The 138008-nt window shown below is 32.1% G+C and overlaps 2 protein-coding genes across 2 annotated transcripts; one reads left to right on the forward strand and one right to left on the reverse strand.

Annotated features, from left to right (window-relative positions):
• The first annotated feature begins 51100 nt into the window (after window positions 1–51100).
• LOC142317624 (uncharacterized) lies at window positions 51101–51754 on the forward strand. Its single transcript, XM_075354182.1, has one exon. It carries the CDS (start codon window positions 51101–51103, stop codon window positions 51752–51754), a length of 654 nt encoding a protein of 217 aa, XP_075210297.1.
• Window positions 51755–66956: 15202 nt separating this feature from the next.
• LOC142321852 (regucalcin-like) lies at window positions 66957–120227 on the reverse strand. Its single transcript, XM_075360312.1, has 7 exons — window positions 120069–120227; window positions 99161–99354; window positions 86636–86836; window positions 85060–85272; window positions 76018–76130; window positions 68600–68801; window positions 66957–67135 (listed from the first exon to the last, which is right to left on the reverse strand). The coding sequence occupies exons 1-7, from the start codon at window positions 120185–120187 to the stop codon at window positions 67044–67046; spliced, it is 1134 nt and encodes a 377-aa protein (XP_075216427.1). The 5' UTR covers window positions 120188–120227; the 3' UTR covers window positions 66957–67043.
• Between the last annotated feature and the right edge of the window lie 17781 nt (window positions 120228–138008).

Raw genomic sequence — 138008 nt, forward strand, 5'->3', positions numbered from 1 at the left:
GTTAACTTTTTTGTCTTCAAAACCCCATTTTTTCCACCCTCTGGCCCAGTGGTTGCTGATATCAAAAAGCTTTACTTACATAAGTTTTAGGCTCTTATTCAAAGAATAGTAGGAACTTAAACGAATTCGATATATTACTTAATAAGAATGTTACAGCGATATTTCGTTTTTTTCCGTAATAGCCCTCCCATTTCCAACCCTATGGTATGATCTTGTACCCATTAACAAACTCGACTGAGATTTTGGGTCGTTATATTTTATGTATCAATTTGACAGTGATTGGCACAAAATTATGGCAGTTATCGTGTCAACAAGAAAGTGAAATATATATATATATAAACCTTTGAGCTGACGTTTTTTTTGGGGTCTGGGGGATATGAAACGCGATTAGATGTCGAAATTTTCCAGAAGTCGAATCATGGTTCCCATTACAATAGGTAGCCTTCTTATGAAATCTACCTAATTAAAACTGTTATTGAAGATGAACAATTATATATATTGTTAGAATTGAGAAATAAATTCCATTTTAGCTAATACCCATAGTTATAACTTCAAACATCTAAGAATATGTGAATTATAAAATTATTAACCCCAAGAACTCCAGGAAGGAGTAAACGAATACAACCTTTACATGCAACCTGATATAACACACAAGTCAACAGTATAAATATATCATTTTTTTAAATTTATTTATTATTAGTAGAAAATTACATATACAATTTTATTCAACATATTTTTTCTTCACGCAGGTAGCAAAAGAAACCTTGAGCGGTACCCGCAAGTTCATATCATTATAATAGGATGATTAAAATTAAATAAATTAATAAATAATAAGAAAAATTCCACGCTGAGCATACTTTTGACTTTAAGACTGAAACAAAATAATTCCCTTTAGTTCTTCCTAAAAAGGAAAACGCATTTGAGAGCACATTAAACTTACTGAAATGGAAGTAAAATTTAGCTCCTACAAGTTATACCTACGCTTCGTTGTTAGTATGAATTTTTCTTCATTTAATTTTAAAGCTATGATTTAAAAACAAAAACCAAATTAAAAAAAATTACCCACAAGTTGCTAAACCGTTATTTGGAATCGACTTCCAAATATCGAAATTTAAAAAAAAATTATTAATTTACATTTTAATGGATGATTTAAAATCGATTTAATTTTTGCTCAGTTTATTTTTATGAAGTAATTATATATAGCGAGATATCATTATGTTATCAAAAAGTATTTAAAATCTAATAAACTGGAAAGTAATTTTAAAGTAAAGAAAAATAAATATTCCCCCCTTGTATTTGCTACGATCTCTTTACGTTCATACATCTTTTTCGTATTTTATCAGAATACATATTTTTATCAACACTCGGCCTCTGTGCTTCTTATGTATAGCTTACTTTCATACTTTTCGACCAAGATCTAATACATTTGGTCTAACAAAAAAAAAACGCCAGCGGTAACATCAACTGACAGTATAGTAAAAACATTACTACCAGTTATTGAAAATAGTAGTAAGAGTGACGGAATAAGTTATTAATAAAGTATGTTTTATTTATACTTTTTTTTTCGGTTCTTCGAAAACAGTCCTACAAAAATTTAACACATTACAATGATAAATAATAACAAGATATCATCATAAAAATGACTTTCAAACCATCTATGCAAGCCATATAAATTTTTCGTTTCAAAAACCTTCATTTATATTAATATAAGAATTCTTGCTATAAAATCGAAAGCCTCTTTTATAAGCCAGTTAATAAAATTTGAATCTGTAAAATTTTACTTGAATGTTATAAATTCATGAACTTGTATCCCATTAAGTATCTTGGAATGACAAAAAATAGTTTCTAGAATAACAAAAAATGTAATTAATCATATCATTTGTTGTATTAATTTTACGACAGTATAAATATTTTAGAAAACTTTTCATTTTCAGGTAGATAAAAAACATTTCTCCCGTTTTGTTATGTCGATGATTGGTTGAAATAGAGACAATTCTGAGAATGCATAATGCCCTTTTTTCTGTAATGAAAACTTAACATAGTTCTGTTCTTTTACAACAAATTATTTAAAAATATTGTATTGTTCTCTATTCAAATAAGATTAAAACTTTATCAGTACTCTGGAATCTCTTTTTATCGTAGTTCCTAAAACAGTTTTTTTTTTTTAATAATATAATCTATCTCAGATAAGATTTACCTTACTTATTTCTTGTTCTACGCAAATAATGAATAATTTATGATATAATAAAATAAAAATTCACAAAATAATAAAAGAAAAACATACTTTAAATTTCAAAATAAGTTAATTATCATTTGGATATATAGAGATACATCTCATGTGCGTCAGAAATTATGATACACGCATCTGATCGAAACGGATTGAAATCGATCAAAACTATAATATAATCGATTTTTTCCTGCTACCGAGGTTCAGCTTGAAGTGCTTCTTTAAGTAATCTTTGTCGATATGTTGATAAATGTGCTCTTAACCCTTGAACTGCTGGATGACTGGTAGGATATTTTTCTTCTTCAATTAAATACCTCAAAGCTTCTTCCATACAATCCATGTAGCCCGCAACTAATTCGGCCATTTCTGAAAAATAAATAAAAATAATTATAAACGTAATATAAAAATTGAATATACGAGTTCTAGAAATAAAGTAGACTAGTTTTTTTTTTTGGCAGCCAAAGTGGCAGTACTGTAAAGTTACTAGTAAACATATGGTTATATGAAAAGCTGATTTATATTAGGTATTAATATTTTTAGTACAGTGTTGCCGCGTGAGACGTAGTCAAACTTTTCGTGAAATGAGTTTTTGTTATGCGTTACAAAAATTAGTGATACGTTGTGCAATCAAGTTTTGTGTTAAACTCTATGAGAATGCCACTAACGCGTTTTTCAAAATTGAAAAGGGTATATGGAGATGATGGTCTGATATAAACTCAAGTTTTTAGGTCGTTTAAACTATTTTTAGAAGGCCGGGAATCAGTTGCGGACGATCCACCCTTCGGAAGACAGTTAACTTCAAAAAGTGACGAAAATTTTGAGCAAATCAGAGAAGGTACAACCGGCGATTAACTGTTAGAATGATTGCAGAACAATTGAATTTGAATCAATCCACAGTCTATTAAATTTTGACAAACGAATTTAACATGAAAAAGGTTTGTGCAAAATTGGTCCCAAAAAACCTCACTTTTTAACAGAAAAACAACAGGATGGAAGTGTGCCGCGAACTTCTAGGGCCAATTGAAACTGATCCTGATTTTCTAAAAAATGTTATTACTGGTGGATGAATTTTGAATATCTGAGTATGACCCAGAAACAAAGCGCCAGAGTAAAGAGTGGCATACTTCAAATTCACCACGTCCCAAAAAAGCAAAAATGAGGAAATCGAAAATCAAACCATAGCAATTTATTTCTTCGATAGTAATGGCACTGTCCATAAGAAGTTTTTGCCTACAGAGCAGACTGTAAATCAATATGTTTACCAAGAAATTCTTGAAAGACTGAGAAAAAGAGTAGCCCGCGTGAGACCAACCATCAAAGACAACTGAATACTGGATCAAGACAATGCATCTTGTCACAGTGCACTCTCAATTAATGAGTTTTTGGCACCGAAAAGCATTCCTGTATTTTCTCAACCACCTGAGTTGAGCCCCTGTCTTTTCCTGTTGCCGACTTTAAAAAAAAACATAGAACAATAGAAAACATTTAAAAAAACGTAACCGATCATCTGAAAGATATTCCGATTTTTGAGTTCCAACACTGCTATGAAGAGTGGAAAACCATTTGAAGCGTTGCATGGTTTCCCAAGGTAACTATTATGCAGTTCATGTATAATTGGATTGTAAATAAAAAGTTTTTCTGAACCAGTCTTATTACATTATTTACAGACCTATATATATAATATAATATATTTTCAACCAGTTTTCTAGCTACAGACGGGCCTGGGTATTTGTGTATAGGCAAATGTAATTTACTGTTCCGGCTTGCCAGGCCTGTTGTAGGTGCAATGTAAGTATAAATGTATCGGTAAACATGTAGTATGGAACAGACTCAGGTTGATCACTTCTGAGACGTGTGGTATATTGGAACCCAACCTCCAAATAACACCGGTATCCACAGTCTAGCATTCAAAAATGTAATATTGTTCAAAAATAAAAATAAGAGATTATTTGCTGTTGATAGAAAGCATCTTTCTATCACTCACTGAAAGTGTAAGTGCTTCTTTCAGATGGAACATTTAAAATAAGTTTACATATATATATATATATATATATATATATATATATATATATTTGTTGAAAACAAATATTCAGAACATCACTCGTATTTATGGGGAACAAATTTTTGCAACAAGAGTTGTAAACCTCTTGATATTCTTTTTAATGTAAATAGAGTGTTAACATTGTTCTCAAGAATTTAAAGGTTAAAGATATACTTTACATACGAATCCAGTTTTAAAATAATTTAAATGTAGAATATTTGATGAGTGCTGCAGCTTGGGTAAGTTCTTTAGCTACACCATTTGTTTTTTTGTTTTGTTTTCATTTCAACTTTCATTATTTTTTTGTATACTCGGACTTTAAAATACGTATGTATTAAACATTTTTTCTACCTCCTTCATATCATATTTCATTAAATACAACAATATTTGTAGTATAACAATGAATAAATTGAACTATGAAAAAATAACAATGGTTCACTTAGTCGTATTCATCAATGACATCAATGATCACACAAATAATGGTGATATTCTAAGATGAAATGGTTTCCGAGAGTCCAATATTTTTAAGTAGAGATCAAGTTGCGGTTAAATGTGTATGAATGACTTCATAAAATTTTGTATTTATTCTCCCTTCTGGATCGCTGGAGTTTTGTACTGAATAATATTAATAAAATTTACTTTGAAATTTTATGCATTTTACAGAAAATGACTGATCGTAGAATGAAAAAGTTGATCGTTCTAAGTTGATCGTAGAATGTTCAAAACATCGGTTGTGAACAAAATCTTACTGTTAGTCTAACATTTTAAAATTGGTCAAAATGTTAAATTAACCATTAACGACGTTAACGGACTATTTACAAACTAGTAATAATAACGTCGATCTCCGTGGCGGAGTGGTAGCATCTCAGGGTTTCACCCGATGATCCTGGATTCGAATCCCGGTCAGGCATGGCATTTTACATAGTTTAAAAATGTCTTTTCAAAGGAAAAAATGTCCCAAGCAGTCGATGCCTGTCATCTCAACAAGAAAAAAAAATTATTTAAAAACTGGTCGATCTGAACTTAAAAAATATTAAAATTTTTATTTTTAATATGGGATCTATTATCTTCCAGCTTTCTAATAAATATTGAAAACTGTTTGTATCCTGATAACATTTTATTTAGATAGAAATCGTTCTAAAATAAAAAAATGGAAAGTTTGAAGCAGTCCGAATTTCAAAAATCTAACATTAAATTTTCAAGTATATGTACAATGAGTTTTAATAAATAAATAATTTTAATATATATTCTAATGATATTTTTATAAGGAAAGGCAAAACGCTAAAACTTAATTTACATGAAATTCAACAAACATAAAAAATAACAATCCTCAATATTTCCTTACCTGCTCTTTCAATAATTTTATAAAACTTATCCATCTATTTTATCACAAAGTTATCTAACAAAATTTCTTAATTACAAGTTAAAGTTTCCTGAGAAATAAAAGTAAAATAAAGGCTACTTTTTATATATAAATCAATTTAAGAAAGATGTTATGTTTTTTTTTTTTAGTCAAGAGTACGTCAAAATATCGATAAACACAAAAATTAGGAAATGGATGTTATAGTTTTAACGATAGATAATTTTCTTCTCAGTTATAAACCAACACAGCCGGAAAATAAAAAAAAAGATAAATTATGGGACTATCTCTTAAATAATTTTCTACATAGAATGAATTTCAATAAATGATTTATGTTTGGACATGATTTTACTTTCATAGATAACTACACGATATTACTTTATATCTAAACTATATTTAAACTAAAACGCCTTTGGCTTTCAGAAGTTAACACAGAAACGCTTATTATTCAATCAGGTACTACAATATATGTATATATATATATGCACTGATTACGATGTATCATGATTTTGTGATTACGGTTTATTATGATTTGTTTAAGGCAACGGAGTAATAATTTACTTGTTCACTTTATGTAACATTTCTATTTAGAATAATATAATTCACACATTTGCAATTCAAACAATGGTAAATTTAAATAATTTATATTAAGATAAAATATTAAAATTTATTGCTGTTCTAAATAAAAATCGTTATAAAGATTTATACGAAAAAATTTAAAAAAAAGTAAAAGTAAAATAATCAGGTGTGCAATTTGATTACTATTATCAACACACATATATCAAAATTATAAAACTTTTAGAAAGAAAAAAGTGGAAATTGTTGCATAATTTTACACTTTTCCCAACCATATCAAAAAAATATTTTAAATTAAAAATTATTACAAAATTTGAAATTATTTTAATTTTATTTTTTTATTTGATTTTTTAATATTTTAATTTAAATTAAAAATTTTTAATTATTATTTTTAATTCTTCTGTACAAAAGAATTGAGAAGAGAGTGAAAGAAGTGTTAGGAGAACCAATTTGGTTTCAGGAAAAGTATAGGGACAAGGGAAGCAATTTTAGCGCTCAGATTTATAGTAGAAGGAAGAAGATTAAAGAAAAATCTTTCACATGTTTAGCATACGATAAGTCCATACGATCTTCTTACAATTTTACCAACATTTTGATCATTCCTTGCTGTAAGGGTTGGTCATATCAAAAATTTTTTCATGCAAAGGTTATGCTTAGAGCACTAAAAACCACTTTAAACCGATTCGATATTGTGCTTATTAAGGGTGATATGATTTTTTTGTCTTCAGAACCCAATTTCTTCCAATCCCCTGGAGTAATGATTGGTGATATCAAAAAACATTACGTAGATAAATTTTAAGCCCTCTTCCAAAGAATAGTAGGAACTTAAACGAATTCGATATTTTACTTAATAAGAAAGTAAAAGCGATATTTATTTTTAAAAAGCCCCCCTTTCCACCCCCATCGTCCGATTTTGCCCATTAACGAAATCAACCGAGATCTTGGGTCGTTATACTTTATGTATCAATTTGAAAGTGATTGGCGCAAAATTATGGCAGTTATCGTGTCCACAAGAAAGTGAAATATACATATTTAAACTTTTGAACTGACGGTGGTTTTGGGGTCTGGAGGATGTGAAACGCAAAAATATGTCGAAATTTTCCGGAAATCGAATCATGGTACCCATTACAATAGGTAACTTTCTCATGAAATCTACCTAAAAAAAATAGGATGTTCTTTTTGCCGTTCAGCATTGTATGAAGAAGACGGTTATGATCCAGTGAAACGTAATCACCGAAATTTCGGTGCAAGGGTTCTATAGCCACCTTTCTATTCCGAAATGTTTAATGATATTGTCGCTGTGCAGCTCGTGTTTGTTTCCATTGCAGAACCCATAAATAAAAAAAGATGAGTGTGTAATCTTCACTGAAGAATTTATAAGGTATTGTTAATTAACGACATACTTACATTACTCCATTCACTTATTTACACGTTTATTACTGTTCAAATACCACACAAAAATCTTAATTTTTGAAATCAGCTATTAGTATTGCCAACCTATGAAATAAATTATTTCAAACAAATTTAGGTAAAATTAATTTTTAATTAGCTTTAAAGTAATCTTTTTTCTCTCGTTTAACTTCCACACCACCGTTAGGTATTGCTTCAGATGATGAGATGACTGATTTGTAGCGTGTGTGAAAAATGCCATGTCTGACCGGGATTCGAACCCCGGACCTCCGGATAGAAGGCTGAGATGCTACCACTCACGCCACGGAGGCCGTCTTAAAGATTTCTAATATATTTATTAACGTGTATTTTTATTAACGTTGTATATTTTATTAACGTGTTGCTTGATTTTTTAATTTTTATTGTTTATTTTTCTAAAATATTTCATTCTTTAGTCTTATAATACTTAAAATTTCGTTTTGTTCAATAACTACCTATTTAAAATCTTCCAGATTTTAATGTTTTTTTTTTTGTTTTTTTTTTAATAAAACCTCGAAATTCTTACTTTCTATTTAGTCACTGTGGATTTTATTTATATCATTCTACTCAAAATAAAATTTAAAGCAGGCATTAAGTTTTATACTAAGTTTTATTAAATTAATACAGGTATTAAGTTTATCTAATATCTCGGTGTCAGGAAGAACAACAGAACAGCCACATCCATCGGCCCAGACAGACCCGTCTGTGTAGATGAGAGTGTACCCATTGTACATCTTGGCTATGTTGTTAAATTGGTCTCCAACAGACTGGAAACCTGTGTCCCGTTTACGTCTTCCAGATTGTAAGTATACGATTTCTGGATATGCCTGTTCTTCTGTGTTCTTTTGCGAGTTCTTTGCGATTTACTCCGACTTGAAAGTTATCGAAACCCGTAGTGGTGACAGCTTCCTAGTAATAACAGACTCTAGGTGTGTACTTGAGAGCTTGTGCTGCAATTGTTCTGAATCCATCGTCCAGATTATTCATGATATCCTTTCAAGGATAAATAAGACTGTGGTACTGGTATGGATCCCTGGCCACTGTGGCATCCTCAGGAACGAACGGGCCGATGATGCTGCCAAAAGAGCTGCAATAAATGGCATCCGAGTACAATCGACATGTGAGAGAGATTTCATGAGATAGATAGCGACTAAAAAAACGACTCTCTACAAGTTTTATTTAACACGTTTACCTTTTTTCATACTTTTATGTTTATTACTCATTTAACAGTTATTTTATGTAAAACATAAAACAGCGTGGCTTTCGACCCCAATCTTTTGTTTTTACCACAGATTTCTTGAATACTATTAAAAGTATAGTATTGCGACTTATTTTTGCAATTTCCCAGATCAGAATTCATATAAAACCACTAAATATACCCCTTAATTTGAGTCTTAATTATAACTTAATCTCAGTATGGATTAATTTTACCGAGGGTGCAGAAATCAGTGGAAAATCTTTCGACAGCCGACACTCACTAACGAAACGTTTCCAAATCTATTTTTATATGAATTTTCTTCTTTACTTTCCCCAGTGAAATATGACTTGAAAATTTGGTACATTTTTCGTGAATCATTCAAGATTACATACATATATATATAATGAAGTAATACACAGTTTGAAATAATAATATTTAAGTTATAATAAATATTTAACAAAATAGTCGATTAAGAATTTATCGATCTGTCTATCGAGTGTTATAACTTATTGGCACGTATAAATTAAAAGTTGTACCTGATAATTAGTCCATATTAATTCAATAGCAAATATTTTATGAATTTTATTATAGGTTATTACGAATTTAAGGTCATTACATTAATCTGTAACTGTGATTAATTGATTAGGAAGTATAAAGTAAAAAATTAAAACTGATTATACGTTTCAAAATTTACTTCTCTATTATTATTATTATTATTGTTATTAATCTTCAAATAAATGGAAAAAAATGAAAACCCACTTAAGTTAATGTATAACTCAACATTTCTTTCTTAAATGTCTTCTTGGAATCTTTGATGTTTGCCGTAGGCATAACGCAAATATTATATTATATTAAGGTTAACTGATCGTTCGAAGAAATCAACTTGGGGGGTATTTAAAGTTTAGATAAAAGTAGACTACAACCGAACTGTTAGAAAGATATGAGCTGTCTGTTCATCTTCGTTATTACATATATTTTTTCTAACTTGAATTTAGATGAGAAGTGGTAGGGGAAAGTAGAAGAAAGGGAATAACACTGTTCAATTTATCAATCATGTTTAAAATTGACTATGGTATAATGAACACAGTAAGAAAAAAAGGAGGGAGTAAAGGAGAAACGTGAAGTTGATAGTTGTTTCGTAACATAGATGGAGCCATTTCATTTGCTATACATAAATAGAGCGGAATGTTATGAATATGAATTAAGACTTAATAATTTGATTTTGTAAACCATCAAACTTTTTTGTGCGATCCAATTTGAATAACGATCTGACATTATGAAAATAAAAACGTTATGTACATTTTTATTATTACTATTATTTTTTTTTTTTTTTTACATTTAGTTATCTTCCTGGTTAATTTTAACAGAAACAGAGGAAAATAACTCCATTCATACAAAGAATAATTCTTACGGATTTTTTATTTGCTGAAGTTTTGGATTCAAAACTACTAAAACTAACTTTACAAATTTAAATTTAAGATTGAATTTATTTGGCTTTCAAAGCCAATTCAAGAACCGTTTAACTTGTAATCTTGTAATTAAAAATATAAATATTTTATCCTCGTCAGAATAGGTTGGTATGTCATTCAACAGATAAAAATAGAATTTCTCTAAAAATAGATATATAAAATAGATAAATAAAAATAGAATTTGGTAATTCTAACTGATATCACACAAGCGCTCCGAACATTGTTTGCAGCCCTAGATAAAGGAATGAAAAAGTATGGATTGAGCATATATATAAGAAAACGAAAGTAATAAAAAAAAACAATCAAGAGGATTTAGTGGTAATAACAAGTGAAAGAAGAGTAGAAAAATTAAAAAATTACAGATATTTGGATACGATGGTGTCAGAGGGCTGGAAGACTACAATGGAAATAAAAAGGAGGAAGTGACAAAGGAAGTCTTCATTCACAAGAGAGGATTATTACGTAACAGAAATCTGAACTTAAAGTTAAGGAAAACGTTATCCAAATGCTACGTGTAGAGTGTCCTGTTTTATAGGAGTGAAGAAAGGATGTTAAGTTAAGAGAGGGACTGGATCGAGACTTTTCAGATGTGATATGGATAATTAAAGTAAGGAATGAAGAAATATTAAAAAGGATTAAAGAAGAACATGCAGGAACTATGTGGGTTAGGACATGTAGTTAGTGAAATCTTGACTCCATTGGAAGGGTAAGTAGAAGGATAAAGGAAGCAAGGAAGAAAGAGATAAAGTTAGTAATTGAGGTGAAGACTGGATACTACAAAGAAATGAAAGAGAAGGTTTGGGACAGAAAAGGATGGACACAGCGGTAGCGTAACACCAGGCAGAACATGAAATGATAATATTTTTTATTATTACTTGGTATTTAATAAGAATATTACATGTTCTCTCCATTCATCTCTCTTTTATTATCCTAAGAAAAAACAAATAACTAAATAAAACGGTAGGAATATTTCTCCAATCTCTCACACTAAATTTCAGAATTATAAGTTGAACTGTTTCTGATATATAAGCCAAATAAAAGTACACACACACACACAATTTTTAAATGTTTTTAAGTTCAACAAACCTAAAAACAGAAAAAAACCAAGGGTGTGGGGAAATGAAAGCAATCTTTACCTACAATTACTCTTAAATAGCTAGAAAAGTATTAAAAAATAAATAAAAAGAAAAAATAGGAACATAAAAAGGTGGCAAGGATCTCAAAATCACGAATTCTAACTTCAGTACGATAAAAGTTAACATCTTTAAAAATCGGTGTGTTTGCTTGTTCACAGAAATATGCATAAATTTCAGTAACCAATGAGCCAATCTAAATTATTCTTTAAATTAGTCTTCCGCGCCTACCTGTGTGGTAGAAGAGCTGTGACCCCTGCTGTCCTTACTGTGGCGACCCGGATAACCCGGAACACGTGGTGTTCTGCTGCTCGCAGTGGGATGAATGCCACCTAGCTTGCTCGGCGATTACCGGACTGCTCAGCGTGGAGACCATCATCGCCACCATGTTGCGGAGCTCCAAGAATCGATGCCATCGTAGGATTCGTGACGAGGGTTCTTCAGAAGAAGGATAGTTTGGGGAGGGGGGGCTCGGGGATGAGGGCCAGCCATCTGCGGAGCTGCCGTTCGCTCATACAAGATTGCTTGCACGCAATCTTGCATGCACATCTCGCACATTGCGGAGCAATGTGCTTGCACGAGTGAACAGTAGCGATGAGTCACGAGGACCCTGGAACCCCCGAGCGAAAAAGAACGAGTCCCGGAGGGGATGCCCCACCTGGGGTGTTCCCTTTAGAGGCGTTGGCTTAAAGACCAAGTCCCGGCACCCGGAATGGGGACCCAGGGACGGCATAGCCGGGCCTGGTAGATTAGATCAACCTTGCTCAGGGAGACCTTCAATTTCAAAATCTGACGAAAACGTTGAGCGTGTTGGGGTTCTTGTGAAATCGGACCGTCGTTTAACAGTAAGGATGTTGAGTATACTTTCACCGTACATCAAATTTTGACAGACGATTTGGACATGCGAAAGGTTTGTGCAAAGTCAGTCCTGTAAAAACTCACAACGGAACAGAAGGACAATCGAAGAAATGTGTGTGTTGATTTTGACAACGACCAAGAATTCTTGAATCGTGTATCACAGGTGATGAATCCTGGACATTTGAGTACGATCCTGAAACAAAGCGGCAAAACGAAGAATGGCACACTCCGTCATCTCCTCGACCGAAAAAATGTCGAATGAGCAAATCAAAGATCAAAACCGTGCTGATTTGCTTTTTTGATGTTGAAAAATATTTTTTGTAATTGAAACATATCTCAAGACCCTTACGGATCACTTTTTTACAATTTTTTTCTAAATTGTCTCCACAGAGTAAAGAAGCCTCAAAATAAATAAAAAATGTTATTTGAAATTTGAACATTTTCACCGTTAAATCTTATTTTTTTAATAATTGTTATCAATTATTAAAAAATAATTGATAACAAGAAATAATTGATAAAAAGAAAAGCCTCACTGAAACGGGGGCTTCAAAATTTTGAAAAAATTCGGAAAAAGTTTTCGTTGCTTATATTTAAACGTTTATTGTAAAAATAAAAATAAGACTTACAATGATTAAATTGCAAAGTTTTTCCGATGAGCCGGTAAAGTATTTAACTTTTTAATATTTGTACAAAACTTTTTTCAGGTTTTAACGAGGAATTCCCTTTAGGGAATGAAAAAAAAACTTGATACTCAAAAGAACACGGATAATTCAGCTTTTTATTATATATATATATATATATGAGTTGACATTTGATTTTCCATGTGAGTGGTTATACTGCAATAACAGGATATTTTTTGCTTTTTTTTTAGGATTTATTCCTCGTAAATTCAAGGTTTGTGTGTGGGAAAATAATATTAAATATTTGTAGCGTATGAAAAAAGGCAAACCTAACCGGGATTTGAACTATCCTAAAAAAAAACAAAACGTTAAAATATGTTTATCTTGTTGGTAAGTTTTAAAATATAAGGTATGGAATATCAATTATAACAAGAAAAATGCTTTACTACTGTATCAAAGAAAGACAACTACTGAGAAAAGAAACAATAATTTTTTTTGAGGATTGTTTTATTAGCGTATAGAACCGGCTGCTTTTTTATGTAAGAGTGGTAGAAATAAAAAGAACATATTTTGAGTGACTGTTTTTTCTCATTGGTCGATTGAATCGAATGAAATCATTGTTATCTTTTTACTGATTCGACTTTCTTTACACGGTATTATCAAAGAACAGAAATTATATATTGTACAGACTGCATTCCGTTTAGATGTCCATGTTAGCTGGAAGAAAGAGATCATTATGGTTAGGTTGTTCATTGTTAACTTTATTTTTGTTAATTTTATTTATTTTTTATTTTTTCCTACTTAATTGCAGTGTGTTGAAATCGATTGTTTCTTCTTTTTCTTGTTATCAATCAATCGAAAGAAGATTGAATGCAAGAATTCTTTAAAAAAAACATTTCGGATAAAACAAGTATTCCTCTGATGTCACTTTTAGGACCAAAACAGGTGACTCGGGGTTATAATTTACTTAATTCGGCTGGTCGTCGATGGTAAGAACGTACGTGATTTTAATTATTTTTGTTTTTAATTTCAGGGAGTCAGGAAATATGGCTGTGTTTTCTTTATTCATTAAAAATTAATTAAAACCTGTCAACGTGTTTGCCAAAATTTCTCGTCTATAACAGAGTGTTTCTAAAATGGTGGGCTGCCTATACCTTTTCGGATTCTACTTGTAAAACTAAACAAAAAATATCCTTAGACAAAATGGCAATTTCTCCTTCGTTCTCCCCTGACCTCCGTTTTCTTATTTTATATAAAAATTTATATCTCAAGTTCGGATAGACGAATCACATTAATATTTGGTAAGTGGCTTTGTAATAAAATTTTATAATTAGCAAAAAATCAGGTCGTAAATACCTTTGAAAACTACAAAATGGCGGCCATGTTTATTTTCTATAGATTATATCTCCATAAATATAAGTTTTATTAAAATATATGTTATTTTGTAAAATATTAAGCCTTTTATTTTGAACAAAATAACGTTTATTTTTTAAAATCGGTTGACAAATAGTAGAGTTATAGAAGAAAAATGATGTTGTAATTTTGTGTCTTTTTTCATGTCCTCCACTTTACGTTCAATTCGATTACATATCGTTTTTATTTATTGTTAATTCTAGTGTAGTAAATTAGTTTCATATTAAGTAATAGGTTTCTCATAATAAAATTTAATATTACATAATAATAAAACGACTGATACATAATTTTTTCATCTTTGAATAATTTTTCACAGTGACTGTTACTGCTGATCAAGTTAACAATGTAAAAATGAAGCTTCTTTCAACATGAATGATGTTCAAAACTATCATAACCAGCGTATCTGGAGCGACGAGAATCCTCATAGTACCTTTCAAAGTAGCCATCAACAAAGATTTTCTCTGAACACATGGGCAAATATTTTTAAATACTATCTTTGGGATATCACATTCACATTCTACCAAATCATTTAAACGGAGAAAATTATCTTGTCCACTTGGCCAAAAATCTTTCAAATTTTTTTGAAGACCTACCTCTGCAATTACGAGGAAATACGTGATTTCACCACGATGGAGCTCCAGCACACTTCAGTCAGTTGGTATCAGATTTCCTGCATGAAACTTTCCATGAAAAATGGATAGGTCATGAGGACCAGTGCCCTGGCCTGCTCGATCACCTGACTTAAACCCTCTTAACTTCTACCTGTGGAGCCGTTTGAAACATATTGTTTATTCAACTTCAGTACTCAACATTGAGGATCTTCAATAAATATTCCAAAATGGATTTTAATAAATTAGGAATACTCCCAGAATTCTTAAACGGTTAAGACAATCTCTCAGAAAAAACTGGAGACTTGTGCAATTTCTAATGGTGGACACTTAGAACATCTCTTATAACTTTTAACAATTGTTAACTGTCTATTTTTAAATGTTCTAATGTTCTACAACGATTAACGTAAGATTATCACGTGTAGTTGTTTTATTGTTTTAATTATTAGGTCTATTACTGTGAGAAAATTATTACTTAATTTGATACTAATTCACACAATACTAAAATTTACAGTAATATTAATCGAATTGAACATAAATTGGAGGACATGAAAACAGACACAAAATTACAGCATCATTTTTCTTCCATAACTCGACTATTTGTCAACTGAGTTTAAAAAATAAATGTCATTTTGTTCAAAATAAAAGGCTTAATATTAGATAGAATTAAATTTTTTCTCTATTAAGTCCCTTGGTGAAGCTTTCTCCAAAACTCACCAACACGAGTTAGTAGTTTTTGGTTTAAAGGATGTCACCAGAAGCAACACGGAGATTGAAGGAAAATTTTGAGAATAGTAACTATCCATGGAGAGAAAATATAGATGTTAGGATTCACTAATGATATTATTCTTTTGGTAGAAACCAAAGCTGAATTATAAATAACTCTGAATGGTATCAACTTAATGCAAGGAGAAAAATTTAGTATGAAAACAAATAAAAATTAAACAATATGACAGTAAATAAAATAACAAGGAATTATATTTTAAGGTGCGTGAAGAGAACATGGGGACTTTCATTATTTATATTGTAATATTTCAAAGAATGGATGAAATAATGCAAATCGTCAAAAACAAGCGGTGCTTTCATCCAAAAAAGAAGTCCGATTAGTGTCAAACGTAGATCTATGAAATGAAAATTAAATTTCGGGTATGGAGTATAGAGCTTTATGATAATTAAATATGAAGAGCAGTAAAAGCAAAAAGAAAAGAATAGATGCCTTTAAAATGTAGTATAACCACTTTTAAAAACCACTAGTATCCAGTTTTATGAAAGATGTTTTTATGAATAAGGTGATTTTGCAATATCTCCAACTAACCAAATACACTGACGCTTATCAAAATACCAGACCAACTGAATGCTGGGTATCACTCAAATCTTTACTATGTTCACAACTACTGGCTGAAAATTAAACATCACTGCTGTAAAAGAAAGTAACTCTAATTAGTATCACTTGTACCTCAGATGCTTTACATGCGTCACAGGTAAAAGAAAGTCTATTTATGAAAAGGAACAAATTAATCCTGTGGAAAACATTGCATTATAAACAGTTTCCAATCACCAAGGGAATTTTGACAGTTCGCAATTTACATTATAAATAACAAAATTTATTAAAAGTTAGGTTTTTTAACAGAATTCATAGTAAAAAGAATTTTTAGAATAAGTATTCTTATTACTGGATTGTGAGGAAGTAGTAGTAGTAGAGTGAAACCGGTTAAAGGAGTTGATAATAAAATTAATGGAGAATGACACAGATGAATTTTTTTTTTTTTAATTGTATGTTAACGAAAATGTTAACGTATGTAATCAAGCAAGTAAAATTTTAAATTACCAAATTACAACGATTCGTTAAATTTATAACGTTAAACTAATTTAATCAAGAAGGTGCATTAGTTTGAAGTTAGTAATAATTAATAGAAAAATCATTTAGTTAATACATTCTTACTGAAGTAATTATCTAAAGAATATTTAAGTAAATTGTTCTTTGTCTACAATCAGTATACTACAAAATATTAATAAAGCAACTTATACATACTATTCTCTGCTTATTTTATAGAATAAGTTCTAAACAGGCCACCCCGGTAGAGTTCAACAAAAATCCTAATTCTCGATTTAAACATCTCTTTTAAGTCAGTACAGTGGAAGTCATTACAATACGTTTATTTCATTTGCGAATAAAAAACACTTGAAAATTGTTCAAAAATTTAAATAAAAAGATTATATTTTTCTTAACAAGATTACCAACGATAAGCAGCTCTACTACTTACTTAGCAGTTTTAAATTGCATTTTACTCTATACCTGTTTCTTAATCTCAACATGTGGTTTTATCTCTAGTTTTAAGTTATTTGTTTCTGTTAATTTCATTCTCCTTTACTTTTTTTACACACTTCCTTAACTTCCTTCTGGAACTAAATTTAAAAAACCTGGATGCCTTATTATATTGAAACTTTTTTTATCGAATACGATACGCTTTATTTTAAAGTGAAAATTATAAAAAATTATTTTTGTCTGACCTAAGATTTTCTCTATCTTAAGCCTCTTTAAAAATTTCTACTAGGAGGGCTGAGAATTGTAATGCCATTGGAAGTGTCACATGTTTGAAATACCTTTGTTATTTATGATGCATTTATAGAATGAGTATAATTTAAATATTTTGTAGTATTGGAATAATGTTGTTCTTACATGTATTTTTGTGTTTGTAATCTTCAAAATGAGTATTTAGTATCATTTTTATTTTATATGTACATTTACACATAAAAACAACATTTTACATTAACAAGCTATATTTAAATTAAATACTTTTTTTAAACATACCATAATCAAAAGAATCTTTTATAACTGGACACTAACACCAGACCTCACCGATGGTTTTCACACACAACATTTCTAGTCTCTAAAGAAGATTAAGGTAGAGCTAAAGCTTGTTCAAATACTCTTCATGTTTTTATAGATTTTTCATAAAATAAAATACACTGTTGTCAATTTTTTAAAACACGGTTCATTTTGGACGCAAAAATTAAAATTTCAATAAATGGCCCACGAATCTTGTTTCTCTTTTTACAAGATTCTGTCACAAACTTCTTTCATTTATAATTAGGGTTCTTTTCCGTTAATTCATTACCACCTAAAGATTTTACCACAATATATATTTATTCATATATATTGTATTTAAATTGCAAATTAACCAGGTTATGTATTTATATGAAGCATATTTATTTAAATTATACCTACCTAGACTAAACAAATGAATTCTAAACACTCCTAATACATTGATAAACACTTATTTCCCGTGGCGGCTCGCGTCTAAGCACTGTAAAACCCCTTTTTCCACTTGATATTAACGATAACATTTAATATAATGAGTCCTTTTATCTTTAATTGTTTCTTCATATTTGTATAATACATAATCCTTAAGCTTAGTATAATGTAGATCGGCAAAAACAAGCAGTGCTTTCATCCAAAAAAAGAAGTCCGATTAGTGTCAAACGTAGATCTAAGAAATAGAAATTAAATTTGGGGTGTGGAGTATAGAGCTTTACGATAATTAAATATGAAGAGCAGTAAAAGCAAAAAGAAAAGAATAGATGCCTTTAAAATGTAGTATAACCACTTATAAGAATCACTAGCATCCTTCCCCAGTTTTATGAAGGAATGTAAGGAATAAGGTGATTTCGCAATATTTCCTTCACCTAGCTAAATACACTGTCGCTTATCAAAATACTAGTAGCCATTCCCCAGTTTATGAAAAAGATACAAAAAACTTTGTATGGAACTGCGCGCTTCACAGTTCCAGCAGCGTGGTGTTTAGTTGTTGTGCGCATGTGCACATAGGAAACTGCACAAGAGGCTGTCAGGGAGAGAAATTACTGTCGCTTCCGCAGTGCTGATGGTTTTTTTTATTCCGAGTCTGTCTGGAACGTTCTTTGTTCGTTCCCTTTTCTACCTTAGTCGGTGGAAGGAATACGAAAGTAATTTAGTTGTTTTTTTCAGTAGTGATCAGAAGATGGCGGAAAGAAAAGGCTCTTTGATCGCCAAATCTGTCCAGAAACACGCTGGAAAGGCGAAAGAGAAGCTAATTAATAAAAACTAATTATTTATTTGTTCTGTGTAAATATAATCTTAAATTAAGCACCATTAAACTATAGTGTTTTTAAGCGGACATTTTATTAATTTATCTAATAATACTACAAAAATATTATCTACATTGACATTTTATTATTTATTCGGTTAAACCAATACGGGTTTTAAGCACAATGTGCTTAATACCATATTCTTGAATGTGATAAAATGTAGAATTAGATTATTATCCTGCTTCCAGCTATTCTATTTCATTCATTTTTTCGGTTATTTTATTTTACAGAAAACTTTATCATGGCTTTGAAAAGGCCCAGAAAAACGTTTTCTTGTACAGCACCCCCATTAATTTTTGCTACCAGCCGCCACTGCCTAATTCAAAACAAAGTTACTGAGGAGACATAAACTTAAAGATATGATGCAATATTAGTTCAAAAAGGTTTTCACTTCCATAACGTTTTCGACACATTTTTGTGTCGACACGTTTTGTACCCCATTGCTTTTTATTACGCAACTTGACTTGACACCAACTATTTTCAGTGGTATTATTGGTTAGCCCATGCCCAATTGCACGAACTAATATTTCAGGATCAACATAATTTATGGAATGATTCACCGTCATGTACTCATAATCTTCTAATTATGAGTACATGAACGCCATTCATCTGTTAAAATGGTTGTACCAGGAGCAACATTTTCCATAATTATAGATGTCTAAGTGTAAACTGTTCCGTCTGAAACAAGTACAAGGAAACGATGTTTAGTTTTCCTGCAAACTCCTCCTAAAACAAATTAATTAGGTACCAGTCGACCCCTATTATATTTCCTTTTAAGAAATAACTCTCATTGTTTTCAACTGTCATGTTTTCTCCACTTATGAAATTGTTATTCAAAATTGCGTACTGACATACTTTCCTCACGTACATGATCCAATCAAATGTCGTGTTGCAATTCAAACCTAATTCATGAAAAATTTATTTGACGTATAAGACCAACAGTAAATAAAAAAAATTATTATTTTATATTCCAGTGGAGAACTGAACAAGTATGTGTCGACTCGTAACGGTTTATATTCACAGAATTCCAGTTTAGTGCAGGATCAATCTTGTCTGTCTGTGAGTTTCAGAACCATTTCGTTCCATCACTACAAATTCGGAGATTATGCAGAATGCCTCTGTTTTGGAAAAATTTGACTCGCGCATCTTTCGAATGTAGTTCACTGGCTAAAGATAGCAAATTATTTATTTTTTATTTTTTTATTTGATTCATAGACAGAAATGAGGGAAGATTGTATAGTGATAAGACAACAATGGAAGACATTTCGGTGGAATCCAATTAACTGACCGCTTCGCGTCAAGCGATAAGATAACAATGCTGAGATTTCTGGTCAAGTCTAACAAGGAAAACTCTTCAAAAATACTACTACACTACGTCTGTTGTGAATAAACGGTTTTGAATAATTTTTTTTAAATATTAGGGAATTAATGGAAAGAACCCTAATTGGTGTTCAAACCTCTTTTCTGAACAGTATCAGTCAATTTAGATTTTAAAACTCTCCTGTAATACCATATCTCAGAAGCCTCTATTTATTGTTTTCTATGTTTCTCTATCGTTATGTTCTGCCTCCATTAAGTTCCTCACACTTTACAAATATTTTTAAGAATTTATATTAGCATAAAGTATCTCTTCCATGTGTAAGACAGCGTTTGATATTTTCCTCACTTCGTTTATATTTTATCTTTTTAATACCTAAATAACAAAATTTTCCGATTTCTGACATACAGGTATTAAGTACTCATATATATATATATATATATATATATATATACTAGCCGGCCCGTCTAGCCAGAACTTGGCTAGACAAGGCAGGTCGGCCCAGGCAAATCCCGGAACCAACTCAGGGGCTCCTCCGGGCCTACCCCAGGGCCGCAGAGCTCGCTTCGCTTGCCATCCCCGAGTTGCAGTAGGATGGAGCCTTGGACACTCGCAGAGCTCACTTCGGTCGCCATTTCCGTCTACTCAGAGGGCTTCCTCCCCTGGACCCCGCACACGATTCGTTATCTTCATGATTATGAAAGTAACACTGATAAATAACAATTAAAGTATTCAAGCTTTATAGAAACCTAAAAAAGAAACTAAATTACAAAAGATAGAATAGTAAATACGGTAACTAAAGTACACACACCTTTGACGAAAATAAATTCATAACTTATTCCTTTGCCATGGAGGCAGAAATATAATTATGAAGTAAAAGAATTAATCTTTTTTTTCTTAATGAATATCTTTAATTTACAATTTCTCCCTCCTTGGTGGATTAAGAAATAATTTTTAATATTTTAACCTTTTCCTGTATAATAATAAGGGAGTTGGGCCTCGGTCTATGGCTTAAAATATTTCGTGGTGTAATTAATACAAATATATCCTGAAATGAAAGTAATCGATCGGTTGGTTCCTTGAGATATTTTGGGATGAAATATATCTCAGTTATGCCAAGAAAATGGGGAAAAATTTGGTTGCGATTGATCAAGTAATTTTTTGTTTACCCCAAACAAATAAAAACCCTCTTCCTCTTTATATAATAGTACATAATACTACTACTACTTGTATTATATACAATAGTATATAATACAAGCTTCAAAGCTTGTGCATGAGAACATGAAATGTAAATTTGTAGCGTATGAAAAAGGCTATGCCTGACCGGAATTGAAACCCAAGACCTCTGGATGAAAGATCGAGATCGGCAATATTAATATTGGAATGGTTATTATCTTTCTGTTGGATTTCTTTTATTCTTGTTTTACTTTTTTTTTACTTTCAAGCTTAACTTTTCCCCTGGTATAAGTTCTTATTTTTTTAATCGACTTTTGTTATTATTCAACTATTTATTTATTTTTTTAAAGTATTATTAACGCAGGAACAGTTTTAATTTTTTTATCACAGTGGTAGGGGTATATTTTTCTAAGATAATTTTTTTGTTTTAAATAATCCAAAAAATTGTCATTTAAGAAGTTTTTATTATATTTTATGGAATCTTAAAATATATAATAAAAGGCAAGGCTGAATTTATGTTACTTTATATAAATATCTACTGGTATGAAAAATTAAATTTTTAACCTCTTTTTATTAAAACAATTAAACGTTTCGAACTACCGCAAATGCTAATTTTTCCTCAATATCATGATAGTATAAAAACATTGGTATCAAGTTAAAAATATACTTGTTAAAACGTCTTACCATAAAAATCCACTGGAAGAGCTTCTCCAGAAGTTTGTTGTACAGATGATAACTGAAACAGAAAAAAAAATTATAACATTTTATAAATATTTTGAAAGTATCATTAAAAAGGAAAAGAAAAAATGTTTTCATCGCTTAATTCTTCCTATACGTTTAGAAAGATTACTCCAAAATCTGAAGGATGAAAAATCCATTTATTGCTATTTAAAGCCCAAGCAGAACTAAAAAAGTGCACTAATTTTAATTTTTTTTCTCTAAGGTAACTTATGCTTTTTATTACCCTATTTTAAATACTTTTCCAGATTTATATTATTTATAAGTACTGATTTAATTTGTTGAAGATTAAGAATTGATCAATTCATTATTAATTTGAGGGATGAAAACGTTTTAAATTAAAAGGAGTTTTTCAAAAATTTTTTGAAAAATAAAAAATCTGATGTGGACACCACATGACTTCCTTGTACGCCTATTAAATATCATTTACACACTTTTTTTAAAAATGAAATGCACATAAAATTTTATTTAATTAATAACTTCTGATATTTTTTCATATTTTTTTTTTTATTATTGAATTATTATTTAACGTAAAAGTTTTTTTAAAAATCAGAGGTTAATAATTATTAATAAATTAATATATTTAAATTAAAAAAGAAAAGAAAGGTTAAAAAAAAGAAGATGAAGTCTGATTCGAACCGATATGCCTTCCCCTTGCAAGATCCAAATATTTCATTAATTAAAATTTTATTTGGCTATGACTTTGGGATCAATGAGAATAAGTACCACTAGATACATCGTTTGAAGCTCTCTATGACGGCTTATTACTGCAGTTATCAAAAAGTCCAAAATCCAAATTGTTTGAACTTTGGGCTTTTTTGGACACTTTTGGTCCAGTCGATTGCAATCAAGTTGATGTTACAACTGTCCTAAATCCAAAATTTCAACATCCTACAGCTAATCGTTTTTGAGTTTGCGAGATACATATATATATGTGTGTGTGTGTGTGTGTGTGTACGTACGTACAGAAGTCACGCCGAAACTAGTTAAAATGGATCACGGATGGTCAAAATGGATATTTCCATTGAAATCTGAAAACCGAAATTTTTCGCAATCATAATACTTTCTTTACTTCGTTCAAGGAAGTAGTAAAAGGAGAAAAAGGAAAAAACATTTTTGTACTGTTAAATAAAATACTGTAAAGAGTACTGTTTTTCATAAAAAATATTAGAATAATATCAAGCTGTAAGTTTTTACGTTATAATAAACAACTAAACGATGACGAGAAACCAGATTATCTTTTAAAATGTTTAAGAAGAAGACTTTCCCTGTAAAATAAAACAATAATCATCAATGTTGGAGTATCTAATCATAAGCAAATAGTTCAAAATACTATAAAAAAAATATCAAATTTTTTTTTTGTAACGAATCAATTTTCTTTCTAGTTTCAAGTATTCTGTGAAATATATTATGAACCTTAAACTACATCTACAATCGATAACCAAAACGTACTAATAACGTCAAACGTACTAATAACGATGTAACAACATCAAATGATACTTTTTTTTATCTTCTTAATTTTTATAAATTTATACATACAATAAAAACATTATGATAAATTTAAAGTTCTAAGAAAAACTCACAATAAAGAATTCTGGTCAAACAACATTCACAAAAAGCATGCCTTTGTTAACAGTTGAAAGAAAATAACAGAAATTCCAAAAGGATAATATAATAACAGTTATTATTAAAACAGTCTGATATAATTTAATCCGTAATAAGAGGTCAATTTGCGGAAAACATGCTCATTTTGCGCTTCATTAAGCAAACACTGACTATCGATGAAGTGTGAAAGCCCGTTATATTATGAAGTAACGGAAACGTCTTAATTAAATTACAGGCCTTTAATTTACAGCATTTTTGTGTTTTTTATTTTTATTTTAATTAATAAAAACGTGCTTCTACCAAAATAAGATTTGCTCAAATTTCTGGTTAATTAAATAAAACTTAAAATTTAATTCCTCACATTAATAAAACTACGGATTGACTGTAAATTAAATAAAATATTGATTGTTCTGAAAACCAGTTTCCATGTTGAGTCTATATTACGATTGTTTAAATTTCGCAACCTTAAAACTGTTAATTTTATTGTACGAGTTTAATAATTTTTGTTATATTAGTAAAATAAAACTTAATGAATGCAAAGAAATTTATTATAAAAGAATTTGAGTCTATCAGATTTAATATATTTTTAAATTAATTGTTTTTCCATAATGTTGAGTTTAGATATAGATTTCTTGATAACTTTTCTTAAAAAAGTTATTTTATCTTCAAATTCAAGCAATTGTATTTGGTATTCAAGCCCAAACTCTACCTTTTCGGTCGTAAAATTTTTTTAGTGATGTAATAATCATCATAAATTTTTTAAAACCTTCTAACATAATAAACATTTTAATAAGCTTCATAAATTGAACAAGATGCTTCTTTTCATTTTGGTGATTTATTTTATAAATTCAGGAAGAAAATTATTTTATTCAAAATTTATGACGTTTAATATTTAAAAGAAATTTTACGACCGAGTTACACTGGAGGTCCTCAAGACATCGAGAGAAATAAATTTCAGGAACGGGAATTTTTTTATCAATAAAATATATTTATTCTCTGTTAAATAGGCTTAATATAACAGCTGAGAAAGTAAAAAAGATTTGCAAACCACTTGTTCCTAAATTCCTAAATATTACTGATTTTCATCGGACGCCTTTGGGATAAGCAAATGAAATATAAAAATACCTTACATGGTATATAATTTGAAAATATCGAACTAGCAGTAAAACAAATGCATATATCTATTTCAAAAAATAACGAAATTATTTAATAATTTAACGCTGCCTCAACATATTTAATTATTGATTTAATCGAATATTTATACGAAATTAATAGTTTATTCGGAACTACTTCATCGGAACGAAACCGGTCGTGTATATGTATAAAAAATTCTATAATATTATAAAACCTTAAATACTACAGATGTAAATAGTTGTTTCCTCTAAGAATAATGATATTCACTATAAGGAGTTTCTGAGGTAAACAAAAAGAATAAAAGTTATCATTTATTACAGGATAGGCAACAAACTGCACTTCAGTAGAACCTGCAAGTTAATGCAACTATATAGGAATATTCTTCAATTTAATGAAGATGATAAGAGGAAACCACTTCAGTGCTAGGTTTCCCTAGTAAACCTGGTATCGCATGATTTTTTCGTTAGAGGTACAAGTTAGGTCTGCTAGTAAATGTTAGTGTATTATTTTAAATATGTATAATAAATTTAATGTATTTAATAATTGTATTTCATCCATTTTGTAATGTTAAGTGACTTGGTTGTATGTATACTGAATTGTGTTGGTAAATAAATCTTGCTACACATATAAGTGAGGTGCTATACCTCATCTCACTGAAGGGCAATGACATATATCTTCGACTGATGGAGTTAATGAAAGTATACTGTGTGGATGTTAAACTCCACTAATGTGAATTTAGAAAAAAATCGTGGGGAACTGGCGAAAAAGATTCTGTCGCCAGGTAATTGAATCGTGGACACGTGCAGGGCCAGGGAAGTAGCCTCTTTGCTGAGGGCGTTCGGGTCCAGCAAATGGCTGGATCAGGACGTTCTGATGACGCATTGAGGACCGTCGAGGTTTGTGAGGTGGGCGCGCGATTCAAGGGGGGCATGCTTGGGGTGCATATCCTGACCAAGACTAAGTGATAGGGAAGTGAAGGGTAGCCCTCTTGGGGAGAGTCACCATGGCAACCGGGAGGGATGTCGTGATGTCTTAATGAGGACCCCGTCGGGAGATCAGCTTCAAGACGTACTAAGGGGGGCTAGTCTTCAGCCACGTCACTTGGGACCGACCGAAGTAACGTCTTCTAGGCGGTTACCGGTTGCTCTCAAGTGGTAAAAAGAAAAAAAATCTGCTAGAAACGATCGGGGTGGTCAAGTGGTGAACGCGTCTTCCCAAATCACCTGATTTAGAAGTCGAGAGTTCCAGCGTTCAAATCCAGATAAAGACTTTTATACAGATTTGAATACTGGATCGTAGATACCGGTGTTCTTTGGTGGTTGGGTTTCAATTAACCACACATCTCAGGAATGGTCGAACTGAGACTGTACAAGACTACACTTCATTTACACTCAGGCATATCACCCTCATTCATACTCTAAAGTAATACCTGAACGGTAATTCCCGGAAGCTAAAACAGGAAAAGAAAAAAAAAGATATGTTAATAACCGTTACAGTTATGGTATCTACCAAAAAACTTTTTTTTAAGTATATTTAGTTATTTTCCAAGAAATAATAGGATTACGCTTTATTACAGCGTTACTTTATGATTAAAGAATACAAATATTATTAATTTTTTTTATATTTTTGCTTAAGTTTGACCTGAATCCTGTAGTATCAACCAACAGCTGTAATAACAGATTACTGGTAATGATATTACCTGACCAAAGAGTTACTCTCTCACCTTACCAATTTATCATTCCTTTTACTTTTCCGCCTAGCGCTATAGCAATAGAAGAGAAACTATGGTAATCAGTCCAACTTGGGGAAATGCGGTTTTCACCGGATCTTTAAATTTTGACACCTAACGAACCCAAAAAACGGATGGACATTTTTCGGATGTTCGTATGTACTTGTGTGTGTTCGTTGTTTTTTCGCATTTGAAATCGCGTTATATCTCCAGAACTACTTGACCGATTTTGACCAAATTTGGTTAGATTACTTCTATAAATTGAACATTGATTCCATCAAATTTTCAACTAACAACGTCAAGGAGATGAGGCTGTAGAGCAAGGTCACCCTCAGTATGTCAAAATTTTGCATAATTGAGGTCTTATTTTTCTTAGATCCATTTGTTAACAATTAAAAAAATAATATTTCTAAAAAAAACAATTTTTGTAAATCGCAAACCGACCCCAAAAATGCTCTAAATAAACTAGTGGCTAACTGGGTATAGTGTGTCATTAATACCCCCTCTCACCACTAGTAGCGCTAGTGTAGCACTGACATAAAGCTGCTGTAGTCGTCACTTTTTTCCCTTTTCTTTCTCTGTTTAGCTTCCGGAACCAACCTAAGGTATTTTTTCAGAGGATGATATGTATGAATGTAAATGAAGTGCAGTCTTGAACAGTCTCATGTCGACAATTCCTGAGATGTGTGGTTAATCTAAACCTAACCAGCAAAGAACACCGGTATCCATGATCTAGTATTCAAATCCGTATAAAATTAACCGCCTTTACTAAGATATGAAACCTTAGAACTCTCAACTTCGAAATCAACTGATTTGCGATGACGAGTTCACCACTAGACCAACCCGGTAAGTTGCTGTAGTCGTCTGTTTCTTTTTTTAACCACCGGAACGTTAGCTATTGCTTCAGAAGATGAGATGAAGGATTTGTAGCGTATGTAAAAATGCCATACCTGACTCAGGTTTGAATCCGGGACCTCCGGATGAAATGCCGAGACGCAAACACTCGCGCCACGGAGGCCGGATTCTGTAGTCGTTTGTTATGTTGTAACGTCACGAATGAGCGGTAGAATTAAATAAATGAATAATATTTACATAAAGTGTAAAACAGTATTTAAAGTAGCCGCTAGTACCGCCACATCCGCCCGAACGAAATACGGTATGCGCGCGCTTAAGTTAGAATCATCGATTTAATAAACAAAAAATTATATATTTAAATAAAATGATAAATATTTTTAATTAATTTGTGTGTGTGTGTGTGTGTCGTGCATCAGAAAAAAGCCGCGTAGCGGTTAAGTCTAACAACTGTGTTGTCAGTTTTTTCATTTAGGTGCCTTATCCTTAAAAAAAAAAAAAAAAAAAAAATAGGAGAATGTTACAGTTTACTTGTTAGAAAAGGGTTTAAAAATTTTTAATTTCGATGGTAAGATCTTGTAAAAATATTTGTTAGTTGTGAATTGTAACATGAAATATCTCTTTAAGAGTTTCAACACTAATTTTGATATGTAGTAAGGATTATGTGAAGGTATAATTAAGACGTATGTTTTTAACCTGTAAATGGTCAAAGAGTTCAGATTGCCATAGTTCAAACATGAAGTAATGAAGAAAAAGAAGAACCTAATAAAGAATAATATTAAGAGTTCAAACGATTTGTCGCTTCCATTTTAGGAATTTTCACGGTTATATTATACCTACCTTACTAAGTGTTTTAATTCATGCAATCTCTCTGGCTAATATATATATAAATAACTGGCGTACAAAATAAACTGGATATAATTAATTTTCTGTTTTCTATTTTCATACTACATGTTGGATAGGACCCTACGGAAAACTTCACTTATTTCTATCCTTCTATAAATCTTTCTAAAATACGTTTTACCTATGCTTCTTTCCTAATGTTTTTTTCTACCTTAGGTTGTAGTTTAGAAAAAAATTTAATCAACAAAACTCAAATATTTTCCTGAATAAAACGATTTTTCTCTCTTCATAGGCTCAGTCGTTAATGATATATTTTAAATCTATGTATTCATTGAAGCATAAATTTTGGTAAAATAATTTAGAAAATAAGAATTTAGATAAATAAAACTTGCTAAAAACTTTTAGAAGATATATTTAGTAAATTTTTGCAAGCTCAACTATGTTATTATATAATCAGTGCGAATGCACTTTAGCGAAATGTAACCGGGGAGAAAATTAAAGTAAACATTAATTAAATCAAATCTTGTAGAAATTTCTTTTATGGAGTTTTAATCAAAGATTCCCTTCTAAGTAATATAAAAGTGCTATTGTTGCTTAAGGTACAGCAGATAATTCAGTTATTTTAATTAATAGATTCAGAAATTATTTTCACTTAAAAGAAACAGTAAACTCACACTAGTTAAAACTGTAAATAAACAAATGAATAATCCAATCAAGGAGTTTTATGTTTTGTTGAAAATCGAGTAGATGTAGATTGCTTAAAGTGGGATTGTTTCATTTCTTCTAAAAATTAAGGTTATAATTTAATATAAATAGATTAATTTTGTGAAGTCAATAAAAATAATGATTACCAAGAGGACACTTTTAAATATTCACATGAATAAAAAATTAAACATAAACATCGTACCTATTACAACAATTTTTTCTTCTGAGAGTAAAGTAAAAATGTCGTCTATAGATAGACTAAACATGCGTAAAACAAGCAGTACAACAGGGAGCTATTGATTTCCAGCCGTATTATAGGTTATAAATAGCTAACATAAGGAAGGGGATATTGTATCTTTGAATACTCCTGACGTAAAAAATAAATTCAAACGGGAACAAAAATAGTTTCATATGCAATTGTAATTCTAACGTTTATATCATTATGTATATTACTATTAATTGTGTAAGGTATAAAAATTCAACTTTATTTTTTTGAAACAACAAAAATTTGAAATCGTAAGAGACTCAAAAATAAATATGTCACTTGTTTTTAATCCTTCCTACTCAAAAAAAAAACCGAAAGGAAAACATAGTGCATATGTATGGTTAACGTAGTAATTATTTCACAAACTTTCACGGCTGAATATCTAAAAATAAAAATATAGAATTTATATTGTTTTATACTAATTTAAATGGGAAAACAAGAAACCATTCAAAAACAGTTTACAAAAAAATTAACTTAAAATTTAAATCAGAATGCTCATTTCGACTGATAATAAATTATCGTCAACCGTAGGTACTGAAAAAAGTATACATAAAAAAACTTATTATTAAATAAATAAAAAAAGAAGTAAAATATCATCAGTCTACTAAAGAATAATCAACACTTAAGAAACACTGTAAAACGAGTATTTAAAACAGTATTTTTGGAATAAGAAAAAAATACAAAAACCTGTTGTTATATCCAATATCAACTGAAAACTCAACTCAAACTGTCCACCGCATCGTAATTTATGCCCCTTATATAAGTTGGATAAGATAAAAATTTATCAGAAGAAAGATAAGAACTCGTTTAAGAGCATGAATCTTAAACTAAGCAAAGAGACAGTCCCTCTTACGAACAAAATTTAACGGCGGGGATAATGCTCTTATGATAGAAAACTTTTACAAAATATTTTTAAAAAATTTTAATTCTTAAAAGCTGTTATAAAGGTCCTTTGAAGTTATATGGAGCACCTGAATCATTTTTGATTAAGTAAATTTTCCAGATATATAATACCTGTTTTAAAACTATAAGTTCTAATAAAAAAAAAATTGTGATTTTATTTAAGTTTCCAGGCAAAGTTAAGCTACAGAGTGTATTTTTATTTATTTTTTAATTTTATAAACACAAATTAAACCTTGTAACTGAATAGGAAAACAAATAAAAAATTAATTTTCTTGACCTCATTACCACAAAAAGCAAACAACAAAAACACATTTTCAAAATATGCAAAAAAATTAACGACGACGGTATGATCACACCTCAATCCAACCGACCTCACATAAAAATACTTTTAGAAGCATTATCGATAGGCTATTCAACACATCCTTATCACCTGAAAACTAAATTACATATTATATACAGACCGATATTGAAGCATACATCTACATAATATTTTTAAAAAAGACAAAACTTACATACATTATTTTAACTATTTAAACAAAGACTCATAGAGAAATACGAGTATATTCAGAAAAATAAACAAATCATTACAGTCGTAAAACTATCACCAAACAAATACATCATCTCTGAATATAAAATCTTTTTTTTTAAATCTCCGGGACCACCGTTAGGCATTGCGTCAGAGGATGAGATTAATGACAAGTAGCGTATGAAAATGCCATGCCTGACCGGGATTCGAACACGGGACCTCCGGATGAAAGGCCGATATGCCCGATAATCGCGCCACGGAGACCGGCAAGATATATAGGCTAAACGGTTTCGACTATACTGGAACGCAGATTCAAAGATACAATAACATAAAGCCCTTCGAGTAACATAGAGTCAATATTTGTAAAACATCTTTTTTCTTGTTTAGCCTCCGGAAATTACCGTCAAGTATTACTTCAGAGGATGATATGTACGAGTGTAAGTGAAGTGTAGTCTTGTACAGTCTCAGGTCGACCATTTCTGAGATGTGTGGTTAATTGAAACCCAACCACCAAAGAACACCGCAATCCACGATCTAGTATTCAAATGAAAAAATCATCTTTAGTATCCAAAACTGCCAAAAAATCTTTCAGTATCCAAAACTTTAGTATAAAAGTAACTGCCTTTACTAGGATTTGAACGTTGGAACTCTCGACTTCGACATCAGCTGATTTTCAAAAACGGGTTCACCACTAGACCAATCCGTCGGGTTAAGATATATAAACTAAACGGTTTTCAACTATACTGAGACGCAGTTTGAAAGACACAATAACATAAAGCCCTTCAGAGTAACATAGAGCCAACATTTGCTAACCATCTCTTAAATACAAATTACACATCTACCAACATTAAAAACAACCGTGACATGCCACACATATAAAAAAAGATCTCCATTTAACACACTGGAACGTTATTAATATATAACGACATAAGTGGATGTGTGCAGTTTAGGAAAATGGACAGAAAACATTCAAATCCAACACACATTTGACTACAGTCTAAATACTTAGAGGCTAGTTGAAAAATAATAAAATTCAAAGCAGTAGCATCAGTTGCCGTAGTGTAAAAACAGAAGATTTATTACTTATTGTAGATGGTCACCAAGACAACTGAAAACGTTCCGGAGTAAATGATTAAATGTTTTTTTCTTTTTGTAAAAATTTGTTTTAATCTCTCACTGCAAAAGTTTATATTTTTAATCTAATACTATTTCTGATCATTATGGACAAAAAGGTAGAATATATACACACACAAAACACTGAAACTTAGAAGAAAACCTTAAAAAAGATTGTAAATTTTTTCTTTTTTTTAATAACGTAATCAGCCCACCAAACTGGTCTAGCGGTTAACTCGACGCAAATCAGTTGTTAAACAGCTGATTTTATAAGTCGAAGTTTCTGAGGTTGAAATCCTAAAACAGATCAATTGCTTTTATACAGATTTGAGTACTAGACAGTAGATATAGATGTATTTTGATGGTTGAGATTAAATTAACCCACGTCTCAGGAATGGTCGGCTTGAGTATGAACTAGACAACATCTCATTTACATGTTACATATATCATTTTCATCTCATTGAGTCATGGGAGGGGGTTGCTTATTGTTCACTAGTTGAACATATTGTAATGTACACGTTAGGAAAAAATAAATTAAATGATTATTAAGAGTATCACAAATTTTGTGTACTGACATTATATTTACACAACATTCCTATATAACCAGCTAGCCAGATGATTAACTACTTAGAAAACTATTTTTTTAAATCAGATGGTTTCGGATTCGATTCCTGGAAGCGGTGTGGGTTTTCATCTATCATGTTATGCATATAATTTTTCTGATTATTAAGTGTAAAAACATATCTGTATTCCTAATAATAAAATAAGTATGCAGTTGAGAAGAACGTGAAGAATCATATGAATTTTTGAATTCATCATTTTTTGAGTAATGAACCCAAACAAGACAAGTTGTTTAGTGAATGTTCCGGAGCATTAAAAGACGATATGAGAAATACTTATATTAATCTCGTACAACCTAAACTCAAACTCTAACGACGAAAAAAATTGCACTATTATACATATAACGGCAACAATAATAAAATCAAGATATTACAAAATAATTTCTGTGGTAGGAGAATCCTGTCACCAGGATATAAATAATCGAAGTCGAGGGTTCTAAGGTTCAAATCCTAGTAAAGGCCAGAAATCCCATTTCATCTCAGAAATTTTCGATCTGAGACTGTACAAGAGTATACTTCATTTACATTCACACTCTCCCTTATCCTCTGAAGTAATACAGAGGAAATGCAGAAAAACAGAGGATATAAATAAATGTCACCTAAAATAAATCACTCATAAGACATAAAGAGATTTGGATTAATAAAATTAGAATTTGTATCCATGAAAATTCAATATTTTTTTAATTCAAATAATATTTAAAATTACTGATTTATTTAGTAGAGAAAGTGTCGTCTATCTTAGAAATAGTTATTCTTATGACAGTTAGCTACGTAAATCATTTTTGAGGTAAGTATTTAATGATCAGTTAGAAATAGTTTTTCTTAGAGTAATTATGCAGCTGTTTCTTTAAATGGACAGAAAGAAGGTGTCACTTGTAAGAGAAAATACCACCTGAATTTTAGTGGACTTGGCACGATGATAGCTAGAATATATTCATATCAGTGAAGAAGACAAAGGGAAACTACTTCGTTCCTCAGATTCCTTAGTAATTGTAGCATGGAATGTGTAGGTTCACTTGGGAATGGCTAGGTTATTTTTTGGTTAACCCACCGGGTTGGTCTAGTGGTTAACGCGTCTTCCCAAATCAGCTGATTTGGAAGTCGAGAGTTACAGCGTTCAAGTCCTAGGAAAGCCAGATATTTTTACATGGATTTGAATACTAGATCGTGGATACCGGTGTTCTTTGGTGGTTGGGTTTCAATTAACCACACATTTCAGAAATGGTCGAACTGAGAATGTACAAGACTACACTTCATTTACCCTCATACATATCATCCTCTGAAGAATTATCTAAACGGTAGTTACCGGAGGCTAAACAGGAAAAAGAAAAAAGGTTATTTTTGGGTTACTTTCTTTCGTGTCAAATTGCCAAAACCAGTACGATTATGATATCTAACCCAATCCATATTATAATGACCTTTTATTTTTTTCAAAAATAAATTTTTACGTATCAAAAGAATTATCAGTGATTAAATTAAATCTGATATAAATTATTCACTAATGATACGTTTATAAGATAAACATCAATTGTTTTTACGTTACGCTTCCTTTTCGTACACTTTGTAAGTTCTAATGTCTTAATTTCTCTCTAGACCTACTAACGCGAATTGGTTTATTTATTTTATATTGATTAGATTCCTTATTTTTTAGAACATTAAAATTCAACCCAGCATTAACAGAATACATTCTAAGAGAAATAACGAAACCAGTCAACTTGAAATTATACAATTTGCATAAGTAAGACGTGAACTTAAGCTTAAAACACATACGAGAGCATACTTATAAATATTTTTCATGTAAAATATTGTTACAAAATGAAAATCTTTATTACTAAATAACAAACTTTATTATTTAGTTTTTTCAAAATAAAATAACCTTAGAAAAATGTTTAAATAAAATAAAACATAAATTTATTCAATTTATTAATAAAATCGGAGAAATTAAAAAGAAACAGCTTGTTAATTTATTTAAAATATTTTAGTTGTGTTTTAATTTAAAATTAAAAAATTTAAAAACATGTCTATTTATTTAATTTAGAAGATAAATTTTCATAATTTTATTAACAATTTCCAAATTAGTCTTAATTATTATTTTAATGGTTTTGTGTAAACGCAAGGAAAAGATTTTTTAAAGTATATGTTTGGAGCTTAGCTTTATATGGAAAAGAAACTTCCATATTAACATCATTACTCATATTAGCATCATTACTCTTGGACGATCGGAGTAACTGAGAAGAAAAGATTAGAAGCTTTTGAAATGTGGTGCTACAGGAAAATGTTAAAAATCAAATGGGTGGATAAAGTGACAAATGAAGAGGTATCGCGGCAAATAGATGAAGAAAGAAAAATTTGGAAAAACATAGTTAAAAGAAGAGACAGACTTATAGGCCACATAATAAGGCATCCTGGAATAGTCGCTTTAATATTGGAGGGACAGGTAGAAGGAAAAAATTGTGCAGGCAGGCAACGTTTGGAGTATGTAAAACAAATTGTTAGGGATGTAGGATGTAGGGGATATACCGAAATGAAACGACTAGCACTAGATACAAACCAATTAAATGACTGAAGACAACAAAAATGGTTTTGTTACTTTTTCCCTGTGTGTCAATGTAAGATTTTATTATTTTTCTTTAAGTTTATTATTCTTAATCTTTTTTATTGTTACTATTCTTTCTTTAAAATCAACTTCATTTCTTCCACAATATGAATTTCTTCAACGTAAATTCCAGAAACAGCTTACAATAACTTGTTAATTTATTTAAAATATTTTAGTTGTACTTTTAATTTAAAATAAGCTATACTTACAAAAAATCCACCAAACAAAAATATATAATTAATATATCATCTATATTAATAACTAATACATACTTAATGAAATAATCATAAGTATAATAACTATCTGCATAATTTAACAATTTAAATAAAACACTTTAATGTATGTACATACATACATTAATGTATGTAAGTGTCCATAAGTATGTATGCTAAGTAACTTAGCTGCATAATTAACATCATTACTCTAAGAAAAATCATTTCTAACTGATCATTAAATACTTACGCCTACTTATTAATATAGATATAATATATTTTTTTAACTAAATTTCTTTCACATATCATTGAAAGATATCTTTTTAAGAAAAATTTACATTATTCAGTTGGACAATATAAATATTTTTTTTAATTTTCTAATAACCCAACGATCGTAACTGAGTAATAATCTTCTTTATTACTCAGTATTGTATTGTAGTATTGTTTTAGATGTTATATAGTCTTACGACATTCTAACTTTAAATATATTTTCACGCAAAACTTTTTAAAATAATCTTTAGATAAATATTCCCTCATTCTGAACAGTCGTAACATATTCAACTGTAAAATCGTTCTACTGTTCCCTTTGCTTACTTTTAGTTAGGTTTCTAGTACTTTTCGTTTCTTACAATCGGTTACTTTTTGTGATGGCAAAGTTTTATTACTGTCATACTCATATTTTAAATATAAAAAAAAGTAATGAAACTACAAAAGCTTAAACGTAGATTTTAAAAGTATTCGAATTTAAAGAAAAACTGAATAACATTATTTTACTTATTAAAGCATTAAATTTAAAAAAAAAATTATTTCAATGAATTTTTTTCTAAGACGTAGGGTATTTTGCAGTTTTATATATTTTTTCTATCTTTTCCTTTATCTTTTATCCCGTTATTTTAGTTACAGTAGTTTTTTGTTTTTGTTTTTTTTTATTATTTAAATTCGTAGTCACCGGCTTTGACAGAGGAAAATGATATTTTATTTACATTCTAATATTTACATGATGTATAAATATATATATTTATTTTATGTCCATTTTTTACTTCATTGTACGAAGTACAAGGAAGTATTGTAATTGCGAAAAATTTCGGTTTTCAGATTTCAATGAAAATATACATTTTGATCATCCCTGAATCCATTTTGACTAGTTCCGGCGTGCGCTTTGTACGAACGTATGATGTATCTCGCATAACTGAAAAACGATTAGCCGTAGAATGTTTAAAATTTGGATTTAGGACTGTGGTAACATCTAGTTGTGCACCTTCCCTTTGGACTGCAATCGATTGAACCAAAAATGTCCAAAAAACAAAAAAAAAAAAATTTAGACTTTATCTTAACTGCAGTAATAAGCCCTCATTGAGAGCTTTTCAACGATGCATCATAAGTGGTACTTATTTTCATTGGTTCCAGAATTATAGCCAAATAAAATTTTAATTAATGAAATATTTGAATCTTACAAGGGGAAGTAACATCAGTTCGAATCCGACTTCATTTCCTTTCCTTTTTTTAAATTTAAATATATTGATTTATTAATAATTATTAACCTCTGATTGTAAAAAGAATTTACAATAAATAATAATAAAAAAGAAATATGAAAAAAATCAGAAGTTATTAATGAAATAAAATTTTATGTTCTTTTAAAAGAGTGTATATGTAATTTAATAGACGTGTGAATTCATGTGGTGTCCACATCAGATTTTGTACCAATGACAATGATATGACACTAAATATCTATACTTTGCATATTGATATTAAATAAAAGTAAGTAAAGGACTCAATGAAACTATTTTACTACTAAATGTAAGTTAGGGCTGTTTGGAAAAAATGGAAGATTTACTTACAAATTTTTTTAAATCAGTTTTTTTAAAGTTTTGCGTGAAAATATTTTTAAAGTCAGAATTGCTTAAGACTACTAAAATGATGTTACAGTATTACAATACTGATTAATAATGAAGGTAATTATTCAATTACGATCATTAGATTATTTGATTCACTACGGTCATTTGTTATTAGAAAATTGAAAAGAAAACAGTTCGATATTAAATCGAACTGTTAAAGTAGCCTATGAATAAAAATGAATTACGCATTAAATACCAAATACGTCCCAAATTGATTTGAACTAATAATGGTGAATTCGTTTGGCCATTTAAACAAGATTGGACACGAATGTTTAAAATTACTTTTAGTATTCCCTGGAAGCTTTTAATCTTATCGAGATAAAAAAAAGTAATAAATCGCTTCCTAGATTAACTCTATTTATTTTAATTTTTTTTTTTTATTTATTTATTTATTTATATAGTAAGTGGAAGTAGCAATAAAAATAAAGATTTTTTTTTACATCTTCCACTAAATATTTTTTTTAAAACTGTTTGAAGAGATCTCATTAAAAAAAAAATTGTAATTATTTTTAATTTATTATGACAAGTACAGATTTTATTACATATTAAAATACTTAATTGTAACTGAATATCAGCAAGGATGAAATTTAAAATAATAATTATAAACCACATCCTTTACTTGTTAGGAGATAAATAGATTTTTAATCGTTAGGTACCAACTAAAATAATATGATTTAGGCAATAATTGTCCCCTACAGTACATCCCAAAATCCTAAAACGTATTATTTTTTTTTCTAAATTATTAATTCCTACCAAAATATTTTTATTCCAGATTAGAGGAAATTATTTTCCGTATTTTTAACTCTGATTATGTAGAATAATAGTTTATTTTTAACAAGATAAAACTGACTTAAAAAACCTATTAAAAACCGTAATTTTGTGCATTTTTTTTTATTCAGAGAAAAATAGAAATAAATAGTTGTCTCACTTTTTAGGGCAGTTTTATTTCAAATCAGCTTTAATTTTTTTTTTTTTTTTTTAATTCTGTATATTTAGGTTTATTTTACTTCAAATAAGATAAGCTTAAAAAAATGCTTCCCCTATGAAAACAAGAGATCGTAAGAAAAAGAATGCGCGAAAAAGAAGAGCGACTTGATAAAAATAAATAAAAATTCAAAGAAACCACGTAAGGACCTACAATATAGAAACTTGATCACTACACAATACATTCTCATTTAATCATTAATGAGAAAATATTTTTCCACTAAAATAATTTGATATCAGAATGATTGAAGGTTTCATTACACTATAACAATCCAGTATTTTTTTCTTTTTTTTTTAACCTTCGAGACCACCGTTATTACTTCAGAGGATAAGATGAATGATAATTTTTGTAGCGTGTGAAAATGCCATGCTTGACAGAGATTTGAACCCGGGACCTCCGGATAAAAGGCCGAGAACAACAATCCAGTACTAAGCAAAGATTACAACAAAAAAAATTGTTAAACTATCCTCCTAGAAAATGTAATTTTTGTTTATTTATCTACCAATTTAAGTTAAATTTATAAACTTACAACCACCAGATAACCATAATAAATTACCTATACAGAATAAAATCCATTATTTATATCGTATTGTCCACAGTAAACTTTAGAAAAACATTTAAAAAATACATAACAGACATAAAAAGTTTTTTTTTTTTAACAAAAAAAGGAAAAGCTTATTAGTTTTATTATATTTACTAGAAAACTTAATATGGAGTATGATGTGGACTTATTCTTAACACACAGATTTCTTATATCAGATCTTAAATTTAACACCTCACTTAATATTAAAGAGCAACAAAAAACATTAAAAATGTTCTTTAAACAATTTTAAAAAACAATAAATATGCAGTTTTGCTAAAATAAAATAGAAAAGTATTTTTCTGAAATGAATATTAAATAGTCACACATCTTTATGTCAAATTATTATCAATAGTACATAATTACTTCAAAAAACCTAATGATTTGATTACAGGTAATTTTTTTTTATTAAAAAAAATGTATAAAAATATTAAACGAAAACTGTTTAACCAAATTACGAAGATTTATTTTATTAATTATATAAACGTAGATAAAATTCCATAATTAAAAAAGAAGGAAAAAATGTAAATCATAAGATTACTTACTTCAACGGACATATTATGAGGTTCGTCGACTAGACACTGAGTATTTCTATCCTGCATTATTTAAATTTTATTGTAAGAAAATTTTTTTTTAATATATATATTACTGTTCACTCATCTATAACACATCAGTAGTATATCACGTAAACAACGAATCGTTTAGCAAAAAAGTGACGGCTAGTAGCCGTCAGAATATAACACCGTATTGCAGGAGCCTAACCGGCTGAATGGAGCTGGGGATCAGAGCATCACCTTGTTTGTTTGCACCTGACGTTACCACCCCCACCTTTAACATCAACATCACGTGCTACTATCTACCGTCATTTACTTTAACTATTTTATAGCGTCTAATTCATTATCACAAATCCTTATTATACGATTCCTTTAGTAAATTAATATAAAAAGACTATAAAATGCAATGTTATTACTATTCATTCAAGAAAAACCAGGTACTTTTTTAATTTCACATATAGCTTAATAGATTTTATCACATAATTTATTAAAAATGATTTACATAAAACCTCTACATTAATTTCAATATTACAAATTCTTTAAATTATTTGTTTTACATGAGAATAATGTGTACAAAAAAGAATCATCATAAATAACTGTATATTTAAAAGTGGAATGGCGTGATAATCTAATATTTGTTGCAAATTATTAAATTACATTGTTTTATCTATAAACAATCGGCAGGTGTTTTACCCACGTTATTCTAAAGAGAAAAAACTTATTGCAATACGTAAATCTGTACGTAAATCAAGATAGCTTGATATCATGATTACATGATAGTAAATCTGTATGAAAGCTTGTGTGTATATATATATATATATATGTATATTTTAAATTGAATGAAGAAGTCAAAAATGTTGAAGATTTAAGAGGATAGACTACTCGTATATAGATAAGATAGGATAGAAGTTTTATCTAAGAGGATATGGCCCAATGAAAATTCGTTTGTTTTTTGTTTATTTTTTTCAAAAAAATATAAAAACTGTTATGTTTTTTTAAACAGTTTATTGCCTCTATTTACTTTCAAATTAGATTTATTTCCTAACGATGTATTTGTTCATTTCTAACTCCTACTAAATAAAGTATCTTCTAACTTTTTACAAAATATCATCAGCGAAACATTTATATTTTCCCATGTGGACTCTTATTTAGTTTTCAATTTTTCTTTTATTACTTTTTCCATATTCAAATTAAAATGTAATGGTATTAGACTACATATTTGACCATTCACTTCTGCAAAGTTTTTGTGGAAGTTTTGTGAAAAACAGAAAAATTAGGCAATTTTTTAATACTTTTCATCATTTTCTTTTTTTTTAAATTAAAACTTTTAATATTACTCTTTTTCTGGTATTTTTTAAATATAAAAATTGCCTGAAAACTATAAATAACTAATTCTTCTTCCTGTAAACATAAATATTTAATGTAAATTCTTAATCATTATGGGCTTCTATTTTTTAATTAATAAGTATGTGTTGCACGAAGCTCCACTGAACAAGGTTTTATACTGACTTCCCTCCCACCAGCTATCCTGAGAAATGTCGGAGTAGTTCCTTATTTATCTATGAAGGTGCATACAATTCCATTTCTGACATGATCTCTAAATAATATGCAATCATCGTCAGAATAAAATTGTTATTTATTTAAATCGTTATTATTGGACATTTATGCATTCAATAATGTATTGATTGATTGTGTACGCTGCAATAATTTGCCACTAATAACTCAATCTAGTTAATTTTAAAATAGCAAAAAATATAACATTTCAGAAAAAAATAATAAGAGGTTTCTCTGAAAAAATAATCACAATAATGAAAGAAATATTCACATTATGAAAAAAAAAAACATTTTAATATATTGCATCCTACCATATGGAACGTAATTATTTTGTTAAAATTAATTTCAATCTTTTTTCCTTTTTTTAAACTACCCGATTAAGTATTTTTGCAGAGATTTCTGCTTCTTCAGGATAAATATTTTTAATGAAAACGTATTTTAAAACATAGTTACAATTTTATAGATTTTTAAACTTATAACGATACATGGCTGCCGACCCACTACAAGGGAACCCAAGATTGCACCCAAGAAACGCTGTTAAATGCATTTCGTATTTCTACCTTAATTATCAGCGGAATACAGTGTCGCAATTCGGCCGCTGCTGCATTTACCTGTTCCATAACCCTTGTTATCGCGTCTAACGTAGATCACTAATTTCTGAATCCACATTGTTTTCCGGATAAGCCTCCGCTTCTGTCAATTACCGTCTCTAGACCCCGCGCCAAAAATGCCTCAAACAATTTTTCCAGAACATTAATGAGCGCAATTGGCCTAAACTGCTTACCCTCTTTTTTAATAAGCACCAGACATGACAGTTTCTAATTTTTTGGAAACATTTCTTTAAAATTTGCTTTATGAAAAACATCAATTATCATCAAGGGAGAAGCCTATACCAGTACTTTTAATATTTTCACGTCTATGCCGTCAGGACCGGGCCCCTTCCGTGGTTTTAGTCTATCCAGTGCAAAACATAATTCTTCCACCGTGAATCGCGGAATATCCCTGGCCACAATTTCTCTCCTCCTCTATTTATGATCCTTGGGAAAGAGTTCTTCCACAACCTCTCTCAATTGGGCGGCAGACAGCCTCGGCACTGATTTTCCAAACCTTCCCATCACCACTTTGTATGCATTTCTGATGCATTTTCTAATTCGTCACGTATTTCCTTCCATTTGGAATTTTTCGACCTAAGGATCACCTTTTCAGTTCGTTAAGAGCGTGTCTTAACTTTGTTTTATAATCTCATTACCTGATGTTCCTGCCCCTTCCTCCCTCTTGTGAGCCGTCGCCTAAGTTGGATACAATTCCACCGTGAGATTTCCACTTCCGGGCACCACCAGTACATATGTTTACAGCTCTCTCTAACACTTCTCTCACCAAGAGTTTCCTCTCGTCCATGTCTTCTTGACAAATTAGAGGTCAAGCGTAAAACCTCTGTCACCTCTACGGTATGTGTGAACTCCGAAGTCGTTCATACACAGTGTCAAGGGTGGCCATAGCCTCCCTGGCTATTCAGCCAGGATTCTCCCTTTCCGGTTGGTTTCTTCACAAGCCAGCTCATGGGACTTCGCGTTAAAGTCCTTCCCCACCAGCACCAGTCCTCTTCGTTTCCAAATATTTGCTGCGAGTTCATCCATTCTCCTTATGAATTCTGTTAATGGCATGTTGGGCGAGGCGTAACAACTATTGATCATCCCGCCAGCAACCTCAACCCAAGTGAACCCTGTTCCACCGCCGCTATCGCTAACAGTGTCATATCTCGGGACCGAGAGACAATGACACACGAGCAATTCTCATCCACGTACCATCCCCCGGCCTTTACCACGCTCAGATTCGGCTCTGAAACCAACAACGGATCCGCTTTATAATTCCTGGCCAAGGCCCATAGCAAGACATCCGATCGCCTTGACCGGTTGGCGTTCAACTGCAATATATTTATTGCGCTCTGCATAATTAACTGCCATGTTTGTGGCCCACCGCACCACATTTTCTGCGTATTGCTGGCTCCCGACAACCGGCCTTGAAATGGCCCTCCTTTTTGCAATTGTACCAACTCCGGGGTCTATCGGTACCCTGGCATTTCAAAACCTTGTGACCAAGGTCCCAACTTCTAAACCATCGTCCTGTTCTGCGTCTGGAGTCACTCGACATGAAACCATCCCGACCCGTAGGCACCCCCTTCAAAATCTTCTCTACCTCATCGCCATTCATCAACAGGGAAGCCACCTGCGTGCCTGAATGAACCTATCTTAAATTGATAGCAAGTTCCTGATCTTCCTCTAATCTGGCCATGTTCTTGACCGTACTAATTACCTCCTCCCTAGTGGTAAATGCATCGATGTCTCGTTTGTTTATTCTTCTGGATCTCACGTTTCTCTTGTAAGCGACTCGAACGAACTCTTTAAATACCCTCTTGGGGTTTTTCATCAAGCTTTTGGGCCCTTCTGCTTCGTCCCTTACTCTGATCAGGAGGTCCTCCCCCAGTCCTTTACGGACGAAGAGGATCTCAGGTTTCCTCCTGAACCCTTTACCTCCCTGAGGAGGTCCACAAACGATTTTTTTCTTTTGTCTCTCAACTGCTTTCACGTCTAATGTTTTGGCCTTATCTGCCGGTGTCCTACTTACTGATCTATTCCTCTTTTGTTTGTTCTTCTCAGTTCTCCCTATAGATATTCCAGTCGAACGGTCAGCCCGGCAGCCCGCGTACTGTAGAAATTTCTTGCCACGCGAGTCGCATCGGCCTCTTCCACACCAAACACAATATCTTGTTTTGCCTTCAAAAACACCTCCGCAACACCCTTCCTCAGGTAGGGATATTAGCTTCTCGCATTTTAGAGTCAATGATTATGGTGAATACAGTATGATCAAAATCCACCATATCTTCACCACATAAAACAGTTGCTATTTCTGCACCTGGGATCAGCTGTCCTACCCTGAGCAAGTCCCTTATCCTCGGGGTCACCCGATATATCGCTTCCGAAAACCTATCTTTAGGTTTGGCCAGGGCAAATACTACAACTATACCCCTTTCTTTTTCGTCAAATACCAGGTCCACCAATTCTATCGTCCACTGGAACCATTCTCTTTCCCATTTGCCGCTAGCAATACATCTAAGTTTTCGTTCTTAACTCCCTCTTCCATTTGCTTAAGAAGTTCGTTATTATCAGCCGTTGACCTTGTTTGGCACGCCACTTCAACTCCTTCCGCCTTCTTCACGAACGGGTAAGATTCTACGAACGTTCTTAAGGCGGTAACCACCCACTCCATGTCGCCCGCGAGCTTCTTGTGGGTCGCGGACCGTGTGGCTCTTATCAGCGTGCTTGGACAAAGTTGCGCTCACGTTTATGAATTCTCGCATGTATTTCATGAGCTCCTCCTGCGGGGTGCCGACTGTCTTCCCAGTTGCACTCTTCTAAGCCTCAGTCAAGGTCGCTTACTAGATCGGCTTCTTTACCTGCGATCTTTTTTCTTGTCACCAGCCACCACGCCCTTTTTGGAGTCACTGGTTGTGAATTGCCTCGAGCTGAAAGCGTTTTGCAACGCCTATTTTGCTGACTCCTTCTTTTGACCACGGTTAGAAGCAGGAGCACTTACAACTACTACTGACGAAGAAAGCCCACCCCCCACCCAATACTTTCGCAAAAGCAGAAAGTACAGGAATTATTGGACCTTCTATACTTCTAATTAAATTAAAATTTAACCGCGAAACATACACAATGGAATATTAATACAATAATATTAAATATCGACTAATATAAACAAAGGTATCCCTACTATTGCTATCAAGCAATGACAAAGCCACCAGCTTATCTCTACCATCCTAGCTATTCTTCAGATAAGATTACAATAGACAACTCGCTGGAAAACCGTCGATAACAATAAAATAATATGCACTACACACAGTAACAACCTCACTAAAACACAGTTGTTTACTACAAAATGTTAAGACATGCAATTTTAATCCTTATTGCCTTCTGGCAAATAAGTTTAAAATGATAAAAAGTACCTCAAAAACTTGTAAGTCAGCTACCCAAATCACACAATAGTGAACACTTCCAAGAAATATTCCACAAAACTTTGTCCACATCCACACCAAAATTCAATAATAAACCACAAAGAAACAGCAGTATGCCAAACACATCCGCTCGCTATAAACTCCAACTCAACACTCGCGATAACACTAACAATACATGTTTGCGATCAAAATCATTGAAATAAGATCCTTATCATATCTTTAATTAACTTTTCATTTTAAAAAATTTGTTCTGAAGAAGCAAAAATCTGTCTGAAAGATTCAATCCAAGAATATACAAAAAAAAAACTATAATTAATGTCAACATATTAATATAAAATATACGTGTAGGACTATATACATTATACATTAAAACATACATACATATATTACATGTAATATATTATACACACACACACATTATATTCATAATAGAAATACATTTATTAAAAATTACCATCAGATTTCTTCGGATTAACGATCAAAATTTAATATGAGAATTTGAAAAGAAGTACAAAAAACACTATTCTCAAATTTTAGATTTCACCTTTAAGAAGGATGCGTCAATTTTTTTTTTTTTTTTTTGAAGGCGAAAAACCCCTTCGTGTTCTCATTGGCCGGAACAAACGTATTTTAATAAAAATTTAAGCTAGATTAAAACTAAAATACTAACAAATAAACTAACACTTTAAAACTAAAAACTATATTTAGTGAAATATCACCAAAAACTTACAATTAATATTTTAACTAATATCACTGTCGGATTCCTAAAAATAAGATAAATTTTAATTAAAAAGAAAAGAAAACATAAAAAATATAAAATTTAACGAAGTCCGAAAGTTCGAATAACAGAAACGTTGAAGAAAAAATCATGAAAACTAGTAAAAAAAATATTAAATTTTCTCTAATAAACTAATCTGTCAGAGACATAATAACACCCTGCCTAAAAGTTGTTTATCATTGCCCAGGATTCAACGAATATTTCCGGACAATTTAAATTTACTATGTAAGGCCGCATAACATACGCAATCCACAAGAATGTGGGGTACAGTTAAGCGGCAGTCGCATAGTAAGCATAGTGGTGCGTTTTCTCCTGATATCAGGTACCCGTGGGTAGCTCTGATATGTCCTGTCCGCAATCGGCAGAGGACCACATCCTCTGGACGAATTTTTCTACATGCGACTCATGGCAAGTTTCAAATTAAAAACAACCAAAAACTTACTAACTCTTGTTGTTGACTTAAACTGCCGAAATTTAAATAACAATTAAAACGATTTATTTTTTGGTTTCTAGTGCATCTTTTAAAGTTAGTTTAATTTTATTATTTTTTAAGTTTCTTTTGGTACAATATATAAAAAAAATCTGATGTAGACATCACATGACTTCCTTGTACGCTTATTAAATTAAATGTAAATTTTTTTAAATGAAAAGTACGTAAAATTTTATTTCATTAATAACTTCTGATATTTTTTCATATTTTTTTTATATTTTTTTATTTTTTATTAAATTATTATTTATCATACAAATTTTTTACAATCAGAGGTTAATAATTATTAATAAATCAATATATTTAAATTAAAAAAAAGAATTAAAAAAAAGGAGATGAAGATGATTCGAACCTATGTGCCTTCCCTTTGTAAGATCCAAATATTTCGTTAATTAAAATTTTATTTGGCTATAACTCTGGAACGAATTAAAATAAGTACCACTTATGATATATCGTTTAAAAGCTCTCAATGAGAGCTTACTACTGAAGTTAAGAAAAAGTCCAAAATCCAAAATTTTTGGATTTTGAGCTTTTTTGGATACTTTTGCTCCAGCCGATTGCAATCAAAAGAGGAGATGCACAACTAGATCTTACAGCAGTCCTAAATCCAAAATTTCAACATCCTACGGCTAATTCTTTTTGAGTTATGCGAGATGAGTACGCACATAAGTATAGAGTCACGCCGAAACTAGTCAAAATGGATATTTCCATTGAAATTTGAAAACCGAAATTTTTTGCGATCACAATACTTCCTTTACTTAGTACAAGGAAGTAGAATGTCTTTTTGTACAATATAAAAAAAATCACTGCTTGTGTGAAACATCATTGGCAAGATACGTATCTCCACCTTAACTTTTTTTAAACTGTAAAGTTTAATAGTGCATGAGTTAAGGCTCTCTTGAATGAAACAGAACCTAAAAGTGAATCAGAACAAAATGCATTATTTTTAATTTTTTCCAACCGATTTTTCTAAATTTTCGCTTGAAAGTAGTATAAATATTCGTATGCTATCAGGCTACGTAATAATTCCACTATAACATTCAAATATTAAGAATTTATATTAAAAAAGGAATATCTTCCATCATCTATGTTGACATTTTCATTTTTCGTTTAAACATCTACCCATTAGGGTTATCGTGGAAAATCTTACAACCGAACCATCATAGAAGCTTCCGGTACAAAATAAAAATATAATCATTGAAATCTCCTCACTTTTACTTCCTTATATGAAGTAAAGGACGTATTGTGATCGCGAAAAATTTCGGTTCAAATCCGACTTCATTCTTTTTTTTAACTTTTTTTTTAATTTAAATAAATTGATTTATTAATAATTATTAACCTCTGATGGAAAAAAAATTACAATAAATAATTCTATAATAACAATGAAAAAAAGAATAAATGAAAAAATATCAGAAGTTATTAATGAAATAAAATGTTACGTACTTTTCATTTTAAAAAATTGTGTATTTGTAATTTATTAGGCGTTCAAGGCAGTCATGTGGTGTCCACATCAGATTTTTTTTTATTTGAGGAGGGACTTTATCCAATCAAAGATTATATGTATTTAATATCTAGGTAACTATAATTTTTTATTCAATTCATTTTACTCTTCTGGCATCATAGTTCTAGAGCTAGTTATGCTGCAAGAAGGAAAGTGTGGTAACCAGTCAAAGAGTGGTGTATGGGTTTTTGCATTTTTCACTCATTTCACTCGGGTAGCTGTAAATTTTTCATTTAAAAAATGTATATACAAATAGAGAATTTTTTTTATAATTAACTTCTGTGCAAATTAAAACATAAAATTTAAAGAAGAAAACTTTAAAACATGCATGAACATAGGAATTTATTTAAAATGAATATCAGTTAACAGATTATTTATTAAATATAAGTTTATTGAATAATCTCGGGACTTTTTTTATCTACCAAAAACCTAGAATTAAATTACAAAATAAATAACTCCAGATAGTTTCTTCCTTTTAACTTATTATTAAAAAAAAAAAAATATTATTATTTTGATTTAATTATTGTGGTAGTTTTAATAGACGAACAAGTAATACCACCTGAAATAAAAAGAGTGTTTATAACTGAATTTTAAGCATTTAAATTTCTATGCTTTTTGTGCATAGAAAATACTTATGTCGCACATACGTTCTAGACTTTTTAACACAAGAATTTTAATTGTATCAGATCCGCCATAATTCGAAATGAGCGGTTTCAATGTTAACTAAACTATTTTTTAAAAGTGGAATAGCAGAGGAAAATATAAATACAATAAAAGAAAAAATACCTTTGTGTTTATATTTAGTTAAATATAAAGAAGATTTTATACTGGTTTAAATAACTTTATATATTAATTTAATCCTAGAATTTTTACAAAATTCTTCAATCGAATAAATGTTGTGTATAATAGATTTTCTCTCAAAAACGTTTTTTGTTTTACAATATCTGTCCCGTATTGATGTGAAAAAATAATACACCTGAGCTACATAAGAAATACTAGTCACAGTTGCTTTCATTGGTGGTAATTCACTTATAAGTCGAGTTGTGGACTGCACGGTGTGTTGACGTGTCTTTCTAGAGCTCCGCGTTTTTTGTTATTTTCGATTAGTTTTTTGGTTTTTACATTGATTTGGTGGACTGGAACTATAAGTGGATTGGACAAGGAATAGGGACTATCATTTTTGAGTTATTTCATACGGATTTATCAAGTTTTTTTATAGTTTTTTGTTCTCATTAGTAAGATCAATATTTTTGTGTTATTTACTCGCTAAATCTTAGATATTATAGTGTGTTAAAGTGTTGGTGACTTTTATCAATAACGAAAAGACTACTAGTGTGTATAAAAAGTGAGTAAACTTATTGTACAATAACTTTTTAACAGTTTTTGTGATATTATAATAGAGCTTATAATAGCAAATTATTCTAAGTTATTCGACAGGCTAATACCAGTCTGAAATTAACTGTAAACAAGGACTTAGGAAATTTTTTCGTGTATTAGTAGTTATATGAGTGAAATTTTTCTAAGTCCTTAGACTAGTTTTTATTAGGGAATTATTTGTTCCTTAATAATTTCTGAACCACTCGTCCTACATCCCTCATCCCAAGTTACAAATCCATCCCAAAAAGTTTCCTACCCACTGACCCCCAACCCCCCCCCCAAAAAAATTTGGACCCTATTTTTGGGTTGATACATTTTACCAACCCCCCCGATCCGCCCCCAAATTTCTTTTGGGGCTACCATCCCCGAGTGGGTACTTGTTGGACTCGGGATCGTCCCCATAGTCCAACAGCACTAATATGAGACGAAGAGGATCACTCCCCTTAGAGGGATCATCGCAGGGAGCTTCTAGCTCACAAAAGGTTACCATTACTAAGAAAACGGAGGGTAAATGTAAAAAGAGACTCCGAAATGGGTCCTCAGAAGAAGAAGAAGGACCGCCGAAGAGCCTTAGCAATCTGGTTTACCAATTGGGATTAACTATGGTGGCGTTGAGACAGCATATGGGACCGGGTCTCTCAAAATACATAAGTACACATGAGCAGGAGCTCAAAGGCATATATGATGGGCTTAATGCCTTGACGCAAGTCTCGTCCCCTTTATCAGTTGTTACGCAGGCTACTCAGACGGACCCTATAGTTGTGGAAGATGAGATGGAGCAAATTCTTACTAAGGAGCTGACAGATGAGCAAATAATAGATCTACTGCCCAAAAGGTGGCCAAATAGTTTGCGGAACAAAATTAGTTTGATTAACGAGTTGCCTTCTGAGGTGGTGGACTCTTGTACTGTTAGTGATTTAAGTAAATCAAGTCAAGGGGATGAAAAAGAAGGTATTAGTACCAAATACAAAGTAGGCGACATTCGTAAAGATGTACAATCAATTCTTGGAGACTGTGACGACATTAAGAAAAGTAAATACAAAATCTACTATGACGGTAATGCTACTGAGAAGAGCACAATTGGAGCTATATTGAGGGCTTTAAGGAAGATTATTCCTCAGGCTGGTAATTTAGTTTTTGTCGTCCCCAATAATAATATTGGAAACTATATGAAGAAATTAATATCTTATTTGCGGAGAGACGAGGAAGTAGCGGTTAAAGTGCTTACGATCCCAGTTGAAGGTAAAGCTATACAAGGCAAGTCTGGACAAGCCCATATTAAAAAGTCGACACCACCGGCAGTTGACAGTCGTACTGTGGTTATCAAAGCAGCTGGAAAATCCTATTCTGATTTACTTAAAACGATGAAGTCTGCAGTAAGTAGCGAAGATGCAAAAGAGGTCATCTCCTTACGTAAGGGCAGGAATGAAGAACTCCACGTGAGAATTCAGGGAGCGCAGAAAGCTGCTGAGTTTAGAAGTAACCTACGAGATAAGGCGGCAGATTTGCATGTTGACCTGCGTACAAGAGCGGGAAGGCGCACAATAGTTCACATCAGGGATGTAGAATATGACACCACTGAGACAGAAATTTTTGCTGCAATTACTGCAAGAGTAGGTACTGATGAGGACATCAAGATATCGTCAATTAGAAAAGGGTACGCAGAGACCCAAAATGTTACAGTTATCACCTCGTATAGGGCTGCCTGTAAGCTGGTGGAACAAAGGTTGAGGATTGGCTGGGTAAATAGTCGGGCATATATTAGGGAATCAGAGGAAAAGTGCTTCAGATGCTGGAATACTGGACATCGTAAACATGAGTGCAAGGGCCCTGACAGAATGGATCTCTGCTTCAATTGTGGAGGCAGAGACCACAAGATTGCTGAATGCCGGGAGCATAGAATCTGCCTGGACTGTGGGAGCCAAGAACACCGCACCGGAGGCTGGGGGTGCTCAAAACATTTAAATGCTTAGGGTGATAATGGTTAATGCAAACAGAAGCACCATGTCTCATGATTTGGTTAGTGAACTGGTCATAGAGCAGAGGGCTGATTTACTGATAATCACGGAGCCGAACAAGTACTTTGTTGCTAGATCAGGCTGGATGGTGGATACAAATGGTGACATGGCAATTATGGATGTAAGTGGCAGGATAGCATGGAGATTGACGTCCAGATCTGGAGGCATGTTGGCGGTGGAGTCGGATTCAACACTAGCGATTGGTGCCTATGTGTCTCCAAACTGTGACATACATGAATTTACTAGAAGACTAGACATAATACAAGGAGTAGTAAATAACGCTAGGAAGAAAGTCATTATTCTAGGTGATTTCAATAGTAAAGCAATTGCAGCAGGGAGCGCATACACCAATCGCAGAGGTGAGATCCTTACGGATATGATGGGGGCAATTAGCTGTCATTGTGTAAATGATGGCACCCCTACATATGAGGCGAGAGGACACTCGTCAGTCTTGGACTTAACAATCATAGACGATAGATGGAGTAGGGAACACTGGGACTGGCGAGTGTTACCACATGATGTGGCAAGTGACCATCATGCCACTATGATTACCATAAAAGGCTCAGACTATGTGACTAGAGAGAAAATGCCCTATAGTAGTTTTACAAAGGAATAGATCAAGATCATAATCGATAGAACGGCCAAAAGGATTATCAACATAGAGAATCTGACACCAGTTGCCCTGACTAACGTTATAAGACAAGAAATGGGCAGAGTAGCTCACAGAAGAGCCAATAGACACTCAGTGTATTGGTGGAATATGGAGATTGAAACACTGAGAGGGCTCCTACAATCACGCAGAAGAAGGAAGCAGAGACTCAGAATGCGAGGCGGACTGGAGTACGAGGAGGCATCTCTGGCTTATAAAGAGACCAGACGGGCCTTAAACAAAGCTATACATATGTCTAAGAAAAAAACAATGGCACAGACTCTGCGAGGAGTTAGACGGAGACCCCTGGGGACAGGCATACAAAATAATCACTAAGCGATTTGGAAGGCGTCTGCCCGTATTAAATAATGAGCAGGTAGAACAACAATTTAATGAGCTATTCCCCGGTAGAGTAGAAACTGCAGGAAATGTTATAGATTGCGAACCCAGACGCTTCACGTTCTCTGAACTGCACTTGGCTGTAGCACAACTGGGTAATAGGAAGAGCCCGGGTCCAGACGGAATTCCAGCGGCACTCCTTAAAGGGCTGATAAAGAGAATTCCTTATGAAATGCTTGATGTTGCCAGCCATGGATTATAAAACAAGACATTTCCAGGAATCTGGAAGGAATCTAGGGTGGTGTTTATTCCAAAAGGCACAAATGAGAATGGAGAACCTTTATACAGACCATTGAGTCTTTTAAATACCATGGCGAAGGTAGTGGAGAAGATGCTCGCTGGCCGAATCTTTAAGGAACTTGAGGAAGGAATAGGCATTAGTGGAAATCAGTTTGGATTCATGAAGGGTCGTTCGACGATACAGGCGACAAAGGTGATCAACTGGGCTAAGGATACTAGGAGCGGCACATGAAGAACGAGGCGTATTCCCCTATTCATAGCTTTAGATGTAAAAAATGCATTCGGTTCTATTAAGTGGGAATCAATAAATAGGGCATTAGTGGAAAAAGGTATCAGTCCTTATTTAAGAAGGCAGATAGGGGAATACCTCTCAAATAGAGAATGCTTGGTGGAGACGCAGAGTGAGTGCCTACGTTTCAATATTTATGGCGGTGTGCCACAGGGGTCTGTACTGGGACCCTTACTCTGGATACTGGCCTTCGATGGGATATTAAGACTGGACTATCAGGATGGGGTACAAGTAATTGCCTATGCCGATGACCTGGCGATACTCATCAAGGGTAAAACATTGATGTACAAGAGAGTGCTAACAACACGTTACGGACGATAGATAATTGGTTGAAAGAGAGGGGACTCCAGCTGGCAATAGAAAAATGTAAATATATTATGTTCACAGGGAAGAGGATTTTAGACCGTCCGGCCATCCAAATTGGAAACCAACAAATAACAGAGGTCGAAAAGATTAAATACCTGGGTGTGACTTATGAGAGGAATTGCCGGTTCACCCAGCATATAATAGACATATGTGCCAAAGGTGAACAGATGACTAAGAATTTGAATATAATAATGTCTTCGCAGAGAGCTCCAAGACCCACTAAGCGAAGGGCGATAGCGTCCACAGTGACATCTATGATGTTATATGCAGTACCAGTGTGGTGGTACTCAGTCAGGGTTAAAAGAAATTTGAACAGACTGGTTACTCATAGTAACTCATAGTACTCATAGGAGGCTGTTGCTGGGGGTTGTTTCAGCTTACAGGACGGTCTCCTATGAGGTGTTGTCTGGGGTGCCACCAATAGACTTAATGACCCTAAATAGAGTCAAGAGGGCGCAAGGCCTCGAAGCAAATGAAGCAAAAGATAGACTTAGACATAGATGGCAAAATAGATGGCAGGAGGATGGACCAGCCAGACGCACGAAGGAGCTGATTCCAGATCTTGCACTATGGTTAGACAGGGAACATGGTGAGTTAAATTATCATATCACGCAGTTTTTTACAGGTCATGGCAATTTCAATGAGTACCTCCATCGTGTTGGAAGAAGGCCAGGTCCAGAATGTATGTACTGTGAGAGAATTGACAATGCAGAACACACAATTTTCTGCTGCGAGAGGTGGGCAATTAAAAGGAGGAACTGTGGCATAATAGGCATGAGCCCAGCAGAGGTCCTAGAGCACATGTTGAGGAGCGAAATAAACTGGAAGAAGGTTACGGAATTTATAGTAGCAGTATTAACAGAGAAGGATATAGATGAAAGGCGACTAGGTTACTAGTGTAGAATAGGGTAGGGTGGACAGCCTCAGTGATGAGAGACGGCACGCTGAGGTGTGTCGTTCTCAATGATCCACTGAGGACTCCAAAGGTTTAGATAGGTTCCGATGAAGAAGAAGGGTAAGAAAAGACCCGGTGCCACGTTATGGCTATTTGAGGTATGTCGTGGTTTCCAAATGGGCAAACAGAAAATCACTCAAAAGAGCTGACACCGGCGAGCCGACCTGCCACGCCGGATGTTCAGCCGGTAGGTGGAGAGGCTCGTTAGAGTTTACCAGACACTCCCCTGGGTGGCGCAATACCAACCAGTCGGACCGGCCCAGGGGAGTAGAGTGAAAAAAAAAAAAAAAAAATTCACTGATGAACAATGATTTTGTTAAATGAAAAACAATAACTGATTCTTATAGTATTTTTCATCCTGATTTCAAATAATAATTCAGGATTCTTCTATCAAGCTTAGTTTTTTTTTGTTACTACCATTCTTATTTTCAGGTAGTATCATGCATGAAATTTACAAGCATAGCATTTTGTGAACGCATTTTATTTTACGCATCAACTAACAGCTTTTGTTGATTTATTACAGTCCCTTAATTGTTGTTACACTGATTTGCTAGATATTAGTTATGTTTATTATTTATACACCAATTAAAATGTTCAGGAATGTGACTCCTTCCTATTTTCATGTTATTATAAACATATCATTAGTTATTTCTGTCGTTATTATATTTACTTATAAAATGTTGTCCAGACTTTTTTTTTGTCTTCAGTCATTTGACTGGTTTGATGCAGCTCTCCAAAATTCCCTATCTAGTGCTGGTCGTTTCATTTCAGTATACCCTCTACATCCTACATCCCTAACAATTTGTTTTATATATTCCAAACATGGCCTGCCTACACAATTTTTTCCTTCTACCTGTCCTTCCAATATTAAAGCGACTATTCCAGGATGCCTTATTATGTTGCCTATAAGTCTGTCACTTCTTTTAATTATATTTTTCCAAATGCTTCTTTCTTCATCTATTTGCCACGATACCTCTTCATTTGTCACTTTATCCACCCATCTGATTTTTAACATTCTCCTATAGCACCACATTTCAAAAGCTTCTAATATTTTCTTCTCAGATACTCCGATTGTCCAAGTTTCACTTCCATATAAAGCGACACTCCAAACATATAATTTCAAAAATCTTTTCCTGACATTAAAATAAATTTTTTATGTAAACAAATTATATTTCTTCCTGAAGGCTCATTTCGCTTGTGCTATTCGGCATTTTATATCGCTCCTGCTTCGTCCATCTTTAGTAATTCTACTTCCCAAATAACAAAATTCTTCTACCTCCATAATCTTTTCTCCTCCTAGTTTCACATTCAGTGGTCCATCTTTGTTATTTCTACTACATTTCATTACTTTTGTTTTGTTCTTGTTTATTTTCATGCGATAGTTCTTGCGTAGGACTTCATCTATGCTGTTCATTGTTTCCTCTAAATGCTTTTTACTCTTGGCTAGAATTACTATATCATCAGCAAATCGTAGCATCTTTATCTTTTCACCTTGTACTGTTACTGCGAATCTAAATTGTTCTTTAACATCATTAACTGCTAGTTCCAAGTAAAGATTAAAAAGTAACGGTGATAGGGAAAATCCTTGTCGGGTTCCCTTTCTTATTACGGCTTCTTTCTTATGTTCTTCAATTGTTACTGTTGCTGTTTGGTTCCTGTACATGTTAGCAATTGTTCTTCTATCTCTGTAATTGAACCCTAATTTTTTTAAAATGCTGAACATTTTATTCCAGTCTACGTTATCGAATGCCTTTTCTAGGTCTATAAACGCCAAGTATGTTGGTTTATTTTTCTTTAATCTTTCTTCTACTATTAATCTGAGGCCTAAAATTGCTGCCCTTGTTCCTATACTTTTCCTGAAACCAAATTGGTCTTCTCCTGACACTTCTTCCACTCTCCTCTCAATTCTTCTGTATAGAATTCTAGTTAAGATTTTTGATGCATGACTAGTTAAACTAATTGTTCTGTATTCTTCACATTTATCTGCCCCTGCTTTCTTTGCCATCATGACTATAACACTATTTTTGAAGTCTGACGGAACTTCCTCTTTTTCATAAATATTACACACCAGTTTGTATAATCTATCAATCGCTTCCTCACCTGCACTGCGCAGTAATTCTACAGGTATTCCGTCTATTCCAGGAGCCTTTCTGCTATTTAAATCATTTAATGCTCTCTTAAATTCAGATCTCAGTATTGTTTCTCCCATTTCATCCTCCTCAACTTCCTCTTCTACCTCTATAACACCATTTTCTAATTCATTTCCTCCGTATAACTCTTCAATATATTCCAGATGGGTGGAATATCGACTTTACCTTTCGTATTATATATTGGTGTACCATCTTTGTTTAACACATTATTAGATTTTAATTTATGTACCCCAAAATTTTCCTTAACTTTCCTGTATGCTCCGTCTATTTTACCAATGTTCATTTCTCTTTCCACTTCTGAACATTGTTCTTTAATCCACTCTTCTTTCGCCAGTTTGCACTTCCTGTTTATAGCATTTCTTAATTGCCGATAGTTCCTTTTACTTTCTTCATCACTAGCATTCTTATATTTTCTACGTTCATCCATCAGCTGCAATATATCGTCTGAAACCTAAGGTTTTCTACCAGTTCTCTTTATTCTGCCTAAGTTTGCTTCTGCTGATTTAAGAATTTCCTTTTTAACATTCTCCCATTATTCTTCTACATTTTCTACCTTATCTTTTTTACTCAGACCTCTTGCGATGTCCTCCTCAAAAATCTTCTTTGCCTCCTCTTCCTCAAGCTTCTCTAAATTCCACCGATTCATCTGACACCTTTTCTTCAGGTTTTTAAGCCCCAATCTACATTTCATTATCACCAAATTATGGTCGCTATCAATGTCTGCTCCAGCGTAAGTTTTGCAGTCAACGAGTTGATTTCTAAATCTTTGCTTAACCATGATATAATCTATCTGATACCTTGCAATATCGCCTGGCTTTTTCCAAGTGTATATTCTTCTATTATGATTTTTAAATTGGGTGTTGGCAATTACTAAATTATACTTCGTGCAAAACTCTATAAGTCGGTGTCCTCTTTCATTCCTTTTGCCCAGCCCGTATTCACCCACTATATTTCCTTCCTTCCCTTTTCCAATGGTTGCATTCCAATCTCCAACTATTATTAAATTTTCATCTCCTTTTACGTGTTTAATTGCTTCATCAATCTCTTCGTATACACACTCTACCTGATCATCATCATGGGCGCTTGTAGGCATATAGACGTTAACAATCGTTGTTGGTTTAGGTTTTGATTTTATTCTTATTACAATGATTCTATCGCTATGCGTTTTGAAATACTATACTCTCTTCCCTATCTTCTTGTTCATTATGAAACCTTCTCCTGCCTGCCCATTATTTGAAGCTGAGTTAATTATTCTAAAATCACCTGACCAAAAGTCGCCTTCCTCTTCCCACAGAACCTCACTAATTCCTACTACATCCACATTTATCCTATCCATTTCCCTTTTTAAATTTTCTAGCCTACCAACCTTTTTTAAACTTCTAACATTCCACGCTCCTACTCGTAGAATGTTATTTTTTAATTTTCTGGTGACCCCTTCCTTAGTAGTCCCCACCCGGAGATCCGAACGGGGGACTAGTTTACCTCTGGAATATTTTACCAAGGAAGGCGCCTCCATCATTGCTATATGAAAATGCAGAGAGTCTCATTTTCTTGGCTGTAGTTTTCCATTGCTTTCAGCTGCGCAGTACTCAGAGGACTGAGTGATGTTGATATGGCCGTTTAAGTCATTCTGACTCACACCCCTAACAACTACTGAAAGAGCTGCTGCCCTCTTTTAGGAATCATTCCTTAGTCTGGCTCTCAACAGATACCTCTCCGATATGGTTGCACCTTCGGTCCAGCTACTCTGTATCCCTGAGCACTCAAGCCCCCTCACCAACGGCAAGGTCTCATGATTCATAGAGGAGGTTGTCCAGACTAAAGAAGTATTTTTAATTCTCATTCAAGTGCGAGTTCTCGTGTGTGCAACATTCAGTTTTGTAGCTGGCTTTCGTATTAACGGGTATATTTTGTTCAATAAAATGAGTGTATGTTTATTAAATTAGTGTGTTTATAAAGTGTTTCTTTTTAATCACTATTAGTTATTGAAATGTCTCGCAATTGCATTAATCATCCAAACAATTTCTGCTACATCTGTGATCAGGTAATGTTGAAGTCTCAGAAAAGAAATACGATTCTACTGACAAAAAAAAAAGTCGTATGAATTGTATTTTGGAAGTAAATTAGGCAATCAGGATATACTTGGGATCCTCATGTTCTCTATGCTTCTTGTGTAACACTGTTGATTGGTTGGCTAAATGGTCAGTCACATGTCATTTGCAATTCCAATGGTTTCGAGAGAACTAAAGGATCACACCACAGATTGTTATTTTTCTGTAATAAAAATATCTGGGATAACAGCTAAAACTAGATGTACTATTAAATACCCTGATATTTCCTGTCATGCAACTTGGATACACTAAGTTCTGTTACTTTTTTGCAATTGGGACAGCAAGGATAGGAAAAATCATTACATAAAAGAGCAGTGACCCAAGAGAGAGTACCCAAGAGAGAAGAATGTTAGTTAGGCATTAGTAAAATCAGAAAAATTTTATCTCCGCCACTATACATTAAGTCTGACAACTTATTTTTATCAGATTTGTTCCATTTGTTTTTTCTTTTTATTGTTATTATTAAATTATTATTTATCGTAAAACCTTTTTACAAACAGAGGTTAATAATTATTAATAAATCAATATATTAAAATTAAAAAAAAACAATTAAAAAAAAAGGAGATGAAGTCTGATTCGAAACAATGTGCCTTTCCCCTTGTAAGATACAATTATTTCATTAATTAAAATTTTATTTGGCTACAACTCTGGAATCAATGAAAATAATAAACTTATGATATATCATTGAAATGCTCTCAAGAGAAGTTAAGAACTTCTCTGTACTACTGAAGTTAAGAAAAAGTTCAAAATCCAATTTTCTTTATATTTTGGTCCAGTCAATTTCAATCAAAACAGAAGGTGCACAATTAGATGTTACAACAGTCCTAAATCCAAAATTTCAACATCCTAACTGCTAATCATTTTTAAGTTATGAGGGATACATACGTATGTACAGACGTCACGCCGAACTAGTCACAGTGGATTCAGAGATGTCAAAATGGAGATTTCCATTGAAATCTGGAAACCGAAATTTTTCGCGATCACAATACTTTCTTTACTTCGTACAAGGAAGTAAAAAAATGTTTTTAAGTTTTTGCATGCTTTATGTTATTGTTTCTTTTATATCAAACTTCTGCAATAAATGAGAAAAATGACCAGTAAAAATTATCTACGACTTACACCGTTAAAGTAAAAAAGATAAATGAAAATTCATTTTACATGTGTTTAGCTCATTTTGGAAAAAAAATTCACCATTAATATTAAAATAATTAATTAAAAATTTTTCTCCCGCACGGCTGCGTTGAGAACGTTTTTTAACAGAACGATCACTCCGTATTGGTCTGTTAAATTTGTTAAATTGTTAATTAATTTGTTAATTGTTAAATCGATTCCTTTAAATTTGTCTTTTACAACAAATGTCATAACTAAAATGTGTTTTGGAAACTTGAAACTTTATTTATCCTCCAAAATCGGCATAAAATTTTCAAGAATAAGAAGCATACAAAGCCAGGCTTAATAATAAAAATGAGTTTACCGTTGCCTCCTTTCCGATCCAAATATACAATTGCACATCGACATACAAAAGCTCACCAAAATGTAGTTGAGGTCAGCCCTACAAGTGATACTTTTACTCATTCACCACAGCGATTGACCATTCTGTGAAACATGACTACTCTCAGAGAAAGCTAGTGTGACTAGAGCCTCTTGAACTTGAATGTACTTTACATCCATCACGATGGACAGAAAGGTAGGAATAAATGGCAAAAGCACCAAATTAATGTACCCCTTCTTTTAAACAATGATTACTATAATTTACATCATGTTTACCATTATTTTCTTTTACTTCCTGATAAGTTTTGAAATATTGATTGCTTAAATTTCATTTTAGATTTTAGATCACCTTCTATAATTTTTAATCTTTTCCAGTATTTCTCTTTCTCTCCTTCTACTGATCTATCACAATTTTAACCTACCCTTCTCTTCTAATGAAATGTTCCAGCCAATCAGCTTTCTTATTTTAAATTATTCTGGTTGAGAATCTATTCACATTAACTTTCTCATTACTTCACTTTCACTTTGTCTGTCCATGCAATCCTTACCCACACTTTAAATACCTCCACTCTTTCTTTTACTCTTTTTCTTAGTATCCATTTTTCACATCCAAGTGTCCAGAACTACACTCCAAATCCAACCTTTTTTTATTAAAAGAAATTTTTTGTTTTCTTCTTTCTATAGATTTATTTTATTTATTAAATATTCATCTTACAGTGTTGGATTTAGTTTTATTTTTTACTAAGTCTCTTTCAGTATTTTAATTACCTTTTTCTTGATTTTAAAGTTTGTTTTCTTATTTTTGTTTCAAATTTTTCTCTAATACTGTTTAATATAGTGAATATTTTCTTAATATTACATGTTATTTTAGTCTGTTTGTGTTATTTAGTTGAAAAATAGTTCTCTTTTTTGTATAATAAATTCTTCATATTATTTTTTTTTTTTTTTAAATAAGTTAAGTAATGTCACTTGTTTAACTTTTTATGATTACTGTATAATTTATATACAATTTTTTTATATATTTCATGTTTGTATAATTTATTAAAACTTTAGTCTTTTCTTTTTTTGATAAAACTGTTAATTGATTTAACCTCTGACTAAAATGAGAAATAATTTGTTTTTTATTTTATTTTCTATTTTATTAATATTTTTTAAATCTGTAACTAGACTTATCTTTAAATTTTATATTTTTACCTTTAACTTATTTGAATTTTTTTTCCTTATTTAATCAGAAATGCCTTGTCTTTTTTTACCTACTTAAGTTGTTATTTATACCAAATACTCTGTTGAGTGTTCTGCAGTTTGTAAATTTTATTAGATTTACCCTCTATACTTTTATTTCAGCAAGATTTAAATGATATACTCCTACCAGCGATTCCAGTAAAGTAATTTTAAAATATAATTACAGTTACTTATTTAACATTGAAAAGAAAAATATTACTTTTAATTGCATATTAATTTTTGTTTTATTTTGGCCTAATCCTTACAATAAGCTAACTAACGTGTAGTATTTATGAAGCAAATCGTAGGACACTGTATGATTTTGCCATTTATCTCACCACACAATTTGCATTCATATTCATTTACTCTGTATCTGCAGTAGTTTGTTTAAAATATATGATTTTTGTTAATGATAATAATGGGATATATGTTTGCTTTTATTCCACCTTTGTTTGTTTTATTATTTGTTCTACCTTAGTTTTTGTGACTACTTTACACATTTGTTTTTTTTTAAGGTGACTTATTATTTAACCTTTTAAATGTTATTTCTTATACCTCTTTATTCTGTACTAATATTTTAACCTTAATAAATGTACAATATAAAACATACTCATATATCTGTTTTACAAAAACACCAATCTCTATCTTTCTCTTCAGTTTTTACCTTTTACTAGAGCTCTGTATAAAGAAATAAAACTAAACTTTTTTTTTACAATTATTCAGTAATTTATATGTTATTCTGGCGTATCTCTTTCAAAATACTTCTCAACATTTATAACACACTTCTCCTTCCACTTTTTTCTTGGTAAGTTTTCTAAAATTTGTTTGTGTAATAGTGAAAGAATCCACACCAAAATTTCTTTGTTGTCTCCAACTATTTTAAAATGCTAGTCTTTCAAGGTTGATTTTATTTTGTGAAAAAGATAAAAGTTTCCAAGAGCAAATTTCAGAGAGCAGGAGGGTTGAGGAGTTACAATTGTAGTATGCTTTGTTAAAATTCATTGATAAGAAACAGAACAGGGAGAAGATGAAATATGTTCATTGCTATTCCACATCTTTGTTGTTTTTTTCTGACTACCTTTGTCAAACTATACATTACACTAAATAAAATTCATATTATCTGTTGATCTTGAGAAAAAATCCTGATGAACAGCAGGAATGTAAAGGCAATTCACAACACCCTGATAATGGAATAAATTTGTTGTAATTTTTTTTTTGGTTGTGATGATAATTTTCCTACATTTGTTATGATTATATGCTTTGGTTTCCTTTTCATAACTGCACATCCACACCCTATCATCTGTTCTTACCCATTTATAAAAATTTCTATTTTATTTTACTTATCAATAAGTTTTTACAACAGTAAAGTTTCCTTGATTAGAAAAAAGTTTTACAAATTCAGACTTCATTTGACATTTCACAGAATCCCAACTAGCTGATTATTTTCTGATAATAGCAAACATATTTTCATATGACTGTAATCAGTGTCAGTCAATATTCATGAATGAACACAATTTACTGTTCTCAGTTATTTCTGGACAAAGCCCTACAGCGAAAGCAAAAGCTGAGTTTAAAAATCACTGAAGTAAATGTCTACCGAGGCATTTACATCAGTGGCATCCCAATGAGGCCTGGCTTATTACTGTGAGATGTAAAAAGTTACAGGGCAAAAGACGACTCCCATTAAAGCCCATCAGAGATATGAACAGGGAGGGGGGGTGGCAACCAGAAAGCTTCACAAGGTGGGTGTCTTCCCCCATGGGTTGGGATGTTCTCAGTTATTCAAATAATCTCAAACGGTATCTGCAAACATTACACAACACTGTTTTATTTTCAATTAGAACTTCGGAAACCACCACTGAGCAGATCAGCTGAGGGGGTATGAGTAGAGTGGTACTCCAGGTGGCTAGGGTACCGCCTAGACAGTTAGATTGGCTGGAGGTAGGCGCATTAGCATCACGCCTCAGTAAGTTAGAAGTGTATTGGGAATTATGTAAAGAATAAGCTGTCTGCAGGATGGTGACTGCACTGCCAAGGGCATGGGTATCCATGCAGCCCATGGGGTGTAGCACCATCTCAATGATGGTTGCTTTAGGTAATGAAGTAAATGTTACACGGGACTCTGCGATGGAGCTGAATGGAAGTCGGCAGTCTGTCCACCTCTCCCTGGTAGACCAGACCGGAGTCTGTAGTTGTAATCCAATTGAAGGCTTAGATCAGAAAGAAATGAGAACATTAAGAAAAATAGGAATAAATTCTGTTGTTGCAATCAACAATGCTGGTGGTATGCATTATATTTACCAAATAGACTAACATGATACGAGACATTTACAATCACAAGTAGCTTATTTAAAAGTAGAACTAGGCGCGGGGTTCGTGCTTTCGCGAACACGGTTAGCTAGTTCAGAGGACAACGATGTACGATGTAGGATAGTCAAAATGTCTGCAAGAGGACTGCAGTGAAAGCAAAAGCTGAGTTAAAAATCAGATGTAAATGTCTACCAAGGCATTTACATTGATGACATCCCAACCGAGGCCTGGCTTATTAGTGTGAGGTGTAATCAGCTGAAGACAACTCCCGTTAAAGCCCATCAGGGCTAGGAACAGGGGATGGTGTGACAACCGGAATTGTCACAAAGTGGGTGTCTTCCCTTACGGGGGTTGGAATGTTCTCAGTTATTATTCTACATAATTTGAAACAATTAACAGTGTGCACCATTCATCTCACTCTTCAAATTCTTATTTATGATTTAAAAACTCAGTGAATATATATGTGTACATTGAAAGGCAATATTAACAAATGAATTTAAAATATACATATTCAGCAAGTTCAAGTAATAGAATATAATCATTGTAATAAGACAGATATTAATAATGAGAATTGAATGCTAAATTAAATCATATTCTATAACATTGATATTCATCTTGTTCTATTCTTGTATAAATTGTTCTTATTGCTATCTTCGATGAATGAGATGTCAAACTGACAATGTTGAAGTTATAAAATTATTATTTTCTCTTAACACTTCCAAGCAGTTTTCTTTAACATCTCAATGGGAAGAATTACTCTTTAAGATTTTGGGGGTTGGCGTCCCCACAGTCCTAGCCTATGCAGGTTTTCTTCCCACTGTACACTGAGCTGTTGATCCTTTTACACCACACCACAAACACTACACAAATTACAATATATACCCTTACACAACACTACAAATACATCTTACACTGTTTCTTCTTAGTTGCTGGTGTCATGGCAATAGTTGGAAAACTGGTTGGAGAAAAGAACATAGTCCATGATGGGAGATCTTACTTTATACAGACTTTGGAAACTGACATCCCCACTGCCCTACCCTTTCCAGATTTTCTTCCTACTACACCCTGAACTGCTGAACTCTTTGTACTGGATACAAGCACTACACCAAGAACATTTTGCAATTTACAACATCCTTAATACAGCAACACAACAACATTGTACACTGTTTCTTCTTACACCTACACTTGGTGGTGTTAGATTACCTTACGAAACACAACCATAACCGAAGGTGGAAACTATCACGCCAATGGGTAGATGCCTATACACAGTAAATCTCGAACAATGTCCTCTGAGCACTTGGACAATAAGAATTTAGCTCTAGTCTCTGTAGATGTGGGCTCCGCACAAAGGCGGTCCTGTTTTTCCCTGGTACTCATAGGACCAAAATTTCTAGTCCTCATTTAAATTCTATGATGGTCAGTGGTTCATCTGAAAAACCCACCAATGTGGGTTGTCTTATGTGTTGTCTTATATGTCAATGTTGTATGTTGTCTTATGTGTTGTCAATGTGTTGTCTTATGAAAAGTCCTCAATCAGCTTTGTCTGTCAAGGAAAACAGTCCTTTGGAAGGTAACTTAAATTATGATTGTTTCCTTCTACAATTTAAAAATTTTACATTTGTAGTTCTGTGAAATAATCAGGACGGCAGCTCTCTTCATAAGGTCTCACCTTTCCCGATCAACAAAGTAGTAACAGGATCATGTGATTCACTGAAGAACGTCAAGAAATTAAGTGACAGCTAGATACTAATCGAAATATTTAATGATGAGCAAAGTCGATTTCTCTTACGTCTCACCAACATGGACGGTATAAACATAAGTACAGTATGTCACAAAACCTTAAATAATGGCTGTGGAGTAATTTTATGTTGGGAAGTTCTAGAGACTAACGTTACTGACCTCAAGGTGTTGTAGAGCTGAAGCAAATACGAAACATCAAAGCGGAATGGACCAACTCCAGAGCATCAGAGTTTATTAAAATTAAAAATTCTAAAGAGAAAAACCAGATAACCTACAATTAATTATACATACATATATAAATATATATGTATATATATAATTCTATATCTATAGTTTCCTTTATTGATGCACATTATCCAGTGAAACGTTTGAGTTCTTGGTCCCGCATTGAAGTAGTTAGAGTATTGATGCATGCAAAAAAACCTTTAATAATGTGCTTCCAAGAAATGCACCTTATGGAACAAGTTGTAGTAAAACTCAGGGGCTATTTCTGTGAGAGATATGACTGTCTCGTAGCAGTAGAGAAGGTGGTAGAGTTGCTATCTTCATGCAGAACAGGGTATCAGGTACAAGGATACCACTATCTACCCACATCCCTGCAGTCACCATGAAAATCTGTGTCTCTTCCAAATTACACATCAATAATCTTTATCTCTCACCGAACTCCGAGTTTGATGCATTAGATATACAAAATTTTCTCATCCAAATTCCATCTCCATTATTAATAGTTTATGACGACTTTTACGGCAATAACCATAGGCCAATTATTATTGCTTTTGGTGTCAACCACTTGTTGAACAAAAAGGCATGAAGATGGATTTTTGAAAAAGAAAACTGAAAAATTGGAACAGTTACCATAAAACCTTCCTATCCCAGTATGACGATAGTGCAGTTGCCCTGGATCAACTTACCTCTTTTCCCTCCCTGGTACTCGAGAATACTAGTAGATACAATACACAAACATCTGGAAACCCTAGACGTCCCTCTGTTCCTTGGTGGAGTTATTTCCAAAATGCAATTAGGAAATGACGTCAAGCATTGTGTAAATTTAACCGCAGACTTACAAATGAACATCTGAATTTGTACCTTAAGACTAGAGCAGTATGTCGTTGGGTGTTCTTGGTCGTTAAGAGAAAGTCATGGATGAATTATATAGACACAATCACATATACTATATTCACATCTACTGCATAAAAGACGCTTTGTGTAATTTGCATATCACAGAAAAAAATCTACTCTCGGACTTATTCATGGTGGAGAACTTATTTCATCATCTTCTGCAGTCGCAACTAACTTGGCAGATTATTTTTGTTCGATGTCTCCCTCTTCATCATATATTAACAAATTACAGAGGTAATAAGATATAGGATGAAAATAGGATCATTAAACTTAATGATTTGGTCGGTAAATATATGCTCCCTTTACATTTAATGAGTTGTCGCATGCGCTAATAAACTAAGTGACACCTCCCCTGGATCTGACAATACTCGTCTCAGTATGCTCTCACACCTTCCCAAATCAGCGCCACACCTATTGTGTACTTATGGTGGTTTGTTCTCTGCACAAGTCTTCCCACCTGTCTGGTTGGAAGCCCTGTAGTACCAGTTCTTAAACCTGGTAAAGATAAAGCATACCAATCAAGCTACTGCCTTATCTCCTTGACAATCATTTTATGCAAAGTGATGGAGAGAATGTGAACCACAGGCTTACATGGTATTTAGAGACACAAGCCCTTTTATCTCCAGAATAGCATGATGTACAGCATCCAACATCTTAAGCACGGTATGGCGTGTTGAAGAGTAGGCGACATAACCATAATCTAAACAGGATCAAACTGAGGATAATAAAAACGCCACATACACGATCGATCGCTCAAGGAAATATATTAGTGACAGCTTGTTTTTTATACCAATCAACAGTATTACTAAATGTGTACAGCTACCTGTTTTATGTTGGTTATTTCTTGGTGATTTTGCTATACATATCAAGTCTTGTTCAACAGCCACAGCTGACTGCTGCAGAATACTATATCTCGCCTTGAAGCTTGGTCCAAGGTTACCGGCTTCACTTTTTCATCTGAAAAAACAAAATGTATATTCTTCTCTCACCTACAAGACCCTTTTATTCCACAAGTATTTCTTAATGGAAAACCAACTACTATCTCTTCTGATGTTAAGTTTTTATATTTGTTTTTTGATAGCCATCATACACAGGTCAAACACATAAAAAATTAAAAACGAAATGTTTCCAAATTCTACATATGCTGCAAATCCTTATCAACATCAAGTGGGGGCCAATCAATCATGTATATTGCGTGTGTATTATTTTTTAGTTCAGTCCCATTGAGATTATAGTTCCATCGCCTACTCTTTAGCACACCTCAACGTGCTTAATATGTTGGATACTGCACATCATGCTTTCCTTCATGTGCCTTTAGATCAAGCCCTGTCACAAGCATACATGTTAATTGCGGTGAGCCATCACTTTGAGATAGATGTAACCAGCTGCTAGCATCTTATTCTAAAGGACAACCCATCAAATCACCCGGTTTTTTAAAGTAGTTCTCGTGAACCCTCATTTACAAAGATATGAAGACCATCTACATTACACAGCAACAATGAGTGTTCATAGCCGGCGTTTATTGTATCTTTTAGTTGATATGCCTTCTACTTTTCCAATCTATTCCTGTTCATATCCTCCGTCGAGACTCAACCTCATAAAATTTAATTTTGACCTTAGCATATATAATAAAAAATCAACAACACTGATCATCTTTCAGCAAACAAATCCTGGCCAATAAACCAAATTCAGCTAATAAATACTAGCCATTAAGTATTTTTTCTAACTTATTTCTAATTTTCTCTTAATGAAGGTTACCAGAAGCAATGATAACAGGTTAGATACTAACCAGTTTACAATCTGATGATATTTTAACACTTAGAACATCTCATGAAGCAGCATCATCAAACAGTTACAAAGTAAAAATATAATATCTACACTACATATAATATGCTTCTTTTTACAAATTTCCAAAATTAATGCAATCTCCAATGCAATTTCACTGTATACTTTTGTCAGTTATTATTGGAAAATTAAACAACCGCAGTTAATACCATTTACAATTAAAACCAAAAAATATCAAGGAATTTTACCATTTTATTTTTGTCTCTACTCGAAATCTTAGTTCATGCTCAAAAGTTTTCTTCAATTTCTTGATTATAAAGGTTCCTTCTTGAAGAGAAGTTTAATTGGAAACCGAAAGGAATAGTAGATTTGAAACAATTAAATGAATTATGCTATACAAACATGTATTTAATAAAATACAACTTTATTAACATAAATTTACAAAAACTTTTCTATTGTATAAAAGTATAAAAAAAACGAGTGAGAAATTCCTTTTGAACATTCCTTCGTTCTGTTTTTTAACGTATAATTAATTGTATCTGATAATATCTGATTTTTTTTTTTACAATTAATGATTTGAGAACACTGTATTATTAATATTAGCACAATAAAAAACAGCAGGATTATTTATTGTACCTCTGGATCCAAGGTTGGTAACTGCAAATGTTGAACCAGCAAGTGGTTGTTTTCTCAGTTCCATATCATTTAATCCCAATTTCATTGTTGTTACGTAAAGAATATCAAGTAATGGTCCACCAAATGTAACAGATGTTATTCTTTCAACAGGGAGAAGAATTGTTTTTATTAATTTTTTCAATTGAGGATCTATTTGTATTACCTATTAACATTGGAATACAAAATACGTCAGATGTGTAAAATAATTAATTAATAAAAATCTATATATTTTGAAAGAAGTAGATATAATTAAGTTCACACAAAAGTGAAGTACTCAAGTAAGTAATACTGTGGAATGTTGGATATGACATTTTTTTACAGAAGACTTAGATCTTTTCCATTTAAATTACAAAAATAATATAAACAAGTCAGTTTGACTATTCCATCACCAGTTAAAGCTACCTCCCTTACTTTTACTTCTCTTCCAGAGTAAATTCATTTTATCCCTGGATTTCAGTCACAATTTGCTTAATAAAATCATGTGTGATGTAATGTAACAAGTAAACACAAAAAAGGTTGTTTCCTATTTACTAAATTTTTGTGGAAAAATAGTTGAACATTTCAACTGTGCTGACAATACTCCATTTATTTTAAAAAGTAAGCTTAATGTAGTAAAATGTATGGTTTCTCAATGAATTTATACTTAACAGAATATGAAGTTAGTTATATAGTGTTGTAAATAATATTCCAAAATAAACTAATTTTGAACATAATAAAATTTAGAAATAAAAAGTGTAAGATGGTTAAAACAAATTTAAAATGTTAAATTAGAAGAAAATGGTATTTAATAAGTAGAACAATAATTATTGGTAATAATGATTGACACAGCATACATAAAATCATGCAATACAGAACTTACGCTTATATGATTTTAATGGGATTCTAATTCAGGTGAGAATTTTGCTTTGACTGTACAAGCTAGATCACGTAATACAGACCTTGTATGTCTGTAAATAAAGTAATGAGATTAGTTTTTTTTGGCAGCCAAAGTGGCAACACTGTAAAGTTACTAGTAAACATATGGTTAAATGAACAGCTGATTTATATTAGGTATTAATATTTTTCATCTATTTTGCCACATGTGATGTAAACAAACTTTTTTGTGAAACAATTTTTTGTTGTACGTTGCAAAAATGAGTGATACTAATTTTGAGCAACATTATGCAATTAAGTTTTGTGTTACTCAGTGAGAATGCTACTGAAACTTTTTCAAAATCGATAAGGATGAATGGAGATGATATTCTGTCACAAGCTTACGTTTTTAGGTGGTTTAAAGCATTTTCAGATGGCCAGGAACCAGTTGCGGACGATCCACACTCTGGAAGACCGTTAACGTCAAAATTGACAACAATGTTGAGCGAATCAGAGACTTGATACATTACAACTGGCGATTAATTGTCAGAATGATTGCAGAACAATTGAATTTGAACTGTACCACAGTCCATCAAATTTTGACAAACGCATTGAACATGACAAAAGTTTGTGCAAAACTGATCACAAAAACCCTCACTGTTGAACAGAAAAACAACAGGGTGGAAGTGTTCCGCGATCTTCTAGGGCAAATTGAAACTGATCCTGATTTTCTAAAAAATGTTATTGCTGGTGATGAATCTTGGATATTTGGGTATGACCAAGAAATAAAATAAATGCCAGAGCAAGGAGCTCACTACAATCCAAAAAAGCAAAAATGAACAAATCAAACCATGCTAATTTGTTTCTTCGATAGTAATGGCATTGTCCATAAGGAGTTTTGCCTACAGGACAGACTGTAAATCAATATGTTTACTGAGAAATTTTTGAAAGACTGTGGAAAAGAGTTGCCCACGTGAGACCAGCCATCAAAGACAATTGGGTGCTGCATCATAATGCACCCTGTCACACTGCACTATCAATTAATAAGTTTTTGGCAAAAAAAACATTCCTGTATTTCCTCGACTACCTTATTCACCTGACTTGAGTCCCTGCAAATTTTTCCTGTTCCTGACTTTTAAAAAACACCTCAAAGGACATAATTTTGGAACAGTACAAAACATAAAAAAATGTAACCAACCATCTGAAGGATATTCCGGTTTCTGAGTACCAACACTGCTATGAAGAGTGTGAAAACATTTGAAGCGTTGCATGGCTTCCTGAGGGAACTATTTTGCAGGTGATATAGTCCATGTATAATTGAATCATAAATAAAAAGTTTTTCTGAACCAGTCTCATTACTTTATTTACAGATGTAATATATCATCCTTCCATCTGAATAAGTAATGTTAGTTTAAGCATCTTTTTATAAGCACAGCATACAATATTATGGGATAACAATAATAGTAATAGTAATAACTATGGGATTTCTCAATTAATAATTAAATTTCATGAAACAGAAGCTCTAGGTACTATAGCTTTTTATAGATCTATATATTTTCAGAATCTATACATATTTTCAGAATCCATACATTCAGAAAATCTGAATCTATATATTTTTTATACAGTATTGAGTAGGAAGAAAACTATGCCAAGATTTATTTTAATTTAAAACAAATTCTTTATTCAACATAACATATATGACAGAATAATATTCATTCTTGTGAACTTCAACTGAAAGTATTGAATTCGAAACATAAAAGAAACTAAGAAGGGACTTCTTGTAGTGGCTGATAATGAGACAGTTAAAATTATATTGAACTCATTAAAGGTCAAGAAAAGTGACATGACAGCTGATCCAAAAAGAAAGAGTGATCTAACCCTGAGGATAAGGTGATCTCTCGAGGCTACATTTAAATCCAAGTGTTGGTTTTTATTTAAAACAAGTAGGTGTGATACAGAGCGCTACTGCAGGGTGTTTGAAGTTGGTCCTTCCTCGTTAGGAAGGCTGATCATCAATTATGCTTCTTGCAGTGTCAAGGAGTATGTCAATAAGCAGTGGTGTTTTAAGTGTTGTCAGTATGATCACAGGGGTAAGATCTGTGATCTGCCCATTACCTGTGCCCACTGCTGTGAGGAGGGACATAAGTGTGATAACTATCCCAAAAAGGCTAATCTTCCATCGTGTATAAATTGTAAAAGGTTGAGGAAAGATCATAAGCACTCTGTTGATAGCCAGGAGTGTGGATCATATTTGAGAACTGTCAAGGTTTATTTTAATTCTCTTGATGGTTAGTTTCAGTCAGTTGAATCCACAGGTTATTTGTATTGTTGTTCAAATTGAGTTAGCTGAGGTGGCCTTCCGTCATAAGCTAGATGTTGTTTTGTTGCAGCATCTAGTGATCTGCCAGTTTTTGCAGAATGGAAGCAATTTTATTATAGTTTTGACATCATGTACTCTGTTTTGTGCAGATGAGAAATAATTTGTGTCTTCTTATGGCAGCTCTCTAACAATCATCATGTTGTTGTTGGGTTAATATTCAGAACTTACATCTTTATGTTGTAAGTTGTTATTTCCAGTATTGAGATCCTGCCGAGCGTCATCTTGATGTCTGGGAAAATATTCTTCCAGAATTTTAGAGTATAGTTCTATTGTTATTGGTGCCAATGTTAATACAAAATCTCTTATGTGACATAGTGGTTATACCAATGAGAGGAGTGAAGCAGTTGAAGGTTTTTTTGTCTAACATGACTTAGAGGTTTTTAATGTCAACTTATGCTGGTATGGTGGACGGTAGGAGGCGACTACCAGCACTAGTATTAATGTCACGGTTGGAAGATACATTCCTGGATGTCTGTGGTTGGAAGGTTGTCAATGATTGCTCTAGCAGTTATTGACTTGTCTACGAGATTACTGGTGACCTGAGTGATGGTTACAGCTGTAATCTTCCAGTTCAACAAGAGCATTTTCTGCAAAGGAAAGCCAATTAGCGGAGGTTTATCAGTTCTTTCGGTCTGGCTCCATGTCTTGGACAGGGGTCTGGATGGTCTTGATTTTGGGGACCTGGCAGGTAGGCTATCGGCGGCTTTCATCGATGCCGCTGTGCGTTCCATTTCCCACAGTTCGAGTCGGAAGAGGGTGCCCTTTTAGTGGGCGCGAGAAATTACTGAGCTGAAGTTATCTGTTCTCCGTTTACGGAGGTCCTCTCAAACTGAGAGTGACCCCAAGTGACGAGCAGATTTGGCATCAAAGTATAGGAAGCTGAGCTGTTGTTATTATCAGAAGCTAAGGCAGGCGAAACATGATTCTTGGCGTTCCTTTGTTCAGGAACAAGGTAACAAAGAGCCATGGAGTGTTGTTTACCAAATACTAAGCCATAAACAAAAGAAGGACATTCTTCTATCCACTCTTTCAACCAGGCAAGGACTGATCTCGAAAACTAAGATCCTACGTAATTTGTTAGATGATCTTTTTCCGGATGATGATTTAGCTGTAGAAACTGCTTACCATTGTTCAAAACAATGTTGCTTCTTATTACGTGGATGTTTTATCTTCAGAAGTTACTGAGGCGAAGGGGCGTGAGATAATCTGTAGCTCTGGCAGAGCAAAGCTCCTGGCTTTGATGGAATAATGGTGGAGCTCCTTCTTCCTTCAGTGAATGTTAATGTGGATATTTTCTCTTAAGTATTTAACAAAGTGTTATTTGTGAGCTACTTTCCAATTTGTTTGAAAAAGGGAATAGTTAAATTGTTGTTTAAGGATGGCAGCAAGGATCCCACTGTTAATTCTTCATATCAGCCTCTTACTGGTTATTAGTAAGGTCTTCGAGAAGATTTGCGTATTAATGAGAGGTTGATATCGCAACAGTTATTAATGGAGGATGAGTATGGTTTTCGTCCTGGTCCTTACCAGGACGAAAACCAAAAATAGCATCTTCCGTCCCCTTGGACGGAAGATGCTATTTTACGAGTTTTAAGCTTTGCCAAGAATAGTAGTTCTGGGCATGTCTTGGGGATTTTCCTTGACATAACCGGGGCAATTAACAATCTGTAGTGACTTTCTGCTTTATTTCAATTACAGAGACATGGTGTACGAAAAATGAAATGCAGGTAATGCATAGCTACTTTGGACATGAAGTAGTTCTACTTTATGATGGTGGCCACAAAGTGGAGACGACATTGTCTACTGGTCCTTAAACAGTGTGATGACCCCCTTATTGTGGGTTGTGGAGTTTGATTCTTTGATGCAGCTGAGGTTGCCTGTGGCTATCACGTTGATGCTTAGCCGATGACGGGCTACTGCTGGTCAAATGATGTTCGCAAAATGAGGTTGAACTCCGCGCCTCTCGAGCATGCAGGATACTTGAGTTGTGAGGCTGTCAACATAAGATGGCATTCAGCCTGGATAAAACCAAGATGATGCTGTTAAATGGCCATTTGGCTATGACACGGCAAGTCCGTGTTTCAATGTCAGGTCATCGAAATCAATATGTTCAGGTTTAGAAGTATGTAGGGGTACTCCTTGATAAAACTTTTCATTATAAGGAGCATTTACATTACGACGCAAAGAAGACCAATAGTGCCATCTTTGGTATTCGATGTGTGGTTAAATCAGATTGGAGTCTGAATTTTAAAACTGAATATCCTCCATAAGGGTGTATGCGAGGTAATTATGTTGTATGCCGCATCTGTTTAGGCAGCTAGGCTAAAATTTAAAACTTATAGGTGCATTTTATTGAGCGCCCAGTGCCTTTTGTTGTTAACAGTGATTGGTAGTTACCGTAAAATTTTTCGAAAGGCTGTGGTGGTGGTGGTGGTTGCTGGAGTAAAACTTATTGATGTTTTTGCACTTGAGCATCAACAACCCTATTTCACAAAGAAGTTGGGTCAACTAACCTCTGCTAGAATTAGAAGATTGAGATTGGTAGATTTCAATTGTGGCGGACTAGGTAGGATGAAGCGGCTGTTGGGCATTACACGCATGATCTTTTCCCTGATGTGAGGCGTCTGCAGGGCCCCTCTTGGGTGTCTCCTAACAAGTATATAACTCTTCTTTCCGGCCAAAGAAGAGTTGGCTGAAAAGGCAAACTCATGGTGCTTTTACAAATAGGTTGGCTTGTTTCAGCCTGGCTGATTCGGGTCTGTGTCCGTGGTGTGGCATATTAGATGATGGCTTTCATGTTTTATATGTCTATCATCAGTATGATAAAAGACAATTAGAGGTAGTATTGCAGCTTGAAGATATTGGGCCTACTTTAAATTTAAATGTTAACTGGACAACCAGGCCGAATCGTCAATTGTGGAGAACTTCATGAAATATTTGGTTCTACAGCGAGTTGCAGAGGGCGTATAGGATGGAGAATTTAAATTACCCAGGGTGGTTAGGAACCGCCTGGACATTCTCTTACACCAAGATAAGCGATCTGAAGTTTTGTTTTTGTTCTGCTATTTCACGATTTTTATTTCATTGGTAGGACTATAGCTCAAAATTTAAATATTCTATTTCTACTCAGTTCTGTTCATTTGAGTTGTATGTTTTTAGTTTTTTTTTTGTGATTATTGATAGTACGTTTTTACACAGATGGAATTGTCTTTCATGGCATTTACATCAGTGGCATCCTGATGAAGTTCAAACTGTTAACTGAGAGATATTATTCAGTCTGTGGGTTCAGAAGACGACTTCTGGTAAAGTCCATCAGAGCTAGATACAGAGGGGGTAACCACACATCTCAGGAATGGTCGAACTGAGAATGTACAAGACTACACTTCATTTACACTCATACATATCGTCCTCATTTTTCCTCTGAAGTATTATCTAAACGGTAGTTACCGGAGGCTAAACAGGAAAAACAGAAGGTACAGAGGGGGTGGCATAGCGACTGGAATCATCACATAGCGGGATCTTCCCCTTCAGGGTCAGGATGTTTTTTGGTCAGATTTTTCATTTGAATTTTATCATTAATTAAATGCAATTATAAAACTTAATATAAATAACTGGATAACAATTGCACCATATATAACATTTTAAAATTACTATTATGATAAAAATAACAAATTTTTCCCAATAAGTACTTTATAGTAAGTACTATCTTGTAAAAATTCTTAACTACTCATGATGGGAAACTACATAAAATCTTTGAAAAAACTATATAACCTGATACATAATTTTTTTTTAATAACCTTCAGTAACTTAGATTGAGAACCACCAACTGCTTTTTAGAATAACCTGCACATTAACTTGTTTTCACTTTATCAAGATCATGCAGATTTTTTGACCGAAATGTCTAAACTACAGAAATTTTGAATTTGAAAAATTTAATTATGCCTCTCAAAACAAACTTGCTCATGAATATTTGCAAACCAGATGCTCTATAATCCACTTTAGCATAATAGAAAAATAATAAAATCCTGGCTAATACAAAGATACATGCCTTGAAAAATATTAATTAAAGGAAAACCTAAGGTTACATACAAACAGGTTACAAAATGTCATTTCTTTATCCCTGTAACTCATTATTTATGAATCATACCCTGTATCCTCCCCAGCAGGCAATCCAAAGATAATTCTGTCTGTCAATTGTCATTCCATCTGGATTTCCAAGAACATTATTCTCTGCAAAGTCAAACGCAATTCTTCTGTTTTCTTTAACAAAAAAAAAATCATATCATTTGGTTTTAAATGCAGTATATTACATTTAGGGTAACAATTACTCAAAAACCTTGTTTGTATTGTGGCAAGTATAGCATTGTATGACATTGGGGTGGATAAAGTTACAGCATGGCTAAATGTAAATATAATGTTTTGACTCTTAGTTAAAAACTTGTGATAAAAAAGCAAATAGTTATAAATAACATTTTTAAATGAATTTTTGTTTAATACTCTAGAACACTGCATGGTGCACAATAGTGATTCCTTAATAGGCTTGAAAAATGAAATATTGCTGTTAAAACAATTCACAGATATTTTTGGAATATTAATAATGAGATAATCACATTCCAATAGAACATGGGAGCTAAACTTGTTTTTTAATTTATTGATTCATTTAACAATTATGAATACTCCAAGCTCTGAAAATCTGACAGTTTTTTTTTTAATTTGATGCCAGTAAGCTTCTACATCATTTGTTCATGTAGAACCTATAACTAATTAAATTTCTGGAGTCTTAAACCATCTGTCACCCTCAAGGGAAAGCAAAATATGTAAACATTCTTAATACACAGCAAAGAAGTAGAATCATGCAATCAAACAGATATATATTTTCTGGCTAAATATCAGTACTGCTAAACTGAAATGAACTGGAATTCCATGCAATTTGGAATGTATATTAAAGAGAAAATATAGGTTTGGAAAACTTTTCTTTTAAAAATAAAGCTAATCCATTGAATCAGCTTAACTGAATAAAATTGTAACACTTTACAGCAGAACCATTACACTCTACTGTATACAGTATAATAAATAACACCACACACTCTCTCTCTCTCTCTCTCTCTCTCCCCTCTCTCTCTCTCTCTCTCTCACTCCCTCTCTCCCTTTTTACATACATCCTGTTTAGACATGCACAGCTTTATTGATAGCTACACAATTTACATTAAATTTTTGCAGTAGGTTTGTAGTATTAGGCTGTTCTACCTTTTCTGTAAACCAGTAATCTAGTTAATTGTGATCATGCAGTAAATAATTGTAACACTATTTTTCATTTAATTAGCGAATTATAGTAATCTCTAAAATGGCATTATTAGAATTTGATGATATATTATTTTTCAAATTGCATCTAGGTACACACAGTAGATTATCCTTAATATATTTTTCAAATGAGAATTATTCTAATTCAGATTTGTCAGAATGATAAAAATGTGCCCGTTTTCAATGCCAATCTATTACAAATGACTATAGACAGACCCCCAGCATTTCTCCTATTTTTCTATTCTCTCCTACTATAAATCAGTGCTTCTCTAGTCTTCCTGTAATTATTATGCAACTAGTTAAGAATATCTTATATTAGAATGATACATTAAAACTTGGTTTGCAAGTTTTTTTATCCACAATTCCTGATTCAGAGCAATTTATCGTGTATTTTACATCAGATATATCTAGAAAGAAGAATATTTTTAATTTAGATGATTGAAAGAACAAATAATTTATAACTATCATATTAATTATGATAATACTGAAAATGCTAGCCAAGTAGAAGATTTTCATAATGAAGTATATGCAGACCAAGAAAATGAAAATGTAGAAGAAAGTATACATGCTTTTACTTCTAAGGAAATTTATACTAATAATAAATCAGATTTAAATAAAATTATTTTAACTTAGAAGGATAAAAGTGCAACGTGGTTAGATATAGAAATAAGAAAAACCTTTGCTATGTTTTAATCTATGACAATAATTAGCGGTAAAAATTATTTTAAATTATCAACATTTTTAATGACAAACCATTCTAAAATTTTTATATATATGGATTCTAATACTTTCAACCACTCTTGGAACAAAATTCAGTGACATGTTTTTGTTACCTTTTTGGCAATATTATCACTGGTAGGTTTTATGAAGTGTATGTTGTTTTTAAATGGTACCAGTCACTGAAGACAGCCATGAGATGGACTAAAAGTATTATGATGCAAGTTTAAAAATCTATATTTATTTTATTAAAAGATTTGTCTTGGTTTAAAAAGTTGATTGTTTGAAATAAGAAAAGTGGTCTCACTCAACCCCAAAACCTTGTGTCACATCTACCAAGCTTCTTACACTTCTTTTTCTTATTCTTTCCACTTTCTTACCACTTTAATGGTAAGAAAGTGAAAAAAAAAAATGGTAGGGAACATCATAAAAATGTCATTAATGTATTTGGAATTAGAGCATTCTTTACACTTTTCTATCTTATCAGGAGTTATGGTGCTGATTATTCCTAAGAATCCTTTTTAATTTAGAAGTAGAAGATTAGTAGACATACAGAACAGTTTCAGCTTGTAGTGAAACTTACAACGTTCAAGTATCTCATAAGAGATTTAGAAAAGGTTTTAAGAAATTTTCATGAATTTTTATTTTTAGCTATTTGTTGACTAATTTAAAAAGAGTTTAAGAAGTTTGTCACATGAGATAACTGAGTAGAAGTTGTTGATATATATCGCAAGTTTTAATATTTTTGACTGTGAATACTTCCATCAAAAATACATTATTAAACTTTGAAGGAACTATAAAAATCAGTACATAATTTCAGTATACATTTGATACAAATGGCAGTCTTTAAAAAAATCCTCAATAAAACTGAAAAATTTATATCATTCACTTGTTTGGTTGTTCTTTAGTTTAAAACATTTAAAAGATGGCACTAAATTAGATACTTACTTTTCTCTACAAAATGAAAAGGGAATCAAAACTTGCCCATTAGAGACTTAATAAGATCAACCTTCAGATCAAAATTAAAAATGAGGCCAAATTTAAAGCCTTTATTGAATCTTTTAATTATGCATCTACTCCCATTTTTAATTTAAAAAAATCCTAATTATCTAAAAGATATTGTCTCAAATTTATTTAAACTTAAATTAAAAGGGTTCCTTTTACTGATGTACTTCATTGGTGAGTTTTTTTAAATAATACTATCTTGATAAACTTGAATTTTTTACAGTACTGATTAACACATACTTAAATAATCAAGTATTCATCAACTGACCCTTTAAAATTGTTAGTTGATCTGTATTAATTTTATTCACCTATTATTATTTTCACACAGATTCATCACTATTATCTAAAATAATTAATCCATTATTTGTATGTATTAATATGTACGAGTATTATAATCAAATTTCATTTTTATTTTAATAACTTTTTCCTTTGTAATTCTGCCAGATTAAGATTTGTCTATTATTCTCTTGATCTTTCCTAACTAATATTGGAACAGTTCCTTTTTCCCATTGAGTTCCACGACTGCTACTTCTACACCAGGCACAAGATCTAAGATCTACGTAATGTACAATTATTAATTCTGATCTGAGCAAATATATATATTCATTTAAACAGTACATTACATCAAAACCTTCAAAGTATGGAACTAAAATGTATGCTGTATAGTATAACTGATGTTCTGGTAAGACTAGTTCAAACTATTTACAGTTAAAGGCATAATGTTATTACTATTACTGGTTTCATAACCTTGAAACTGAGCTGTAGGAAATCAAGATCTTGTTTAAGCAAACCTTAAAAGAAATAAAAAAAGGTAATATCACATTAATTGAATAAAAAAATTTGTCAAGTAAACTACAGTGATCAGTGTGTTTAGAAAGTCGCTGTGCAGTATGCTTTAGAATTATGTTGTGGATTCTGTTCTTTTGGAGTTAGGTTAGTTGCTCTGTGTGGGTTTATTGGGTGTTACTTAGCAATAAACCAAGACTTCAGCTGTTGGGTTGTGATTGAAGGAGATTTGTTTCGTTTCATGTTTTTCGTTTATCAGAATCAATAGTTGCAAGAAATGTAATGGTTCTTTTGGTAGAGGAATGCATTTTTCTCGTTGAACACATCTTTCAGACAAGTATACTGATTTAGCAAAGAACAAGTTTTCTGAAAAGTTTCCAAATATTCCTGTTCCTCATTGCAATGCAGTTCGAACTCTTATCGAATAATTTTGGACAACAGGCTATGTTGAAGATGCTAATCAAAATGTAAGACCACCTAAACTAAACAAACAGAAACTGTTTGATATTTCAGATGCTATGGCAGAAAGTCCATCAAAGTCAATGTGTAAGTTAGCACACAGCAAGATATCAGACTTGCTACCACACATAAAGCTGTAAGAAAAGAACTGAAACTTTTCTCCAACAAAGTAATGTGCTTTCAAGAACTGAAAGCTACAGATCATGCCAAAAGACTAATTTATTGACAATAGTTGAAATGTTTTATTGAACAAAATTCCATTGGTATCCTCGACATTATGTTTTTTATAGATGAAGCATGGTTTCATCTGAGAGGGTACATTAATTCACAAAATTTACAACTTTGATCAACTAACCTCTATGAATTACATGAAAAATCTTTACACAAAACGAAAACTGGAGCCTGGGTCAGAGTGAGTAGAACACACAATGTGGATCCAATTTTTTTGAAAATACAGTTAATAGTGATCATTATCATGCTGTTTTAACAAACTTCATTAGTTGTTAACAGAAGTGAAAATCATTCACAGTTGGTTCCAACAAGATGGCACAACAACGTATACACCTAACAGGTCAATGACTTTTTTAGGCCACTGTCTTTGGTGAACAAATCATTTTGAGGAGATTTGTGGCCTGCACGATCATCCGATCTGACTCCCTTAGATTACTTTCTCTGAGGCGGCAGTGAAACAAGCAATCGATCACAACAGACCAAGCATGATTGACAAACTAAAAACCACAATAATGGCATATGTACAAGACATTCCAGTACATCAGCTGGTTAAATTGTTTGAAAACAACAGATTGAAACATGTATTGATGTTGGAGGAGGTCATTTTCAACAATTTTTATAAACTATTCCAGTTATTGTAATATCCATTTTTATAAAATAATGAAATAACAATACAAAGTAGTAATTAAGGAAGTTCTGTCATTACACTTCCATAATTCCAGTGCACAGCAACTTTTCAAATGTACTGCAGAACCCTTTAGCTTTGAACAAAGCATTAACTGTTTCATATGTGCAAAAAAAAACATTATTTTTCTCTTACTTTCAAAGTCCCATGATATTGCTGTTTCTGAAGAATCAGGAGGCTACAAAACCTGTTGTAAAGATTACAGTAAATCCAAATTGGTATGTGTAAGCAAATTATGAAGTTCATACAACATTGCTAGAAACACATGTTTGGTTTGGACAGAGATAGTATTCTTTTTCTGGTTAAACAATTTTAACCTTTACTGCATTAGTGATTTAAATTCGAAATGGCCTTGTAAAACCTGTAAAAGATGAGTTTGTTTCAAGCTTATAATTGAAGATTGCACAGATGAAAGTCTCTGCCCTTAATTAAAGAGAGAAAGCTACAACTTTCTAATAGAATGAATGCAAAAAACTAATCTGTAGTAATGTTTTAGTTTCACAATATAGGATAACTTTGTTTTTTAGAGCAATTTTTAATGAATTTATCTAAGCATCTTCTTGAAGATTTAAAAAAAATTAACTTCATAACACTTATAAATTTCTTCTTCTAATAATTTAATTTCTATATTAATTTTATTTAATTTCTACATTACAATAACTATAATTTTAATTTCTATATAAACACTGCTATCCCAAAACCCCTGTTTAGAAGAATTTCAAATTGACCATGCATCCATCTCCTTTTGAAGTAGAAAAGAAATCCAAAATATAAAAATCAAGATATAAATGGATCACTCACTATCTAATGTTCATAGAAATAAGATTTACCTTTCTCAGCAAAACAAACTGCTTCAACAAAAGAAAGAGATTTATTTTAAAAAACATAGAAACATTACAGAAACAAATCAAAGGACACTTTAAAAACAGAAAACTAAGAACTGAAAAATCAAATAATCGAACCAGCCCAAGAGATTTATTCTTTACAAAGAAACAAGAAATAATAAGAACCACCAAAAGATGGTATGAAAAATGAAATTTGAAGACATCACTAAAGATAGTATGAGTCCTCACAACATCTATAAGTTAAACTACTAAAACCAGCTACACTGCTTCTACCTTTAATGACAAAAACAGAAAAATAGGACTCAACAACAATCTAAAAGCTGGGAAAATACTATGAAAAATGTTAAATTCCAAAGGTTTGAACAAAAACTGAAATTTACCAAGCCATTGATGAAAATCAGACACTCCAATCCAACAAATGAAAAATAAATAAATTAAAAATTAAAAACCTGAAAATAACAAAACTGCAGGAGAAAATCTGTTAATAGCCAAGATATATATTTTATCTGATTCTTCTCATAAAGAAGACTAATAATAATTAATAATATAATAGTTATAATCAGATAACATCAGGAAAAAGTGAGAGCCATATTTGCCAGACAGAAAAAATTTCCAATGACTGACTAATGCACCCACTATACAAAAAAAGAGAAAACCAGTTGTAAACAGCTACAGAGGTATCTTGTTTTTATTAATCACATAAAAAATTCTCTTCAAAGTCCTCCTAAACAGAATCAAATCTAAAGTAGATAAACAATTAGGAAAATATGTAGACAGATTTATAAAAGGCAGATCTTTTACCGAACAAATTCTACATTTAAAAAAAATAATAACTAAATGTAAAAATTGTGTGTTAGTCTTTGTAGACTTTTTTACAGGTTATGACTTGGACAGAACCTCTCTACTTAACACACCAGAAGAATTTGTAGTGGACTCCAAAACCTGTAACATAACCATACAAACTCTTCTGGACTTAAAATCTAACGTAATGTTTATGGGTGAAAACTCTGAAGAATTCAAAATCAAAATAGAAGCCAGAAAAAGAGATGGGATATTTCCAGTCTTCTTTAATTTATTCAGGAGAAAATAATAAGAGTGTGGAAGGAATAAATTCCAAGAAAAAGGAAACACCACCAGATCAGACTCATTTCCAGATCAGACTTACCACCAAAAACAAAGGAATCTGTATAAACTGTCTAGCCTTTGACGATAATATTGTGATCTTTTCTGAAAACATAGAAAGAGCAATGGAGCATGTAAATCTCCTAAAGGATATCTGAGAGAAAATAGGCCTCTAAATATCCTTTGATAAGAGAGAATTTTTTGAACATAATAAGCCTACCAAAACTTGAGCGAGACAATAAAATAAGGCAAACTCAACAGAGTAAGTGCAGAGACAAACAAAACAAGAGTGAGAATAAAGGAATTTGCATACCAATTACCAAAGTCATCTAAAACAAAAATAACTTTTCATCAGGACAAAACTTATGTACTATATTGCAATAACAGAATGTCTGTTCTCCTTGAAAACAGAAGAAATAGGAAAGAAAAAAGAAAAATTCTACAGAAAATATTGAACCCACTGAAAAAAAAATACATACAAGGACTCAGTAAAACACATCTCTGCAAAGATGTGTTTTACTGAGCCGTAATAAGAAAGGGAGTCCAACAAGGATGTTCCCTATCTCCGTTACTTTTTAATCTTTACATAGAACTAACAGTTAATGATGTTAAAGAACAATTTAGATTCGCAGTAACAGTACAAGGTGAAAAGATAAAGATGCTAAGATTTGCTGATGATATAGTAATTCTAGCCGAGAGTAAAAAGGATTTAGAAGAAACAATGAATGGCATAGATGAAGTCCTACGCAAGAACTATCGTATGAAAATAAACAAGAACAAAACAAAAGTAATGAAATGTAGTAGAAATAACAAAGATGGAAATCTTTCAACAAAGTTGAATTTTCAACTGAATGTGAAAATAGGAGGAGAAAAGATTATGGAGGTAGAAGAATTTTGTTATTTGGGAAGTAGAATTACTAAAGATGGACGAAGCAGGAGCGATATAAAATGCCGAATAGCAAAAGCTAAACGAGCCTTCAGTAAGAAATATAATTTGTTTACATTAAAAACTAATTTAAATGTCAGGAAAAGATTTTTGAAAGTGTATGTTTGGAGTGTCGCTTTATATGGAAGTGAAACTTGGACAATCATCGGAGTATCTGAGAAGAAAAGATTAGAAGCTTTTGAAATGTGGTGCTATAGGAGAATGTTAAAAATCAGATGGGTGGATAAAGTGACAAATGAAGAGGTATCGCGGCAAATAGATGAAGAAAGAAGCATTTGGAAAAATATAGTTAAAAGAAGAGACAGACTTATAGGACATATAATAAGGCATCCTGGAATAGTCGCTTTAATATTGGAAGGACAGGTAGAAGGAAAACATTGTGTAGGCAGGCCACGTTTGGAATATGTAAAACAAATTGTTAGGGATGTAGGATGTAGAGGGTATACTGAAATGAAACAACTAGCACTAGATAGGGAATCTTGGAGAGCTGCATCAAACCAGTCAAATGACTGAAGACAAAAAAAGCAAAGATGAACATAGTAAAAAATATTAGACACAATCAGCAAAAGGAGAATAATTTCTAAAGATAAATAATGAAAATGGACACAGCAGAATCACAAAACAATTACTTGTTCACATCAACAAGATGATGAATGAGAATCAACAGATCAAGAGCAGAAGGAAATGCATGTAGATAACTGAAAATCATAAAATTTCAAGGCAGATCATCATTTTTAAAAGAAACCAGACTTTGCAAGGTTTCCAAAAAAAAAGCAGTAGCAATTTCATCTTTCAAAGGAAAAGAAATAAAATAACAAAGGGAAAAAATTAGAGTATCCAGAAAAGAAGAGGATAAAAAAAATTACCAAAAAACAGTCATTTCATGTGATCCATAGGTGGCCAAAATTGCTAAAAAAAGATTTTAAAATACTAATTAAATTTACAAAACAATTATTATTTTTCATACAGTCTAATGGTTTGAGAAATAACTTATAAACACACATTTGGATAAAATACCAAATCTCTTTTAATTTTTAAAGTATATTTGAAATATATATTTGTTAAATAAAGAATTTATTTTAATTCACTTACTTATTTCTCCTCCATCATAATCGAAGACATCAATTTGTCTTGTAGGAGTGTCAGCATAGTACATGAACTTCATGTCATCTGACCAAGCAATTCCATTAGATATACTAACAGGACTTAATTTATTTTCCAATCTGCATAAAGTCATTGACCAGTGGTATAGAGTACCTTGATTCATTTTTACTGAACCTACAGGATTTTCTTCTCCCATTGTGCCTGAAAATAATTATTAATAATTTTATTATCTACAGTGCTATAATTATAGAATTTTTTGATACCATAATATTATATTTTTTGGCAACATGTTATAAAACACAAGTTGTTCAAAATAGCACAGCCATGCCAAGAGTAACAAGATCTCATGCTAGGCTTACTAAGAGATAGTAAAGTCAGTTATTTTTACACTGATTTGAATACTGGATCGTGGATGCCAGTGTTCTTTGATGGTTGGGTTTCAATTAACCACACATCTCAGGAATGGTCGAACTGAGACTGTTCAAGACTATACTTCATTTACACTTATACATATCATCCTCATCCATCCTTTGAAATATTATCTGAACAGTAATTACCGGAGACTAACAGGAAAAAGAAAGGCTTACTAGGAGAAGTGATTTCCCATTGCTTCTGACCTCAATATACTACTTCATATTTGGATGTCTAGCAAAGAGCTTGACATTCAACCATGTTGACATGTATAACAACATCAACATTTATGTTGACATTCAACCAAATAGTGACATTTTCACCCTGTTCATCAAGGAACTAGTGGTGTAGTTTGCTACACCACTAGTTCCTAGTAAATTCATTAAGCAACTGGTGAGAACATTCTGAAATTATGTATACTGAAACAGCTTAAGTTGGTAACTACGTATATATCAATTTTTTAAAATTATAATAAAAAATCTGAAGTAAAATTTACTTCTGACTATAGTCAAGTCAAGAGTAAAAAAGTTGAATATGTATCCCTCACTATAGAACAAACTGTATAGTGTAGTAGGATTAAAAATAGTTAAATATTTGCTAAAAATTACTACCTAGGAAAAATATTTAATTTTCTTTAAATAATTATTTAGTTAGAAAAAAAACCATTTCAACGTACAATTTCTAGTCAGCAGTAAAATACTATTTATTCAGATTATAAATAATAATTTAAAATTTTATTAGAAAATAGTCCATAGTAGGGAGATAAGCATTAATTTTATAAGTAAAAGTTATTTTTTCATTAATTCAGCAAATTATCTTGAAGTTCAAACTACTTTGAGTGTTGAAAAAGGCAATAAATTATTCCAATCTAGTCTGATAGGACTGTAATGAATGGCCAATGAATTATGTGTCATCTTGTAGTAATAGGGCTGCTTTTGGACCAACTTGGGTGCTCTGTTTTCTGTCCAGTGGCTGTAAAAAAAGCTTATTGGCTAAGAAGCTGCTTAATACTTAAAGACATCCTTATTAACCCCTGAAAAAACAACAGATTACTTTAATTTAATCAAGACAAAACAAAAATAAAAATATGTCACAGGAATTTTTTAATTTAAACATTTAAATATCTATTTAGATTAATATTTTATAGTTTTACCTGCCCATAATCGACCCCATGGATCGGCTTTACCATCATTAAATCTATTTCCGTGTTTGTCTTTATCAACTGATTCTTTCACATGTAACTCAAAGTCAGGACCCAGACCATCCCATAAAAGTACTGCAAGACTTTTTCCCAAACCAATTATAAACTGATTCACTCTGCCTCGCAGCGGTATTACAAATGAAACTGTGTCATCTGTAAAGGAAAAAAGGTTTGTATTACTACAATTCACTTGAAAAAAATTATAGAAATAAAATATTATTTCAAAATCATTTTGATAATATAAAGGCATTTGCTTGACCTCAGAGCCAAAAGGAAAATATCATTCGTAAAACCTTTCTACATGATCACAGAAAAAATTATTGAATAATAAATAGGAGAAACAAAAGTAAAATTAAAATAATGATATCTTTAGCAAATATAATTTTAAGAACAAAAAGAAAGAAAATCATTAAAGATGGGCTTGATATTATTGTATACTAAACATAACACTATTAATAAAAAATAGTATGGAAAGATAAAGGCAGTTTCTTTAAAAGATTAAAGTCAGTTTATTATAAAAAAATCATACAAATATAAATTAGTTTAATTTCAATATTTTTTAATTATATAAATACAGTTTTAAATCTCCAAGAACTGATTGTCATTTTATCATCAAAATTTTCAGATTCAAATATTTTGAGTCAAATTGAAATGATGTACTTTTAAAAATCATAATTTATAAAAATTTTCATTTTAATATTAACTAAAAATGTCAGACCAAAGGAATGAAACAATATGGTTTATATTATCATTTTGATAATATAAAGGCATTTGCTTGACCTCAGAGCCAAAAGGAAAATATCATTCGTAAAACCTTTCTACATGATCACAGAAAAAATTATTGAATAATAAATAGGAGAAACAAAAGTAAAATTAAAATAATGATATCTTTAGCAAATATAATTTTAAGAACAAAAAGAAAGAAAATCATTAAAGATGGGCTTGATATTATTGTATACTAAACATAACACTATTAATAAAAAATAGTATGGAAAGATAAAGGCAGTTTCTTTAAAAGATTAAAGTCAGTTTATTATAAAAAAATCATACAAATATAAATTAGTTTAATTTCAATATTTTTTAATTATATAAATACAGTTTTAAATCTCCAAGAACTGATTGTCATTTTATCATCAAAATTTTCAGATTCAAATATTTTGAGTCAAATTGAAATGATGTACTTTTAAAAATCATAATTTATAAAAATTTTCATTTTAATATTAACTAAAAATGTCAGACCAAAGGAATGAAACAATATGGATTGATTCAATTATCCTAACCATCTCTCTTTGTCAAATTGAGTTGGGCTTCACAATATTATAAAGAAAAAGAAATGATTAAACAAATTAATTATTTTAATAATAAATATATTTAAGATTTTAATATAAAAGATTTTAGAATTTTTTCATTTTATTTCTCTGTGAATTAGCAACATCACTTTGTGTATCATATGTTAAAAAATCAAGTGGCTCTAACTCCCAGGTTAGAGGCTTTGTACTATTTATTTAATATTATTACTTTAATTTACTTAAAGTAAGTTTACTTAAGTTTAGTTCAGTAATCCTCTGTTTCCACTTTTCTTCCACAATTGAATCGCACTTTACCAGATCCCAATATATATATATTTAATTCTGGTCAAAAATGAAATTAGCATCATATAAATTAGCAGTTTCATATTAATAATAAACATATAAGTACAGTTCAATAAATAAAGTTGAGTAAAGGTAATCTGACCTATCTGTCAGTATACCCAACTGCTAGACCAATTGTTATTTTAAAAACCTAACCTGGTGTTTTGTTTCCACCCCTGTTTTTCAGGATTATAAAAAGGTTTTCTAAATATATTTATAATGAAGACAAAATGCTTACTGAAAGAATTGAAGAAAACACGTCTCATTCTCTTGTAAGTGATTTGTTACAGACAAAAATACAAGAAACAAACAATATATTTTACATTATCAGAAAAACCATAGCCAAATTTAAGCTAAATGGTGTGAAAAAATTCCACTAAAGCTTTTTTGAAAGGATATGCAATCGCTGCCTCATATGAATTACTCTTTGAAAGGAGATCAATCTAATATACATGTTTTTTTTATTGAGTAAAAGTATGTAACAAATGATTGTAGTCGGATTACCCATACCTTCATGAATATTTTTAAACTGTTTTTTCTTCTGGAAAATTTAACTCATTTTTTAAATTTTATTTGTATTAATCATATTGTAATATATAAAATTTATATATATTTATAATACCAACATTATAAACACATTTACTGTCTCTCATAACTATGTATTTTTTAAATCCAGTACCAAAGTTAATAATAAATGAAAAAATTCAAAGTTTGAAATTTGGATTATTAACGTTGTATTTCTAGATAAAAATACAAGCTTAAAGGAGATGACAGACATTGAAATAGTGAAGAATAAATTGTTTTGGCATAACACAGTAAAGTGGAAAAGAGCTGATAGTTGATAGTTGAGAGAAGGTTTCAGGATTTAGTAGTCAAGGAAAGAAAAGTAAAATTATAGGGCTAATAATATTACTTTTCTTCATTAAAAAAAATCAAGAAATTCGACAAACAGGATTCTACAAGTAACCAATAGAATTACATTGATGATAATAATTTATGAGCTACAATACCACAAACAGGATTTTTAGGGGCAGAAAAAGAAAGTACTTTCCTTACCTTAAGATGGCAATAACAATGAGTGATCCCAAATTAAAATCTATAAATGGGAAATATGTGGAAGAAGCAAGAACTGAAAAAAAAATTACTGGATCACAAAAATAGATCTAATAAATGTTTGTTATTATGAAATTCCATCAGATCATTTATTATAGTCAGACCAACATTATTAAATCTAAAGATATTATAAGTGTAAAGTGAAGAAGTAAAAATGGACTGTTCATTAATGGACAAATTGTTAATGAATTGTTAGTTTTACCCCATCCTGAGTTTAAAACCAGAAATGTTACTAATTTCTGCACACAAAAAAGAGAAACTTTAAGTGAAAAATGTTATATTTTTATAAAAAGACTTATTAGCAAGTGAGAGCAGGCTAATGGATTTTTTTTCATTTTCAACATGGCTGACTAAGCTTATGTTATATAATACAAATTCATAAAATATTACTCTAGTGGTATTTATCAATGATTGAATATATTCTCTGCAATCTGAGTTGCTTAACCTGATCAACTGATATACATCATTATTATTATATGTATAGTACAATGGAAGTAAATAATGGCATTACAAATTCATTTTAATCTATTATCTTCAACAGTTTAAATAATGCCATTACAAATTCATTTTAATCTATTATCTTCAACAGTAACCACTATTGTCATAAAATAATACCTACTTTACTTATATATCAGTATGAATTTTTTATAACAAAATTGAGCTGTATTTAACATTGCTGGAAAATAGATATTTAGGGTCTCTGAAGATAAAAAAATGGCATGGGCTCTTCTTTAAGAAAATGGTATTCCCAGTAACTAGGTAAACAATCTCAATAATAAATTAATATTTTTCAAACAACATTGAAGGATTAAACTAGAAAGTTCAAAAAGATTGATCTAGGCTTAACTTTAATGAAATTATCACACATACTGGCAGTTCTTCCATAAGAAACTGATAATGGACTTGCTTTTGTTGTAAAGTTAAGGTTGGAAGGTATTACACTGCAAGATTTTAAAATACTTGATGTGACTTTATGTCACATTTTAAGTTTATTTTTAACTCAGTACTACAAATAATCTATCAGTTGGATTTTATAAAGGGAAGGGTTATTTTTTATGGATGAATAATTCATTTTTGTTATTTATTCTAGCAAAAGTTGAAGGAGGAAATAAAAGCAAATGGGCTCCTTTCTCCTTTGAAATTAATCTACTATTACTGCTACCTACATTAAATATTAAATATAAATCAGGTAAAGTGGCTAAGATTATAGCATCTTTTAAAAAAAAAGCTTTAATGGAATCTCTTCACACCATTTAGCTTAAATTTTAGCTATGGGTTTGCTGATAATGTAATATATATTGTTTATTTCTAGTAATTTTGTCTGTAATAAATCACTTTAAATCAAATTTGTTTTTTATACTAATTGCAATAAGCATTTATCTTGTTAATATATATATTTAGAAGATATTGTTTAATCCTAAAAAATTTGGGTGGATGAATCAAAACACCCAATCTGATGTTTTGTTTCATAAAACAATTGGTTTAGCAGTTGGGTGAACTGACAGACAGATAGCTCAGTTAGATTATGAGTCATGGTCATGTAAAATTGATGACTAGCTTGTGTAAAATATTCAAGGGTTGAATAAAATAATGTACTCATTTTTTGATCATGTTGACTGATCACTAAAAAGCATTGTATTTTCAAAGAAATCTTATCTTTTTAATATTATACTTCAATAAATACATGTTAGATATTATGCAAAAGTGGCTGGATTTATGGGACATAATAAATGTGGGATTTAAACAAGAGAAACCATTAAGCAGTTCTAAATTCTTTGTACCAAAAATTGACAGAAAATAACAAAGTGATACAGAAATATTGTAGATAAATGCTTATTTCATTTTGAACAGAACTGTTAAAAAAATATTTTTTTAAAACTGGTAAAGTGCCATTCAATTGTGGAAGGGAATTGGAAATCAGAGGATAGAGGACTAAATTTAAAAATCTAATTCAGGAAAAATTAGGACTTTTCATATTTGTATGGAGATGGAAGATGAAAAACTTGTAACTGACAATTTTGATTAGAATAATAGGACATATACTAATAATAATAATAATAATAATAATAATTATTATTATTATTATTATTATTATTAATTAATAATAATAATAATAGTACACACATTCCTTACAATGCTTCAAGACGTTTATTATCTCATGTTTTTACTCTTCAAAATAAAAATAGTCATAATTTCAGGATTTATTGACTCTACAAGAAGAATTTGGGATTAATTATCTGGTTGAGAATACCAGAAAGTCCTGCTTTATATCTTTGTTAAATAGTGAAACTTCAATTTCAGCTGGCATGGTTGGCAAACTGCATTATGGAATTCATAACAGATTTCACTTAAAAGCAGCAATAATTATTACACAACATACATTATATGGGTTGCAATACGTAGATGGAAAATAAACTTTATCCAAATTCTGATGGTGAGATTCTTAATGAATGGACTACATTATCTAATGAATTTGTACACTCATTAACTGGGCATACAAAAAAGTATGTATGTTTGCTACAGAAATGTCCCTTTGTTTTCCTTGGTGCCTTCAATCCTCTAGTTAGAATATGAATGTTGAGACAGGAGAATACCTCCACATTTTAAATTATAGTAGAAATATGATTTCTTATTTAATATTAAATAAAAATTCATCATATTTGGTTCATCTATAAGAAAAAAGATAAATTTGGGATTTAAACTTCACACTGGATTCAAATGCTTTAGGTATAACTTACTTGTACAATTACACAACAACACAATTTGTATCTAAGATCACCAGAGGCTGATAAATTATACAAAAGTTTACAGTGGCATAATAAAATTAATTTACAGCATTTTGATTTTGAACATTGAATATTAAAATAAAAAGCATTGAACACTGAACATTGTAGCATTGTACATTTGAGATTAAAAAAGACTGACGAATTTATTACAGTGATCTAATAGGAGCAAATGAAGTTTGCTCAATAATCAAGTTGATCAAAATTTTTAAAAGGTTAAAAGGAAACTCAAAGAAGTAAGACATAATTTATTTCCTGCCCAGTACAAAAACATCATTTTTCAACAAGAAATTTGAAATACAAACACTAAAAATTTAAATGATACTGAATTTCAAATATCAATGAATATGTTTTTATTAAAGAAATAATATTTCTAATAAATCATATGGAAAGTTGTAACCAAGAAACCACAAGAAATTCTTTAACCAACTGGATTTATATGTTTTGAAAAACTGAATGATTTTTTGTACAAATGATTCCTTACTGCTGTATTAATAGGGATTCACAATGTTTCAATTCATCAATTAAATCTCTACAACTAGTTTCAAATGGGAAAGAAGGTTGCTTTAACCTCTTGTATCATCATATGATTTGTAGTATCTTTTTTTAGATACACATTAAGCTAAAGACATATTAAAATGAAAGTGACAATGAAGTGATGGAAGTTTCCGTGAAGGGTAAGAACATTTTTAGTGAATAAAGCCATTATTTTGAGATCTAGTGTTGTAAATAGATTCTGAGCTTGAATACTGATTGAGTTGCTAATTAAGGAGTGTTATAAAACAGCCACTTGTTCAATTCCTGCCAGTAGTACCATGACAGTGCATTCTAAAAATTAATTAAGATTAATTTTTAACTGGTCCTCACCATTACCTTAAGGCTGTATCAAAGTTAATCATGTTCGGTCTGTACCCCAACAATGTTACAAGATTTAACCATATAACATTTTTAAACAATGAATATTTTATTCTTGCAAACAAATGTTTGACCCATTTCTTGTGTTCATCAAAATATGGACTTAAAAATGTCACAAAGCACCAAATTGAGATTACCTGTCCTTTAGAAATAAATTTATTGTATTACATAATCGTAAATGAGAAAGCATTGTTCTAATAATTGTTGTTTTAGAAGCTGAAAATTTAAACCTAGTAATCTTCGCTCAATATTTTATGAAATATTTTAATTTTGAAATAAATGCTAAGTCATTAACGAGCCTGAAAACAAATAGAACACATAATCATCAAAATACAATGAACACATGATGAGTTCTTTAATGAATTTTACTATGTTATTAGTAGCCATAGCAACTAGAGTTACACTTATGTCACGGTCTTGTAGTATAAAGAAAAATTTATATTTTCATCTACATCTATTTCTTCAACATATCCAATTTACCCATTTCCCAAATTGACATGTGACTTCTCTAAATTGAAGAAAATAGCAGAGAAGAGGTTAGCACAACTAAAACATTACTGACAGCTGCTTCTGGGGTGATTCATTGACTGGTATATGATATACCTTATGTCTGGATTTATTAAATTTTTCTTAATTATTTGTAATTGGTATAATAGAGATTTGAGTTTGCTGACTAATTAAGATGTGGAAATAAATCAAGGTTTATAGTGGAAGATAGAAATATAAGTGAACAATCATTTAAACAAAGATTCTTAATAATAGGTCCCTTGGAGAAATATGAGTTTGAGTCCCAAAAAGAGAGTTGATGGCTATAAAATTTCTTTCTATTACACAATAAGATGAATGTAAGAGAATAAATTTTTCAACAGTTGCCTTAACATGAAAAACTACAACTTCATGAACTCTACTTGTATCTGGAAAACCATGTCAGAATTCTATATAATACTTAATAGAAAATTGATCAGTTTTTGTTGATCCATTTTCCTAACATGAGTTTCCTATAGATTAACAATCAAGGGATTGTAATCCAGAACCAAAAACTCAGGTTAACAAAAACAATAATTTGGAACTGAGATAAAAGTAGATGAATTAGAATGTATTTTTTATGCTGAATCTTAAAATGAAATCAGTTTTTCTTCATCACCCTCATTTTTAGTTATGACCCTTTAAAATATTGAGAAATTTCTTAAATAATCGAATACAAAAATAGTAATAATAATTACAATTAAAATTCCTACCTTTATTTTGCAGACATTTACGTTTATCTCAATTTCTTTTTTCTTATTTTCCTTTTCCTTTTGTGAAGTCTTCTCTTTTTATCATCCAGCTATAGTAACTCCTCATAGATTCATTCCATCTGCCTTGATAACATTGTTCCATCCACAATATTACTTGGTGGAACCTTTCTCCTTGTTTGTCGCTGATGTCACCCAAGTGTAAAGGGAAAAAGACCAAATGAGTACATAAAAAATGAATTTTCAATGACATTCTGCAGCCTAAATTTTTGTAGTTCACTAAGAGTTCATTTATAAGCTGATCATGGTTTTCAGTTTTTTTGTTCAAGAAAACCAGTAACAACATCAATGAATGACTTTCATGCTGCTAGTTCTTTAGGATTCAGTTTGCTGTCAAATTAATTTTCTTATTTGTGACCTAATGAATATTCCCTCTTTTAATTTGGCTTCACTTAATTATGAAAAACCTCAGCTAAATATTTAAAGTCGTCTCCATCTTTATCTACTGCTTTTATAAAATTCTTCATCAGCCCTAGTTTTATGTACAGAGGTGGTAAATAATACAATCTGCTGTGGTTCAGTATTTGATTCTTTTGAAATGTAATTAATATCTCTATTGAAGTTTAGAATTTATTACTTGAACTTTCTGGAGAATCAGAAATTTCTTTCAAGAAGTTGGTGCAATTGGAATCAATAAATGAACTCCATGAAGTAATGGTCAGATAGCTGAACAGGCATTTGGGCAAGCAATACTGCTTTTATTGTTTGAATTGAAACTAGTAACATACATACTCAGATTCAGCATATAAAATATTATATAGAACATCTACTCCGTTTAAAGTTCTAAATTTTACCTTGACCAGTGTAATCTTCCACTCAGAATCAAGCACTTCGAACATTCCATTATATAATGCTCATATAGCAAAAATAGCATGTCAACATCTTTACCCATTTTTTTTAAAAGAAATAACTTATCAATGAATAGTTGTTTGCCAAACTTATTAAATTAAACACATATATCAATTGTTTGTTGTATTTCAGTGCAATATTTTGGGATGTCATATTAAATGATTCTAGCAAGACTAATTACATTTGTAAAACAAAATTATTTATAAAGTCAGAAGAACATAGCTTTCAAAATTCCAAGTTCAATATAATAAAATATAGGTCTATAAAACCCTTATAACATTTCTAAAACTTGTTCAAATATTTTAAATACAGTGATTCAAAGAAACGGGAAATTTAAAAAAATAACTAACGTTAATGAAACATTTTTTTTAGAAAATTAATTTTATTTCATGTAATTGTACAAATGTTGCCATTTTAGGATACATACATTTTAGTTTATTTTTTAAAGATGACATCTTGCAGGTGACCTCCTCTTCTACGTAAACACTCACGAAGTCTCTTCGTTAAATTGTTCATGGTTTGACGTAACATCTCAACTGAAATTTCCGCAATTGCTTCTCGGATCTTTGCCTTCAGTTCTTCCGTTGTAGCAGGTCTACTGTGGAACACTTTGCTTTTAAGGTGACCCCACAAAAAGTAATCGCAAGCTGAGAGATCAGGTGATCTGGGAGGCCATCTAATGTCACCATTTCGTGAAATGACACGTTGTCCAAACAATCGGCGTACAGCTGCCATCGATATTCGTCTTGCAGGTGACCTCCTCTTCTACGTAAACACTCACGAAGTCTCTTCGTTAAATTGTTCATGGTTTGACGTAACATCTCAACTGAAATTTCCGCAATTGCTTCTCGGATCTTTGCCTTCAGTTCTTCCGTTGTAGCAGGTCTACTGTGGAACACTTTGCTTTTAAGGTGACCCCACAAAAAGTAATCGCATGCTGAGAGATCAGGTGATCTGGGAGGCCATCTAATGTCACCATTTCGTGAAATGATACGTTGTCCAAACAATCGGCGTACAGCTGCCATCGATATTCGTGCAGTATGTGACGTTGCTCCGTCTTGTTGAAACCAGGCTGAGTTAAGAATCGGTGGAAATCTCTTTTGTTGTTCCACAACAAAGGTTTCAAGCATGGCTACGTAACGAGCCGACGTCACTGTAATCGCAAGACTGTTGTCATTCTCAAAAAAATAAGGGCCTATAACACCGTAAGATGACATAGCACACCACACGGTCACTTTCTGGCTGTGCAACGGACGCTGGTGTAGCTGCGTAGGATTTTCTTGTGCCCAGTATCTCCAAACTTTGCTTGTTAACAAATCCACTGCGGTGGAAATGCGCTTCGTCTGACATCCACAGTTCGTGAACAAACTCTTCGTTATCATTTATCTTCTGAAGCATTACATTACAGAATTGTGCTCGCACAACTGCATCGTTCGGTTTCAGTTTCTGGACGATCTGCAACTTGTATGGATGGTATTGCAAGTCCTTCACTAACATTCTTCGAACACTTGAACTATGCAGATGTAAAGATGCTGAGAGACGACGGATTGACCGATGTGGACTTAGTGTGACAGCATCTTGTAAAGCTTGAACATTCTGTGGTGTACGGACGGTTCGCTCACGGCCTAGAGGTTTCTTTTTCATTGCCGAACCAGTTTCCTCAAAATTAGATATCCATGTTTTAATTGCATGTGCTGATGGAACACGGTCGCGCCGTCCCAGATTAAAATGACGGCGAAATTCTCTACGCGCTCCCTCCACACTGTCATTGTTTTTGTAAAACGCTTTGATAGCAAATGCACGTTGCGCACCACTCCAAGGATCCATGACAACTAAATGGCAGGTTAGGTTAGAGAGGCTGGCGCCACTTATCAAGTGGTACCAATCGCCCACGGCTACCAACACAACTTTCAAAATTTCCCGTTTCTTTGAATCACTCTGTATATATATTGTTACCACATATATGCCTAATTTAATAACGGCGGGCGAACACGGTAGCAACGATGTGAGCTGGCGCACAGTATACGTACGCGTTGACACAGCATCACTCCCACCGCACAGTTCTCCCACCATAGCGGTGTTGCAACCCCACCACTCTCAGGCTCCATTAAAATAACGTGCACGAGAGTGAATTTTCAATTCATCGTCTACCAACACCTGGAGAAGACCAAGAAGAAGATGGAAGAAGTTCCCTGACCGCCTCAACGTGGAGCGTCCCGGCGTATGCCAACATCCCCGTCGAGGGAGCCGCTGGACGCGGACGTTACCTTCCAGCAACAGTTCGCCGGACGTCAATCGTCCTGGCCGACGGACTCAGCAGCAGTAGCCGGCCCAGCGTTGAATCGCTCGAGAAGAACCGCCTCGGCCTCGCCGGCGAAGGATGACCGACGCCGACCCGACACTACGGGGCTCTGAAAGTCACCACTGCCAGGCTGTAGTGGGGACCCTACTGCCGTCTGACTTCAATGGACGAGCCGCAACTCCCCGACTTCACCGGAGACCAGCTTCCGGACCCAACAGCTCTTCTCAGAGCTAACGCAAAAAAAGGCTCTTTTCAGGGCCACCACAAGGTTATGAATTACGAGCCATCGAAGCCGTTCGATGACAACAGCCCTTCTCAGGGCTACCATAAGGTTAGTAATTGCCACGTTGAAGCTATTTGGTGACAGTACATATGTACACACAATTTTAATATATGACATTATTGTATTATTGCATATATGATCCATCGCATTATTAAGAGTGAAGACCTCTAATGCACATCATCAGAAAGATATTATTAAAGCCGCAATAAAAATAGATTGTGTATCCATCCAATGAATTCTTTAATGAAATAAATCATTAAGTGACGACACACTTTCAAAATAATGGAAGGTTTTCCTCCAAATGACCTTTCAGAGCTAATTGGTACATCCTTCTCCAGTGGAGTTAGCAGCATTTCTTAGCTTGTTGTAGCAACTCCAATTTTCTCAATATCTTATGATACATCAAACAAATCATTCACTAAAATAAACTTTTATTAAAAACTATATATCATAATATTTGAATCAAAATCTTCCAAATGACTTTAAAAGTTTTAATGAGGTAACAACCATCTTATTTATGAGAAAGGTAGTGTATTACCTGGTTCGATTCGGCATGAAGGATGCAGAATGTTTTGTAGTTTAAGGTAGGTTAAATTTAGATTTAACAATATTTGTTTGTCATGTCTGAAAATTTTATTTCTTTTTGATATAGAAGACAATATTTTAAATATGTTACTTCATTTGATCTGATCCACTGAAAAATGTTTAGTGATTATTTTAATATTTATTATTAATTTTTCTTATTTTTCTTTGTTACTGTTTTGATATGATTTATTTTTATCTTCTTACTAATTATTTGTGAAAACAAATTCTTACTAGTGTTTTGTAAAGCGAAATTTGTTATTTTTTTTTCATTTGCATGTTTTTTTTACAAAGAATGTATTTAATGTTTTTAAAAGTTTATGTTTGGCTTAACAGCAATTCATACCCATCCATTCCTACGTCTAGCCTATGTAGGAATAATTACTTTCTTAATTACTTGCATTTTCATGAAAACATTCTAAAATAAACAAATATTCTTCAGAAACATGTTTGGAAGATAAGGAAATATTGTATCATTAATATTGTTGGAGTGATAATTATGAAGGAGATACCACAACCATATAAAAAGGCTAATGTTGGTATGGACATTGTAAGGAAGGAGAGATGGAAGGATTGCTTGAATTAGATTTAACAAGAAGTGGCTTACTGAAAGAAAGGATGTATGAAAGATGGGGAATGTGTAAAAGTTGAGGAGCAAATGAAAGTCACTGCTTGATTGCCCAAACCAAAAAAATTTAAATCACAAAACAATACGTATACCTACTAAGGCTTATAGATGTGTGTGTATTAGTAGATGGATTTAAGCGATGCACTGTTTTCCCTGATATGTCAACAAAGTAAAGAACTTGAATGTGAGCATCCCAGTGAGGGCCTTCTCCATGCAGAACAGGAAGTGTAACAGGAATCAATGTAGGAGTTAAACCACCAGCCAGATGTGTTAAACATTGCCGACAAATCCTAAAATAAAAAATAAAATTATATAATTTTTTCTATATCTCATTTCCTACAGCATAGTCACAGAATATGTAGTAGTTTAAAACAAACTAAAAAGATATTCTATCAGTAAAGTCGACCAAAGGTAAGAAATCATAATTTTATATTCTGTTGCAGCAGAAAAGAAAAAACAATAAATTAATAAATTATAATCGTTTACATTTTCTTTTTTAAATTATGTAATTTATCCACAAAAGCATATACTTTTTTTTGGATCTTTCCCATTAACTACATCCATGTTTTAACCTATAATTTGAATTTTGATAATGTTTTGATTACTTGTTATTAATCCTAGAAGAAAATTACTGTATTGAAGTTACATTGGCTATTAACATAGTCCCATCTCCTTAAAGATATTATTAAAGAAACATAAATTCCCAGTATATTTTTAAATGTTGTATATAACAACTATTACATTTATAAAAATGTTTTATACATACAACTGTGATGCTTATTACAATGATATGTGAGAGCGTTTCAATAATATTTCATAAGTGATACTTATTTTCATCGATTCCAGAGTTATAGCCAAATAAAATTTTAATTCATGAAATATTTGGATTTTACAAGGGAAAGGCACATCGGTTCAAATCCGACTTCATTTTCAACCTTTTTTTTAGTTTAAATATATTGATTTATTAACAATTATTAACCTCTAATTGTAAAAAAAAAAAAAAATTACAATAAATAATAATTCAATAATAGCAATAAAAAAATATATATGAAAAAAATATCAGAAGTTATTAGTGAAATAAAATTGTATGTACTTTTAAAAATGTGTATGTGTAATTTAATAGGCGTACAAGGTCCCGGGTTCGAATTCCGGTCAGGCATGGCATTTTCACACACGCTACAAATCATTCACCTCATCCTCTGAAGTAATGCTTAACTGTGGACTCGGAGGTTAAACAAAAAAAAAGAAGAAGGCGTACAAGGAAGTCATGTGGTGTCCACAACAGATTTGGTGAAACATCTGATTAATTGAAAATTATAATTTTAAATCGTATTATTTATTTATTTATTTTTTTTTTATGCATTTGTTTCAGTCTACTTGATAATAAATATCGCTATAAAATTTAGTAACTGTTTCGTTTTTGTTGATGGTTATATCATAACAATTTAAAAACATAGTATTAGATACATATAAGACTTAAATTTATTTAAATAGTAATAAAGGGAATTCTAACCTAATATTTCAAGTAAGATTGTTGAATTAATAATAATTGTATAAATATTTGATGTTAATAAAAAGTAATATTTTAGTAATTGTGTAACTCCACTTTTATTAAAAAACTGGAGGATCATATCTCACTTTCAAATGAAATAAGTTTAAATGAAATGCAGCAAAAATGTGTATATGTAATTTAATAGGCGTACAAAGAAGTTTTGTAGTGTCCACATCAGATTTTTTCGTTTTTGTAAAGATATAAGAAAATATTTAATTATAAATATTTGTCGTTAAAATGAGTTCTTAAAAACGGTAAAGCGCCTTAATTTAGCACACAGTATGATTTTGTTCAATACAAGCTCAACTCACGCGTATTCTTTTGTTAAAATGTCTTTCACTGAGAATGAAGTGAGGTAATTTTTTTAATCCGTTATATTAATAAAGATTGATTCGGATCTAGAGATCTTCTCTAAAAATCCATCTGTGTATATGTGTTTATCATCATACGGTTATATGCCCTGATGTAGTTCTCTTTTACATGACCGTCTTTATACTATTTTACTGCACCTCCTACTTATTCTTCAAGCAAAATTTTAATCGATCTTTCTCCATTCATTATATACCCCAACCTTCTATTCTGAATTATTCTAATTAAAATCCAATTTTCGTAATTACCCCTCATTTAATCCACTTAAATTTCTTCATACGTCAAATGTCTATTCTTTATTTTCTCCTTTTCTTATTGACCTTGTTTCACATTCACACAGCGGTGCCGGACGAATATATACGCTTGTTATAAAACAGGTTGAAAGTACCTTAGTCGATATGAAAAAGTTTGCGTTATTTTCGAAAGTAACAATTCTAGCTGGTATATAATACATTCCACACTGTTAAGCATTCCTTAATTAATCATTTTAAAAGCTTGACTTTTTTTAATAAATTTAAAAATCCTTGGTTTCTTTTTTTACATCAAACTTAACTTTATCGTTTTTCTCATTGTTAATGATAAAAAAAGGAATTTAAATTTGCGTCATGCATCTAATTGTTCTGTTAGTTTACTATCTTTGCTATTTCTTTGTTGGAACAGTCATTTTCACGGTAATTATCACAGTCTATACGCATCAAATAAATGTTACAGTTTATTAACATTTCAATCTTTAAATATTCAGCTTTAATTTTATTTCTCACTTTTTGCTAGTAAGATTTCCAGCCATGTTATTCGTTGTATTGATTTCATTCTCAGTTAATTTCTGAACGTCTGATATGAAAAAAGTTCTGTTATGGGTATTATGAAAGGATACATAACCTTTCATAATTTACCATACCATTTCGACTGGTAATCAAATCAAGATGATAAAATGGAATTCTAAGAACACGACCTCCATGTTTTTCTAAAAATTCATCTACGTAATACCTTCTTCTTGTTGTTTATAAAAAATGTTGTTTAAGTGACTGTCTGATATAACCAGCTTGAATATTCATATAGCACAATATAAAGGAAGGATCTGCCAACCAGTGGAGTATTTTCCAAGGTTAGGAGTTTAGAGAAACAATCATAGTTAACAATAAAACGACAATTTACTTATATTGAATTGAATCACTATACTGAGCGTTTTTTTTTTTTTTTTTTTTTTTTTACTTAGAATCTGTCTACAACAAAAGAAATCTCTTTCGGCACGTCGGAAGGCGGAGGTAGATTTTACCGGTGCTAACTAGGGGATAAAAAATATTTCCAATTTAAAGTTAAAAAAAACTTCAGATTTACTCAATACGACAATCGTTGCATGCGAAAAAAGTTTCACATGTTTAGCAAACGACAAACCCCATCTTCTTACAATACCAGCAATATTTTGGTCATCCCTTGACGTAAGCATTGGTCATATCAAAGATTGTTTCAGACAAAAGTTTTAGGTCATGTTTAGAGGACTAAGGACCACTTTAAACCGATTTTATACGGGGCCTATTAAGGGAGGTGTGATTTTTTTGTCTTCGAAAACCCATTTTTTCCACCCCTTGGAGCAATGGTTGGTGATATCAAAAATCTTTACTAAGATACGTTTCAGGCCCTTATCCAAAGAATAGTAGGAACTTTAAACGAATTCGATATTTTACTTAATAAGAAAGTTATAATAATATTTTGTTTTTTCGAAAAAGCTCCTCCATTTCCTTTCCCTTGGTCCGATTTTGCCAATTAACGAACTCGACCGAGATTTTGGGTCGTTATATTTTATGTATCAATTTGAAAGTGATTGGCATAAAATTACGGTAGTTATCTTGTCCATAAGAAAGAGAAATATATATATATTAATGTATGTATAAACTTTTGAACTGACGTTAGTTTTTGGGTCTGAGCTATGTGAAACGCAAAGATATGTCGAAATATTCCGGAAGTCGAATCATGGTATCCATTACAATTAGGTAGATTTCTTATGAAATCTACCTAATTATTGGTCGCTTATTAATAATTTATCATATTACTAATTACTATATAGATAACAATAGTAATAACAAATAATTAATTAGAAATAATAATAATTCTTACGTTGTAATTCAGTTACACTCCTGTGAGTTTCTTTCGAAATGCTGACCATTAAGCTTATCGTATGTGAACATCGAAAGAAATAATTATTTTTAAATTACATAAGATCGAAGAACACAAATCAAGAAAAAAGGAAAAGTTACTTTGAAAATCAGTAAAACAAAATTATACACTTCAAGAGAGGAGATGGATATTAATGAACTGAGGAGTGATATTTAACGTAATCGCGAGAAAAAAACTTGAATGACAAAAAGCGAGAGGGCATATGAAAAGAAATGCATGTGAATATCCGACCTTGAAGATAAAAGGATCATGAGATTCAATATTCATTCTTTCATCCAAACGATTTATCGTACACAAAAAGAAAAATGCATACAATGGTAAAGTTCCAAATATCTTTATTCACAAGCTAGAAGGGTAAAAACTCCCGAGGCAGTAAGGAAATTAAACGTGAAATTACATCGGGATGAAAATGTTTTGCTAAAAAATGATGGTGGGGGCGTATTTATTTGTATTTCCAATTTATTTCTGTTAGGTTAATGTCATTTAGCATTTGTCAATGAAAATTTAACCTACTGCCCATAGTTTTTTCCTAACTGTTCACACTTCATGGTAGCAAGAGTCCATAAGATACCATTAGCTTTATATTTGGTTCCCGATAAAATTAAAGAATCGAAATGACAATTCAGGTAGTACATCAAAATATTGACGAAAAAGTCAGTAATACATTTAATCCTGAGAGTTCCGTTTGCAATCTCAGAGCTGTCATTCTTAAATCAGGGATTACTATTTGGGAAAATAATGAGTGCTGTTTATAAGAATTACTTAAATAAGTTGTTAAAAATTTCAAAAACTAGATATTATATGTGAATATAAAGTTAGGGAATTCCTTGTGTTAAAACATTTACATTACGTCTTTAGTTGATGTACCTAAAACTCAAAATGGTCGGCGACTCTTTTGTTTCTGATTTGATATCTTATAAAAGGAAACAATTTTTGTCTCCTTTCGAAAGGCATTTGTGGGAAGTCCAAACGATACAGATAGAATAACAAATACGCTGCGAATCCTTTCATTTTCATTTCAGTGCATAGAACAGTTAAATTCTAATCGATTTTAAATTTACGCGCACAAAATCAAACAAGAAAAAAACTCAAAAAAAATATTTTTAGAAAACAAAATTAAAACCGATGACGCTAATTATCAAAAACACAACAATAAAGTTTAGAAATTATATAATTTAAAAATTTTTTAAAACTACTAATTTTTTTTTCTATTATAATTTATTATATTTATTTCGAACGTAGCACCTAAAAAACTACAAACATAGGGATATAACGTGAATCATTTTTTAAATTACTTTAATAACGCGATTATAAACTTTTAGTGGAATTTACAACCGTCCGACCACTGCATTACCAACACATTTATTTCACGGTTAGAACATCTTATTACCCAAAATTTTGTCTACTGTTGAAAACCGGTAAGAGCCGGTTTTGAAAAATGACATAACCGGATTACGATCCGATGATTTTGAATTGTATAAGTAATATAACGTCACTAAAGATCACGCACATTGATCTACACTTTATTTTGGGTTGTTGAATAGTAATGTCATTCTAGTCCGTTATGTTAGAAAAAGCTTCTATCTGCATGAAAAAACTTATACGATATTATTTAGCAGGAAACTTTGCCTCCGATAAAGGTCAGTTTGGTCAAGATTCGCGCATTTGATGCTCAGTGAGGGCTCGCGTGTAGGCATTGTGGAACTGCAGCACCCCCTATTTCCACTTGATACTATCGATAACATTTAATATAATGTGTCCTTTTTTCTTTAATTCTTTCTTCATACTTGTACAATATATAATCCTTAAGCTTAGTGTCAGTATGTCAGTAGTCATCTCCCAGTTTATGAAAAAGATACAAAAATCTTTGTATGGAACTGCACGTTTCACAGTTCTAGCTGCGTTGTGTTTGGCTGTTGTGCGCATGCCCACATAGGAAGCGCAGCACATATGGAGGGAGAACACTGTCACTTCAGCAGTGCCGACCCTGGCGTGCTGGTGGAAGGTAATTTTTTTTAACTCCGCTTGTGTATGCATCGTTACTTGTTCGTTCCCTTTTGTAGTTTAGTTGGTAGAAGGAATATGAAAGTGATTTTAGTTGTTTTTTCAGTAGTGATCAGATGGCGGAAAGCAAGGGCTCTTTGATTGTCATATATATCCAAAAACACGCTGGAAGTGCGAAAGAGAAGGTAATTAGTAAAAACTAATTATATATTTGTTTCCGTGTACGTAGAAATTTAAATTAAGCACCGTCGGACTACAGTATTTTTAGCAACATTTTATTAAGTTATTACCTAATAATAATAAAAAATATTATCTGCATTGACATTTTATTATTTATTCGGTTAAACCGAATACGGTTTTTAAGCACATTTTGCTTAAAAACCGTGTACCATATTCTTGAATGTGATAAAGTGTAGAATTAGATTATTATCCTGCTTCCAGCTCTATTCTATTTGATTCATTTTCTATAAACTATAACCATAGCCTTGAAAAGGCCCAGAAAAACATTTTCTGGAGCAGCACCCCCACTAATTTTTGCTACGAGCCGCCACTGTTAATGCTATTAGTAGTGAAGATAACACTGACTATTCTGAAGATGTGGGATACCTCCCACTATGAAAAGAATGATCTAAAAATACTGCTGAAAGCAAATAGAATGAAAATATGAATTTTCATAGCTGTGGCTAGTTAGCATAGAATGGATGGAATCATCTTTACTAAACAAATTACATTTTAATATAGGATTATTATTCTTTATTCTTGAAGAGATATTTTTACAGATTCTCTTCTTAATTCACTCACTAGGTGCCCCAAGAACACCTCATGTATATCCTTCTTCATACGATATTCCCCTTTAAAGAGTATATTCCTAGAAATGTACAACTTAATAATTGATGTCATAGAATGTAGGCTCCAAACTCCTTAGAGTATTACAGGATAACATTCGTCAATTGTTTAAATGTAATGAATTCCTATTAAGTTTAACAACAAAGAAAGTAGAAGCAAAAGACATCCTCATTGATAAATTTACTCTTACTTTGAGAATCTGCAATGTATTAGTGTTTAATTCAAAATCATATTTTAATTCAAGAGAAAGCGTTACAGAGCTAACTAACAGTGTATACCACAACAAGATAACTAACAAGATACCATTCTTCTTTTCTTCAATATGTGTGCTTCAAGCCTTAAAAACTTTAATTTGAAATTTTATTTAAAATCATACCTTCGTACTAAATATTTACTGGATATCCACGTCTAGGACTAATACTGTAATCCGAAATAAAAAAAAAAAACATTATAAATACGGTAATTACAATCTGAACGAGTAAGTTATGATGAATACTTAGAATTGTATTATGAAATAAATTTTACAAGTCATAATTTATTTTTCATGAGTTCTTATTTTAGAATATTTAACCCGCCCCCAAAAAAAAAAGATTCTAGTTTGATAAAAACTTGTTAATTTTGAGTACAGTAATATCCAGTGTTCTTACCAGGGAACATCTAAAAGAAAATAACAAAACGATTTCTGAATTATAATAAAATATAGTCAGTTCGTCCACTTTAGAAAAAAATTAATGGACACCATATGACTTCCTTGTACGCCTATTGAATTACATATACACATTTTTTAAAATCAAAAGTACATAAAATTTTATTTCATTAATAACTTCTGATATTTTTTTCATATTCTTTTCTTTTGTTGTTATTATTGAATTATTATTTATCGTAAACATTTTTTTTTACAATCAGAGGTTAACAATTATTAATAAATCAATAAATTTAAATAAATAAAAAAGTTAAAAAAAAGGAGATGAAGTCTGATTCGAACTGATGTACATTCCCCTTGTAAGATCCAAATATTTCGTTAATTAAAATTTTATTTGGCTATAACTCTGGAACCAATGAAAATAATTACCAATTATGACATATCATTGAAAAGCTCTCAATGAGGGTTTATTACTGCAGTTAAGAAAAAGTCCAAAATCCAAATGTTTTGGATTTTGGGCTTTTTTGGACACTTTTGGTGCAGTCAATTGCATTCAAAAGGAGAGACGTACAACTACATGTTACAACATTCCTAAATTCAAAATTTCAACATCCTACGGTTAATTGTTTTTGAGTTATGTGAGATACGTAAGTATACGTACTTACGTACAGACGTTACTCCGAAACTAGTCAAAATGGATTCAAGGATGGTCAAAATGGATATTTTCGTAGAAATCTGAAAACCAAATTTTTCGCGATCACAATAATTCCTTTACATCGGACAAGGAAGTAAAAAAATAATATTAGTTGGAGAGGCTTACCTCCTCCCACTAAAACCATTCATATGAACTGGAATTTATGACCTATATATGTAAAAATATAATTTATTTTTTATTTTTTGATTGGGGTAATATGAAGAATTATCGACAAGAAAAGATTCTACACTGTTTTAAACTTTCTCCATTTCAGTCGTTATAGACTACAGAATAATTAAATCACCTTCTCACACAGATCCTAATTTGACCTCTTTCGTTACCCTTGCATATGATTTACATCATATATAAAAAAATACAATCTAACTGTTTGAACACCAATCCAAGAATCAAACCATCATCAAACGCCCACGAAAATGAAGAATCTGATTCTTCCAGTAAAGCACATATCATAACCTAGGGAGAAAATATTTTTCGAAAAACTGTAACTCATCTCAGATTCCTCCTCAAATTAAATATAAAAATTGAAATAACAGACTCCATCAATAATGTTAAATAGTAAGATTAAAGCGATTTTTTAAAAAAATATTATTATTTACAATCTATTTGTGTTCAAAATAACTATGTTTTTAAAGATAAGAGATTTAGGCTCTTCTGGCCATCCTCCAAGGATCTATCCCATTGGCTTCCCAATTTAACAAAATTAGAAAAGGTAGTAGTTTATATTCGTGCCATCTGTTTTTGAAAATGTGTTCTACCTTTAAAAAAATAAAGTCTTTAATCAAATAGTTTCACGTTTCCATCCTTTACCCTAACGAGGTTGTAATTTCCAAGTCCCCTCAATAAATAAAAAAGAACGCACATTGCGGTAATTGAGACATAATTTTTCAAAATGTTTTTTACCTTTAAAAAATAAGTATTTAAGAGGTAAAAATAAAAAAATATAAGTCCTGCAATCCTTTACCCTCAACGAAAATTTAGTCCATAGCCGCTACAATCAACAATAAATAAATTTTTCGATATAAATTAGTTCAGCTTGAAAACCTCTTTAACAACATAAAATATTAAAGAAAAAATATTCCAAGAAATGTCATCTCTCATCTGCAAAAAGGCCTCAGATATTCCCAGTTCCTTTCAATCAGCAAAAATGTTAATAATATGCTATCCATTCCGTCATTTTTCAAATCAGTTTTACCTTCAATAAATAAACATAAAAAACCATGTTATTCAAGTTGTTTTAGACCTCTTAATCCAAAAACTATCTAAATACTTTAATCTAGAATTGACGTTTCGGGATATTTAATTCGTTACAAAATATCCTGTTTCTTTGAATCAGTAAGAACTTTATGGTACGAAATTAGAACCATGTTAATTAACAAGGTCTATTTGGTTTCACTAAGAAAATGAAGATATGTTGATATTCAGATTAAATAATGTTTCAAGAACATATGGAATGAACCTCAATGATGTAGACCTATTGCCACCAAAACATTTCATTTAATTAAAATTTTAATTAAGTATTCTCTGGAAATAATTAATGAAACTAGAAGAAATATTTAGATCTTGAGTGCATTCTTTTCAACCCTGCATTTTTTATTTAAAAAAAAATACAATCGGTCTCGTTGAAAATTGGATCTTCCTTATTATTAGTGGTTTTTTTGTTTTTTTTTTGGAGGGCGGAAAACGCATTGGGAGTTATCATCGCCCAGGATTTTTTTTAAATAAAGAAACTAAGACTAGTTTTAAAAATTAAAAATAAAACTTACAACTAATATTACAGCCAAAATCTAAAATAAAACTAAAAGTAAATAGAATTTAGCAAATTTCGAGATGGGTGTAAAGGCCCTATTTTCGGATAACAGAAAGACTAAAAAAAAACTAACATAAAAACATTAACATAAAACTTAAAACTAATTAAAAACTAAAATAATAAAAATGAAATAAAACTTAAAACTAATATCATTAAAGATTTACAACTAATATCACTAAAACCTTACAACTAATATTAGAGTCGGACTCTTAAAAATACCATAAATCTATTTAAAAGAAACATAAAAGTAAAAATAATAACAAAAACTATATAAAATTTAACAACGTTCGACAGGGAGTGGAAAAGGTTCCCTTTCGAATAACAGAATCAAAAACACGGAACCACAAAGATTAAAACAAAAAGCAAACTTATTAAAAACTCTTCCAGGGCACAACATACATACGACAATATTAAATTTTTTGTATAAACCCAGCACTACGCAAAAATAGAAACATCCGGTCTATAACTTCATTATCACTGCTCAAGACTCCATAGATGTTTCTGGACAGTTTAAATTTACGACGTATCACCGCATAACATATGCAATCTATAAGTATGTGGTGCACAGTCATGCGGTAGTTGCATCGTGCGCATAGGGGTACGTGTCCTGCTGACATCAGATACTCGTGTGTGACTCTCATATGTCCTAATCGTAATCTACAGAGGACCACTTCCTCGCGACCAGTTTTTCTGCATGAGGATTCCCATGATAGCACAGAATATTTAATGTGCCGGAGTTTGTTATCAACGGTAGCCGTCCATTCACTTTGTCACTTTGCTCGAAGAGACTGCTTTATATAATTAATAAAGTCAGAAGTAGCAACACGAGTGGTGAAAGGAGGTTGATTACATGCGTCTTTGACAGCGGAATCTGCTTGTTCAACACCCGGAAACCCTACGTGGCTCGGGACCCAGCAGAAACTTACTTGTGTGTTGCGATTATTCAACTCAGAGATTGCGTTGTAGATTTCGATGACGACAAGATGTCTGGAATAAACATTTTCTAAAGCTTGGAGAGCACTACACGAATCACTGCAAATAAGGATATTTCGGTACTTGCGGTTAATGATATTTAGAGCCTTATTTATAGCGTATAGTTCTGCGGTAAACACACTCGTAATACCAGGTAGACCAAACATATAAGTTCTATCATTGACAAGAAACGCGCAACCAACGGTATCGTTCTTTCGATCCATCAGTGTATACCACCGCGCCTGGATTCATCTTGGAGAGAACACATTGAAACATTTACCGGAAGACAGTAGGTGGGTGTTGATTGTTTATTGTATATCGCAACGTCAAACATAAAATTTATAAGGTTTATTCCCCACGGTGGATATGAGCACGAATACACTGGAAAGAATGAAGGTGTGTCAACATTTATATGGTGCAATAGACGTCGGGTACGGACACCTACAGGTGCAGTACAACGTGGATGATCCTCATACCTTCCTAAATTAGGATTCCTAAGGACTGAGTCAAAAGTCGAGTGATTTGGTTGTCCTTTGAAACGTGCAGAATAAGATGCTAAAAGCTGGTCCCGTCTATCCGAAAGTGATGGCTCAAGTAAGGTTGTGACAGAGCTTGATCTAAATACACCTGTGGCAAGCCGAAGAAAAACATGATATACAGCTCCAGCATTTTAACCGCGGTATGACGAGCTAAGGAGTAGGCAACACAATCATAATCTACACGGGAACGAACTAAGGAATAATAAAAATGTATCATACATGACCGATCGGCTCCCCAATTGGTGTTACTGAGGACTCGCATCATATCTGAAAGTTTAGAATATTTTGTTTTTAATTCTTTGATATGTTTGACCCAAGTATGACGGCTATCAAAAAATAAACCTAAAAACTTGACGTGGGGAGAGATAGCAATAAGCTCTCCGTTCAGAAAAACTTGCGGATTAAAAGGGTTCCGCAGCCGAGAAAAGACTACACATTTTGTTTTATCAGGTGAAAACGTGAAGCCGGTAACTTGGACCAAGCTTAGGTGAGATATAGTGTTCTGTAGTAGTCTCTCTGCTGTGGGTGTTGATCGGGTCACAATGTAAATAGCAAAATCGTCAACAAATAAGGAACATTAGATAGGTGCCTGCACACACTTGGTAATACTGTTTATGGCTACAGAAAATAAGATGGCGCTTAATACACTATCTTGAGGCACTCCATTCTCTCCTTATTACTAGTGCCCACTCATATTCCGTTTTGTACTATATCCATTAAATATTTTTTTCTCATCATATAACCAGCAGAGATACCAGTTTAAAAATAAATTAATGAAAGTTCGATGGAAAGTTGCAAGTAATCTATCATTGTAAACTATGATAGAAATCTATTCTATCTTTAAACATAAAATATTTATAGAAGATAATTAATGTAACAGTTTATGTACGCGTACACATACACATGACGCGCACGCGCGTACACATATATTTGTGTCCACCAACAACTTTTTTTTTCTTGTTTAACCTCCGGGTCCTCCGTTAGGTGTTGCTTCAGAGGATGAAATGAATGATTTATAGCGTGTGTGAAAATGCCACACCTGACCGGGATTTGAAACCGGGACCTCCGGGTCCACCAACACTTAAATTATTTTTTAAGTTTATTATTTATTCATAGTTTATTTTTCAGAATCTGAAGAAATAAAATTAATGTGATAATCGTCAAAGTGATAATATATTCTTTTATGTAAATTTAATAAATACTTAGAGTATTATTGAAAAATAAACGAACATTCATGTTCAACTCGATTTATTCCTCTGTTCGAATTTATAACTTGAAAGTTGCGTTGACTAACTCGTAACCATTTCTATAAAGTGTCCTTATTAATTATTTATGAGTTCCATGAACCAAAAAGTATAAAAGTTCCGTCCACGCCAACATGTGTATTATATCCGTATGAAGTGTATACTACATATATAATCCTGTTGTAGATACCAGTTTATTTTAAGATTTATTTAGTAAGGATCTCAAAAAACTAGGTCGAATGAAATTCACACACAATTTACTTAAGCAGAAAATCATGATTTTTTTTTTCTTCCTTGTACAAAGTAAAGGAAATATTGTGATGGCGAAAACTGTCGGTCTTCAGATTTCATCTCCTTTTTTTTCTTTTTTAGGTAGATTTCATAAGAAAGCTACCTATTGCAATGGATACCATGATTCAACTTCCGGAATATTTCAACATATCTTTGCGTTTCACAAAGCTCAGACCCAAAAACCACAGTCAGTTCAAAAGTTTATACATACATTAATATATATATTTCTCTTTCTTATGGACAAGATAACTACCGTAATTTTATGCCAATCACTTTCAAATTAATACATAAAATATAACGATCCAAAATCTTGGTCAAGTTCGTTAATGGGCAAAAACGATTAGCCGTGGGATGTTGAAATTTTGGATTTGGCACTGTTGTAATATCTAGTTGCGCACTTCCGTTTTTGATGGTAATCAAAATTAAAATTTAAATTTAAATTAATGAAATATTTGGATCTTAAAGGGAAGGCATATCGGTTCAAATCAGACTCATCTCCTTTTTTTTTTAACTTTTCTTTTTTTAATTAAATATATTGATTTAATAATTATTAACCTATGATTGTTAAAATTGCAATAAATAATAATTCATTTATAAAAAAAAAAATGAAAACAGATTATTTGTGAAATAAAATTAGAAATAAAATAAAAAGAAAATAATAGATTTGGCGAAATATTTGATTATTTAATATTAATTGAAAATTACAATGTAGATCGTATTATTTTTGGATTTCTTTTAGCAATTTCTTATAAAAATCGTATATTTATTTTTTTTTAAATCACTTTATTAATTAACTGACAGAAAAATAAAATACATTTTTGAATTGTATTCAATTTAAAGTGATTATTAAAAATTTTTTTCACTTGTGCTTAATATGCCAAAGATTTCTGGTGTCTATTTGAGATTTATGGTGTGTCTTATAAATAAAAGTTAATAAATTAAACTGTATCTCGCATAACTCAAAAATGATTAGCCGTAGGATGTTGAAATTCTAGATTTAGGACTATTGTAACATCGATTTGTGCACTTCCCCTTTTGATTGCAATTGACTGAACCAAAATTGTCTAAAAAATCCCAATATCCAAAAAATGCAGATTTTGGACTTTTTCTTAACTGCAGTAATAATCCCTCATTGAGAGCTTTTTAACATTATATCATAAATGGTACTTATTTTCATTGGATCCAGAGTTATAGCCAAATAAAATTTTAATTAATAAAATTTTTGGATCTTACAAGGGGAAGGCACATCGGTTTGAATCAGACTTCATCTCCTTTTTTTTAATTTAAATTTATTGATTTATTAATAATTATTAACCTCTGATTGTAAAAAAAAATTACAATAGATAATAATTCAATAACAATAAACAAAATATGAAAAAAATGAGAAGTCATTAGTGAAATAAAATTTTATGTACTTTTAAAAATGTGAATATGTGATTTAATAGCCGTACAAGGAAGTCATGTGGTGTCCATATCAGATTTTTTTAACGTTACTCAATACGAAACGTGAAACGACGTAGAGTTCTTTTTCTTTTACCAATATTTTTTAAAGCATTTTAAAGTATTGTCTTCATTAATTAAATCATACTAATTCAAAAACTGTTTAATATTTTGCATTAAAATACATTTCCAAAATAATATTTTGAAATTACTCGTATATCCCTCCTCTATGAATCATGAGACCTTGCCGTTGGTGAGGGGGCTTAAGTGCTCAGGGATACAGAGTAGCTGGACCGAAGGTGCAACCATATCGGAGAGGTATCTGTTAAGAGCCAGACTAAGGAATGATTCCTGAAAGAGGGCAGCAGCTCTTTCAGTAGTTGTTAGGGGCGTGAGTCACAATGACTTAAACGGGCATATCAACATCACTCAGTCCTTTGAGTACTGCGCAGCTGAAAGCAATGGAAAACTACAGCTGTTTTTTTTTTTCCAAGAAAATGTGGCTCTGCATTTTCAAATAGCAATAATGGAGGCGCCTTCCTTGGTAAAATATTCCGGAGGTAAAATAGTCCCCCGTTCGGATCTCCGGGTGGGGATTACTAAGGAAGGGGTCACCAGAAAACTAAAAAATAACATTCTACGAGTCGGAGCGTGGAATGTTAGAAGCTTAAATAAGGTTGGTAGGCTAGAAAATTTAAAAAGGGAAATGGATAGGGTGAATGTGGATATAGTAGGAATTAGTGAGGTTCGGTGGGAAGAGGAAGGCGACTTTTGGTCAGGTGAGTTTAGAGTAATTAACTCAGCGTCAAATAATGGGCAGGCAGGAGTGGGTTTCGTGATGAGCAAGAAGATAGGGAGGAGAGTGGAGTATTTCAAGACGCATAGCGAATCATTGTAATAAGGATAAAATCAAAACCTAAACCGACAACGATTGTTAACGTCTATATGCCTACAAGCGCCCATGATGATGATGAGGTAGAGTGTGTATACGAAGAGATTGATGAAGCAATTAAACACGTAAAAGGAGATGAAAATTTAATAATAGTTGGAGATTGGAATGCAACCATTGGAAAAGGCAAGGAAGGAAATATAGTGGGTGAATACGGGCTGGGCAAAAGGAATGAAAGAGGACACCGACTTATAGAGTTTTGCACGAAGTATAATTTAGTAATTGCCAACACCCAATTTAAAAATCATAATAGAAGAATATACACTTGGAAAAAGCCAGGCGATATTGCAAGGTATCAGATAGATTATATCATGGTTAAGCAAAGATTTAGAAATCAACTCGTTGACTGCAAAACTTACGCTGGAGCAGACATTGATAGCGACCATAATTTGGTGATAATGAAATGTAGATTGGGATTTAAAAACCTGAAGAAAAGGTGTCAGATGAATCGGTGGAATTTAGAGAAGCTTGAGGAAGAGGAGGCAAAGAAGATTTTTGAGGAGGACATCGCAAGAGGTCTGAGTAAAAAAGATAAGGTAGAAAATGTAGAAGAAGAATGGGAGAATGTTAAAAAGGAAATTCTTAAATCAGGAGAAGCAAACTTAGGCGGAATAAAGAGAACTGGTAGAAAACCTTAGGTTTCAGACGATATATTGCAGCTGATGGATGAACGTAGAAAATTTAAGAATGCTAGTGATGAAGAAAGTAAAAGGAACTATCGGCAATTAAGAAATGCTATAAACAGGAAGTGCAAACTGGCGAAAGAAGAGTGGATTAAAGAAAAATGTTCAGAAGTGGAAAGAGAAATGAACATTGGTAAAATAGACGGAGCATACAGGAAAGTTAAGGAAAATTTTGGGGTACATAAATTAAAATCTAATAATGTGTTAAGCAAAGATGGTACACCAATATATAATACGAAAGGTAAAGTCGATAGATGGGTGGAATATATTGAAGAGTTATACGGAGGAAATGAATTAGAAAATGGTGTTATAGAGGAAGAAGAGGAAGTTGAAGAGGATGAAATGTGAAAAACAATACTGAGATCTGAATTTAAGAGATATAGTAATTTTAGCAGAGAGTAAAAAGGATTTAGAAGAAACAATGAACGGCATAGATGAAGTCCTACGCAAGAACTATCGCATGAAAATAAACAAGAACAAAACAAAAGTAATGAAATGTAGTAGAAATAACAAAGATGGACCACTGAATGTGAAAATAGGAGGAGAAAAGATTATTGAGGTAGAAGGATTTTGTTATTTGGGAAGTAGAATTACTAAAGATGGACGAAGCAGGAGCGATATAAAATGCCGAATAGCACAAGCTAAACGAGCCTTCAGTAAGAAATATAATTTGTTTACATCAAAAATTAATTTAAATGTCAGGAAAAGATTTTTGAAAGTATATGTTTGGAGTGTCGCTTTATATGGAAGTGAAACTTGGACAATCGGAGTATCTGAGAAGAAAAGATTAGAAGCTTTTGAAATGTGGTGCTATAGGAGAATGTTAAAAATCAGATGGGTGGATAAAGTGACAAATGAAGAGGTATTGCGGCAAATAGATGAAGAAAGAAGCATTTGGAAAATTTGTTAAAAGAAGAGACAGACTTATAGGCCACATACTAAGGCATCCTGGAATAGTCGCTTTAATATTGGAAGGACAGGTAGAAGGGAAAAATTGTGTAGGCAGGCCAGGTTTGGAATATGTAAAACGAATTGTTAGGGATGTAGGATGTAGAGGGTATACTGAAATGAAACGACTAGCACTAGATAGGTAATCTTGGAGAGCTGCATCAAACCAGTCAAATGACTGAAGACAAAAAAAAAACTCATATATCAACTGAATGTAGACTATACGAAGTGTGGCTATTAAATAACGAGACTAATACTGTAAAATATCTTATTTTAGCTGTATACGTATTTATTTATTATCATCTTTGATATACACCCCTCCTCTATCACTAAAACGCTCCATGCGAATTTTTTGTTCGAAACAAAAATAATCAATTCAATAATAAGATTGATTGATCTTTCAATTTTCTTATGTTCCGTTTTTAGTTTTTCTTTATTTAAGCGTTGCGTAACAATTCGTTGTTTATTCCTTCTATATTTTAACAAAAAAATTTATTTACCGTTTTATCAGAATTAAATTAAAATTTAACAATATTAATAATATTAATTGATAATTAAAATAATCAATAAGTTTACTACTAAAAAAATATTGCAGGTGAATCCTCATTGATATCGCGGGACATATATATATATATATAAAGAGAAGTAATTTGTATATTACATGTGTTTACGTGCTTAATATACAAACAGGTAAATTTATGATTCTGTCCATTATGATATACTGAGGGACATACATTAAGTTTATGAATAAAAAGTTTTGGAGTATTTTTTAACGTTTGATTGATATTAATTGTTTGACCAATGAAAATAATAATAAGTTTATATTAAAAAGTTAAAAAAGCATCTGTTCAAGCGACAATGAATGATAAATTATTCTATTTATAGAGAAGTTCTTACTGTTAGTTTGATAACGTAACAAATTAATTGTTTGGTTTTTCCAAGAATTTCTTATTCTTTAAAAATAATTGATTGCAAAATTTTCCTTAGTTTATATAACAGTAATAACTAGCGTTGGTTATTTGAGATCCAAGCATTTACTTTGTTACTCAATGACGAATGCAGTCTCTGAACCGTGACCTCGAAAAGGATGTGTCAATTTCATCTGGAAGGAACAAATCTAACCTAGTATTTTACATCACCTGATCTTTTACTTAAAGAATAATGTTCTTATTGAAGCAAAACATTTTTAATATTTTTATTTGGAATATTATTTAATATTTTTATTTTTATTTGTTAGTAATGTCAATGATAGTATTTTATGATAAGCCAAAATGACTCAAGATCAAGATTTCTAGGAAGTTAACCATCATCAAATTATATCACCTTCTCATTATATCCTCTTCCCACTTTCATAACCATGCTTTACGAAAATTAAAGTGAATTAATTACCGTTATATGCAACAAATATACCAATTTCATGATCTTAGGTTAAATCGTTTTTGAGATGTAAATCCCATGTAGGCCGGCGCACATACAAACACAATCAGGCTTGTATAAAATATTATCAGTAAAGATTTTAATATTTTTTAAGTTAGGGTTCTTAAAATTTATGAAATTCAAAAATCTGGTGGTACTTTTCCCCTCATTGTAAATTATAAACACCGGGAATTAAAAAAAGCATGTTTGTGTATATTTATAAGAAAATATAATATTAAATTTGAAAAACTAGTTTTGAAGTTAAACGAACACTATCAAAAAAAATAATTAATAACCTACTTTTTTATGATAAACGCGAACATAAAGGCTGAAATTTTTCAGATTTATCAAAAATTACCACGTTAAGGTATTCATAATCTGTTTAAAGCAAACAGAAAATTCCGATTCCAGTGGTGGTTTGTATTTCATAAATCAATCATTGACGTAAAGTATTCTCAACAAAATAAAACTAAAATAAATTGTTAAAAATTCAAAGAAACAAAAATATTAAAATCTTTTCTATTGTTTTTTAGATGCAATTTAATTTTTTCAACGGAAATTGATCTATTAATTTAATCTGTTTCTTTACACTATATGTCCTATGCCCCAGCCATTTTGAGCCTAAGTAAAATATATGTATCTATTTCCTTAAATTATAACATTATTTTTACTTCCTTGCACGAAGTAAAGGAAGTGATCGTGAAAACGTCGGTTTTCTTATTTCAACGGAAATATCCATTTTGACCATCCCTGAATCTATTTTGACTAGTTTCAGTGTGACATCTGCACGTACGTGTGTATGTATGTAAGTACGTACGTACGTACGTACGTACGTATCTTGTATAACTCAAAAACGATTAGCCGTAGGATGTTGAAATTTTGGATTTAGGACTGTTGTAACATCTAATTGTGCAATTCCCCCTTTCATTGTAATCGACTGAACCAAAAGTGTCCTAAAAACCCAAAATTCAAAACAATTTGGATTAAGAGGTAAATCACAAAGAATGATGTCTGTTAAAAAAAAAACAAATTTATTCACAAGAAACTTAAAAATAGAAAAAGTTGTTATTTTAAAAAGAAAAGAAATGCAGAAAAGGGTAATAATGGGCAGTAAAAGAGTAATACTGTGTGTACAATAAGTTTTGACAATGGAATGGTTCCGAAACGCGTCAACAAGAAATAAAAAAATGAAGCTAGGAAAGGTAAGCAGTTTACATAGAAACGATTGTGATTTTAGCGGAAAAGAAAATAGTAACTATTATTTTAACAAACATTTTAATTCAAGGTATGGAAAAGGCTCGGTGGAATGCAACGATTTAAATAGTCTTCTTTTTTACTTCCTTGTACGAAGTAAAGGAAGTACTATGATCCCGAAAAATTTCGGTATTCAGTTTTTAATGGAAATATCCATTTTGACTATCCGTGAATTCATTTTGACTAGTTTCATTGTGAGGTCTGTATGTACTTACGTATCTCGCATAACTCAAAAACTATTAGCCGTAGGATGTTGAAATTTTGCACTTAGAACTGTTGTAACATCTAGTTGTGCATCTCCCCTTTTGATTACAATTGACTGAACCAAAAATGTCCAAAAAAGCCCAAAATTGGACTTTTTCTTAACTGCTATAATAAGCTCTCATTGAGAGCTTTTCAACGATATATCATAAGTCGTACTTATTTTCATTGATTCCAGAATTATAGCCAAATAAACTTTTAATTAATGAAATATTTGGTCTTACAAGGGGAAGGCACATCGGTTCGAATCAGACTTCATCTCCTTTTTTTTAACTCTTCTTTTTTAATTTAAATATATTAATTATTAATAATTATTAACCTCTGATTGTAAAAACAATTTTACGATAAATAATATTCAATAATAACAATAAAAGAATTTAAAAAATATAAAAAATATCAGAATTTATTAATGAAATAAATCTTGTAGTACTATTAATGTACTTTTCATTAAAAAAAAAAAAATGTGTATATGCATTTTAATAGGTGTATAAGGAAATCATGTCGTATCAACATCAGATTTTTTTATTATTAAAGTTTCATCAAATGTTTTTGAATTTCTGCATGAAAATAACTAGGCTATTTATCGTTATGCTAATACATTTTAAAAAATGTTTTGAAACAATTTCTTCAAATCGTCCGCATAGACAATGTATTTTTTCTTCCAAATACACTATCTAAATAACTTACAATAAAACCACCAGAATTTTTTCAACAGAGAAAAAATCATCAAAATTTGCAAATTTTATGAAGAGTAAAGCTGGAAAATATATTCCAAAATTACGAATTTAATTTTAAACGTTTTCTTTTTAACGAAGTCGTTAAAAATAAAAAAAAAAATAAAAATTAAAAAATATAATTTTTTTAAAAAATTAATAAACATTGTAATACTGACTTACCCTTGAGTCACCAACTGTCCTATTATCACAAAAGTGGAAAACAGTAATATACTAGACACAGACGGCGACAGCGACGGTGGCAGCAGCAGTGATTCAAGCAGGTGAAACGTTTCCTTCATACCGAAGTTCCTTTCAATACTAAACTAAAGATCGTCGACAATAGAGATGATTTTATTCTATTCCCACTCGCTTTATCAAATACCGCTTTTTATTCAATTTCATATTTTTTTTTTATATTACATAACATATAATATTATATATATACATTTTTTTTCATTACATTTATATATATATATATATATATATATATATAAAATTTTCATTATAAAATCCGTTAAGCGGATTACTGCTTTCTAAATTATCTCCTAATTAGAGGTAAATCACGTAGAATTTATTTTAATTAAAAATAAAAAAATTCAATGTGGACACCACATGACTTCCTTGTACGCCTATTAAATTACATATATACATCTTTTCAATGAAAAGTACATAAAATTTTATTTCATTAATAACTTCTGATATTTTTTCATATTCTTTTTTTCGTTATTATTGAATTACTATTGTAATTTTTTTACAATCAGAGATTATTATTACTAATAAATCAACATATTTAAATTAAAATAAAAAAGTTAAAAACAAAAAGGAAATGAAGTCGCATTCGAACTGACGTGCCTTCTCCTTGTAAGATCCAAATATTTCATTATTAAAATTTTATTTGTCTACAACTGTGGAATCAGTTAAAGTAATATACCACTTATAATATATTGTTGAATATGTCTCAATAAAGTATTACGGCACTTAAGAAAAAGCCCAAAATCCAAATTGTTTTTTTTAATTTTGGGCTTTTTGGACACTTTTGTTCATTCGATTGCAATCAAAGGATGTCGATTGCACAGCTAGATGTTACAACAGTCCTAAATCCAAAATTTCAACATCCTACAGCTAATCGTTTTTGAGTTATGCGAGATATATACGTACGTACATACATACGTTCGTACGTACAGACGTCATGCCGAAACTAGTCAAGATGGATTCAGGGATGATCAAAATGGATATTTCCATTGAAATCATAAAACCGAAATCTTTCGCGAACACAATACTTCCTTTACTTCGAACAAGGAAGTAAAAATAAAAATTAAAACGAGAACTATAGAATAAAGAATAAAAATACTAATACGTATTACTAAAAACAATTCACCGACCAATATGGCGGAGTGGTAACATCTTATTTTATCAATCATTCAAAAGTCCCTGGGTTCGAATCTCAGTAACTCTAAAAATTATTTTATTATTTATTTTATTTTATTATATTTTTTTTATTTTAACACGTTAAAAAATCCAAATCATGTTCCAACAAACTGTATTTTGTGGTTATCTAATGAATTAATAGTTTAAAATAATAATATAACAATAATAAAACCTAAATCCGAATATAAAATCTACCTATTTTCTATCATAATCAAGAACATTGATTTTTAGAAATGATTTTGTACAGTTTTAAAAATAAGAAATATTTAAACAATTTGTATAAAATTCGTAGATTTTTATTGTTATGTAGAGTACTAATATTTTTCAAGATTTTTTAAACGAACTATTGAAAAAAAAATCAATTATTATGTACTACTTTAGAAATATTGATCAAAAAGACTCAGACGATACAAATAAATTATCTAAAACAATTAACAAAAAACAAATGCACCACAAGTGGCTAGATACACTCAGATGTTCATACTATCGGTAGATAAATATAACACAATCTTTTCTGTATTTTGCTTCAAAAATTAAAGAAGTGTGACATCAATTAAACATAAACAAAATATTCTGGAATCAACCTTACAATACTATGTACGTAAACTATTTCTATTTATTTACAAAAAATAAAATCGTACAAAAACAGCATCTCCAAAATAAAATCCCATTGATTTATTATGGAATTTAATCTTATTCCACGTATTTTACTTTATACAAATATTAGTTTTATTTTATTTGTATTTTACTTATATTTATACGAAATATTGTATTATACTAGCACCTCCCGTCGCAGCATCGCCCGTGCTACATGAGTACAGAACTTTAAAAGTTGGAAATAGTTTTTTACTAATTACTTGTGGGCTTTCGCTCTCCGAGTTTTCGCTATTCACAACTTACCGGAAAAAGTAAATTAATTTTGTAATTCCCATTAATTTTATAATCAAACTACTTTATTCTTACGTATATTATCATACTAATATAAATTGATTTTTTATAGACAATGACATCAAATTTAGTAAATAACATAAAAACTTCTGAAGAAATTGATACTGAATGGACAATGATATTAAATTTAGTCATTTTTTTTTCTGGGCACAAAACGAAGTACCGTCATCAGCGGCCGGACACAATATTCTTACACTGAATAATTTAAGCAAACAACTCGAAAAAATAAAAAAAATTAAACAAAAATATAAAAGAATAAAACGCGTAATATCATAACGAAAAATACTCCTCATAAAGTATAACGTAGATGTAAAGTGCCTATGCCGATATAGATGGCGAAATAAAACCAAAATTAAAATAGAATATCAAAACTCTAACTTAAAACAACAAAATTACCATCTGGCATAGGCAAAATGGGATAAATATACAAACCAATTTATAGAAATATTTAAATATCAAAATACAAATGTATAGTCTTAAAGAACAGCAAGACATTTGATAACATCATCATACTGTATTCTAAAATATTCCAGATGTTACCCATTAATTTAAATTTCCGAGGCAATTCCGCATAAGAAATAGTCTACGAGAATGTAGTGTGCCATTAGTTTGAAGTCGACGCGAAAACAAACGGGTGCATCTGTTTGAGTCATCAGAAATCCATGAGTGAACCTGGTGTGCCGTATTCGCAAACCGCAAATAGTCAACTCTTCTGGACGGTTATTCCTGCATGAAGAGCTCAACGATGACATTGTTCTTAACTGGACGAAGTTTATGGTATAGTAGCATTCCATTCGCTTTGCCAATCATCACGAACTACCCTCTTCAGAAAACAGAAAAATCGTTCGAAACAACGTGATTAAAGAAGGCTGCAGTTAAGCCTCTTTTGCTGCACGATCAGCGCGCTCATTACCTGAAATTACAATATGGTTGGAGATCTAGCAGAAGCCCACTTTTGTGTTACGCTGTGAAATTTCAGAGATGACAGACTGTATATCACATACAACAGGGTGTCTGAAGTACATACCACTAGTGGCTTGAAAAAGCAGTCATAGTATTTGAACAGATAAGTACTTGTAGAAATTTTGGGATAAGTATATTTAAGGCCTTTTTAATCGCTCAGCTCGATAACGAAAACACTGGCGATACTCGGAAGGCCAAACATATATCTCTTATTGCCAACCAAAAAAGCACAACCAACAGAATTATACCTTCTAGAATCGTCTGTATAAATTGTATCATCTGGATTCACGCCATTTACAATAATAAAAAAATTGTTTCGTAAGGTAACTGGATTTATGTTCTTTGTTTAATATTGACCAAAACTAAAGCAGAAATTCACGAAATAAGACCGCCACGAGGGGAGTAATAACGTTGAGTAACAGAAGGTGCTGGAGGTAATTTTATATTTAGAGCTAATAAGAGGTGCTGAGCTGTGATGCTTAAAAGAGTAGTAGTAGATCCCGGATGTTCCTGAAATCGATTCAGATGAGGGTTAAAGAACACCGCATTAAAGGTAGGATGATTTGGTTCCACTTTAATGCGTGCTGCATAAGGTCAGATCATTTGGTTCCGTCTATTCCAAGGGGATGGCTCCCCACTGTTCACTAGTAGACTTACCACAGGACTTGAACGAAACGCACCTGTAGCCAGACGAATGAATGAATGGTGATCTACATCGAGCATCACTAGAGCGGTGGCCCGTGTGGACGAATAAGCCACGCAGCAATAATCTAACCGGGAACGGTCCAGAGATCGGTAGAAGTGTAACATTTATACACGGTCAGCTCCTCAACGAGTATTGGATAGAACTCTCAGCATGTCTAATATTTTAAAACATATTACCACAGCTCCTTCAAATGGATTACTCACGTGAATCGTTGTTCAAACCACAATCAAAAGTATCTTTGATATTTTGAACCGGTTCACCAAATAAAAATACTGAGGATCAACAAGTATCCTCAACCGGACATTGAAATGCAAATGCATTTCGTTTTTTCCGGGGAAAATGTGAATTCAGTCGTTTTACACCACGATTCTAAACGGGTTATTGTGCTTTGAAGCACCCTCTTTGCAACAGCTAAAGTTCCACATGGAACATAAATTGAAAAATCATCTACAAACAATGAATACATAACAGGTAATCGCACGCAGATATTAAATAATATTTATAGCTAAGCCAAACAAGGTAACACTTAGGACACCTCCCTGTGTTTTGCAGTTTTCTAGTGTAAAACATTCGGATATCGTCGTTCCATCTTAAACTCGAAAGAACTGAGGAAATCCCTGATGAATGCAAGGAGATTCTCTTGTATACCTCATTCATGCAATATATTTAGAATTCCTCATCTCGCCGAGCCGTGTCAGACTCCTTCAGCAAATCGAAAAATTCAGAAACCAGGTGTTATTAAAGTAAAGCTGTTTTGAATAACAGCTTCAAGGATAAGTACATGATCAATAGACGATCTTTCTTGCCGGAAACCGCATTTTTCGGAGGCAATTAGATCGTTTCTCTCACTGTACCACACTAGATGACAGTTCACCATTCGATCCATCACCTTGCACAGGGTGCTGGTCAAGGAGATAGGACAATAACATGAAGGGCATGATTTATCTTTACCAGGTTTCAGTTTGGGAATTACCTATGCTTCTGACCAAGAATCTGAAAACACCTGGTCAGAAAATATTCTATTATAGATAAATAAAATATGTCGAATTGCAGTATCTGGAAGATATGATAACATGCTGGGCCTGATATTATCATTTCCGAGGGAAATGTCACGAGAATTATTCAAGGAATACCTTAGCTAATCAAAAGAAAACGGAATGTTTAATTCATTTCGCGAATCTCCGGTAACAAATGGAACACTTTCTACCTGCAACTTATACCTGATAAACTCACGACAGTATGATAACGTAAGTGAAACTGTTATAAACATATTTATAAATATGTTCGCCACACTCACTGGCGTCGTTACCAGGATCTGTGGTTTTCCAGTCCAATCGGCTGCGGTGACTGTACCGATCTACACATGGCCCAAACCTTTCTCCAAATAACCGATGATGGAGTTGTCCGAGAAATGGTATCGACATAGTTCAGCTATGATTTCCGTTTAGCACACGGAAACACTCACGGCATACAGCCCGCGCATTGATCGCATAGATCAAGGTTATCTTATTTCTAATTTTATAAAACAAAATTTATTGAATTAGATAACAACAAATAAAACAATTAAAAACGTTTACTAATAATGCAATATAATTATACTTTATTTAATGAAATAAAAAAAAGATTACTAATAACCAAAAATATAGCATTGTACAGAGTGATTTTTTAGTCCTGTTACCCAATTGTTAATGTCTGGTAATTTTTTTCTAAGAAAGCGAAATTTTGTTTTGTGACACGAAGTTGGTAGCGCTACTCAACCGGTATAGATACGGCAGTGTGAGTTGATTCTCCTTGAGCTGTGTAAACTTTTGTGCCGTTTCCGGTCGTGTTACGAACAGAATGTCTTTTACAATAGAACAACGAGTTTTCATTCTTGAACAATATTTTGCTACAAAATCGTACGCGAGTGTAAAAGAATCATTTCAAATTAAATTTGTAGGTGTTCCTCCGCCAGAAAATATGTCAATTTCTAGGCTAGCAAACCGATTTCGAGAGACAGGTAGTGTTTGCGACAGAATACGTAGTGGTCGACCAACTTGCTTGACAGATGACGTTTTCGAGAATGTGAAAAGAAGATTGCTCAATTCTCTACGGAAAGGTTTACGAAAACTTTCCACGCAAGTTGGTTTGTCATATTCGAGTGTTCAGAAAGCTGCTAAAAAATTGAAATTGTATCCGTATTGCGTACGATTAGTCCAAGAGCTTCAGCCTCCAGATTTAAACAAGCGATTGCAATATTTTCGTTGGTCTAGGTCTCTAGTAAATGATAACGGAATCGAATTTTTAAACACAGTGTTCATTAATGATGAAGCTTGGATCCATCTCGATGGTTATGTGAGCAGTCAAAACTGTCGAATTTGGGCGGTTGAAAATCCTAACGCTTTACAAGACAAATCTTTGCATCCTGAAAAAACTGGTGTGTGGTGTGCGATATGTCATCATCGTGTAGTCGGACCCATATTCTTCGAACTGACAGTAAATGGTGAAGTATACAGGAATATTGTGCTCCAATTTTTGTCCCTCCTGAAACCTCAAAAACGGTATTGCTGTTTTCAGCAAGACGGCGCTACATGCCACACGTCTCGAGAATCCATGGATTTTCTGCAAGAGTTCTTTGATGATCGAATAATAGGCAAGGGCTTATGGCCTCCAAGGCCCCCAGACCTCACATCTCCTGACTACTTTTTGTGAGGCTATATTAAGTCCGAGGCCTGCAAAAACAATCCTCACACTATTGATGAACTTAAAGTAAATATTACAGACTTAATCACGAATATTTCCAATCCAACTCTTAAAAAGGTTTCTGCTAATATGCTGAAAAGAGTCCATGCGTGTATAACCGCAAGGGGTGGGCATTTTAAGCTTATTCTTTAACAATTATGTAAGTAATAGCTTTTTATTAAATCTCTTTTGTACGTAACAAATACATTTTTTTATTCCACCTAAATTTCCCTTTCTTAATTACATTTAAAATTGGGTAACAGAACTAAAATTCACTCTGTAAAAATTGACTAAGCTTCTAAACGTCCAATAAATCACATAGAAAAGAGATACGTAAAAACAAATCATGAATTTACTTATTATACAGAGTGTCCCACGAGGAAACCGACATACTTCACAGGTGTATTCCTTTTATCAAAATAATGAAAAAAGTTCACATAAACGCTTCGTTAGCGAGTTACGGCCAATGAAAGATTTCGTCCGGAATTCAGCTCCCCGGTGAAATGAGGTCATACTGAAATTTTTAGGACGTTAACTCAGGGGCAAAATGAATAGTTTCCTATGGTTTTTGACCCGAAAAATTAAATAAAATAAGTTCCAGAACTGTATCTTCAGTAGTTTTCGTGATATCCGGTGATATTTGTCGTTTGAAAACCGTTTTTTTCTTTTAGGTTTACAATACAATAACTTCGTTAAATGACTAATTAATGGTTAAAATTTATTAAAAAAACTTGTAGAGAATTTAATTATAAAAATAGTGATGTAAATAAGTCCAGTAAAAATTAAATAAACATTTTAAAAAATATTTAATTAGTTTTTTCCCCGAGAGGTATAAAAGAACTTCACAAGCTGTAATATTTACATTAATAGAAAATAAAGCAAAGCTGAAAGAAATATAAGTACACACAAATGTTTATTCATAATCTCACTCGAAATACTGAGAAAAATGACAAGGATAGAAACCATTTTTTTTTTCGTTAGGGGAAGAAAATAATTAGCAATTATATCTCGTAACCCACGATTGCCGTTCTACTCTGGTGTAACTACTGACACGGATTTCATAATCATCCTAAAATATATATCTTTCACATAGTGCAAGGAGTGTACAACTACTTTACCGCTACAAAAAGTTCAAAAACATTTAACAATATTAATATTTCAAATTTAAACCGATGATTTTTGACAACCGATAGTTGTCAGATTTTTCTAAAGCATTATGTACCTGAAAAGACTAATGATATAATTAGGTCGAATAATTATGCAAACATAGCCATTTTTAATAATAAAACATCTTTATAAAAAAACATAAAAATTAATATTACAGATGAACCTTACTACACTATGATGTTTACTGCAACAGAACGGACGCCAATAAATGAGTTAATAGCAACGCGTGAATGAGTTCACCCAATAAAAACTGTTACAGTCAAGACAATTTAGTTTCTGCTTCGCATCATCTACCACCATCGCCTGTAGTTACGTAAATATACTTTATAAATATTATGTCAAAGCTTCCTAGTTTTTAATTTAATATTACATTACAGAGACAAAAAAAAATATCAATTTCTTTGTTAATTCTCATTTTTTTAGCAAGACCCCAAAAAACTTGGGGTCTTTTTTGATATGTGGTACTGGTGATTTTTTTCCGGGGCGCACAACGAGGTGTTGTTATCAGCGTCTGATACAAAATTACTGTAGTAAATGATTAAAAATTAACGATTAAAATTTATCCTAAAAATTAAAAGGCTGTAAAACGCCTATGCGGTATGCTAAGTGCGAAATAAAACCAAAATAAACATAATACTAAAAATCTAACATAAGAAAAACACTATTGCCGTACATCTAAAGGCAAAAATATATTACAGTTTTAATCATATACAATACAATACGTTAATCATACATTAAATACATTTAATCATATACAATAATCAATACATTGTTGCCCCAACACTTTGTTGATATTTCGAATGTTAGCCCCTAGTTTGAAGTTTCGCAATGCCGAATAACGGCTACAGTTGACGAGAATGTGTTTTATCGTTAAATGGCAGTCGAAGCGAACACAGACGGGTGAATCAGACTGATTCATGAAGTCTCAATAAGTAAATTTGGTGTGCCCTATTCGTAAACGGAAAATAATAACCTCCTCTCGACGGTTATTCCTGCATAAGGAGCTCCACGGCGACACTGTATTTTAACCAGACGAAGTTTATTGTTGGGGTGGCATTCCATTAGGGCCTCTTTGCAGCCTCCTTTTAACAACGCGTTGTTTCGGACGATCTTGTCTGTTTTCTATAGAAGGTGAATCCTAATGGGCGTGAAAGCCACCCCAACCCTATCCATTAGGCATCACATTAAACGACGGTTTACCATTCGATCCATCACCATGCACAGGGAAGTGGTTAAGGAGATAAGGCGATAACATGAGTGACATAATTTATGTTTACCAGGTTTCAGAACAGGGATCTCCAGTGCTTTTGACCAAGAATCTGGAAGTACCTGGTCAGAGAATATTCTTAGATGTCGTAGTGCAGTATCCCAGAGGTGTTATAATATGACTGAGCCTGATTATGTTTCCGGGGACAAGTGTCACGAGAATTTTTCAAGGCATAACTTAGCTCATTATAAAAAAAGGGTATGTTTAATTCATTTTGCAAGTCTCCCATCACGAACGGGTTATCTTACTTGCAACTTTTACTTTTCAAACTCAGCGTAGTATGATGATATAAGTGAAACTGACCTAAACGACCTTCCAAACGTGTTCGCCACATCAATTGGCACTATAAAGAGGATTCCGCTGCTTTCCAGTCCAATTGGCTGCGATGAATGTACCGATCCAGACATAGCCCGAACCTTTCTCCAAACAACCAATGATGTAATTGTCCGAAAAAAGGTATCAACGTAATTCATCCATGATTTCGGTTTAGCACACCTAAACACTCGACCGCAAACAGCCCTCATGTTGCGGAATGCATAGAGCAATTCTGTCGTAGATTTGCGATTGAAATTACATAAAACCCTGCGCCGATCCCTTAGTGCCCGCCTGCAGTCTTCATCCAACCAAGGAACAGCAGTCCGCCTTGCCTTTCCAGGTGTTAAATGGATGGATTCATTCGCGCTATCTAGAATTAGGTGGGTAAACTTGGCAAATTAATGGATCGTGCTACTGCTCTTGTCATATTGGCCAGTGGAATCCTTATATCCGATCCATTCCGCTTTCTGAACCACCCACCTGAGTGGCTGACTCTCAGGTCAATCACTGAGACAACTGGCCTATAACCGCTTCCAAAGAAATCTTTGGAGACACGCCAGGTAAGACGTGAGTGTAGAATTGCTGAACACAAGGACAGACCGATGCACAAAAATCTTCCTGATGAAGATGATACAAACGTGTACAATCCATCGTTCAATAAGCAGAGATCTAAGTTCTGCCTCAGTCGTTCAAGGAGTTACTTACCTGTTGTTTTAAATTATATTCTATTTTTTCATTTTTTTCAAGTTCTTTTACGTTTTTCATTATTTTAAGGGGTTTTATTTCAAGTAGAATGCCTCGGGAAGATCATGATGTTGATCCCAATGAATAGTGATGGGTGTTGAAATCGCTAATTATTAGGCAGGGTAAAGGAATCTGGAAAAACAAACTGGACATATCATCTTCACTGACTTCGGAATTAGGAGAAAGGTATAAAATGCACATATTAATTTTAAATGGCGCCAATATCTTCACCGAGCATGTAGGGATGTTTGCCGCTAGCGGAATACGGGCAGCTACTACATTTTCCTTGAGGTAAACAGTTACATTTTCACGTCCTCTCCTCTCAGTTTGATGGTTGCATCTTTCATAGACGTATCCGAGAGAGAACTCAACATCTTGAAGACGGAGGTGAGTTTCCTGCAGACACAATATTAAAGAAATATCTTCTTTCTTTTTTTAGTATTTCAATATTCTCACGGCAAGAAAAGAAACTGCAAACATTCCACTGAATATTTGAAGTCATTGGAAATACTTTTTTCTTATTATATATGAAATTTCTGGGTGCAGATTACTTATCAAATACAATGCGGGTTTTTCTTTTATTCTATAACATTTATTAAGTGATTAGCTTCTTCCGGCACTTCATCCGCCTCCATACCTTCACAGAGACCTCGAGGTGGAGGTGGGGATTGGAAGGCCGGAGATATCGTACCAGGTGATGATTTTTCTCTAGATCCCTCCGGTGATTGGGAGGCCGGAGATATCGTACCAGGTGATGATTTTTCTGTAGATCCCTCCGGTGATTGGGAGGCCGGAGATATCGTACCAGGTGATGATTTTTTGTATATCCCTCCTATGGGATCGTAACAGTTTGCTCCGTTTTTGGTGCAGCGGGTGCTTTTATTAATAATGTACTAACCGATGAGGTTTTCGGTACACTACTAACGGTCTTTCCATTAAAACTATCCTTCTTCTCGCAAGTACTCAAATTGCAGAAAAAAGCGATTTTAGTTTTAAGAAAGGTTCTACCAATTGAGTCAGTTGCTTACAAGATAAGCACTCGTTCTGCTTTTGCACATTGTTAGATAGAGCCTGGACAAAACTATCACCAGGCTGTACAGGATTCCTCATGTTGAGAGATTTTTTATACATCCGTCAAACCGTAGGAAAGGATACTTTCTGCTCAGTACATACTTACAGTATAGCCTTTGCTTCCTTATAGTGGGGGCATTCCTGGCACCTTGCTGAGTGTCGACTTTTACAATTAATACATTTTTCTACCTCAGCGAATGAGTTGTCATTATCGAACGACTAAAACATGCACAAACTTGTTCCTCTGTGCAACCAATTTTGCAGTGACAAAACCTCTGACACGGAAAGCAGAGTCTTGGGTTTGGTATATATGATCACACACGGACAGAGAGATAGCCAATTTTTATTCGCTCAGGGACAGTGGGAGTATAAAAGGTTAGAATAAGTGATGGTATATCAACACCAACCCACCGGGTTGGTCTAGTGGTGAATGCATCTTCCCAAATCAGCTGATTTGGAAGTCAAGTTCCAGAGTTCAAGTTCTACTAAAGCCAGTTATTTTTACACGGATATGAATACTAGATCGTGGATATCGGTGTTCTTTGGGTCAAATGTATGGGTAAAGCCACATCTCAGGAATGGTTGAACTGAGAATGTACAAGACTACACTTCATTTACACTCATACATATCTGAAGTACTACCTAAACAGTAGTTACCGGAGGCCAAACAGAAAAAAGAAAATAAATATCAACAACATTCTCCTTCCTCGTTTTCCTCTGCACAGAAGTGACTGACTGCGGTGATAGCTCTTCTGATATTTTTGCTAATTCAATACCACTCCAGTCACAGCAAAAGACTTTTGCTGGAATTTAGAGTACTGTGGGGCTCTACTATTACCTCATCCTACCCTACCTTCGTAAGGGCTCAAAGCTTCTAACTCTGGTCATCACCAATTACCTCAATATCAAGATGCCACTCCTAAACTTTTTAATCGCAAGCCATACATTTATTACCATACATTTGTTTACTTGAACAGAGAAACCTTAGAGAATGATTTCTCTAAAGCTTTCTCATTATACTTCACTATAAGAAAAGGTACATTTGAAAATTTAGCACTAATTTTTTTGTTTCCATATCTTCTGATACATCTTCAGCCGATGACGTTGGTCGAAATCTTTTCAAGCTAATAAGCAAAGTTTTTTGGTTTTTCAAGTGGTCCAACAACCACTGAAAGATTGTTATTTCCCACGATTACTGCGATATAACGAACCACTCCAGCAGAGCATGTGGAGCTAGGGCTGCATACAATTGGGTTCATCTAATTGCCCAAAGGAGATTGTTTGATACTCTTTTCATATTGCCACTCAACCATCAGTTTCTACCTTGGGTTACGGTTGCGTTTCATAAGGTGTCGCAACAACGAGTGCAAGTGTCAGTTGTTGTTACTGTGCGAAGATATATGCTGTAATTTGTGTATGTGTGTAAATGTATGGTGTTAAAGGTTCTGCAGCTCTGTATGTAGTAGGAAGAAAAGCTGCAGAAGATAAAGCTATTGGGATGCCAATTCCCAGTCTTCAAGAGTAACATTCCTGGTATGGGGGGGAGGCACCATGGAGAAGCAAGAACAAATTGTATGACATACAAAATAAGAAGTTAAATAAGAGTAGGAAGAAAGGTTCAAGATAAATTAAACCTGTCTAAAAATTGTGCATTATTTTATCATAGTAAATTAGGTTAATTTAATAAAACTGGAAAGAATTGGTTTCATGCATGATGTTTCCAATCTTTCAATATTAGTGTTTCATACTTTTTTTCCATAATTATACTGTAAAAGTAAAAAAGTTGATATAAACTATACGGGAAAGAAAAAACTACTTCTTGTACTAAAAGTATTAGCACGTCAACATTCACTGTTTTCTAATGTTTCCTCCTACTTCCATACTTTAAAAAGCTGAAAACAAACTTCAATAAAGAAAATATGCTAGTATTATTATCAGTAGTTTTAACTTTTTTCATGAATCCTTTTTAAGTAGAGTTATAAGTCCAATGTTTTACGTAAATTTTCATCGTTTAAATTATTTATTTTTTTCTCAATAAAATTACACAATAAATGATACTTTTCACTAGTTAACTAAAATAAAATAAAAACATTTATAATACTATAACCACCATTTTTGGAACTGTTTTTCTCAAGCTGGTACATAAAATGACATTTGTACCACTTTGTACTTTATCTTCTCAATTGTGAACTCATATAGTAAGATCTTCACTTGGTACTTGAAGCTTAGGTGATAAGTCTGGGATATTTTAATGGGTTGGACAGAAACAACCTGTTGTGGCTGTCCATCCCATTCTCTCCTTAAAATCAGTACATGATGTCACATCATATCTTTTCATATTTTCCACTAGTCACATTTAAATTTTTCTAGCTATTTTAAGTAATGTTTTTAAAAATTTCCTCCTTATGGATGACATTATTCAATCTGTGTCACTTGCTTATTAGATTTTCCTAAATGTAAGGTGGCACGGTAGCCTAATTTTTCTTCTAAACTTCATTTAAGCAGGTTTCAATACATATACTGATGAAAAAAAGAGAAACATTGGTTTATTAGTGTTTCAGACTTGATTTTTCCCATTGTTTTATGCAAGATTCTTGAAGTGTCCTGTTATGATGCTCTACTATTCCATCCATGATTTTGTCCATTTTATATGAAAATGTTATAAAAAGCTCAGATTCAAAATTTTAAGCTTAATCAGAGATTAACTCCAACAGTGAGCCAAATCTATAAACTAGAAACACATTAACAGATCAAACATAATATTAGTTTTCTGTGCGGTGGATATACTAACAGCAATTTGGTAAAATAATCCACCATTGCAATTATATAACAATTCCTATTCCCTGTTAATGAAAAAGTTAAAATTAAAGTCACAGAAATAATTTCAAATCATTTCCTAACAATGTAAAGCTCTAATTAATCCGCTTTTATCCCTTGTTTTAGATAGTGTACTTGCATTACATCTGATTTCAAATTATACTGATATTTCTCTAAAATAATGTACTCAGATACCAATCGGAAACATGAAAATGCACTTAAGAAACAATTTTTTTCTTTTTCTTTATGTACCACATCCATTATCAAACATTGGGAACCATCTAGCAATTACAACTTTTATACGTGACTATAGTAAGCAGTTACTTGCTTGGAATTATTTTCCTTTCCTGAGCGCATAATGAAGTATTGTCATCAGTGCCCGGTTATAATGTTTATATAGTAAACACATAAATATTAAAAAGAAACAAAAAAAATTACAAAAACTAAACACAAGTAATAAAAAAATACGGCATAGATGGTAAACATCTGGCATACACCAAACAGCATAAATAGATGATAAAGGCTGTGTGAATAATCAATTTTTTAATCAAGATGCATGGCCTTTATAAATCCCCAGACATTCAATAACATTGTTCCCCAACATACTTCACAAGTTAGCCCCTTAGTTTAAACTTGCAATACAATGCCGTATAACAGATACAATCCACACGGATGTGGTGCACAGTTGTTAGCAGTCACAGGAAGCACAAGTGAATGCATCTGTTCAAATCGTCAAATATCCATGATTGAGCCTAGTGCGCCCTGTTCACAAGAGCCAAATAATAATCTCATCATGATGGTTATTCCTGCACGAGGAGCTCCATGTGAAACAGTGTTGTTTTTTGAGGCGAAAAATACTTTCGCGTTATCAGCACCCAGATTAAAATAATAAGAGGATTCTTCTCAGACACCAAAATATTAGCAAAGTAGAGTTAAAACTAAGATGATAATAATAGGAATAAAATTGAAACTGTAAAAGAAACGCAACAATTAGGTTGATTTATGAAACATGAATATCAAAATTTTGATGGATTAAACCTTATTAAGTATATTAATCTTTAGTAGTAATAAACACACTGTGTACTAGACACAGTCTAGTACATTCTTGTCATTTTCTAGGATGCATCATAAGTCCCTCGGCAATTTAAATTTGCTATGCAAGGCCGCATGGCATATGCAATCTACAAGGAAGTGATGCACAGTCAAGCAGCAGTCACATCAGACACACAGTGGTGCTTTCCAATGACATCAGGTGACCATGAGAAGCTTTGGTATATCCTAATCACAATCAACACAGGACCACTTCCTCTCGGCGAGTTTTCCTGCATGAAGAGTCCCATGATCTTCATGCTGTGTCTTTTATGTGAGTTTATTATATGACACAGCAGTCCAGTCATCTTGTCACCTTCTTCAAAGTGTATGTTTAATGGAATTGATGAAATCAGTAGTTGTAACTTGAATGGAGAAGAACGGTTGGCTACATGCATCTTAAGCAGTGAAATCCACATGTTTGTTACCCAGGATTCCCACATGACTAGGGATCCAGTAGAAATTTACCAGTGTATTGTGACGATTTAATTCAGCAATTGTATTATGTATTTTGGTGACAATAGGATGTCTGGAATACAAATCCTCTAAAGCTAGGAGAACACTACATAAATCACTACAGATAAGGATGCGACTATATTTTAATCTAATAATATTTAAGGCCATTTTGATGGCATACAGTTCAGCACTGTAGATACTTGAATACCAGGTAAAGAAAACACATAAATCCCAAGTCGATACAAAAGCGAACAGCAAGAGATTATTAAGCATCAACAAAGAATTACTGGTCGTTAAGTATGTGAAAAACCAGTTCTCTTTAAGAACAATCTCGATGATGCCCTACTGCATCTGGACAGTTTGTAGTAGTACTCGTGAAGAAATCTATCGAGTTTCAGAATCACCTGGAGAAAGTATTTCTAGACAGTTGTTCATTAGATAGAGCACAGGGGGGAGGTGAATGTTAAACAAGGTAGAGGTGGTAAAGTTGATAGTCCGCAAGCAGTCAACTGTATAGGAAAAATCTAACACTTCATAAGCTGTTGTTATTTGTCTTATGTCACTTGTAATTGGCAAATGCCCTAATTATTCATTTTTCTTTGTTTGAAATGGAATGGAATGCAAGAATGGCAGGAGTTTAATTATTGCAGAGCCTGGATAATATACCTTGCTGCTGTATCTTTCTGTTATCGAGTGGGTTATTGGTTATTTAGTGGCAGTTATAAATTTTAAGTTTTTTTATGGACAGATTTGGTGATTTGCATTCCTATCCATATGAACCTGCATGAAAATTATTTACTAAGGTCTGACCATGGGAAACTAAGCTTTTGAGCCTCGTACTCCCGGCATGATTCCCCTTCAGTCCGCCCACTGAAGTACTTTCGATGCTAATGTCTTTTAGGCAAGCAGGAATATGCCTACTGGGGCCCTAGTTATTTTGGAGGAAACAATGCGTCCTCTTTTCCAGAGGGAGTCGCATATGCTGACCAAAGTAAATTGTTTTTGTTTGAAAGTTGTTTCACTACAGTTTACCTAATTTTTTACTTTTAAAACTAAAAATAAATTTTTTTTGGTTTTTTTTTTATTATGTATTTTAATTACCAACGCTACCCTTTTATTACAAAAAAGTTTTTTTATAAAAGGTCCTTGAAATGAATTTACAACTTTAGAAATGATCAATAATTTATTTTTATTATTTTTTTTTCTATGACATACGTACAATATATTGATATAATAGTGAAAGTGGAATAACATGAAAAAGTCTGGATGGATTTTTCTCTTATATTCTACTGTCTATCTTCTGAAATACATTCAATCTTGAACGTTTGGATACAACAGTCTCCCATGCTTATTGAAAAAACACTGAATTTATACACTTAAAAATATTGATATTGTAATATTTACTGATTTAAATTGTTAATGTATAAGAGTTATGAATTAAAAACCAGTCAAGTTTAAAAAGGATACGTCTTGCGGTCTTGTTGGCAGTTTATGTTCCCTTTCTGATTGTCTCAAGATAGGTTGCAGCACTCCCGGTTGCTCTTGAGGTTCCTATATAGCCTTGAGAGGCGTCAGGTGGAGACCCTCTGGGGATCTCTTGTTGGATCATCATACATGCTGACAGAGCAATGTTACTGTTTTCGTTGGTTTTGAATTAATAGAAACGAATAGTAATTGATCAATGCATCTCTTCAGGGAATATCTGTCATTATCGAGCTTAACCATGTAGTGAAGTTTTCCAAGCTTCTGGACTACAGTTCCAAGTCTCCACATTTGTTTGCCGGTGGAGGGGTACAATCTTGCATGTACTCTCTCTCCCGCGCTTAGTTGACGTGCTCTGGGAGTGTTGTTGAAAGATTATGGTGATGATGGTCTCAGGTTTAATTTAATACATAAGCTTCATTTTAAGTATAATTCTGATGGAGATTTGCCAGATGAGAGAGGTGTCGATTTATAATGCATTAAGATTTCTTGAATATTTCTTTGAATGGGTAGTTTAGATAAAGTCATTGCCTGTTGTAACCTTTGCTTGAAAGTCTGTACATTGTGTTCGGTGTGCCCATTGGTAGGAAGATGACACGGTACTATAAACTTTTGGTATATGTTGTGGTTGAAATAAAATTTTGTAAAGGTTTCACATTCTCTGTAAGTCAGCAACATTGAATATATTGAATTGGTATTACCCTTTTTGGTATCAATATCATGTACATGAATGCCCAGGTGCCTTGTCCAGGAATGGCCCAAGAGTGGAGAAAAATTGTCTGGAAACACGTAAAGTCTTTCAGTTGATTTGCTATCCTTCATTGAACTTCTAACTCAGCTACTCCCATTGGTGCAAATATGCCAGCAGTTACGATCAAAATCATATGTTGGTATTCTGAAAGTTCAGTTCATCAAAATTTGATTTAACAGTGTTTGTCCAGCTCCA

This window comes from Lycorma delicatula, chromosome 1 (assembly GCF_047948215.1).
Source record: "Lycorma delicatula isolate Av1 chromosome 1, ASM4794821v1, whole genome shotgun sequence".
NCBI lineage: Eukaryota > Metazoa > Arthropoda > Insecta > Hemiptera > Fulgoridae > Lycorma > Lycorma delicatula.

Bases quoted from the DNA above. Each gene is read 5' to 3' on its own strand.
- LOC142317624 (XM_075354182.1), top strand. From the start codon at position 51,101: ATGGTTAATGCAAACAGAAGCACCATGTCTCATGATTTGGTTAGTGAA.
- LOC142321852 (XM_075360312.1), bottom strand. From the start codon at position 120,187: ATGAAGGAAACGTTTCACCTGCTTGAATCACTGCTGCTGCCACCGTCG. The intron at 99,355-120,068 runs GTAAGTCAGTAT...TTTTTATTTTAG, and splicing joins GGACAGTTGGTGACTCAAGG to GATTTGTCGGCAATGTTTAA. The intron at 67,136-68,599 runs GTACAATAAATA...TTGTTTTTTCAG, and splicing joins TACCAACCTTGGATCCAGAG to ATGAAAAAGTGAAGCCGGTA.